The 144,179-nt window shown below is 41.7% G+C and overlaps 5 protein-coding genes and 1 long non-coding RNA gene across 10 annotated transcripts; all 6 read right to left on the bottom strand.

Moving 5' to 3' along the window:
• Nucleotides 1-13,363: 13,363 nt before the first annotated feature.
• LOC124148008 (E3 ubiquitin-protein ligase TRIM56-like) lies at nt 13,364-23,483 on the bottom strand. The gene is made up of 3 exons (XM_048398399.1): nt 23,465-23,483; nt 19,393-19,690; nt 13,364-17,224 (listed from the first exon to the last, which is right to left on the bottom strand). The coding sequence occupies exons 2-3, from the start codon at nt 19,673-19,675 to the stop codon at nt 15,735-15,737; spliced, it is 1,773 nt and encodes a 590-aa protein (XP_048254356.1). The 5' UTR covers nt 19,676-19,690; nt 23,465-23,483; the 3' UTR covers nt 13,364-15,734.
• Nucleotides 23,484-30,183: 6,700 nt separating this feature from the next.
• Nucleotides 30,184-40,401, bottom strand: LOC125381433. The gene is made up of 5 exons (XM_048397962.1): nt 40,384-40,401; nt 36,807-38,093; nt 35,819-36,430; nt 35,001-35,663; nt 30,184-30,249 (listed from the first exon to the last, which is right to left on the bottom strand). The coding sequence occupies exons 1-5, from the start codon at nt 40,399-40,401 to the stop codon at nt 30,184-30,186; spliced, it is 2,646 nt and encodes an 881-aa protein (XP_048253919.1).
• A 1,245-nt stretch (nt 40,402-41,646) lies between these two features.
• LOC124148009 lies at nt 41,647-59,161 on the bottom strand. 5 transcript variants are annotated; one of them, XM_048398400.1, is made up of 18 exons: nt 59,022-59,153; nt 58,565-58,644; nt 51,559-51,645; nt 50,815-51,198; nt 50,283-50,642; nt 49,845-49,877; nt 48,984-49,367; nt 48,452-48,811; nt 48,007-48,039; nt 47,145-47,528; nt 46,613-46,972; nt 46,175-46,207; nt 45,314-45,697; nt 44,782-45,141; nt 44,344-44,376; nt 43,578-43,610; nt 43,138-43,446; nt 41,647-42,891 (listed from the first exon to the last, which is right to left on the bottom strand). In XM_048398400.1, the coding sequence occupies exons 2-18, from the start codon at nt 58,587-58,589 to the stop codon at nt 42,809-42,811; spliced, it is 3,645 nt and encodes a 1,214-aa protein (XP_048254357.1). In that variant the 5' UTR covers nt 58,590-58,644; nt 59,022-59,153; the 3' UTR covers nt 41,647-42,808. The 5 variants fall into 5 exon arrangements, with proteins under 5 accessions (XP_048254357.1, XP_048254360.1, XP_048254359.1 ...); XM_048398403.1 differs by lacking the exon at nt 58,565-58,644 and having other exon boundaries at nt 59,022-59,161; XM_048398402.1 differs by lacking the exon at nt 44,344-44,376.
• Nucleotides 59,162-72,582: 13,421 nt separating this feature from the next.
• LOC125381489 (xylosyltransferase oxt-like) lies at nt 72,583-84,259 on the bottom strand. The gene is made up of 3 exons (XM_048398060.1): nt 83,379-84,259; nt 74,977-75,104; nt 72,583-73,236 (listed from the first exon to the last, which is right to left on the bottom strand). Exons 1-3 carry the CDS (start codon nt 83,773-83,775, stop codon nt 73,096-73,098), a joined length of 666 nt encoding a protein of 221 aa, XP_048254017.1. The 5' UTR covers nt 83,776-84,259; the 3' UTR covers nt 72,583-73,095.
• Nucleotides 84,260-107,379: 23,120 nt separating this feature from the next.
• LOC125381537 lies at nt 107,380-108,830 on the bottom strand. The gene is made up of 3 exons (XR_007221862.1): nt 108,808-108,830; nt 108,067-108,123; nt 107,380-107,413 (listed from the first exon to the last, which is right to left on the bottom strand). It is a non-coding gene; the product is annotated as an uncharacterized LOC125381537 (long non-coding RNA).
• A 5,930-nt stretch (nt 108,831-114,760) lies between these two features.
• On the bottom strand, nt 114,761-117,990 carry LOC124147989. The gene is made up of 4 exons (XM_048398410.1): nt 117,898-117,990; nt 117,176-117,238; nt 116,587-116,676; nt 114,761-115,535 (listed from the first exon to the last, which is right to left on the bottom strand). Exons 2-4 carry the CDS (start codon nt 117,231-117,233, stop codon nt 115,177-115,179), a joined length of 507 nt encoding a protein of 168 aa, XP_048254367.1. The 5' UTR covers nt 117,234-117,238; nt 117,898-117,990; the 3' UTR covers nt 114,761-115,176.
• Nucleotides 117,991-144,179: the final 26,189 nt, after the last annotated feature.

The following is a 144,179-nucleotide window of genomic DNA, read 5'->3' on the forward strand; positions in this document are numbered from 1 at the left end:
GATTAAAATCCAGGGATTCTGAACGGGACGGTCATCGCCCAAAAAGGCCAAAACAAGTTGCTAAACCGGCTGTTCACTCCAAGGTTACGCAACCAAGTCAGCGCGCCTGGCCACCCGATCCCGTTAGATGTCTCTCACGACAAGCATGGTTTGCTGAAGACCTATTCTAACCCGGATTGGCAGGTATATCGCTCACTCCCTCCACGAGAATTGGCGGGTATATCACTTTCTCACTCACTCTTTTGTCCCGAATTCGTGAACAACGCTTATTCGGGCAGTGTATATGTAAATCCATTACAAGGCTACATTGCCAGAAAAAAGCATTTTGATTCAGTGGTCGTTGTTCAGTCAGGTTTAATCTGACGGGCCTGTGATGGACCCACGCGGAGAGAGGTAAAGTCACAAATGTCAGTTATGACATTGGAAGCACAAAAAACAGTTAGCAAATGATTTTCTATGCTTTATTAAAACAATTTGAAACAAAAAACACAAACAAAGAAACGTAGTTTGACACAGTCTATATCGACATCTGAGAAGTCTGACATTCTGTCAATATCAATATGGAAGTTTGGTCTGGATAATCACACGCCCGACTGGTACAAACAGTATTTTTAGGTTGGGTAAACATTAGGCATGTCGCCATACACATATCCCCGGATACGGTTCGTATTGCCATACTTTGTTTACGATACGATACGTGTCACGATTTTTAATTCGCTGCGTGAATTTATATATTTCATCGGGCATAAACATTATTAAAAAGGCTTGAACCCTCCTGAATATCTGTATGTCATATTTCAATCAATTTTTATTTCAGATAAAAATGAGTATCAACACCAGAATGTAAAAGACTAGAACAGAACTAAAGCCTTAAAGGGCAAGTAAAGTCAACATAGCAACTTTGCAGATTTTAATACTTTAGGGATAATTAATCACAATTGCTTGGTCAGAAATATATTTGAAAAACGGAAACAGCATAAAACAGACGATAATAAACGAAAGGCGAAATCGTCCCCAAATTTTCGCCACTGAGGTCGTTCCACTTCCTGGCGTGAAAACGGGTTTTCGGCGTTTGACGCGCTGCGCTATTTCAACGATAATGAAGATCGGGCGGACGCCCAGTCTGCCTGCTTCTGTCCCGGTTTTTATAATACACTATGTCTTTTTTTCTGTCTGCTCATCCATTTGATTAGCGTGTCCACAACTTATGTAACCTTAGTAACAACACTGAGGATGCCTTGGTTATTTAATCTTGGGATTAATACCCGACAGGCGTTTATTGTGTGGAATAGTGCCGAGGCAGAAGGTGTTTTATCACTCAAACTTTTGGTAATAAACTTCTAGTTAACGATTGTTTTTTTTTGTTATTTCAATTATTCACAATGTCAAGATCACACATACAACAATGTATACAATTATGTTATTATTGTAGGATTAACAGAAATAGCAGAAACAGTATATGTATACTCTCTAAGCATCACAAGATAGATAAACGCAGCAAACATATCAACTAATGCATACAGTTGTCAATTCAATTTCAGTTTCTATATTAACTCAAACCACCAGCCGGTGGTATATGAGCAACGTAATAACAGACATATCTACAAATGTACAAAGTGATCAAACGGCAACAGTCGTTTACCTTAGTTCAGAGAGTATTATTTTTACAAATTTAGTTTTTTAAGATCGTAAGTTCTCATATTTGACATCAAATGTTTAAAGGAAATAATATTTGACCAATGTTGATATCTATTATAAATTAATGTTTTTCTTTGCTGATCAAAATATTCACATCTAAAGAGGTAATGGAACTTGCGGCTATGGCTGGGGAGGTGCAAAGCTTACATGTGCGATATTCGCGTGGGATGCCCTCCCAGCGGCCAGTCCCTATCGGCAAATTGTTATTAAGGTTCTGAATTTTAAAATTGGAGTACAGATTTCTGATAAGAGAAGATATTGTCACTCCTGTGCTGGTAGCTTTAGGCCACGCCCAAAATGGGTTTGTTATGGAGTTGAGGACTTTCACTTGGACATTGAAATACTTTCTACGAATATTATGAATTTCTCTCGCTTGGAAAATGACTAAATGTACCGCAAAAATTGATATTCGCAGCAAAATCGAAATCATTTCTTCACTTTACTTGCCTTTTAAAACAATGTAAATTTACAATGTACTGTAGATATGGCTTAAAATAATGATGATTAAATTGTTTATTAAAATGTATGAAACAACAGAGATATTCCATTGTTGTTTTACATTTTTCCATCAGTGAAACGATTCAGGATTAACATTTGAATCGATCCATACAGGATTAAAATTTGAGTCGATGAGGTAAGTGTGTATTGCGTATCGTATCGTGTTAGAATATTATCGATGCATCGTTGTATGAATCATGACATCCCCAGTAACTGTATACATGAAGAAGACAGCCCTTGTTTGTAAACGTAACAGATAAAGAATGATATAGTCTCTAGGTGTTGGAATAAAGTCAGATTGACACAGCGGTTCACTACTTTATTTCACATATAAACCATCTTTTGAAAGAACACTGCCCAACTTTCAATCCACCGACACCCAGACTGCCACAGTCTTGATCAACAGGCTGACCAGGAGCCCACTTCCCAGTGTACAGCACGCTGGTGTTGTCCCATTTGAATGACATCTCCCCCTTCCGCGTGCCATGTTTTTTCAGTCCTACCCAAACTTCTGAAGAGTAAAATACGAATATATTCAACATGTATTTGTTTGTTTGTTTGTTTTTATTGTTTAACGCCGTATTCAGCAACATTCCAGATATATGACGGCGGTTTGCCAATAATCGAGCCTGGACCAGACAACCCAGAGATTGACATCATGAGCATCGACCTACGCAATAAAGGCCCTGCAAATCCCCCACTCCCCCCGACTTGATTTCTCAATGTTTTATATAGTAACTACACATATGTTGATAACGCCGCACTCAGCAATGTTCCAGCTACATGACGGCGGTCTGTACAATATGAATCGGGGCAAGGCAATCTATCATTTGATATCATGAGCTACGAAATTGGGACAGAATGGCATGAATCAACCAAGTAAGCGAACGTGACCATTTGATCCTTTTAATCGCCTCTTACGACAATGCATGGTTTACTGAAGACCGGTTCTTACCCGGACCTCCAGGGGTATCCATTCTAGTCGCCTCGGGTCAAATATGTATTACTGGGACCTCTTCTTTCCAGGAATCCTCCAAAATGCAATGAACCCTTTACGGTATATGCCCATGTTTAGAAAATGGTTTTACACTCTTTTGTTTTTGCTCCCCTTACAAAAGCTTTAAATAAATATATACTAGCCACAAAAAGAAACTGCATACCAATAATGTAAAATATACGTATGTCAGTTCGAAATATATAATATCGAGCGAGCCAAATTTGGGATGAGTCCAACAATGCTACAGACCATCCTATGTGACGTCACGTACATCAACAGGATTACAGGAGGGAGCGAGTGAGTTTGGGTTTACGCCGCTTTCAGCAATAATCCAGCAATAACACGGCGAGGGACGCCAGAAATGGGCTTCACACATTGTACACATGTCGGGAATCGAACCCGGGTCCTCGGCGTGACGAGCGAACTCTTTAACCACTAGGCCACCCGACCGCCCCCAGGAGTACAGGAGAACCCCTGTTACACGTGCAGCATGCACCAGCTCGTGCAGGTGACCCTGGCCCCACAAGATACCTAGCCATTTAAAAGGCCATCGTTCAGACATTCCATCGTTCAACAAATGAGACATCTCAAGGGAAACAGGTCATGCCACGACCAACAACTGCCGAACGTCAGCACTCCATTAGAATGTTGCTTGGTGGACTGTAGGCATGGTGGCCAACCGCTTCCATTGCCACAGAAACGCCATTTCGTCGCTGATGTCTAAAACAATAATGACGTCCAAGATCCAAGGATGTTCACGTGTGACGACGCCAGCACAGGACCGGTGGGTACGTTTCACCCGTCTCCACAACGGACACCCGACAGACCACTACAAACACTACTCATTGGAAAGGAGTGAGTGTGCTTTTAACAGTATTCCAGTTATATCGCGGCGTGTCAGCTAAATGTAGGAGGAAAGCCCGAAGTGATGTAGGCCTAGACGTTTACCACTTCGGTCAAACCTACGAGCACGGGTATGGTCTTGACAAACCTAGAAACATAATCGGTGTGAACCGGGATTCGAACCCACATTCATAGGTTCCTGGCGTGCCCAAGGGAAGCTACTCTGTACAGCGAATTGCGGCGCCTTAGACGACTGGGCTACCCAGGCCCCCTCATTGGAAAGGGAACACTGTCCAGAAACGTTCTTTGATCACGCATGCTGCTGTGTTTGTTTCCGACGTCATGGACTTTACCCGGGCAATTTGTGACTACAGCTGTGCCTCAATGCTCTTTCAATAAATCTCCCATACAGTTGACCCTGTCTTGCCGTCTTTAATCAGTTACCTCGGTTTTCACCCGTGCAGTATCTCTTTGTGGATAGTATACATTTAAAATACCGTTACCGAAATTTTTCCTTTTCAGTGTTCTTAGTGTCGATATCAACCGCTGAATGACATCCAGTTTATCCGGAGAGTTGAGCTCAATGAGCTCCGAGCCTTCCCTGTGACACAGCATTCGGGCCTGGTTCCACGACGTGCTCTTCCTGTGGACCTTGAAGCAGAAGGGGTGGCTTGTGTTCGTATTGAAAGTGTAGCCGCTCGCTGCTTGGCACTTTGGGATTAGGTGTACGGTTGTGTCGCCTGAGAATAAACACGACTGGTATATACTGATATGGAGCGGTCGGCATCGGCACACGTTTGTACGGTGGCCCATACTTACGGTGAGATCATAAAATATAGAGGCATGCAGTGAAACATGATCTCACCAGTGGCGGGTATGGTCCCCCGTACTTTCTTTATATTCACAGAAAGTATATGGGACAAGTACGGTGGCCCATACCCGCCACTGGTGAGATCATGTTTCACTGCATGCCTCTATATTTTATCTGGCGGCCGCCAGATACTTTGGCTCATCAAGCAGGTGATACCTACTTTAGAATCAAAGCTCAATCTTACGGTTACAATCTCCAACCTGTCGATTGCCAGGGAACTGGTCCAGAAGTAATTCTGGTCACACGTGGTATGCCAATTTGAAACGAAATGTATCTGGCAAAATATAGAGGCCTACAGTGAAAAATGATATCCCTAGTTGAAGTATCTGGCGGCCCTCAGATATATAATAACAGGGGAAAATCACCTCTCCATTGCAAGTATTTGGCGGCCGCCAGATATATAATATAGAGGTATACAGGGGAAAATCACCTCACCATTGCAAGTATTTGGCGGCCGCCAGATAATATAATATGGGCCCCCGTACTTTCTGTATATTAGTATTTGCGCAAGGTAATCGCATTATTATTTTGTAGAGTATGGTTTTAGTGTATGAGTGCAAACAGACGAGGACAAAATACCGATCGTCAATGGTCCCCACACCGTTTTCCACTTTCTTGGCCATACTTATGTACATATTAAAGCCAAGAATCCTAAAACTTGCAAGGTAGTGGGATGGTGAAGTAGTCATGTAAAATATAGCTCAATTTCAGTAAAGAAAGAAGTGAAAAGAAGTTAGTCATATTACCTTGCTCTGTAATGTGTCTAACAATAGTACATAGTTTTAAGAAACATGGAATTGTATCATGTTCAGCCGACTGAAGATGGAAGATGGCGCACTTATCTGATTCATTAGTCGTAGGCTTTAAATGATACAACTTCAATATCCAACGTTGGGGAGTGCTGCAGTTTGCTGTAGGTGTGCCAAAAACCTTAGATGGTTGTTCGAAGTCTAGATTCGCCCCGATTATGCTCTAGGTATGTCAGCTCCATACCCGTGGTCGTGGGTTTCACCAAAGTAGGAAACAATTATCGCCTAGATCACGTCGGGATTTGCTCCCACATGGAGGCAACAAGCCTTGATATATAAGTGAGTGAGTGAGTGAGTTGGGTTTAACGCCACTTTTAACAGTATCATAGTTATATCACGGCGTGTCAGCTTAATGTGGGAGGAAAGCCCACGAGCACGGGTATAGTGTCTTGATATATAAAATTCTGGTCAACACAGCATTAAACCCAAACTGACTAACTCATTTAAAACCCCCTTACGGCATGTCAGGTAGTGCAGTTGTCCGTTCGCCACAGTTGACTGAAGAACCAGTCCATCCTTGAAGGCCAGGCAGGTTGATGAGTTGATAGCCGACACTTGGACGCTCGCACATGGGGGATCCAAGTAGCATTGCAAGACGCAGTTCAAGTGCCCGTCGACGTCATGCTTCCGCCACAGCAGAAATACGTCCATATCCTCTGCAAAGTTATGTCTCGATAACTCTACATCACATGCCTTAAAACAATTGTTCCCAAGTAGGAGAAAGGTAGCGACCCAATACAACATTGTGTTGACAGTTTTGAGTTTTGATTTAAACCAAAGCAATTTGACCCCGCTTGTCACAATCCAAACTACCTCTATTTGATTCCTAAGCCACACTGCATCAAATGAACGTCGACGGAATTTTTTAGGATGAACCATTTATCGAATATGGTGGATTAGATTTTTTAATTCATGAATTAATGAGACCTCAACTTGTTTTGCTTTGTAAATAATAGAAAGTAAAGTAAAGGGTAGATAAGATTCGTATATAAAACTCCGGCTGTTGGTGCTAGATTAGATTGTATACAGGCAGCTACTTTCTGAATCGTAAATCTTTAAAATACCACTCCATCCCCACCCCCACGACAATGGTGTACTGGCCATGACATGATGAGGCCATTTAACGACAATGGTGTACTGGCCATGATATGATGAGGCCATTTAACGACAATGGTGTACTGGCCATGACATGATGAGGCCATTTAACGACAATGGTGTACTGGCCATGACATGATGAGGCCATTTAACGACAATGGTGTACTGGCCATGACATGATGAGGCCATTTAACGACAATGGTGTACTGGCCATGATATGATGAGGCCATTTAACGACAATGGTGTACTGGCCATGACATGATGAGGCCATTTAACGACAATGGTGTACTGGCCATGATATGATGAGGCCATTTAACGACAATGGTGTACTGGCCATGACATGATGAGGCCATTTAACGACAATGGTGTACTGGCCATGATATGATGAGGCCATTTAACGACAATGGTGTACTGGCCATGACATGATGAGGCCATTTAACGACAATGGTGTACTGGCCATGACATGATGAGGCTATTTAACGACAATGGTGTACTGGCCATGACATGATGAGGCCATTTAACGACAATGGTGTACTGGCCATGACATGATGAGGTCATTTAACGACAATGGTGTACTGGCCATGACATGATAAGGCCATTTAACGACAATGATGTACTGGCCATGGCATGATGAGGTCATTTAACGACAATTGTGTACTGGCCATGACATGATGAGGCCATTTAACGACAATGGTGTACTGGCCATGATATGATGAGGCCATTTAACGACAATGGTGTACTGACCATGGCATGATGAGGCCATTTAACGATAATGGTGTACTGACCATGATATGATGAGGCCATTTAACGACAATGGTGCACTGGCCATGATATGATGAGGCCATTTAACGATAATGGTGCACTGGCCATGATATGATGAGGCCATTTAACGACAATGGTGTACTGGCCATGGCATGATGAGGCCATTTAACGATAATGGTGCACTGGCCATGATATGATGAGGCCATTTAACGACAATGGTGCGCTGGCCATGATGTGATGAGGCCATTTAACGACAATGGTGTACTGGCCATGATATGATGAGGCCATTTAACGACAATGGTGCACTGGCCATGATATGATGAGGCCATTTAACGACAATGGTGCGCTGGCCATGATGTGATGAGGCCATTTAACGACAATGGTGCACTGGCCATGACATGATGAGGCCATTTAACGACAATGGTGTACTGGCCATGACATGATGAGGCCATTTAACGACAATGGTGTACTGGCCATGATATGATGAGGCCATTTAACGACAATGGTGTACTGACCATGGCATGATGAGGCCATTTAACGATAATGGTGTACTGACCATGATATGATGAGGCCATTTAACGACAATGGTGCACTGGCCATGATATGATGAGGCCATTTAACGACAATGGTGCACTGGCCATGATATGATGAGGCCATTTAACGACAATGGTGTACTGGCCATGGCATGATGAGGCCATTTAACGATAATGGTGCACTGGCCATGATATGATGAGGCCATTTAACGACAATGGTGCGCTGGCCATGATGTGATGAGGCCATTTAACGACAATGGTGCACTGGCCATGATATGATGAGGCCATTTAACGACAATGGTGTACTGGCCATGATATGATGAGCCTCCCCGATGCACCCGAATGTTTATGGGCTGTCCCTCAAGAATGGTGGCCTGGACTTTGCAATCACAATGGATTCTCTTCATAAAGTTAAAAACAAGTACTCTGAAATGAAATAATGCATCATTCAAAACATATTCATGAAGATATGTCCTCAACTTTAAGGTCGTGATTCAGAGTGGGCACCTCCATGTTTATACAAAGTGGTTGGTTGTTTGTTTGTTGGGGGCATGATACCCACACGCGTGGTTTAGCTATTAGGTGCTCATACGCAATGCCGCGGCTTGCTGACATCAACATATTCATGCTGTGGGTATGCTGCAAACAGGAATGGCGCATAACGAAGTAACCTGTTATTTTAATGTTCAGCGAAACACAACTTCATCCCTAAGGAAACCTTATCTACAGCAGGGCAACACTCATGACTTACCACGGGCCGGTCGTCCGCGTGTGAGGGTCACGTCAATAAGACAACCATATTCGGTTGGTGCATCTACGGATACGATACCAAACTGTCACATTAACAGCTCGGACAGTTCCTGGCTTGAGACCAATTAGTGACAGAACACAACTTACGGCCCCGACGTCCAGTGGTATGGGGTGACATCACAAATCACAGGAGAACCAACTCATCATTGTTAATGGCAATGTAATGGAATTCTCTACCATATTTAGATCTAAGCATAAAGATTCAGAGTGACAAAAGCTCTTCACACGACTGTTTGCCATTGTCAACTTTCCCTTCATGTCGAGAAACCTTTGGTGTCTACATTTCACAACTTTTAAAGAACATTCGAGTATGGTCTTTCTACGGAGATTTCAAATATATTAAGATTTCGTCATACGACGCTTGCTCAGAAGTTGTCAGAACAAAGTTACAACATTAAAGACCTCAGCAAAGCTTTCAAAAGGTTTTATGGTAGACATGTGGAGGACATTTCTAAATTAGACGCATCGGTGACACACATGATGTCCGATGCTAATCCCGTTTTGTCTTTTGCCCTATCGTCCCGTGTGTTTTCAGGTGAACAGTTGACTGGTCTTTGCATGTGTTTGTGACTGGTGCCAACGGTGGGGCAGGATACACTCAACTTCAAGAACATTTTTGTGTCATAATTGTGTGGTCGTGATTCATAAATATGATGCAGTCAGTATCGTACAATCCACTCCTGCTGGAGGCTGTTTCTTTCTATTATGGGGATGTTGTTTTGTAGCTTTTAATATCAAAACTTCGGCAACCCCTCAAAACACTGCAAACAAACAATTGTTCTTAAGTATTAGGTCAAAGGGTACGAAACGTTTTCTGACAGTTTTGAGTCCTGCTTTAAACTGAAACAATTAGACCCGGTTGGAAACATTCAAAACCAGCTAATTCTGCTTGATACCGCTTTCGGTTGAATTATTTAACTATTTGGATGAGTTTCAATATCCATGACCTACTCATTTATTCTGAACATTCTGCATTTATATTGTCTAGTCAGGAGAATCAAAGAACGATAAGAACGGCGATCATTAATCATTGGCTGGTGATAACGTGATGGCTGATCACCCGGATGAAGATGTTTTAGTGGCATAGTCTATCTAAAAGACTGGGACCAAGCGGTGTAACTTTATAACGTCTAAATAATTTACACAATCAGTAAAAAACAGTTGCCCTTTCTAATCCGTCTTGACCTTAGTTGTGCTTTTAATACGATTGAACACAACAAGCTGCTGGGTCGATTGGAGATGGAAATCGCTGGGTCGCCTCTAAGTGGTTGTAATCCTATGTGTCCAACGGACAGTATATGGACCAGTGCTATTTACTCTTTACACCAAACCACGTGGTATTATTATCTTCAACGCCATCTTAATGCTCACGACTCCGAGCTCACTAACATGGTCAGCGCCGTGTCCCTCAGTCGCGACATACAGAAGGTTGCTGGGACCACATCAAAGCATGGATGACTTCCAACATGTTGGAGTTAAATGGCGACAAAACCATTGGTTCAACGCGCAGAAACACAAAAACCGAAGATGAATCCATCAGAGTTGGTACTACACAAATCTCACATACGAACATGGTCAAAGACATTGGTATTCTTGATACGGAACTCGGCCTAGAAAAAGCATATCAATTACATCTCCAATATATATATATACAGTCAAGTCCCGTTAATCCGACATTGTTGGTTGAAAACGAAATAAGGTAGTATAAACGTTCGTGATCGAAAATTGGACAACAACACGATAGATAACGATACGAACACGTAGGAAAATGAAAAATGAAATATTCATATTGTTCAGTTACGTTTTCTTATCGGTAGCGAGAACTTATATCCGATTTTAATGAGATTGAGGTAATCTAGGCATGTGATTAATCCTGTTTTGTTTATTTAAAGCAGTAATTGTTTATTGTTAAGAAAGTTTATCTCAGCCTTTGAAATATGCAGCTACTCGCCGACTCGTCTCGCACCAAAAAACGGGGCTGTGTACTCGCGGGCAGATGGACATGGAGTACGCTGATCGCTGATTAACGAGACTGATTAATGAGTGATTTCAGCAATTCGTTGCAAATTAGGTGTGTCGGAGTGCGAGACTGTCGGATTAACGGGTCTAAATAGCACTGATTAAATCGGTTCCCATCATTTGTTTCGGATAAAGCATATATTTATACAGTCAAGTCTCGTTAATCCGACAATCTATATATGACCGGGATGTTAAACCATTTAACTTATCATTATTGGATATTTGAGCCAATATTCGTCGCAACCACCATAATGAAATAGTGCCTGATGTTTATTTTCGCGGCTATAACTCCTAAATAGACCATTTGTTTGTTTGTTGCATAACGCCGGACAGCAATATTCTAGCTATATGACGGCGGCCTATAAACAATAGCATCTGAATCACACAATCCAGTGATCGACATTGTAAACGACGCGGTCGGGGTACGTTGACACACAATCAACCTCGTCAACGAACAGGCACCCTGATCCTTTTGGTCGCCTCTTAAAACCAGCATTAGTTCCTGGGGACTTATTCTAACCCTGGCTCCCCACGGGTCGGACTATGGGACTCAACATAGTCAGTGAGTGTATGTCCTCTTTTGTCCGCATTTAAGTAGGGTTCATTTTCTGTACTGTTCACACATACCATAAGAATAGGTCATGTCTGGTAGTCTGTCTGGCATGTTTTTTTTATTAACAGGTAATGAAACCAACTCATGAAATTCACAAAGTCCAAAGTGTTCTTTTTTTGTATATACAAAAAACACATGACCGCGAGGTATATCCAGGTTTGTCAGCACCATTCCCGTGGGTTTTGCCAAAGTGGTAAACGTCTCAGTCCTGCATCACTTCGGGCTTTCCTCCCACATGAAGCTGACACGCCGCCATATATCTGGAATACTACGGTTATAACAAACTCAAAGGGGCCCCTTATTTTAGTTTGTTGTAACAGTAGTTCGTTATAAACATATATACAACATATATACAGCAATTAGCTGGGACCCAAAAAACAGTTCGTTATATCCGCCAGTTCATTATAAGCGTGTTCGTTATATAAACGTAGTTTACTGTACTGTTAAACGCGGAGGTACACTCAACTCGCTCAGTCACACACTAATACTCGCAAACCTGTTTCATATGAAATTAAATGCATGTGATTTGTTACTTTTGGTTTTACCGTTTTTTTTGGCAGGATTTAATATGATACAAAAATTGTAAATGCCCTCGTCACAATGTGGCTGACATACTGCAGATCTGACCTAGAATTTTAACTCTCTCAATTAAAGAGATCATATTAAACCGCAACTCACTGACCTACTCTTGGCATTGTCTTACGCCGGAAACCGAAAGAACATGTTTGTTTCCACTAAATGGGCTATAATACGCAAACCAGTCCAGTATATAACGTCAACGTCGGAATAACTAATAAGAAACATACAAATTTATGGGGCGGAGTGGGCAAGTGGTCAAATGCGCCAGACTAGCGACCGCCAGGTGATGTGACCGGGTTGTAATTCAGCCCTGGATCCAACAATGTTTACAGGTCCTTACAGTGTTGTCAGTACACCTAGTGTACAGTACATACACACTGTGCACTCATAGAACCCACTCGTCCAACGGTTGATGACCAGATGGTTGAAACACGAATACGTACATACACCCGAAACACTAGCGTTAAAACGTGAGTTGTCACCCTGGGCAAGTGACTTAGTTCAAATGTGCCCCTGTTCACCCTGCAGGGAATGAGATATGTGAGAATTTGAGGTAAAAAACCCTATAGCGCCCGTAGCTTTGGTTGTATACTCCCGAGGGAGTTGAGAATGATAACTGGAATGCAAACGGATCAACTGGTTGGGGAACATATAAAACCGCATTTGAACAGATACAGTAGTTCGTTATTTTAGTTCGTTATAACCGTAGTTCGTTATAAGCATATAAACAGTCAACATCTATACAGCAAATGGCCGGGACCAAAAAATAAGTTCGTAATATCTGTCATTTCCTTATATGCGTACTGTAATACAGTAGTAGCTGGATACCAGCGGAATAATAACAATAATTATAATGATAATGATAATAATAATAATAATGATGATAATACTAATAATAATGGATAACAACTTCTGGTTTATTGCATTTAGCGAGGGTTCGATGTAGATTCAAGCTGTCGTGACTACAACCAAGCTTTGGGAGGCTATATGCATTACATTTAATGGATAACAAATAGCACACAGAGAGTTGGATGACGCCAGATGTATAACAGGAATAACGAATGGCGCACAGGTAATGAAGTCTGATATAAAAGGATTAAAAATACCATAGTTGTTGTCCATGTGTTTTCTCATTTACCGACCAACTTCTAGAATGCAGATCAAACAGTTAGAGAATAACAAGTCTCGGGTATCCGTCGACACAGATTCCACTGGACGGAAAAAGCAAAATGGTCGTGAAAAAATATATGTGTTTATTCATGCTGTTTGACATTAAATTCACATTGTATAAAATGAAATACAAATCACGTGTTTAAAATTTGTGTTATATCTACTTACATATATACATTCAAAAATAATTTATAACATTGATTTAAGCGTTAGAGCGACCCGGCCAAGACCCATTGTACCAAGGCAGCCTTTAGGGGATGTTTGAGGTGGTGTCAAAGCCCTGAACATATTCTCACTCACTACTCCCAATGCGTGCATGGGTGTCGCGAAGCTGCGTGGTTCGACCCCCTTATCGCGTTGTTAAAAAATACGCTAAATGAGGGTACTTGTTACCCTGCCCGGTAAACGGGGATAAGACCGGGGAATCCATGTTAAACTGCGAGATGGTATCTCAGCGGTCTGAGGCTATATTTTATAGCCGACGTAAGTACCAGACTGGTACAAGCAGCCACACACGCACGTGCAGGTACATGTCGTTATTTAATGCAATACTCTTGAGCGTTTAGCCCCATTTCACCTCAACTCGCCGCGTTTGTCGTCAATGCTGATTATGTAACTCCATATATCTCTGCTCATGCTATCAACCACCGGTTTGCCTGTCCGAGACACGGTAATTTACAGGCAGAAGTGAATTTCATGATAGATTGCCGACTGTGAGGTGAAATAAACTCCGCCTACAAATTAGATGATAGTGACCCGTGGTTTCTCAGCACGAAAGTGGTAAATGTCTAAGACCTGCATCATTTCGGGCTTTCTTCCTAGTTTAAGCAAACACGCAGTGATATAACTGTAAGACTGTTCAACGCAACGTTAATCACAATTCAATTCCCTCATTCTGATCAAACGATCTAAGGAACGAGTGAGGATTTACGCAAGTATTAGCAATATTCAAGCAATATCACGCACCGTACGCCTGTAGGGAGTCGAACCCCGGGTCTTCGACGTGAAGAGCGAACGCTTTAATCACTGGACTACCCCACCAACCCTTACACGATCGTTTCCAGAAGCAAACTGATTGCAGAATATCTCTGCCGGGATCCAAAGCAGGTAGGTTTACTAATTATCCGCATGCACGCGACGTTAAACCCAATTTCACCTCACCTCACCGATAATCATAGGGAAAATATCGGGTGTTCTGTTACTTTTTTTGAGTAGTATAGTTCTCTGAATATAAATTGCCTGTTACAAATAATTGCCACACATGCTGCACTTCAGTGGGTACTCTTAACCAACCAAGATTCTACGCAGCCTTAAGCTTCAGAACACGTTTATCCAGCTATTGTCAGCAGGATCCGCATTTCTTCTTCACCGCACGTATACCGATGGAGAAAATAACTCAGAAACTGAGGGGCAATAGAACGTATACCGTGTTTGTATTTTATGTTGAAATTGAAACAACTGCTGTTAGATTGGTAATATGTGTTTAACCATCGCCCATACCTTAACAAGTTTGTAAAAAGTAATCCGTGTCAGGGTAATGTTTGTGTAAAAATATATTGGTTCAATGAAGACGGGGGTAAGAAATACATCTGCAACCACATGACATCTTCCATGTGTTTAAATGTTGTAAATTTGTGCGGGAAAATGCATTTCGTTTTTATAATCAACGATAACATGTCTGAGATACTCATCAAGAGTTGCGTATATTTTTCGATGGTGGGTAAAATTAAACAAACAAGACATGGTTATTCGATCGTTTTGTATTTCATACTAGTATCATATATGTCGTTTGGACCTTTGTGGTTTTTCAGCGACTGTTTTCAGCCTGGTAACGTATTGACAACGTTTGAAACGTTTTGGTCAAATCCAGTTTTCAAGTGTATACTTTCTACTGCCCGGCAGTTGACGTACTGTGTCACATGAACAAACCACGTCACTTTGTACAATGCTAGCATGTGACGTGATCACTACATTGATCACCTATCTCTGGTTATCTACACGCTATCACATCCTTGCCTCGTGTCTGTTCCCCCATGTAATTTGATCGGTCGTTGTTGAGACGTCAACATTGTTCGAGTTGATGTTGCCGGAACTTACATGCAACAAACACAATACACACTGCTGAAACTCAGTCAAACACCACGTTTCTGGAAGCTAATTAACAAAACGTGATTCCACAGAGCGATCTTTCCACTACGACTATCGTCCGTGTTACAATGGGTGGTTAGATACATCTTGGCTCTGAGAAATTTCGCTTTGTGAAATTGGGGACTTGACACCTGGGCCCACTTAAACAAAACGAACACTGAGGTACAGCTGTATTCTAGCGTAAGCTGATAGTGGTAGTGGAGCTATGGTGGCTTTGGAAAAACGTTGCACCATATACGCCTAGCTTGAACCCATTCGTATGTCCTTCCACAACAATACGCCAAACACATCAGTTTACAAGTGGTTTAAAGATTTGGATCTGGCGGGACTTCTTTAACATGTACCACTGGCCAAACTGGTCAATGTCCATAGCAGACGGAAGCACCAAGTCATCGTCACTGTTGAGAACAACACCCAAAAATTGCCCTGTTTGACTCAGTCTGTGAACCTCCTTGATTCCCGATAGAACCACGTAGATCCGGCCCTGTTTGTCACACGCCACCCCCGACGGCGGGGTCCCTGCCGGCGTCTTCCACTGCCACAACGTCTGCCCTGTGGGGGTGACGCACGAGATCACCTCCCCGTAACGGTCTGAAACGATGATACTCCCCGTCGGCGTCGTCGCCATGTACCAGCTCATGGAGTAGAAGGAGCTGTCAACCTTGGTCTTAAACTCCTTCAAGATGGACCCCGTGGTTGTAACGACACTGATCTTGTTTTTGTTGGATATTGCCAGAGTATTTGGGTTGAGGGCGGCGATCCCGAGATTGTTGATGGTTGTCTTGATTGTCGCGACCTGCTTCAGTTCTGGGAATACAGTCAGTACCATCACCTGGTACGGGTCGCTACAGCTGACTCCGACTTTTGTTGAGTCAAGTTTGCACAGTCGTGTCGGGTTTCCGTCTAATTTGATTGACTTTTGGGTCTTACCTCCCTGCTGAACGTAAAGAACTACAACTCGTTTGTTGTTGTAGTCACTAACTACAACGATTTGAACCTTAGATTCACGAAGAACAACGACGTCTTGGTATTCAGGTTCTTTGTCACAGTCGTCCTTCGTGGGGGTCAAAATGGCGACCAGTTGAGGACGCTCTACTCCCCCCGATGTGGATGTTTGGGGTAAGATAGTCTGGACAGGCTTTTGCGGTGGCTGGGGTGCTTTCACCGTTTTAACCGACTTGATCTCTTTGACCACTTTGGCCCCTTTAACCTCACTGGGCTTTGGTGTTTCGGGAGCAACATCAATATTCTCTTTGTCCGCATTGGAAGAAGACACGCCAGTTTCAATATCACAAAACACCAGTGAATCGAATTTGATGATACTCTCCTGCTTCAGAGTGAGTTCTATCGTAGCAAGATTGACACTGGTGGCACTATTCACTGCTTTCTTAAACTGGGCTTGCGCTTCATGGAATTTCTCCACCTCGCCCTCAGAAGTGTCCTTGACAGCTATAGAGGTCAATCTCTCGCCCACCTCTATCTGGGAGTTGATCTGATCAATAAGCTTCTGCTTGCTGAGCCAACTGCGCGACACAGTGTCCTTTCGTTGAACACAGAGCTGATTCAGGCGTTGTTTCAGTGCCTCTTCCTTTCTCTGAATCTTCAGCCTGATGGTAGAGAAGACGTCCGCGATTTGATGCGAGATTTCGTCCTGGTCCACGCTGATTCTGGACAGAGCCAGCTTGTCCAACTCGATCTTGTCCTGAAGGGTGTTCTCGCTAGATCGCAGGTCCTCCACCAACTTGTTCAGTTTTTTGACGTCCTTCACCACGCTCCTCTCTGTAACCCATCACACACGAACCAGTTAGTATTAGTCACAAATATATTGGCATATGTCTACATGAAAACTGTGATGCGCATTAATGAAAAATATAAAGACTTGTTAAATCAGCTTCTATTGGATGATCAAGTCACAATACCTGTTCATACGGTGACATGCATTATTCTGTCGTCACCAGACTCTATGGCATTCGTGTCCAGCCATGGATATTCCAGTCGTCCAACGCGCCCCAATTCGCCGTTCAGACTTACGTCCCTTAGATGTGCAAGGAACATGTGATCGTGAGTTGGAATCCCTAAGATTATTTTTCTAAAGAGCTGATGTGAGATTGGAGTTTCTGAGTCTGCACGTATGGAAAATCTTCACTTGCTTCATTTAGGGCTATAGCATTACACTAGGGATGCGCGGAAGGGAAAATAACATGTTTCGGGGACTGTGAGACGGACTTAGGTCAAAGAGAAAGTCTCGACACAAATTATCTCCCTTCTCACACTGCTGCATATCTATCATGGTGAATTAAAATAACAAGACATTTCTCCTAATCCAAATTCAGCAGATAAAAGCACCAGTACACGTTCAATCCTGAAAATAGGTTTTGAGTGTTCTGATTCCGACAATCATATTATCATACGAAATGCAGCTATAACGAGCTTGAGTACACATAGGGCTTAATATACGCATGGTGTATTTGATACGCGAAGCTAGAACCCTGGGCATGTTTAGAGCATCTGGTATGTCAGTCTCTGTCTTGAAGGCATTGGTATAGTCGTAGTGAACAATCGATGTTTCCTTTACAGTTTTGTTTTTTGGTATGAACGACATTGTTTTACTCAATGTTTGTTTTGGTACCCTAGTCTTCATTGAAAGCAGAGTACTTCACGGTTATTCTTTCAAATATTTTATGTTTTCATTCAAACTTTTCAGTTTGATAATACGAAATCAACCATTAAAGCTTTTGAATAATATTCAGTACCAACACAATTGAATGATGACGTAAGGCATTTGTATTTTCTTTCGGTAAAGTGTTTACCTAATTAGAAAGTGCATGTATTACCGCTGTTGAAAGAACATATAAATAAGAATATACGTCACCATTCGATTGTTTGGGTATTGAATATGTATTGTCCCCCGGTAATGCGTTTACCTAATACAAAAGTGCGTGAATTGTTTCTGTTGAAAGAATACATTAAGACCCCTATCTGTCTCTTTAATCCGTCTAATTTAATATTTAAATCACAATTACAATTAAAGCAAATTTGTTTTGTTTTCAGCAATCCGGAGCAGGTGTTTTAGAACACTGACCCTTCCAGAAATATTATTGCTTCGATTGCCAGAGTGAGTGGATGCTGTTTGACAGCATATTTAAGCTGTATCACGGCGGCCTGTAAATAACCAAGTCTTGACAAGTAAAACCAGTGACTGAAAGCATGAACGACAATCAATGGTATGAGTGAGTGAGGATTAACGACGGTTTGGACCGTATTTGACGGTTACATGACGTTGTCGGCCAGATGTGATGTAGGGCTTAGACGTTTACCACTTTAGTGAAATCATTGAGGACGTTTATGGTGCTGACAAACCTAACATAACCTGGGCGAACCGGGGTTCGAACACATGAGAATAAAGCATGGGTGTATCGTTGACAAACCAGAAACATAATCAGGGCGCGTCTGGGATTCGAACCCATGAGAATAAAGCATGGGTGAATCGTTGACAAACCAGAAACATAATCAGGGCGTATCTGGGAGTTGAACCTATGAGAATAAAGCATGGGTGAATCGTTGACAAACCAGAAACATAATCAGGGCGAAGCTGAGATTCGAACCCATGAGAATAAAGCATGGGTGAATCGTTGACAAACCAGAAACATAATCAGGGCGTATCTGGGATTCGAACCCATGAGAATAAAGCATTGGTGTATCGCTGACAAACCAGAAACATAATCAGGGCGTATCTGGGAGTTGAACCCAAGAGAATAAAGCATGGGTGAATCGTTGACAAACCAGAAACATAATCAGGGCGTATCTGGGATTCGAACCCATGAGAATAAAGCATGGGTGTATCGTTGACAAACCAAGAACAAAATCAGGGCGTATCTGGGAGTTGAACCCACGGTCATAGGTCCACGGAAAGGGTTATGCATGAAGACGGCCATATTACTACACACCTTGCTCAATTTGAAATATCTCCTCCAGCATGCCGGTCAGCTTGAAGTCCGTCCTGAACTGGGACGACCATTTGTCCGGCGGGGCAGCAGCATCCGGCATCAGTGTATGGGTGTTGCACATGGGACAACCGAAGCCTTTGTCATCCCGTTTAGCCTGGATGTGGTTCTCTAAGCAGTGCTCACAGAACGAGTGCATGCACGGCAGTGTCTTGGGGCGCGTGTACAGCTCGAAACATATGCTGCACGTCAGGTGCTTGTCCCGGATCCTGTGGGCCGTCGCCATCCTGATGCTGAATATCTGGAAGGGAAATTGCTGTTGTGAATTATGACGTTAACTCCTGAATAAACTAGGAATGCTGGGAATTTACGCCTGGGGTTAAGACATGAGACAAACTATGTTTAACTATTTTATGATGAAACCCAGACCAGATCAGCAATCATAGGTGAGTCGAACCTAATGTTCGTACCCATAATCAGTGGATCCTGGCATGGGTAAGGGGACGAAACTCTACACAGTGAGTTTTGCGGTGCCTTTGGCCACTGTGTCCCCCGCCGTGATCGTTTAACAGTATTGCTAACAGTTAGTGAAGATCCGGGGGTAGAATAGATCTTCAGCAACCCAAGCTTCGTAAAAGGCTTATGATTGTCGTAAGAGGCGCTGACTTGGTTGATACATGTCATCGTATGCCAACTGCGTAGATCAATGCTCATGATATCAATCACTCGATTACTTACAGACCTCCGTCATAGCTGGGATATTGCTGAGTGCGGCGTTAAACAACAAACAAACAAACGAAATAAAGCTAACAACAGTAAACACAGTCACTCGCCTGAACGATTAATGAAAACCACATGCAATATCCCAGCAATATCACGGCGGGGGCACCAGAAATGGGTTTTACGCATTGTACCCATGTCGGGAATCGAACCAGGCCATACGCTTAACCACTAGGCTGTTCCCCGCATGCCTGTCGCGACAGTGTATAGTAAGTAATATGGTCACAAATGCAGTTAATGCTCGTACGAAATCAGTCGTGACAGACGGGTTGTGCAGATTACTCGGGGAAATATTAATGTCCTCAAAGATCAAGAAGGGTCTAGTTATAAGGTTGGAAATGGCACATACACGTATTTTCAATTATTTACTTCGTGAGCGGGCCTCTCCCCTCCTCCCCCTCTGATGGCACAGACAACCGACACTGTCTACACTGTCTACACACGGCGACCTATTCATCCCACAGGGTGTATATACCCCCACAAAGGAACGCTTTGTCTGGTGTCGGTGAACATGCGACCCAGTGTTCGGCACATAGTTCAGTTAATGGTTATATAACATAGTTCTGCTATTTACTGAAATGATGTCAACTAATATGAACAATTCACACGCTCATGCTCAAAAGTTTTCTCACACACGACAGCCTAAAGAAATGCAAATTGTGACCTTCTCGTCCTGACCTCCGTCTTATCGGTAATATTTCAGCCATATCGTGACGAGCAACTAAAATGAACAATTCACACGCCCATACTCAAAAAGTGGTCCCAAGGACATGCAAATTGTGACCTTCTCTTGTTGGGTCACGGGAAAGTCCTCTAGGAAAATAGCACACACACGCACGCACGCACGCACGCACGCACGCAAGCACGTACACACGCACGCACACACACACATATATATATAGAAAGAGAGCGAGAGAGAGGGAGGAGGGGTGTAAACTAAGTATGAAGTCTATAATTCATATAATTCTATGAACGTATTAATGCTTAACAGCAAAACGCTATTTTTTACTCCCATGTCTGATTTTATCACTTCATGTTGTTATCGTGAAATGTATGCTTTTTTAACTATTCACGACATGAATAAAACAGTGGTGATATCAAAACACAATTTGTTTTATCTTTATACTTTTATCTTGAAGTTGACATTTTCCCACACGTCTGACATGGCTGTGAAAGTCCAGTCCAATGTAAACCATTCTCAATTACTAGTATGTATCTTTATATCCAATTATCATGTTAATCAGTATTCACCAATAAAACATCGTAAGTAGACATGAGTAAAAACATGACGACACTCAAAGTCTAACCAATGTCGAATTTAAGCAATCAAAGCCCCGTGGCGCAAAATCCAAGCTATGAATTTCCAAGCTTGAAGCGAGAGTGGCACTTTGCTGTTTTTATCAAATGGACGTGCTCAAAAGTGATTGCTGCTTGCCTGATAATGTACATGTCAATGTCACAATTGTTACTGATTATTGCCGACGAAATACATTTTTAATTTGCCATCGCATAAACATTCTGGGCTCTTAGTTCCTTGTGTATGCAATCGTATTGTACGTATCTATAAAACTGTTACTTGATCTGCTTGGATGGTCATGCCTCGTTATCTCGAATGTCCGGATATCGCGAAGTTACAACACGGTCCCGATAAGTTCGAGATAACGGGGTTCGACTGAAAATCACAGGTATTGTGACTGTTAATTAGATGATGAGATGATTTATACAGGTATTATACTGGTTATGGCTTATATTTTATCACCGGTATTGGAATTTGTATAGGTAGATAGGTGTGTTTATTATTGGTAGATAGGTGAGTTTTTTTAATTGGTAAATATATGGTCTGTTATTTGCAAACAGGTGGTATATTAGTAGTATTGCCGGGAAAAAAGGTAGTATAGCATCAGGATTGATTGTTGTGGTTGAAATAATTGAAATGGTAGTTGCAGACGTAGTAGAAGTTGTTGTTGTTAATAATAATAATAATAATAATAATAGTGTTTGTCTAGTCCTAACACTGCAAACGTAAGGTCCAAAACACAACTATGACACCCGTATCAAATATATCACCATCGAATGACCACTTCTTGTTTGGTTAATACTTAGCCATCATCAAACATGGGTGTATACTTTTCTCGTCCGGCAGTGTACATGGATACCTTTTAATCCGGGCGCATTAATCCCAGTGAAATCGTCGGGATTAACAGATTTCGGGATGAACGAATCATGGGTTGGAATGTCCCTTTGATTATGTATATAAGTCGCTCGAGTGTGGCGTTATGCGGACTCCTTTCAGCCCGCAACGTTAACAGAAGGATTCAACAGAGACAGGCGTCCATCAAGTAATAACCGAGTTGAGACTGCTAAAACTTGTCCGACTTGGCCTGATGAAGAATTGCCTCTGAATGCGCTGCAGGCTGTTTCTGAGGGCCATGTTCGTTCAACAAAGCTCGTAGCGCTAAGACGACCGTAACTCCCATAGTTTTAACATAAACTTAAGACAGATATAGTGCTACGATCGCTTTATGGAACGGGGCCTAGTATCTACAGTCGTGGTTGGACTGTACAAAATCTCCCTAGCGCTGCGACTCTCGTAACTACGTGTGTTACAGATGACGAAAGTACGTTGTTGGAATATCAGCGAGGCCCGGCCCTGTTGATCTCGAAACTGTTCCTCTTTAACCAGCAAGGTCATGATAATGTGATATATCTGCCTTTGCAAAGACCGCTTAAGTGGTCTAGTGGTTAGAGCGTCGACCGAGAGAGTGGACGGTCGGTTCGATCCCCGGTCGCGTCAAAACAAAACATGTTAAAGCTGGTCTCGGCCTGACGCTCGGCATTAAGGGGCTAAAACAATGACTCGGCTCGGAGTCAGTATACTGTGTCTGAGTGTTAAACTGGGTATTCATGTTAAACTGCGACATGGTATTTCAGTGGGCTAGCACTATGTAACCGGCACTACTCCGGAGTGGTAGACCACCCCATCCAACACCAGACATATCTTAAACCTATTTCACTTAAAGCCTTTTCAACATAGGAAATCCATTTACAGGTGTAACTATCTGTAACCTTGTAACCACATGATCATAAACCTCATTAAACCGGAAACCTTGTCTTCCGAACAGTCATTGTTTGGGGAGGTTTATGTATGGTAAAAAAGCATAAGTAATAACCAATTATTCGATAATCGGGAAATTCGTTTATCCGGACAATTTAACTGGAAGCGGTACTGTCCAGATTAACGAGGTTTCATAGTATGCAATAAAATAAGCAATAAAATAAAGTTTTGAAGAATTACCTCAATAAGTTTTGACGAGAATGTTTTCCGTATATACGAGCTGTATCACTGCGGTCTATACCTATTCGAATCTGAACCTGGTGATCATGACAAAAAGCATGAGCAGCGTTCGATCCAAGATAGAATACGATTAACAGCCCCTCTCTTAAAAGACCCTTAAAAAAATGACCCTTAAAAAACAGATTTAAATAGTCGCACAATCAGTATCGTGAGAGTGTTGGGCAATACCTCAACTTTCAGACCCAACACATATTCCAGTCACCATGACCTACCCGATATAAAATCGTGATGAGATCAACAAAAAAAGCACAACGGAATTGACAACTTCGTGACGCGTGACAATAACAGATGAAAGGGTGCGGGTGACTCACGTGACTTCACAGGGGTCAAAACGAGGCTAAGTATTATTGACACAGTACTGTGTCGTCTCCGATAGTACGGGGTGTCTTGTTCTGAAATCAACACTATTGACACTGGACAAATCGTGACCATGGTGAGCGAGTTTTATTCACTTTATAAAGAAGATCTCATATTTCAGCTGTGGTGTTGAGTTGAATACCGTGCACTTCAGCCGTCACCAGGCGCACTATCATTGTGTATATTTAATATATTTACATAACTGTTCAACTCACTGAAGGATAAATTAGGCCATACATAATTATTTCTTCTCGCAGATATTGGTTTTTAAGCTCAGTTTAATTTTAACCGACTGCTCCATCTTGTATTTAAATTTCTTTGGATTGTTCCTCGAGATATTTCCCAAGATATCCTGCGTGTACAGATAACAATGTGTTTGTAAAACTTGAATCTAAATTATTCGTTTTTCATTTTCTGGAAGAAATATTTGTTTGAAATGGTATTTCCCTTATCTAACTTGATTGATTATCATTGTCTAAAAGATTTCGTCAATATCTTAGTATTTTGTAATTAATAACTTAGTTTCGTCTTTGTCAAGATATTTGTGTTTTGCATTTACGTGCTACATAAAGGGAAGTTGTCACTATAAACTTTCAAAATCACATTGTCATAGGAACGTTTCGGTGAGTTGCGGTGATAAAATATATTGCAAGACATTAAATATAGATTATGGCGATAGATTATTTTTGAAAATCGTTTAATTATATACAGTTATGCATGCAGGACATTTAAAATAACCCTTCTTCCACCGTTACTTTCTGGACGTATATTAGGTGCTTGATTATGTTTTGATGTCGATTTGAACAGTATTCCAGTTATATCAAGATGTGTCTGTTTGATGTGGGAGTGATGCAGGTCTTAGACGTGTTCCATTTGGGCGAAACCCACGATCAAAGTCATGGTACTGACGAACCAAGAATCATAACAAGGTGAACCTGGGATTCGAACCCACGTCATGATTTGTACTAGAAGTCGACGAATGAGGATCTGATGTTCACAATGTGTAACGTGGCTGTGTGCATGGTGGTGTTGTTTTATGCCGCATCCATCACCATAGTCATGAAAACAATACTATGAAATAATGATAAAATAATAATAAAAGTTCTTACAACTACTCGTACCAAGCAACAGAGCAGACTCAAAGCGCTGACAGCACACATATATGTGTGCACTAACATCAAATGGCTGAGTTTTCAAACACGTTTTAAGTCTTGACTTGAAAATATCAAGTGATGGGTCTGTTCTGAGGGCAATTGGAGGATCATTCCATTTCTTTGCAGCAGTTACATTAAAGGATTGGGCACCGAAAGATTTAAGTTTCCATGTGTGAATTATTGGAAGTTCCAAGATGGCTGGTACACATGGACAAGGCGGTTGAGATAAGATGGAGCTGTTCCATTTACACACTTACATGAAAGGGTAAGGACTCGTGAAGATTCTGGGGTAGAATAGGTCTTCAGCAACCTATGCTTGCCGTAAAAGGTGACTATGTTTGTCGTAAAAGGCGACTAACGGGATCGGGTGGTCGCTGACTTGGTTGATGCATGTCATCGATCCCACTTGCGTGGATCGATGCTCATGATATTAATCACTGGATTGTCTGGTCCAGACTCGATTATTTACAGACCGCCGTCATATAGCTGGAATATTGCTGAGTGCAGCGTGAAACAACCAACCAACAAACCAACGAAAGGGTAATATGAAGATCAACGCCGTCGGGGCATGCCGACATACAAGTTTGTCCTTAAAATAGACAGATCCCTCCACAGTCACTGTCACACAATTGGTAATTAATTAATAGTCAGCTTATGATGGGAAGGTATACAGTTTCGGCGATAAAAACTAATACACGACATTATCGATTTTCCTAACCATATAACTTGGGCGGTGGGGTAGTCAAGTGGTTAAATCATTCACTCATCACGCGTTTGATTCCCGACATGGGTACAATGTGTGAAGCCCATTTCTGGTGTCCCCCGCCGTGATATTGCTGGAATGTTGCTAAAAGTGGCATCACCATATAAACTACCAAGCAAACAATATTTACACTTGAAATTGGATTTGACCAACAAATTATAAACATAATTATCAAAGCGTTACGAGACTGAAAACATTTACCGAAACACTGAAAATCTAAGGTCCAAAACACAACTATGATACCCGTATCAAATACATCACCATCGAATAACCATGTCTTGCGTTTCATTGTTTCCCACCATCAAACGTGGGTGTATACCATACCTTTTTTGCCAGGCAGTATATATTCTGGTGATAAAGTTATTTTGGAAAATTACTAATTTTTTACGCCAATTTTCCCAGAGACATTCAAGAAGGCTCAGCTGTGGGTTTGCACCCCTGCTTGTGTGAGAAGCACGTATTGTTCCCCGGGGTCACAATGGAGGCCCGTCGCTTTGTAACACCCGGTATTCAATATATCGCGGTTATGGCGCATTCATGGCAATCAATCACTTTTCTCTATTATGACTGAATAATAATCTGTTTTGTATATCGACATGAATTATGCATACCAACAATATATATGTGTTGTGGCTTTGTTGATGTATCTACATCAGAAACAGTCAGCACGGGTGTGTCAATTTCATGCACCAGCGGGGCGTGACGGTTGCCACAATGACGACCTTTGACATAAATCGGATTTCATGCGTAAATGTCTATTCTTGGTCGTGACTTCATTGAAACGTTCTCACGACATTGTGAGAAGTATGTTTGGGGGTACATAAGGTCACATGACTCCGTTCCTCCACACAATGCGGTAACTCGGATGTGTGTGTGAGAAAAAAGTGGGAGAAACGGACCTAGAAACCATTAACAATTTAAAAAAAAGAAAAATGTTGTATGATATTGTGTTGTGCACCTCGATCTCATTACATTCGACAATGATGTTGTTGAGGACGAAATTCAGAATTTATTAGAAAGTTGTTTCTTAAAACATATTTTATTGTCCCAAAAGACGAAAGGGACCACTTATTGCCGTCTTCTCACCGTATACAGATACACAATATTATTCCCATTAAGATATAAGGTAGGATAGGTCTTCAGCAACCCATGCTTGCCGTGAATGGCGACTATGCTTGTTGTAAGAGGCGACTAACGGGGTCGGGTAGTCGCTGTTGCATGTCATCGTATCCCAATTGCGTGGATCGATGCTCCTGATGTCAATCACTGGATAGTTTGGACCAGACTCGATTATTTACAGACCGCCGTCATATAGCTTTGATTAAATTTAGATGTTCAAACCATAAACTTATGATTGAATACGGACGTACACTTGGTATAAGTGCGAATGAAAGATTTTGTCCATTCTGTATCGTACCTTGTGTCGAAACTGAATACCATTTTTGTATGATATGTCCATTCTATAATGATATAAGAAGTCTATGACCGAAATACTATGTACAAAACCCAACTTTTTTTTTAAAATTCCAACAACTACTGTCATCACAAAATGCTTACACTGTAAATGTCTTAGCGAAATATATTTTCCTGTAAATGAAAAAAAGATGTAAACAACTCAATATTAATTCATTGTCACTTAGATTGTGCAATGTATAATATTGTATGGCGCTCAATTAAAACAAATCAATGAAATATGTATTGTATAATGGGCCGGTGACCCCTTTACAGCAATAAACTCTCTCTCTCTATAGCTGGAATATTACTGACTGCGGCGTTAAACAACAAACAAACATAATATTACTTAATGGATAAAACACTGATACTATGAAACATTATGCCTATACATTTATGTATGTATATCCATCAGCTTTATGACTTACAGGCTCTCTGATCTGGCAGGGCAAAGATCCCAGTCTACGTTACGAGGTTACACCCAATGCAAGAGATACATTTATATGAAACACACACTATAATATCCTCTCTTGAAATCATCTGAATGGAAGCGACCTTCTCCGGGGTATAGTGGTAGAGCGTCTGCCAAGAGAGCGGAAGGCCCGGGTTCGATCCCCGCGTTATACCAAAAGATGGTACGTGTTGTTCCCCTTCCTGGCGCCCGGCATTGAGGGGCTAAAACAAGGACTGGTCGGCTCGGAGTTAGTATAGTGTGTCTGAGTGGGGTATTCATATTAAACTGCGGCATGGTATCTCAATGGGCTAGCACTTTAAAATCGGCGTCAGTCCGGACTAGTACAAGCAGCCACACATACACGTGCATGCACGTCGCTATATGAGTGCAATAATCGTGGACGCCACGTTAAACCTCATTTCACCTCACCCCTAGCTAGAAACCTAAATTTTGAAAACAATACCCCTAAGCACTTCATTCCTGCTATCTATCATTGATTTCTTTGGTCAAAAGTAGATTATTTGAAGTCGTACATGACATAGTTGGAATAAAGTTAATATTTAAGTGACTGAGGCATCAAAATTGTTCTCTCATTCGGCTGAATTTATAGGTTTTTTTGTTTAAAGGTATGCAAGGGCGGCCTGTGAATAACCGATACAATGAGACAGTCCAGTGATCGATATTGTGAGCAACGATCCACCTACTATTCCACTTTTGGTAGGGATAATTTTATCTTACTATGAGACACATAAATATTTGATACTCATAATATGCCAAGGGGATATTCAAACAGAATGACATATCTGATTATTCCTTTCAATAATTGAGAAGTATATGTGTTGATAATTTAATCAGAGATTAATGTAGGTGGGCCTGTTTTAGGACAGACATGTTTATGTCGTTCCAGTCGATAGTCGTCGGATGGCTGCTTGTCCTGTTGTCCACGGTTAGGTTAGCCAGGTCGGTCACCTCACTTCCCTGGGGGTAAGAATTCCGGGTATGTTTGAGTGATGGGAGGACGAAACAAAGAAGTGGTGTGGTAAGCTACTTCCTAGTTCGATGTACAAATAATCATTATTATGTGGAATAAGTTCGAAGGGCCTGATTGACTATGTGTGTGTGTGTGTGTGTGTGTGTGTGTGTGTGTGTGTGTGTGTGTGTGTGTGTGTGTGTGTGTGTGTGACCTACTAAAGATGTATGTACTTCAAAATGCAAGTGATTCAGAACGTGTGTTCCATATACCCTAAACCTCGCTAAACATAATGACAATTTCTATACTGAATACGTTTGTGTGTATGGTAAGACGTCGCTTGGCATTACAGAAATATCTCGTCAGATGCGGGATACCGAAACGATGGGCGGGATGAAGGAAGGGATGATGGAAAGATGACGACTGTCCAATCACAATATCCCAAACGACGTACAGTGCATCCGGGCACGAATAAGGGGCGCAACTCTTCACAGGGAATTACGGCGCTCCAGACCCCCGAGTTACTCAGGATCCGTATCAACAAAACAACGCGTTTTACCGTCACGATACTGACTCACGTGGTATTTCAGTCAACAGCCATGACGTCATGGGATCCTGTTAAATGTTGCGACACATATGAGCTGTCTGACGTGTTACGATGAATCATACACGAATGCACGGACAATCACGAACTATTTACTAATACCGGGTTCGTGATTCAAAGTAAATGTCGTGGTGAATATCCACCCGTGTCAATCTGAATGGTTTTCCTAAGGCATTTGGGACAATGGAAATTCTCCTTCCCCTGAACCCCGAATACATCTAATATTTCAATCTGAATCTCATTTCCCCAGCCCCGAACCCCGAATACAATTTAATATTTCACTCTGAATCTCATTTCCTCACCCCTGAACCCAGAATACATCTAATTTTTCACTCTGAATCTCATTTCCTCACCCCTGAACCCAGAATACATCTTATTTATCAATCTGAATCTCATTTCCTCAGCCCTGAACCCCGAATACATCTAATATTTCACTCTGAATCTCATTTCTCCAGCCCTGAACCCAGAATACATCTAATATTTCACTCTGAATCTCATTTCCTCAGCCCTGAACCCCGAATACATCTAATATTTCACTCTGAATCTCATTTCCTCAGCCCTGAACCCCGAATACATCTAATATTTCACTCTGAATCTCATTTCCTCAGCCCTGAACCCCGAATACCATCTAATATTTCACTCTGAATCTCATTTCTCCAGCCCTGAACCCCGAATACATCTAATATTTCACTCTGAATCTCATTTCCTCACCCCTGAACACCGAATACATCTAATATTTCACTCTGAATCTCATTTCCTCAGCCCTGAACCCCGAATACCATCTGATATCTCACTCTGAATCTCATTTCCTCAGCCCTGAACACCGAATACATCTAATATTTCAATCTGAATCTCATTTCTCCAGCCCTGAAGCCCGAATACCATCTGATATCTCACTCTGAATCTCATTTCCTCAGCCCTGAACCCCGAATACCATCTAATATTTCACTCTGAATCTCATTTCTCCAGCCCTGAACCCAGAATACATCTTATTTTTCACTCTGAATCTCATTTCTCCAGCCCTGAAGCCCGAATACATCTAATATTTCACTCTGAATCTCATTTCTCCAGCCCTGAACCCAGAATACAATGTAATATTTCACTCTGAATCTCATTTCTCCAGTGCTGAACCCCGAATACATCTAATATTTCACTCTGAATCTCATTTCCTCAGCCCTGAATCCCGAATACAATCTAATATTTCACTATGAACTCATTTCTCCAGTGCTGAACCCAGAATACATCTAATATTTCACTCTGAATCTCATTTCCTCATCTGAACACCGAATACCATCTGATATCTCACTCTGAATCTCATTTCCTCAGCCCTGAACCCCGAATACATCTAATATTTCACTCTGAATCTCATTTCCTCACCCCTGAACCCAGAATACATCTAATATTTTACTCTGAATCTCATTTCCTCACCCCTGAACCCAGAATACAATTTAATATTTCACTCTGAATCTCATTTCCTCAGCCCTGAACCCAGAATACCATCTAATATTTCACTCTGAATCTCATTTCCTCAGCCCTGAACCCAGAATACATCTAATATTTCACTCTGAATCTCATTTCCTCAGCCCTGAACCCAGAATACATCTAATATTTCACTCTGAATCTCATTTCCTCAGCCCTGAACACCGAATACAATCTAATATTTCACTCTGAATCTCATTTCCTCAGCCCTGAACCCCGAATACATCTAATATTTCACTCTGAATCTCATTTCCTCAGCCCTGAACCCAGAATACATCTAATATTTCACTCTGAATCTCATTTCCTCAGCCCTGAACACCGAATACAATCTAATATTTCACTCTGAATCTCATTTCTCCAGCCCTGAAGCCCGAATACCATCTGATATCTCACTCTGAATCTCATTTCCTCAGCCCTGAACACCGAATACATCTAATATTTCAATCTGAATCTCATTTCTCCAGCCCTGAAGCCCGAATACCATCTGATATCTCACTCTGAATCTCATTTCCTCAGCCCTGAACCCCGAATACCATCTAATATTTCACTCTGAATCTCATTTCCTCAGCCCTGAACACCGAATACATCTAATATTTCACTCTGAATCTCATTTCCTCAGCCCTGAACCCCGAATACATCTAATATTTCAATCTGAATCTCATTTCTCCAGCCCTGAAGCCCGAATACCATCTGATATCTCACTCTGAATCTCATTTCCTCAGCCCTGAACACCGAATACATCTAATATTTCAATCTGAATCTCATTTCTCCAGCCCTGAAGCCCGAATACCATCTGATATCTCACTCTGAATCTCATTTCTCCAGCCCTGAACCCCGAATACCATCTAATATTTCACTCTGAATCTCATTTCCTCAGCCCTGAACCCCGAATACATCTAATATTTCACTCTGAATCTCATTTCCTCAGCCCTGAACCCCGAATACCATCTAATATTTCACTCTGAATCTCATTTCCTCAGCCCTGAACCCCGAATACCATCTAATAATTCACTCTGAATCTCATTTCCTCAGCCCTGAACCCAGAATACCATCTAATATTTCACTCTGAATCTCATTTCCTCAGCCCTGAACCCCGAATACTATCTAATATTTCACTCTGAATCTCATTTCCTCAGCCCTGAACCCCGAATACCATCTAATATTTTACTCTGAATCTCATTTCTTCAAACCTGAACCCCGAATACTATTTAAAAAAATCGCAAGCAAGAGCACATGTCAAAAGTCACTCTTCCAAGTCAGAATGTCAATCACAGACGAAAACAAACAAGACTCGTTCCCAGGTCATGAAAGGGTACACTTCCCCTTTAACCGATCTATTACTGAAAAATTAGACATACAATAAATAATATATGAAGGAAATTTTTGTAAACCATTATTGTTTTTTAATGGTGAATCTTAGAACCAAATACCACACTGTTGATTCCCCAATACCCTCTGAATAGACCCTCGAGTTCCGTGTATGAAATAACAACATATTATATTTCATAAAGGAGGATATTGTCTCAAAATAACAGTTCAGTGTATTAACAGTTCAGGTATTAGGTATACGCCCTTGTATGTAATATAACTTGTTTGAAGTATGATAAATAAAAGTCGATTCATCCATGACATAAAAAAGACCCAAAAAGACCAAAAACGAAAAGAAAACGTTGTTGAATTGAGACCATCCGGATAGTGATATTGTTTTAGTACTTTGGACCGCTTCCTTGGTCTAGTGCTAGAGCCACTTCCCGGGGAGCGAAAGGTTCCACCGCATCATACCAAAAGATGTAAAAAGATTGTATTGCTTGGCATTAAAGGGATAAACCAAGGACTGGTCGGCTCGGAGTCAGTATACTGTGTCTGAGTGGGTATTTATGTTAAACTGCGGCATGGTATCTCAGTGGGCTAGATGTCCCTATAAAAGTGCAATAAGCTTGGACGCTAAGTTAAACCCCATTTCACCTTACCTCACCATTTGTTGGTATAACGATTAAAGTGTTATATTCCGGTATTAATCATTCCGATCCTCCAACTCTTGATCAACACCACTGTATACAAATATTCTCCTTTAGGCGATGTCCACAGCAAACAACTCGAAAACAAAGGCTCACATACCATTGAAATCATACACGTTTACCCCAAACCAAAACGCGTCCTTCAAAACAAACTATGTGAACTTTAACAACTATTCGTGTAAACCAGTATCACGATAAGGCCAGTCATACAGTCCTAAACAGAGTATATAATATATACGTAAATACTCACAATTCCTTGGTATTAATCCTGATTGAGTGTACCGTCACACAGCCATGTCCGTGTTGACTGACTGAAATGTGTTCTACATCACTGGGTATCCAGGACACCCCTGCAGGTGGCGAGGGTCTACACCCCTGCCCCCGTCCATGTGGAATTATATACCCTGGGTATAATTATAGCTTCATTGACGTTTTAGTGGGTCATTAAAAAGTCAGGTCTTCACATTGTTGTACGTATGTAATAGGGAATGAAAATAACTACACTTCACGCTAAATAAAGAAAATAACACAATAGACGCAACGGAGAATTTGAATGTGAAAATTTAAATTTTGATTAAATTTTTAGATTGAAAAATATATTTCAAGCGCCTATATGGTCATTTCCCTCAAATAAACTTGATTTAGACTAAACATGTAATTATTTATTTACACAAGGAGATGAAATGTGCTTCTAAATATTTATATGACATATTTATAAGTACTAATTATGTTTGTTTACTTTGGAGAATATGATCAAATGTGTTTATGAAACAATTATGTTTGAATAATATGGTAAAATAGCAGATTGTAACACATTAGACAATATGTATATGGTTAATAAATCCTTTCTTGGTTGTGTACATATTTTCCTAAGCGTATTATTCAGCACCTCCTTCATATTCATTGCTGTGACTATGTATGATTTCAATGTGTCGGGTAACTGGATCTGTTATGAAACAAAGAGCCCGACAGTTAATCTAGTGCTTTCTTTTCTATTAATAACGCCGTCTTGCATCGCCGCGGGGACACGGCTGCACATGTTTGTGTCGCCCGGGTGACCCTGCGGTATGTGGAGACGATTGTTATACCCCGGGTTGGATAACAGCCTTTGTCAGCCCCTACCCAGAATAATAGCTATAGCCTCAGTACTTGATGACTGGTTTAAGCACAACGAGGTTTTAAGGCTTTGTACGACCAGATTTTGTCTTTATGATAATAGATCTCCATACAAAATGCCCTTTCTCTCTAGTTACAGATTCCGGGCATGTAAATGTGTCAATCACAAGGCTATACTTATTTAACGATACTAATTTTTATGGTCTTTGTGTGTCGAAATGTGCATTGTTGTCATATACTGATAGTCACATTTTTCTATTACCTGTACGTTAGGATGGGTGTTATTGTGAAACTGCATGATGTTTTTGGTATGATGAGCGAGTGAGATGAAATGAGGTTTAACGTCGCGGGTAAGAGTATTTCTCTCAAATAGTTCATGCACGTGTGAGTGTGGCTGCTTGTACTAGTCGGTACTTACAGTGCTAGGCCACCGAGATACCATGTCGCAGTTTAACATCCCCGGCCGCTTCATATAAAAAGTCGTTATGAGATGTAACCTGTTGTTACCCTGCCTTGTTCTCGGCATTACGGGGCTGAATCAAGGACTTGTCGGCTCAGAGTCAGTATATTGTGTCTGAGTGGGGTAGCCATGTTAAACTGCGGCATGGTATCTCAGTGAGCTGGATGCTCTAGCGGAAAAGCCTGACGATATGAACATCTATTGTGACAGATTGAGGGGAGTTGAACACCGTGAACGTTACAGTCGACAAAACAATCCCATTCCCTATGTAGTCCCTTAATCTAGAGCTAGAGATAAAGATCCACGTTTATCCTATCTATTTACTAAAGATATAAAACGTGCCCCAAGGCTCCCCTCACGAGGGGACAAGGCACCACGCCTACTTCCAGTGAGACTGACCTGCCGGGTGGACAAGCTGCAGATTGTTGGTATGAGAGACACCCTAAAGGATATGGGGATTGCAGTTGCCAGTGATTTGACAAATAATCAGCGTTCAGAGTTAAATAGGCTGGGAACATTAAACCCTGATAAATATTTGTGTTATAAAAGTTGAACAATTGCAAAGTGTGAGAAGTGATCGCAGTGTCGATATCCTGACACAAGCCGAGGGCGGTGATTTGACTTCGGACCACAGACACTGTAGACAGACATCCACGTGTGCGGGTTCAGCAGGGTAGAGACAATGTTGATAGTCATCCACGTAAGCTGGATCAGCAGGGTAGAGACACTGTAGACAGCCATCCACGTGTGCGGGATCAGCAGGGTAGAGACACTGTAGAAAGTCATCCACGTGAGTGGGACCAGCAGGGTAGAGACACTGTAGAAAGTCATCCACGTGAGTGGGACCAGCAGGGTAGAGACACTGTAGACAGTCATCCACGTGAGTGGGGTCAGCAGGGTAGAGACACTGTAGACAGTCATCCACGTGAGCGGGATCAGCAGGGTATTGACACTGTAGACAGTCATCCACGTGAGTGGGACCAGCAGGGTAGAGACACTGTAGACAGTCATCCACGTGAGAGGGACCAGCAGGGTAGAGACATTGTAGACAGTCATCCACGTGAGCGGGATCAGCAGGGTAGAGACATTGTAGACAGTCATCCACGTGAGTGGGATCAGCAGGGTATTGACACTGTAGACAGTCATCCACGTGAGTGGGATCAGCAGGGTAGAGACACTGTAGACAGTCATCCACGTGAGTGGGGTCAGCAGGGTAGAGACACTGTAGACAGTCATCGACGTGGGTGTGACCAGCAGGGTAGAGACACTGTAGACAGTCATCCACGTTTGCGGGATCAGCAGGGTAGAGACACTGTAGACAGTCATCCACGTGAGCTGGATCAGCAGAGGAAATTGACACTGTAGACAGTCATCCACGTGAGTGGGGTCAGCAGGGTAGAGACACTGTAGACAGTCATCCACGTGAGTGGGGTCAGCAGGGTAGAAACACCGTAGACAGTCATCCACGTGAGCGGGATCAGCAGGGTAGAGACATTGTAGACAGTCATCCACGTGAATGGGATCAGCAGGGTAGAAACACTGTAGAAAGTCATCCACGTGAGTGGGGTCAGCAGGGTAGAGACACTGTAGACAGTCATCGACGTGGGTGTGACCAGCAGGGTAGAGACACTGTAGACAGTCATCCACGTGAGTGGGATCAGCAGGGTAGAGACACTGTAGACAGTCATCCACGTGAGCTGGATCAGCAGGGTATTGACACTGTAGACAGTCATCCACGTTTGCGGGACCAGCAGGGTAGAGACACTGTAGACAGTCATCGACGTTGGTGTGATCAGCAGGGTAGAGACATTGTAGACAGTCATCCACGTGTGCGATATCAGCAGGGTAGAGACACTGTAGACAGTCATCCACGTGGGTATGACCAGCAGGGAAGAGACACTGTAGACAGTCATCCACGTGAGTGAGGCCAGCAGGGTAGAGACACTGTAGACAGTCATCCACGTGAGTGGGACCAGCAGGGTAGAGACACTGTAGACAATCATCGACGTGTGCGGGACCAGCAGGGTAGAGACACTGTAGACAGTCATCCACGTGAGTGGGGTCAGCAGGGTAGAGACACTGTAGACAGTCATCCACGTGAGTGGGACCAGCAGGGTAGAGACATTGTAGACAGTCATCCACGTTGGTGTGACCAGCAGGGAAGAGACATTATAGACAGTCATCAACGTGAGTGGGGCCAGCAGGGTAGAGACACTGTAGACAGTCATCCACGTGGGTGGGGTCAGCAGGGTAGAGACACTGTAGACAGTCATCCACGTGAGTGTGACCAGCAAGGTAGAGACACTGTAGACAGTCATCCACGTGAGTGGGGTCAGCAGGGTAGAGACACTGTAGACAGTCATCCACGTTGACGGGATCAGCAGGGTAGCGACACTGTAGACAGTCTTCCACGTGTGCGGCATTCAGGGTAGAGACACTGTAGACAGTCATCTACGTTTGCGGGATCAGCAGGGTAGAGACACTGTAGACAGTCATCCATGTGAGTGGGGTCAGCAAGGTAGAGACACTGTAGACAGTCATCCACGTAGACTGGATCAGCAGGGTAGCGACACTGTAGACAGTCATCCACGTGTGCGGGATCAGCAGGGTAGAGACACTGTAGACAGTCATCCACGTGTGCGGGATCAGCAGGGTAGAGACACTGTAGACAGTCATCCACGCTTGCGGGACCAGCATGGTAGAGACACTGTAGACAGTCATCCACGTGTGCGGGATCAGCATGGTAGAGACACTGTAGACAGTCATCGACGTTTGCGGGACAAGCATGGTAGAGACACTGTAGACAGTCATCCACGTTTGCGGGATCAGCAGGGTATGGACACTGTAGACAGTCATCCACGTGAGTGGGACCAGCAGGGTAGAGACACTGTAGACAGTCATCGACGTTTGCGGGACCAGCATGGTAGAGACACTGTAGACAGTCATCCACGTGAGTGGGGTCAGCAGGGTAGAGACACTGTAGACAGTCATCCACGTGTGCGGGATCAGCCGGGTAGAGACACTGTAGACAGTCATCCACGTGTGCGATATCAGCAGGGTAGAGACACTGTAGACAGTCATCCACGTGTGCGGGATCAGCCGGGTAGAGACACTGTAGACAGTCATCCACGTGTGCGGGATCAGCAGGGTAGAGACACTGTAGACAGTCATCCACGCTTGCGGGACCAGCATGGTAGAGACACTGTAGACAGTCATCAACGTGAGTGGGACCAGCAGGGTAGAGACACTGTAGACAGTCATCGACGTTTGCGGGACCAGCATGGTAGAGACATTGTAGACAGTCATCCACGTGAGTGGGGTCAGCAGGGTAGAGACACTGTAGACAGTCATCCACGTGAGTGGGACCAGCAGGGTAGAGACACTGTAGACAGTCATCGACGTTTGCGGGACCAGCAGGGTAGAGACACTGTAGACAGTCATCCACGTGAGTGGGGTCAGCAGGGTAGAGACACTGTAGACAGTCATCCACGTTGACGGGATCAGCAGGGTAGCGACACTGTAGACAGTCATCCACGTGAGTGGGGTCAGCAGGGTAGAGACACTGTAGACAGTCATCCACGTTTACGGGATCAGCAGGGTAGCGACACTGTAGACAGTCATCCACGTGTGCGGGATCAGCAGGGTAGCGACACTGTAGACAGTCATCCACGTGTGCGGGATCAGCAAGGTAGAGACACTGTAGACAGTCATCCACGTGTGCGGGATCAGCAGGGTAGAGACACTGTAGACAGTCATCCATGTGAGTGGGATCAGCAGGGTAGAGACACTGTAGAACGTCATCCACGTGAGAGGGACCAGCAGGGTAGAGACACTGTAGACAGTCATCCACGTGAGAGGGACCAGCAGGGTAGAGACACTGTAGACAGTCATCCACGTGTGCGGGATCAGCATGGTAGAGACACTGAAGACAGTCATCCACGTGAGAGGGACCAGCAGGGTAGAGACACTGTAGAGAGTCATCCACGTGTCCGGGATCAGCAGGGTAGAGACACTGTAGTCACACTGGAGAAATAACAGGCAGTTTATAGGCAAGCGGTCAGGGCCTTTGTGGTTTTAGGAAACTTCACTCAGGTGAAACAACAGATGACATTTCACCTCATCCAAGTGTAAGAAATATTACTGACACTGTTACTGAAGAACTTTACCTCACTCAAGCGTGGGCAGCAAAAACGATACTGACCACTCTAGATTTAGTTGCTGGAATGTGTCTGGTCTGAGCTCCAAACAAGATGATTGTAGTTTTATGAATTTTGTTACCTCATTTAATATCATTGGTTTAAGACAGTTTATTAGACTAATAGAGTACATGTAAGGATGTTAATATTTTGTTGGGGTGATTTTAACTGAAGAACGGGGATCAACGCAGATTTTGTTGAAGATGACATTATAGAGGTTCTAGAGCAACATGATAATTTTACATGGTTGATTTGCTAGATAACTTTACATTAAAGCGCTACTCTGGGAACATGTTGGTAAACAGGCTTGGTGAATGCTTGTTGGAAATGTGCAGTGTTTTTAACATTCACATCGTGAATGGAAGTGCGGTACAGATTCGAAGTGTGGGGATTACGCTTTTATTGACACGCAGTGAGCGAGTGTTGTAGACTATGTAATCTGTTCATCCGACCTGTTTGACATTTGTAATACGTTTGACTCTGAGTGCCGCCCCTATCTCCGCATCTTCCTGTCACGGCGTGTCTCAGTACACCATGTGTAACACATGAGACGTGGAACACATATATAAATGCTTCATTCAATTGTGCATGGAAACAAGAGAGATGTGAAGACTTCATAGGAAAATTATCATCAGATGATGAAGTAGAAGTATTTAAATAAAACAGTAGATGCAACATTTTCTAGTATTAAGGATACTGTGCAATACATTGCTAAATCTTTATGTATAGCTGCAGAGAATATGCAGAAAAGATCTGGCAATACTAACTACAAAAAGCCGTTGTGTGATATCGACTGTGTGTCTTTAAAGTAAGATGCAGATGTTTAAATACATTTATTAGAAAGAAACATTCGGCCTCACTGGAAAACTATCACAGTGTTCGTAATCAATAGAATGAAATGTGTAGACGTAAGAAATCAGAGTATTATGAAAATAAGGTGACGTTTTTGGAACAAGATTTTCACGATTCGAAATCATTTTGGACAGCAATTAAAAGTCTTGGGAAAAACGGCACAAGCAAACTAATATTAATATTAAGTATTGGTATGTGCATTTTAAAGTCTTAGAACTTAGTTCTACCCCTGTAGGAGAAGGAGATGAATATATTGAATTTGATGAATTTGCAACCAACAGAATTAGATAATGATGATTATGTAATATCACGAAAGGTACTCGATAGGCAAATAACACATGAAGAAATCCTGGAGGGTATTAACCATCTTAAGAATGGAAAGTCATCTGGATATGATAGCTTTATTGGAGTATTCTTTAAAAATACTACTGATATACTTCTTCCATACCTGGACCTTTTATTTAACATTATGCTTGAAACATCATCATTTCATGAAGACTGGGCAATTGGCAAACGCAAGCAAACATATTTTAATTGGAATCCTTCAAATTAAAACACTTGGGGATGTTTCATACCCCACATTTTACAAAATTTTAGATACAAAATAAGTACAATTTTACAATATGGAGCCGAGATTTGGGGCATGGAATTATATGATTCAGTGGAGAAACTACACCTCTATGCATGTAAGCAATTCCTTGGTGTCAAACCTATTACCACAAGTTTAATAGTGTATGGAGAAAGTGGACGATATCCCTTACATATTTTTGCAAAGATTCGAGTAATTAAGTATAAGTTAAAATTATACGTATGCCTTTTGACAGGTACACGAAGAAAAGTTATAACATGATGCTACTTTTTGACACGCAAGGTTGTTGAAATTGGGTAACTAACGTTAGAAACCTTCTTAACACTTGTAGCTATGGAAACGTATGGTTAAATCAACATAATTGCACCAAGCCTTATTAATTGTTTTTCGCAAACCTTGAAGGACATGTACATTGTCTAGTAAATTAACGTGCTATTCTTTGTTTCAGAAGCGTTTTGTTACTGAAAAATATTCATCAAACAAAATGGCGGTGCCCAGTCAAAACTATCTGCTCGATGATAAAGATCTATATTGAAATAAAAAGGGTGTTAAACGCGCGAAGTGCATCAAATCACGTGATCACCTTGATTAAAAGCATGAACGAATTTGCAAAATATCTGTCGACGCCTAGTAGTTGGCGGAACACATGTTTTGCAAATCCTGCAGTCGGCCGAAATCTGCACGTTGAAATCCATATTGTTTACGAACCGGATGTCCAGTTCGTTACATGACTTTGATTAAACTATGCACAGACTTGTTAGTCCAGCCAAAATGTAACTCCATAGTGCAGCCTAGTTCGGCAAGGATGGAAACTGGATTTGTATAGTCAGTTAACCCCCTTGCCTCGGGAAGACGATGCCCGGCTACGTCAAAAGACGGTAATAGATGATACGTGTTGTCACCCTGCTGGCCCTTAGTATAAAGAGGATAGTACAGGGACTTGTCTGCCCAGAGTTTCCGTGGGCAAGCACTCTAAAAACGGCATACGTCCGGACTAGTACAAACAGCCATGCAATACACTTTCCATTTCAGTGCAATAATCTAACAAATATTATAACACTTTCTTAAAGAAAAGAACAGATTCTAGTAGTAGTAGTTCCATCAGGGATTCGAACCCACAATCGCCGAGTGAGGCACCCAATCGCCAGCACACAAAGTGAACGATGCAACCCACTCAGCCACATAGAATCAATGGATGGATACATTTTACCATTTGAATTTATGGTATGTGATGAAAAGGTCATCATATCGCAGTTGTCATATAAATGAACATACATATATGATTTGTAAATTTAATAATGATATTAAATACGTTTCGTGAACATAATGGAAATATTATCAATGTATCTCTTGTGGTTTATGTAACATACATGGAGGATAGTCTCTCTTATCGAGTGGAGACGGGGAGAAAGAGATAATCACGGGATGAGAGAAACATGACATTTCACTAGGCACATGGAATATCCTATTTATTGTATACTTTTTGTGCAGTTGTCTATCGGAAAATTATTTTTTTCGTTACAAATGTAAAACCTTGAAACGTAAACCTAACACGCAGGGACGTTTCACCCGCCCCCTACCCATTTGTAATTGCGACTTCAAAAGTTGTTCCTAGTTTGCAAAATCTTAAAAAAGTATCAACAGTAATAACAAATATATGAGGTCACTGGAACTCTTTATTATACATTTGGATATGATTATATACAAACTCAACTCAACAAAAAAATATTCTTGTAAGCTACGAGACCGCAGTTTGAAGCAAAGGAACACTCGCTGGTCAAGTCACAAAAATGGCGCTTTGCGAAATTGTCAAGTTAAATGAGAACTTTACAATTTCAAACTGGATTGAGAGTTGCGTGCGGCGTTAAACAACGAACAAACAAATAATAATAACGATTTTGGTATATTGTTAAATTAGTTGGAGGATATCGTCCAGTCCTGTTGATTCCACAACACACGTGATATAATGATATAATGCTACAATGTTGCTTGTTTGTGGATATATTGCTGTCATATTATGCCAGACTATAAGCATTATTTTGTAAGGTGACTTGATTGTGAAACAATACCACGAATCATTATATTTCCAGTATTTGGGGGAACCATCTTCTATTCTCCCACCAGGCTGTTCAAACTACACGCCTTTGCAAAGATATATTAAACTAAAGTTACATAAACTGAATAATAAGGTAGTAAAAAATGAAACTATACACATATGACAGTGTCCAAAGATTCCGTTATTTACTACTCACATTTAGATGAAATTATAAGTGCTGATCACCTATTCATAAAATAAATGGGAATTGGCATGGAAAACAAATATAACAGATGTACATAAGTTAAAGCATTGGGCTGATACAAATCTTCCCACACATATTTGCTTATTTGGACATACAAGTGAATTCACTACACCAGCTGAATCATTATCACATCTTAAACCCTTCTCAGATGGTCCAAGCAACTAGGAAAAGCCGAATTTATATTTAACTAGCCAGACACTGTTCAAAATGTTGCTGGATTGACAAAATTTATAAGGAACTTTTTTGTTTTGAATCTACACATCGTTAATCGCTCATGCGGTAGAAACAAAGAGGTCTCAGACTGTCATAACGAAGCAAATTGCTAGGCCGAGCAAATAAGATGATACTATTCTGTCACCAACATACTATTCACATGGATCTCGTATTAAACATAGCTCACACAGTTTTCCTTTATGTTGTTACCATCAAAATATATTTGTTACATAAATATCAAACACATTCACCTGATGTCGTAATAATTAACATAATTTTTGGATCTTGTGAAGTTGTGGGTTTAGTTTTAAAAAAATGACAGAAGTAGAACCACACTGACGCTGATGGCCGCATTCTTCCCCACCATCATGCCTTTTGAGGTTTCACATTCTGAAATATGTTAGACAAAAATATATTTATCATAATCAGTCATCATTGTTATCTTATTCTTGTCCCTTGTTCAGCCTGACATTAAATGAGAATTACCATCATAAATGTCATTAGTGCATTATGCGTCATTATCATTATCATCATCGTCATCCCCATTGACTTCATTTTAGTTGAAAAGATTAGAATCGATGTAAATGGGGGAACTAGTGTTAGCATCATGAGAATATTGATCCAGCAATAATTTACCATCGATTCCCGTGAAACATGTTGAAGTCACAGCCTCGCTCTGACCCGCTAACCCTCCATCCACCAGCAACCGGAAGTAGTATAGAGTGTCTGACTGCAGCCGTGGGACACTGTGTGTCCGTCGCGTCTGAGGAATGCCTGTGTCTGCCGTTACGTTAGTAACACTCCATACAGTTGAGTCTTTCTGCCAAAAGGAAAGAATGAAAACATATCCCCGACTACGTGTGTCACTGTAGGTCCACTGCATCTTAACACTAGAGGCCGTGTGCTCTGTGCAGTAGAAGTCAGTTGGCGGGGAGGGTCTTGCATCTGAAATAAAATAGGTGTCCATCTTGGTCTCAGTTTTATGCTTAGAAATACATGTGGGAGAGTGTGCCCTTCATAATAGCTGTCTCAATGTTTATGTTTTGGGGGGTACAAGAGAATGATGCAATACTCACTGGGTTGAATGGTGGGTGTTCTAGTTGTTGTTTCTGAAAATATAATTAAGATTTATGGTTGTTATGCTGGTACCATATGCCTGGTAACCCACTAAAGTGTACGAATCTGTGTTGGTCATTCGTATTATAGGCAGATTAAAACCAGTAGAAGATCTCTTGCCAATCTCTATGTTAAAGACTTGTGTTATCCCAAGTGCATCTGGTCTACAACGTACAGTCAGCTGAGATGTTGGGTTCCTTCCCCCAATAGTTATTTGTGTTGGTGATGTGGTCAGTCTTGCCCCTGTGACTGAAAAATATTTAACGCAGGAGTCGACAACTTGACAAAATGTCGCGTGATGCATACAGTAATATATCTGCTGTAAAAAGTTTGTAACATTGTAGCAGATCTGACTTTGGTTCAGAAGATGTACACAGATGATTATATTCACACAGCTAAAAGATGCTTTAGTATAAGTATCTTCAATGCATTCTCTATTTTCAGGTACGATTGTTGATACCGGAACCCTATTGTGTCACTTTACCACCCAATGCCAGTGACTAGCTGCTAAGATATCACGAGAATAATAAGTAAGGTTAAACTGAGGCCGTGTGCTCTGTGCAGTAGAAGTCAGTTGGCGGGGAGGGTCTTGCATCTGAAATAAAATAGGTGTCCATCTTGGTCTCAGTTTTATCCTCAGAAAGAAATATGGGATAGTATGCCCTTCATAGTAGCTGTCTCAATGTTTATGTTTTTGGGGGTACATGAGAATGATGCGATACTCACTCGGTTGAATAGTGGTTGTTCTAGTTGTTGGTTCTGAAAATATAATTAAGATTTATGGTTGTTATGCTGGTACCATATGCCTGATAACCTACTTAAGTTTACATTTAAAATCTCTTTGTTTACACCATGGGTGGTGGCACATATGTATAGAATACATATGCTTGTAGTATATATATGACTTATACAAATACATGCTGAATAAAACACCTATTGACACGGTTGCAAAATGTATTTCCATTGTTTACTTGACACTGTTATGCACGTGCTGGCATCTATATTTAAGCTGTACGTGTGTGTTCATGAAGTAAGACTTGATTAATGCTGCCAAGAATAAGATGAATATTGAGTTACGGTTAGTAACATTTTCACATGTTGATATGTATTGACGTTGATAGATTCAAATTGGTCTCAGGACTTAAATATTTAATGAAATCTTACCAATAACAAGAACTGTTTTGTTGTCACTGTAGTCTTCATTAATGACTGAACACCTGAACTGTCTCCCATTGTCTAGATTCGAGACTGTATGAAGCAGTGTTGACGCCCCGTTATACTGACAACCCCCTGACACAGACACGGGAGTAGGAGGCTCATAGGTGATGTTTTGGTCGTTTGGATATCGTGTCCAGGAGGTGAACTCGTTGTCAATAGATCGCCACTCCCATGTCCACAGGTTCTGGAGATTGTTGTTATCAAACTGGTTCCCGATCCTCCCAGTGCATCTGAATGAGATCAGCTGACCATTGTCATAACTGACACTGTCGGGAGTGGGGAACATCTCTATCTGCTCTGGGTAAGCTGTAAGATATAATAGAATCACTGATGATCATCGGTGAGCAGTTTACGACAAAGAATGTCAATACTTTGAAACACTGATGCATGTTGACGTCAGATGTGTTTTCTGAATTACTCAAAAACAGTGTAAGGACATCTAACACATTATATTGATAGTAACTATAAACATAAGTACTTCTAGCTGTGATGTTGGTGGTTGTCTCATCACTTCCAGCTGTCCCCGCCAAGTATAGGGTGGAGCAATAGTATGTAGAAGCAGCATCAGTACATCTCAGATCTGTCAGGATGAACTGTATGCTTCCTGTTGCTCCAGTAATAGAACCTGAGGCTGTCATCCGCTGTTGTAGGCCTGTGTCCACTACTTGTACTGACGAATCTGTGCTGCCTGTTCGTATTACAGGCAGATGAAAACCAGTAGAAGATTTCTTGCCAATCTCTATGCTATAGACTTGTGTTATCCCAGGTGCATCTGGACTACAACGTACAGTCAGCTGAGATGTTGGGCCACTTCCCCCAATAGTTATTTGTGTTGGTGATGTGGTCAGTCTTGCCCCTGTGACTGAAAAATATTTAACGCAGGAGTCGACAACTTGACAAAATGTCGCGTGATGCATACAGTAATATATCTGCTGTAAACAGTTGGTAACATTGTGGCAAATTTGATTTTGGTTCAGAAGATGTACACAGATGATTATATTCACACAGCTAAAAGATGCTTTAGTATAAGTATCTTCAATGCATTCTCTATTTTCAGGTACGATTGTTGATACCGGAACCCTATTGTGTCACTTTACCACCCAATGCCAGTGACTAGCTGCTAAAATATCACGAGAATAATAAGTAAGGTAAAACTGAGGCCGTGTGCTCTGTGCAGTTGAAGTCAGTTGGCGGGGAGGGGCTTGCATCTTAAATGAAATAGGTGTCCATCTTGGTCTCAGTTTTATCCTCAGAAAGAAATATGGGATAGTATGCCCTTCATAGAAGCTGTCTCAATGTTTATGTTTTTGGGGGTACATGAGAATGATGCGATACTCACTCGGTTGAATAGTGGTTGTTCTAGTTGTTGGTTCTGAAAATATAATTAAGATTTATGGTTGTTATGCTGGTACCATATGCCTGATAACCCACTTAAGTTTACATTTAAAATCTCTTTGTTTACACCATGGGTGGTGGCACATATGTATAGAATACATATGCTTGTAGTATATATATGACTTATACAAATACATGCTGAATAAAACACCTATTGACACGGTTGCAAAATGTATTTCCATTGTTTACTTGACACTGTTATGCACGTGCTGGCATCTATATTTAAGCTGTACGTGTGTGTTCATGAAGTAAGACTTGATTAATGCTGCCAAGAATAAAATGAATATTGAGTTATGGTTAGTAACATGTCCACTTGTTGAAATGTATTGACGTTAATAGATTCAAATTGGTCTCAGGACTTAAATATTAAATGAAATCTTACCAATAACAAGAACTGTTTTGTTGTCACTGTAGTCTTCATTAATGACTGAACACCTGAACTGTCTCCCATTGTCTAGATTCGAGACTGTATGAAGCAGTGTTGACGCCCCGTTATACTGACAACCCCCTGACACAGACACGGGAGTAGGAGGCTCATAGGTGATGTTTTGGTCGTTTGGATATCGTGTCCAGGAGGTGAACTCGTTGTCTATAGATCGCCACTCCCATGTCCACAGGTTCTGGAGATTGTTGTCATCAAACTGGTTCCCGATCCTACCAGTGCATCTGAATGAGATCAGCTGACCATTGTCATAACTGACCCTGTCGGGAGTGGGGAACATCTCTATCTGCTCTGGGTAAGCTGTAAGATATAATAGAATCACTGATGTTCATTGATGAGCAGTTTACGACAAAGAATGTCAATACTTTGAAACACTGATGCATGTTGACGTCAGATGTGTTTTCTGAATTACTCAAAAACAGTGTAAGGACATCTAACACATTATATTGATAGTAACTATAAACATAAGTACTTCTAGCTGTGATGTTGGTTGTTGTCTCATCACTTCCAGCTGTCCCCGCCAAGTATAGGGTGGAGCAATAGTATGTAGAAGCAGCATCAGTACATCTCAGATCTGTCAGGATGAACTGTATGCTTCCTGTTGCTCCAGTAATAGAACCTGAGGCTGTCATCCGCTGTTGTAGGCCTGTGTCCACTACTTGTACTGACGAATCTGTGCTGCCCATTCGTATTACAGGCTGATTAGAACCAGTAGAAGATTTCTTGCCAATCTCTATGCTGAACACTAGTGTTATCCCAGGTGCATCTGGACTACAACGTAAAGTCAGCTGAGATGTTGGGTTACTTCCCCCAATAGTTATTTGTGTTGGTGATGTGGTCAGTCTTGCCCCTGTGACTGAAACATATTTAACACAGGAGTTGACAACTTGACAAAATGTCGCGTGATGCATACAGTAATATATCTGCTGTAAACAGTTGGTAACATTGTAGCAGATTTGATTTTGGTTCAGAAGATGTACACAGATGATTATATTCACACAGCTAAAAGATGCTTTAGTATAAGTATCTTCAATGCATTCTCTATTTTCAGGTACGATTGTTGATACCGGAACCCTATTGTGTCACTTTACCACTCAATGCCAATTGACTAGCTGCTAAAATATCACGAGAATAATAAGTAAGGTAAAACTGAGGCCGTGTGCTCTGTGCAGTTGAAGTCAGTTGGCGGGGAGGGGCTTGCATCTAAAATGAAATAGGTGTCCATCTTGGTCTCAGTTTTATCCTCAGAAAGAAATATGGGATAGTGTGCCTTTCATAGTAGCTGTCTCAATGTTGATGTTTTTGGGGGTACATGAGAATGATGCGATACTCACTCGGTTGAATAGTGGTTGTTCTAGTTGTTGGTTCTGAAAATATAATTAAGATTTATGGTTGTTATGCTGGTACCATATGCCTGATAACCTACTTAAGTTTACATACAAAATCTCTTTGTTTACACCATGGGTAGTGGCACATATGTATAGAATACATATGCATGTAGTATATATATGACTTATAACAAATACATGTACATGCTGAATAAAAAACCTATTGACACGGTTGCAAAATGTATTTCCATTGTTTACTTGACACTGTTATGCACGTGCTGGCATCTATATTTAAGCTGTACGTGTGTGTTCATGAAGTAAGACTTGATTAATGCTGCCAAGAATAAGATGAATATTGAGTTACGGTTAGTAACATTTTCACATGTTGATATGTATTGACGTTGATAGATTCAAATTGGTCTCAGGACTTAAATATTTAATGAAATCTTACCAATAACAAGAACTGTTTTGTTGTCACTGTAGTCTTCATTAATGACTGAACACCTGAATTGTCTCCCATTGTCTAGATTCGAGACTGTATGAAGCAGTGTTGACGCCCCGTTATACTGACAACCCCCTGACACAGACACAGGAGTAGGAGGCTCATAGGTGATGTTTTGGTCGTTTGGATATCGTGTCCAGGAGGTGAACTCGTTGTCTATAGATCGCCACTCCCATGTCCACAGGTTCTGGAGATTGTTGTTATCAAACTGGTTCCCGATCCTCCCAGTGCATCTGAATGAGATCAGCTGACCATTGTCATAACTGACACTGTCGGGAGTGGGGAACATCTCTATCTGCTCTGGGTAAGCTGTAAGATATAATAGAATCACTGATGATCATCGGTGAGCAGTTTACGACAAAGAATGTCAATACTTTGAAACACTGATGCATGTTGACGTCAGATGTGTTTTCTGAATTACTCAAAAACAGTGTAAGGACATCTAACACATTATATTGATAGTAACTATAAACATAAGTACTTCTAGCTGTGATGTTGGTGGTTGTCTCATCACTTCCAGCTGTCCCCGCCAAGTATAGGGTGGAGCAATAGTATGTAGAAGCAGCATCAGTACATCTCAGATCTGTCAGGATGAACTGTATGCTTCCTGTTGCTCCAGTAATAGAACCTGAGGCTGTCATCCGCTGTTGTAGGCCTGTGTCCACTACTTGTACTGACGAATCTGTGCTGCCCATTCGTATTACAGGCAGATTAGAACCAGTAGAAGATTTCTTGCCAATCTCTATGCTATAGACTTGTGTTATCCCAGGTGCATCTGGACTACAACGTACAGTCAGCTGAGATGTTGGGCCACTTCCCCCAATAGTTATTTGTGTTGGTGATGTGGTCAGTCTTGCCCCTGTGACTGAAAAATATTTAACGCAGGAGTCGACAACTTGACAAAATGTCGCGTGATGCATACAGTAATATATCTGCTGTAAACAGTTGGTAACATTGTGGCAAATTTGATTTTGGTTCAGAAGATGTACACAGATGATTATATTCACACAGCTAAAAGATGCTTTAGTATAAGTATCTTCAATGCATTCTCTATTTTCAGGTACGATTGTTGATACCGCAACCCTATTGTGTCACTTTACCACCCAATGCCAGTGACTAGCTGCTAAAATATCACGAGAATAATAAGTAAGGTAAAACTGAGGCCGTGTGCTCTGTGCAGTTGAAGTCAGTTGGCGGGGAGGGGCTTGCATCTTAAATGAAATAGGTGTCCATCTTGGTCTCAGTTTTATCCTCAGAAAGAAATATGGGATAGTATGCCCTTCATAGTAGCTGTCTCAATGTTTATGTTTTTGGGGGTACATGAGAATGATGCGATACTCACTCGGTTGAATAGTGGTTGTTCTAGTTGTTGGTTCTGAAAATATAATTAAGATTTATGGTTGTTATGCTGGTACCATATGCCTGATAACCTACTTAAGTTTACATTTAAAATCTCTTTGTTTACACCATGGGTGGTGGCACATATGTATAGAATACATATGCTTGTAGTATATATATGACTTATACAAATACATGCTGAATAAAACACCTATTGACACGGTTGCAAAATGTATTTCCATTGTTTACTTGACACTGTTATGCACGTGCTGGCATCTATATTTAAGCTGTACGTGTGTGTTCATGAAGTAAGACTTGATTAATGCTGCCAAGAATAAAATGAATATATAGTTATGGTTAGTAACATGTCCACTTGTTGAAATGTATTGACGTTAATAGATTCAAATTGGTCTCAGGACTTAAATATTAAATGAAATCTTACCAATAACAAGAACTGTTTTGTTGTCACTGTAGTCTTCATTAATGACTGAACACCTGAACTGTCTCCCATTGTCTAGATTCGAGACTGTATGAAGCAGTGTTGACGCCCCGTTATACTGACAACCCCCTGACACAGACACGGGAGTAGGAGGCTCATAGGTGATGTTTTGGTCGTTTGGATATCGTGTCCAGGAGGTGAACTCGTTGTCTATAGATCGCCACTCCCATGTCCACAGGTTCTGGAGATTGTTGTCATCAAACTGGTTCCCGATCCTACCAGTGCATCTGAATGAGATCAGCTGACCATTGTCATAACTGACCCTGTCGGGAGTTGGGAACATCTCTATCTGCTCTGGGTAAGCTGTAAGATATAATAGAATCACTGATGTTCATTGATGAGCAGTTTACGACAAAGAATGTCAATACTTCGAAACACTGATGCATGTTGACGTCAGATGTGTTTTCTGAATTACTCAAAAACAGTGTAAGGACATCTAACACATTATATTGATAGTAACTATAAACATAAGTACTTCTAGCTGTGATGTTGGTGGTTGTCTCATCACTTCCAGCTGTCCCCGCCAAGTATAGGGTGGAGCAATAGTATGTAGAAGCAGCATCAGTACATCTCAGATCTGTCAGGATGAACTGTATGCTTCCTGTTGCTCCAGTAATAGAACCTGAGGCTGTCATCCGCTGTTGTAGGCCTGTGTCCACTACTTGTACTGACGAATCTGTGCTGCCCATTCGTATTACAGGCTGATTAGAACCAGTAGAAGATTTCTTGCCAATCTCTATGCTGAACACTAGTGTTATCCCAGGTGCATCTGGACTACAACGTAAAGTCAGCTGAGATGTTGGGTTACTTCCCCCAATAGTTATTTGTGTTGGTGATGTGGTCAGTCTTGCCCCTGTGACTGAAACATATTTAACACAGGAGTTGACAACTTGACAAAATGTCGCGTGATGCATACAGTAATATATCTGCTGTAAACAGTTGGTAACATTGTAGCAGATTTGATTTTGGTTCAGAAGATGTACACAGATGATTATATTCACACAGCTAAAAGATGCTTTAGTATAAGTATCTTCAATGCATTCTCTATTTTCAGGTACGATTGTTGATACCGCAACCCTATTGTGTCACTTTACCACCCAATGCCAGTGACTAGCTGCTAAAATATCACGAGAATAATAAGTAAGGTAAAAATGATTTACAGCTAACAATTTAAACAGTCACAGCTTCACAAACGATACCTCTTTTTCCGACAACTTACTTCCAGAGACAAAAGTAATGCATGTCAGAAGACCAAGCGGATGACAACACTTCATTGTTTCTTTCTTCCAAATGCGAATTCCTGTTCCTGAAACATGTCAAGCGAGTATCCAGTTGATGTGTTTTTTTCTCCCAAGTTATAGCAACACATTATCCAACAATCTAACAATCTATTTATTTTCACCATTGATATATTTGGTATTTTAAAAAGAATGATCAACCGAAATTTTACATTTCTTTCACCACTGCCAGCAAACCTTTGAAACTATTATATACCTGAACAACAAACTGTTCATCTATTCCCCTCCCTAGAAATCAATTGGGTGCACCCGAGTGTATGTTGGCTATGTTTTTCTAGATAAGATCTAACTTCACCCGTAGTTTATTTACAAACAATCTAACTATCTATCAAGCTGCAGCACACCAAGGTGAGGTGAAATGGTGTTTAACGTCGCGTCCAAGATTATTGCTCTTATATAGCGACGTGCATGTACGTGTGTGTGTTTGTGTGGCTGCTTGTACTAGTTCGGACTGATGCCGATTTATAGTGCTAGCTCACTGAGATACCATACCACAGTTTAACATAAATACCCCGCTCAGACACAGTATACTGACTCCGATCCGACCAGTCCGTGTTTTAGCCCCTGAATGCCGTGCGCCAGACAGGGTAACAACAAGTACCATCTTTCAACGTCTTTTGGTATGACGCGGTTGGGGATCGAACCCCGGACCTTCCGCTCTCTGGGCGGACGCTCTACCACTAGACCACGGTGGCGGTCTGCAGCACACCAAGAGTAGATGTAGCATGTATTATACATCATACATGGAATGTACTGGCATTATTAACAACCGACCCCACATGTGAAAGCAGTCCATCCTTTGTATCTCCTAAATGACGTTAAACATAATAATAATGTGATGATAATGTCAATATTTATAATGCGCCAAATCCATGACCAAAAACGTATCCAAAGCGCTACATGCCATATCAAAGTAAAACACTTAATTTATTTAGCATGGGTGAGATGGAAATGGCTATGCCAAGGATAGGAAAGTTACGTACACTACAACCTAAAAGTCTTTTACTTTATTTTGCAAAACTTCCGCAGACGGGGACTACGCAGAATGTGTGTAAAACTTTGGCGTAGCTACGCGGGGACTACGCAGAATGTATGTAAAACTTTGGCGTACCTACGCGGGGACTACGCAGAATGTGTGTAAAATTTTGGCGTGCCTACGCGGGGACTAATGTGTGTAAAACTCCTGAGGCACTGCGGAGTATCTGCGAAACTAATTGCCCCTTTCATGGGACCAATTAGTTTTATGACCCCCGGACGTCGGCGGCACAGGCGTTGTGTTGGAAGACAAGTGATACATGTACATCTCATATGGTGACTGTTTTTCACTATTCATATTCTAATTTCATTCACAACACTACGCCATTCGTGGTACGAGTTGAAAACGCTAGCCAATTAAAACTGTATATATACTATAAAATATAAACCTATATATACTATAAAATTGTGTTCACTTTAACGTCGTATACGACCTCGACCTTCGCGAGCGAGTTGAATGGTCCATGTATATCCATTGGAACGAAATGTAGAACGGGTGTATACGTTTTTGTTTTGGACAAAATACACGTAGGGTTTAGAAATATGGTTATAAAACTAATTTCATTTTAATTTCTTTCATTCAAAATATCATTGAAAACTAAATAATGCTTGAAAAATAGAGCTGACTTGATGGGAAATGTGACGTTAGCCAGCTGAGACTGTACATGTGGACACACAGTTGCACCGATTACAGCTTACATGTGGACTCTTTATTCAACCATGAATGTACAAGAAATGATATGTAACAATTCTCTCAGTACATTAGAACACGGTTATAACGAACACGGATATAGCGAACAAACGGATACAACGAACTGTTAAAAAATCCTCGATTTATCTCCAATATAATATCATATAAACTTTACTCGTATAACGAACTCTCTGTACTTATAACATGTTTGGATGTTATCGGTTCTGCGTTCTGAGATACAGTGATGTACGTATCTACTCCAATGGACAATACATATATATATATATATATAATAATTTAAAAAAGAAATGACAACTCTCTGCTGGAATGATGAGGCAAGAATCGTAAAATGGATGACTAGACGAATCATCTATTCATACCCGATAAAAAACAGCCGGAGTTTAGTAAGTGACTACATGTACGCCATCCCTATTAATCAAAGCTGTCAATGAACTGAAAATCATATCTCTCGGAGACCCAAAGTAACGCTGAGTTACCAAGTTTTATTCAGTACAATATTTACTACAATTCAAAATACTTCAGAGTTTCATTTTTCAGAGAAACGACATACACTTAAGAATGACATTACTTCTGTATGTGAGTGCACTAATACTTGGCATCTCAGTTCTCAGCTTCAAAATGCTTCACACAGGTGGTATATCTGGATGTGTGTACATGGAAGTATACGCATAGCATGACAAACACTTGCTAATCGTCTGTGTTGTTTATGCAATATCCTATCTTTAGAGACCGCTTGTGCACACGCAAGTTTGTTCAGTAAAATAGTTTTAAAATTAAAATCTATTTGATTGAGCCATTTTCTCTCTATCCTGTTGGGCCCGTTAATGTTGCTTCATCTTATTGCTCATGTCAGTGTTGCCAATGTTTCTCCTTCCTAATCGAACGGCATAACATTTCAGGTCATAACCATCATCTAAAACACAACACATGATGCCAAGACATGTTTTATTTGTCTGTATTGTCTGTACGGTTTACAATTGATTTTATTAGTCCTTGAATCTTATATCTAGTGCATATGTTCACAAACAGGGCCGTTAGCTAATAAGGATGTAACATCCAGTTGATCGACCAGTTATCTTACTTAACTGTTTTGTATCAATTTACAATTAATATTCTGAAAAAGACGGTTCAACGACAGTTGTGACAGGGAGAATTGTATGGTAGCTGAAGCAGACAGATTGACAGCCGTTGTTTACGAGAGTTGCGTGCATCCTTCCACACTGACACCGCAAGTTTTTTGTGTACCGATTTCATAACACTGACTAACTTTTTAAGACTGAGTTGTTCACTGAGAGTTACACTCGACTCCCAAGATACCAGCGATGGATACTTGCTTCCCTGAGATGTGGTTCCCTAAAACTGGAGATTGAAACGGGCCGATACTGCCCCCCCCCCCTATCCCGGCTACACAACGCTTTTGTAAATATTGTACAGACCAAGTTGAAGACGAAACCCACTTTCTTTTACACTGTCCCTTTTATGACGATATTCGTACATCTTATCTTAAGAATATGTTCTATCCTACACCTGTAGATATCACCATTTTAAATAACCATTGTAACTTACCACTATTAGGAAGCATGTGCTTCAAAATGTTTATGCGTAGAAAATTATTTTATGTATAATTTAACAATATATTTAACTCTTTATCTTATCATTTACATTCTTAATATTTATATTCCTAAATAATGACTATGATTATAATATTATGTATAACTTTATCTCATTTTACATTATTTTATAAAGCACTTATATTTGTGTAAGATATAGTCTCTCGTAACCCCCCTGGGTGGCATTTGTACTTTTAAGTTTTTAGATATTTAAAATGCTTTATTTAAACCCCTGCTGTACAAATGGTGAGACTTTAATAAACTATATTGTATTGTATTGTATTGTATTGTACTAACAAGGTGGGGAAATGGGATGGTAGTTCACGCGAAACGGACAACACTGTCTGTGTCTGCTGGGCTGCGCCTTTGCTATCGCCTCCAAACACACATGTAACAGAATGAACCATTATGCGATGATACACATCGGGAACGCGGTGTTTATCAAGGCACCAATTCATCTTTCATAAACTTTTGATACTTTGCACCTAATATATCCACAATTAACGAAAATATGTCATACATGTATCTACAAAAGTATATATACAGGCAAGGTATTTGCACCTAGCATAACTGTTTATTCACGCGTGGTGTAGCAGATTGTAATTGAACGAGACCAGGTATTGTAGACGCACCGACTCTGTAATTAGATACACAACATCCTCTTAGGCGAGTGACATTGTGTATTCAAGAGTAAACTGACCTAATTATAAGAAGAGACTTTTACTGAAGGTATTAATCAATCCGCATATACAGAGAGACAGTTACAATGAATTGCGATTCCTAACACCATGAACGTGTATTCGTGAACAACTTTAAAAAATCGTTAAACAATTAAAAAAACTAAAAACAGTATCTACTCCTAATTATAAGGATCTCCCTTACAGATTAGACATTATACAACGTACAAGTGAGAATATGGGAATTATCATAAGAAGGCTGTTTTTTTTCCCAATTTCAAATCAATTTCAAGTGCTCAAGCATTTAAAAGTGTTTGTGTCCCAATATTCATTCAATTATTCATCAATCGGCGGAATATCATATCACTAATTTCGAGCATCCCCGCACCCAAATATTGTACATGGTATACATTCATTGTAAAGGTCTACATTAGAAAACTCAAACCCCAGTATGTCTGTGACTTGGTTACAAATGATAGTGTACAACTTCTCCAGCAGAATGAACATGGTGAGGTGAGGTGAAATTGGGTTAAACGTCGCGTCCAAGATTATTGCACTTACATAGCGGCGTGCATGCACGTGTATGTGTGTGTGTGGATGCTTGTACTAGTCTGGACTGATGCCGATTTATAGTGCTAGGTCACTGAGATACCATGCCACAGTTTCACATGAATACCCCACTCAGTCGCAGTATACTGACTCCGAACCGACAGGTCCTTGTTTTAGCCCCTTAATGCCGTGCGCCAGACAGGGTAGCAACAAGTACCATCTTTTAACGTCTTTTTGTATGACGCGGCCAGGGATCGAACCCCGGACCTTCCGCTCTCTGGGCGGACGCTCTACCACAAGACCACGGTGGCGGTCAGAAGAATGAACATGGATGGAAATCAAATGTCATACAAGGGAGGTGATGATAACGGAATCACACAACAAGTTCCAAGGCTTATCCCCACTTGGAATATAAATGGGGGGATTGCGAAAGTTTCGATTTTTCACTTGACTGAAATAACTACATATATATCGTATATACACAATAGGTAAATACCACACGTCAGAACAATTAAACCTGGTTATTTATTATCATAAAACTAACAATATTTAAACGCACGTTTAACTTTAATCATCATACAGTTATTTTCGCTTGAGTGTTGAACACATTATACATGACATCGTGTTGCCACACTGCCACATGTGCCACACTGAACTGATCATTCTGAACATAATATTGATATACGTCGGTTATTAAAGAGTCCAGCAACATATCCACAGGATAATATACATGTAGATGCACCAGATTACAGGGTTCTCATTGTACTCATATGGGACATTAAACCGAATTTTAGCGTAAATAATGCTTCAACTACCATCCGACGCATTCACGAAAGCTTTTTAATATCTGGAGAAAAACACAAAGATGCACTGACTTAGATGCACTGACGACAATTGATGTACATAATACATAATTACAAATTAATACAAGATAGTAAGCTGTCTTACTGACCGTGTGTCTGATTGTAATACCCTGTGCAGTACGTGTAAACGTGTTTGAATGTACACGTTCTTCTGTTATGTCACAATGACACTGAGCATATGTTACGCACAGAAAGATCCATATGTTATAGTTGTTTATTATTTAAATAATATGGGAATTAAAGTATATGTGTCTACGCGTATATAATAATGAGTTCAGTAGTATAGGTAATAGGGGTTCTGGCTCACTTCCACTGGAGCCGGATTTATATACCTATACTGCTACTACAGGGTGCATTTTTTATGCCAAAATGATTATGCGATTCAACGATAGTCATAAGTCGTATTAAAAGAAACATCAATATTAATTAATAATGAATAAAATTTATTATAGCCCACGAGGATATTGGAAAGGTGTAGGAGCAATAAAAAAATTAGCCACCGCGGCTAAGGTATCTAAAGATGTGGCCAAGGATTGGTTAAAGAAACAAGCGATGTGACAAATATATTTACCAGCACCGCGTTATATACCGAGGAAGAAGTTTGATATTTTTACAACAAATGAAGTTCATCAGGCTGACCTCTTGTTTCTTCGCCACGATAAGGTAAGATAAGGTAAGATAAGGTAAGACGTCAGCTGCTTCCTTTCACAGACCATTCATTCACATGGACTCCTTCTCCACTAATTATAATATTAAGTCCCCATGGTACCGAGTGTGGTGATCTGCCTTCAGTTGCTGGCGATCTAAGCCCATTTTCACATTGTGTTGTTGAAGGCTAATATATGTTTACATGCTCTAAATGGCAAACTAGTTTTACGTACATCTGTGATATTCGAGTTATTATAACTGTCCTTCAGAGACAGGATTTTATACAGTGTAAACATTCAGTTTAAACATTCATCTTTAATGTAAATATTTGTCTCGTCACGATATGGCTGAAACATTGCCAATGTGACGTTAAATATTAACTCACCCACTCATTATATAATTGTAAATATAAGCAACAAAATCCTTTCCATGCTCATAATAAACATCCACCAAAAGCAGAGTCGATTGTACAACTCCAACTACATCATGTGTTAATGAATCGTTAATGAATCGTTATCAAATAGTGATGATACCAGGTGTTCCTGCTCCACCAGTGTTACACGTCAGAAACACATGCAAAGGCAATGTAGTTGTTCACCTAAAAACACGGGAACATATGGGACAGGTCAAAATAGAGAACTGCATCGCGATCAGACATACTTTTTGCGATTGATGTGTCAAATTTGGAAATATCCTCCACGTCATTACGTTTTTATACAGTATCGAGATATGATACATAGAAGTAAACATGTCTTTATCTTTCCTCTATCTTTCTTAGAATTGTGGATACAACTATGACTGCGACTGTGCCTTGAAACAGATAACACACATACCTGTGCATGTGATCTCACCCACCATTGAGAGTCCCAGCCTGTATGATTTACTTCCTTGTTGAGCAAATTAATTCCTTGTCCTGAATGCAGCAGGTATAGCATTTTGACAGTTGTATTAGAAACAACTTATGTGTAAATATATCTCGGTTCATGGTGACAGTGTCAATAGAGTGGAATACATTTTGGTAAGACTGTTTATACAGGAATCTACCCATTGTAGGGGAAGGGTGGGTGGGTGGGTGGGGGGGATGGGTAGTATTCATGACTATGGTCACACAGATACCAACATGTAACAACAAGTGAATATCCCTCCTAAAGGCTGCGGGTAGGCAGGACATGCTTTCTCCTTTTGCGAACACCTGGTATCATCACTGATATTCTTCGGCGTTGAGCTTATATTTCTACAACGATCATACAAACTACATTAATGAACATTATGAACCTTAAACACACATACCTGTACCTGCGATCTCACCCACCACTAGAAGTCCCAGCCTGCCCTATAATCCTCTACAGATCTGCGTTAGAATGCAGAGAGAGGGATCCGCCCACCATGGCCACTGTAGTGGAACAAGTGGTTGTGGTGACATTGTTGATGTGGTCGTGGGTATAGGGAGGAGCAAACATTAGGACACAGGGAAGTATAACCTGTAAGGGAGCAACCATTTCATTTCTGGTTGGGGGAGGTTTCTTAAAATATACAAACCCCTCTTTCACCTATTTTATTTATATATGCCTCGCATTGTAGGAAAAAATATATTCTTTTTTTCAGACTGTGTGTATTTCAATTTTGTGAAGCAAAGGTAAGTTAAAAAGTTATTCTAATTTTAGTGTGACCTGGCCAAGGCTCTGTAAAACTGCGGTGGCATAGAGGACGAATGATATTTTGGCATCTCAAAAACCAGTTGCATTGGGCTAAGGGGTCTAGTCAGTATTGGCTAGCTTCTCGTCTAGGAGAGAATAAACTCTCACTCATATCCCACGCTGCCTTGCGTCTGTTCCATCCATTGGTAAGGCTGAAGGAGTCGGAGTCCCTTATGCAGTAAGTTGTTATCTTCAAAACCCCTCATGCAGCTCTTACTACGCCGTTAATACCAAGTAGTATTGTATTTTTCCCTTCCCTTGTTTCTATCAGCGATACGTGGAGAGTTGGGACCTCTTGAAATGGCATCACACTGCCCAGGTCTGTGACCTGGAGCGGTAACTCCTCCAGCATCAACTCACGGTAACCGACAGGCTGGTAGCAGTACTCCTCCGATAAGTCTATCTTTATTGGCGTAGAATATAGCCCCAGCGGCTGCTTCCGATAGTGGAGAGTATCAATGCATTGTGCTCTGGTATGTCTGACCCGCAGACTGTAAACTTTGCACCAAATAAGAGAACATAGCAGGACGAAAGAAACTCATGAAGCCAGCTCTTTGGTTGGGATGCTCGTATATTAGCACCATGACGACAGGATTGTCAGTGGACCTGTCAGTGGATGAGGGATGTACCCAAGACTGCTCTCATCCACAACAAACTCTGAAGACTACAAGTGGACATCGCCTTGCTACAGGGCCTGCTCAAACCAGCAAGCATGGTGTCAGCTTTGCTGTGAAGGATTGAATGCTCAGAATGATAAGCCTTGTAAAAATGGAACGGAGGAGTTTTACAATTGACCCCCAAACTTGTCACATGTAATGGGCTTCATCAGGGTGGACGTTCCTACCTGAAGGACGAGTTCCACTTCTACGAGCTACTGCTGGGCGACTTCAATGAGGAGTGGGTACTGACCACGCGGCCATGCTGGCAGGGACAATACAGAGCTGTCAGGATGAACGAAGATGGGCATCTTCTTGAGTTGTGCAGACACCACTACCTTTGCAGGATCGAATCCTTTTTCCAGACTAAACCTCGGCACACGGTTTGCATGTCTGCATTCAATTGTCAACTCATCACATCGCATCAAGAAATACATAAGTTCAACTCAAAACAAGATGGTTACAACAGGCAAAACGATCAGTGACAGATGCAAGCAGACGGAGAGATAGGTTGAGCTCTACTCAACTCTATTCTATGGAACACAACATCTCTGACTCTGCACTGGAAGCCATTTAGTGCCTGCCAGTAATGGGGGAGGAGGGGGAGGAGGAGGACGAGACATCCTCGATGGAGGAGCTGAGCAAGGCCAAGAAAAGGCTGCCTTTCTGGTTATTGCTCGGAATGGAAGGATCCCCCCAGAGGCTGCCAACAATGGACATGGGGCTCCTGCTAAGTCACCCGTTTGAACATCTGTGCCAGTGTTGGAGGAGGGTGTGGTACCCCATGGCACTGTTGACTGCAACATCATAACCTTGTACACGAACAAGGGTGATAGCAGCGTTTGTCAAAACTACTCCTGGATCTCTTTGCTGAGCATTGCAGGATTGTTCTTCACTTGTGTGGTCCTCAGCAGACTTGTTAATATGGTATATCCCGAATTAGTTTGGATTCCGGAAAGAATGATCCATGATCAACATGCTCTTCTCAGACGACAGCGGCAGGAAAAGCGCAGAGAGAAGAATCAGCCATTCCATTTCACATTATCAACCTCACAAAAGCCTTCGACTTTGCGTGTGCCAAGATTGGCTCCTCGTTATGATTCAGTCACTCCAAACTGACATGAAAGGCGCCATGCAGTTCAATAGCTCTTCCAGTGAGGCTGTCGACATCCGAAGTGGTGTAAATCAGGGCAATGTGTACTTGAACCTACCCTGTATGGAATCTTTTTCACAGTCATACTCAAGCAAGCTTTGTATCCCCGATCGTCGTAGTCTACCTCCAGGATGGGAACCTGTTACAGATAGCCTGAAGGCAAAAGCTAAAGTTCGTGAACCCCTCTGCTTTTCTGGCAACCCGCTCAACAAAGACAAAGAGCAGCCAAGACAAACAATCGAGCTCACATCCAGCAAAAGCAGCACCTTCAAATACGTCTGCAATGGGTGGGAGGAACTCGCTGACGAAACAGACGACATTCCGAATATTACAGTTCGATTATGTATATTGACTTAAAAAAATAGTTGAGCACCTGTTTATGTTAAAACAATAATTGACCTAGACACATAATCGGGGCGAAACAGGATTCAATCATATGTTTCTGGTGTTCCCAAGGAACGCAACTCTGCAGAGCGAATTGTTGCGCCTTAGACGACCCGGGACATCCATTCCCCAATGGAATGTTAAAGGAATACATCCATTTCAAAGAAGGACCACACAAAACGACTCTCAAACGCCCGAGTCATAATTAGTAGCTCCACAGGGTGTAGATGTAAATATCGTTCCTTTTAGTACAGTCCGTTTGGCTCCAAATGAGAAAAATGAATTGCAAAAATAACTCAAAATCGGGAATAGTATATTGAATGTACAAGTTGACATCTTGAACGGAGGGAGCACAACGTTAGGAGGAACAGCGGAAACACCAAATAATCTTTTCATGTCAGTGAGTGAGTTAAAATTAAACGTCACATCGGCATTATTTCAGCCATATGTCAATGTGTTCGATGCAATTCCCTTCATTGACTCGTACCATATGATCCCGTGTATTTTTCAAGTGGACAGTTGACTTGCTTTTGCATGTATTTGCGACGGTTGCCACCGGTGGTGCAGAATACACTCACCTTTTCGCGAACACCTGGTATCATCACTATTTGACTGAGTTTCATTTATTCATGCCCATGATATTGTCCGAATGGTACAATCAATTTTAGCAAACCTCTAGTATATCTCTACTTATCTGTCTCCGTCATTTTACAGAGGGGATAATAATAAATATCACGTTATCAGCACAGGTCAGACTAACCCAGTGGTCATATGAGTCAGTTCAATAAGGTCATACTAAAAAAAATTATGTGTAAATTTAATATGTTCAAACCAGGCCTTATAAATATGCGAGGAAAATTAAAATTTTGAAATTGAAGCGCATTGGACTTGTCATACAGATCATAAAAATAGCACTCGGGCATATTTTATAAATACTTACTTTTTATTGCAAATTGTATGAATGGCAAACACCTGGTGCTAGTTATTCTTGCATTGAAAATAAATATTTTTACATCATGTTTTGTAAAGATTAGACGGAGCTGTGATATATTTCAAATGACAACATTTACACATTTATTTCACATTATTTATTTCATAGAAGGAAAATAAAAAAAACTGCCCTCGTGCATCTGTGGCAACATAGGCAGCTCCACAATGTGTTGATAAGATGTGTCATTCTATTATCTGTTCATTATCTATTCATTTGTATGTAGTAGTATCACCCACAATATCAGGACTCAATTATTGCCTTCTCGTCAGAGATACTGGTCTGGAATTGTCATCTTGCAGTTCAACATGTCTGCCGATACTTCCAGGGAATCGAACAACGCCAGGACGCAAACTTCCGTCAAAATCTCACTGGCCAGTCAAATGTCCATTTCCAATGAACCAGTCAGTTCATCTGTCATGTGTTAAACCGCCCCACACCATGACACTACCACCCTATATCGATCATGGTTAAGCATTGTTGCCATCTGTGAATTGGAGACAAACACCTTGATTCGTCTGTAAGCATGGTGTAACGCCATTGGGGCACACCCCGCCCCCTGGTGTTACCTATCCCACCCAAACTTGCCGCCTATGGTCAACTGTTATGTTTATACTCTTCACAGGACACCTTACTTTTAGGTGGGCTACATACAACCGGTTTTCAAGGGTAGGTGTCGATATTCCCCTGTTATTGTGCTGAATTCTCTTTTGATAACAGGATCAGATTTGAATCTATTATGAAGATCATGTCTAGGTGACGTTTTTTAGGCCTGCCACGCCCAGGTCTCGTAGCAACCCCACCCGTTTGATAGTACTTTTCCAACAGTCGAGATATTACACTTTTTGATTTGCCAAACATTCGGGCGACCTGAGACATTGACGCCTCCCCCCTCCCCTCTCTCTCTTCTCCCCCTTCCCCTTTAAATCATTATATCCCTTTCTTTTTGTCAGTAGTATAGATTCAACCATACATGTACTTTATCAACAAAACAATTATCCTCATATCATCATATAAAAAAGAAAGCGCCCATGCTGTACTGAATATGTCCCTGTAAGTGTTAACCCATCCATGATCACAGTGCATGGACACAACGTTCAAATACTAAACCAGGTGACCTCTGTGGTCTAATGGTAGAGCGTCCGCCCGGTGAGCGGAAGGCGTGGTGATCGATCCCCGGCTGCGTCGTAACAAAAGAAGTCAAAAGATGGTACTTGTTGTTTCCCTGCATGGCGCTCTGCATTGAGGGACTAAAAGAATGACTGATCGGTATACTGTGTCTGAGTGGGGTATTCATGCGGCATTGTATGTCAGTGGGCTAACACTATAGTATATAGCAAAAGTATGGACTAGTACAAGCAATTAGTCCGGACTGGTTGGTACACACACACACACACACACACACACACACACACACACACACACACACACACACACACACACACACACACACACACACACACACACACACACACACACACACACACACACACACACACACACACACCAAACACACACACACAACACGGACACACACACACACACGGACACACACGCGGACACACACACACACACACACACACACACACACACACACACACACACACACACACACACACACACACACACACACACACTTAAACGCGACGTTAAACTCCTTTTCACCTCACCTCGTGTTACGACGTAAATTGTAATCACAAGGTAAATTGTAATACTTGCAGCAAATTGTAATAATTTGGACGTAAATTGTAATAACAACGTTAATTGTAATAAAATTTGACGTAAATTGTAATACGCAAATTGTAATAAAAATTGACGTAAATTGTAATAATCTCAACTTGCGGTAAAATGTCAAATTCACCTTAGGAAACGCACGTAAAATGTCACTGGCTGGCAAACATGTTCATGAAAAAGTGATTCTTAAAAGCACTCTGGTTTATCAGCGCCTCAAAACCGAAGGTTGCAGGTTCGATCCAACTGAAATATGAGTAAATTTTGTCGTTTGATTTTACAAACTTCCGCACGTTTTCGTAAGTTAGAATTGTAATATGTTATATCGATTGTTATATCAAATGCAAAACAAATATCTGAGACAGAGGTGTAGTCTGCAGAAAGTCCCTGCTGACAGGTTATTCTAGGCAAACAAGGCCCCGTCATTAAGATGACGTCCTTGTAGGCTTTTCGAAGATATATAAACTTCAAATGTAAATGGGATGGCGTCACTGGAGGTTTATAACAACACGGTGTAACGTGAATTCCCACCTCTATCAGCACACAGTCATCTGCACTTCCGTCTCTACCATCACACTGTAACCTGTACCCCCACCTCTACTAGCACAGTCATCTGCACTTCCGTCTCTACCAGCACACAGTCATCTGCACTTCCGTCTCTACCAGCACACAGTCATCTGCTCTTCCGTCTCTACCATCACACAGTCATCTGCACTTCCGTCTCTACCATCACACTGTTACCTGTACCCCCACCTCTACCAGCACACAGTCATCTGCACTTCCGTCTCTTCCAGCACACTTTAACCTGTACCCCACTTCTACCAGCACACAGTCATCTGCACTTCCGTCTCTACCATCACACAGTCATCTGCACTTCCGTCTCTACCAGCACACAGTCATCTGCACTTCCGTCTCTACCATCACACATTCATCTGCACTTCCGTCTCTACCAGCACACAGTCATCTGCACTTCCGTCTCTACCTTCACACTGTAACCTGTTTTCCCGTCTGTACCAGCACACCGTAACATCCATGTCGTTCAATATGTACACCTTCACGCACCTGTAATCTGTATTCACGTCTCTTTCAGAACTTGAACGTTCATGTCGGCCCTCGTGTATACTTCCATACACCTGTAACCTGTGCTCCTGTGTCCACCAAAACACTGTACCATTCATGTCAGTCTCTATGTATAGCCCCACACCTGTAATCTGCACCCCTGTCTCCACCAGAACACTGTACCATTCATGTCAGTCTCTATGTATACCCCCACACCTGTAATCTGCACTCCTGTCTCCACCAGAACACTGTACCATTCATGTCAGTCTCTATGTATACCCCCACACCTGTAACCTGCACTCCTGTCTCCGTCAGAACACTGTACTATTCATGTCAGTCTCTATGTATACCCCCACACCTGTAACCTGCACTCCTGTCTCCGTCAGAACACTGTACCATTCATGTCAGTCTCTATTTATACCCCCACACCTGTAACCTGCACTCCTGTCTCCGTCAGAACACTGTACTATTCATGTCAGTCTCTATGTATACCCCCACACCTGTAACCTGCACTCCTGTCTCCGTCAGAACACTGTACCATTCATGTCAGTCTCTATTTATACCCCCACACCTGTAACCTGCACTCCTGTCTCCACCAGAACACTGTTACCTTTATGTCAGTCTCTATGTATACCCCCACACCTGTAACCTGCACCCCTGTCTCCACCAGAACACTGTACTATTCATGTCAGTCTCTATGTATACCCCCACACCTGTAACCTGCACTCCTGTCTCCACCAGAACACTTTACCATTCATGTCAGTCTCTATATATACCCCCACACCTGTAACCTGCACTCCTGTCTCCGTCAGAACACTGTACTATTCATGTCAGTCTCTATGTATACCCCAACACCTGTAACCTGCACTCCTGTCTCCGTCAGAACACTGTACTATTCATGTCAGTCTCTATGTATACCCCCACACCTGTAACCTGCACTCCTGTCTCCGTCAGAACACTGTACCATTCATGTCAGTCTCTAATTATACCCCCACACCTGTAATCTGCACTCCTGTCTCCACCAGAACACTGTACCATTCATGTCAGTCTCTATTTATACCCCCACACCTGTAACCTGCACCCCTGTCTCCACCAGAACACTGTACTATTCATGTCAGTCTCTATGTATACCCCCACACCTGTAACCTGCACTCCTGTCTCCGTCAGAACACTGTACTATTCATGTCAGTCTCTATGTATACCCCCACACAAGTAACCTGCACTCCTGTCTCCGTCAGAACACTGTACTATTCATGTCAGTCTCTATGTATACCCCCACACCTGTAACCTGCACCCCTGTCTCCACCAGAACACTGTACTATTCATGTCAGTCTCTATGTATACCCCCACACCTGTAACCTGCACTCCTGTCTCCGTCAGAACACTGTACTATTCATGTCAGTCTCTATGTATACCCCCACACAAGTAACCTGCACTCCTGTCTCCGTCAGAACACTGTACTATTCATGTCAGTCTCTATGTATACCCCCACACCTGTAACCTGCACTCCTGTCTCCGTCAGAACACTGTACTATTCATGTCAGTCTCTATGTATACCCCCACACCTGTAACCTGCACTCCTGTCTCCGTCAGAACACTGTACCATTCATGTAAGTCTCTATGTATACCCCCACACCTGTAACCTGCACTCCTGTCTCCACCAGAACACTGTAACCTTTTATGTCAGTCTCTATTTATACCCCCACACCTGTAACCTGCACTCCTGTCTCCGTCAGAACACTGTACCATTCATGTCAGTCTCTATTTATACCCCCACACCTGTAACCTGCACTCCTGTCTCCACCAGAACACTGTAACCTTTATGTCAGTCTCTATGTATACCCCCACACCTGTAATCAGCACTCCTGTCTCCGTCAGAACACTGTTACCTTTATGTCAGTCTCTATGTATACCCCCACACCTGAAATCAGCACTCCTGTCTCCACCAGAACACTGTAACCTTTATGTCAGTCTCTATGTATACCCCCACACCTGTAATCAGCACTCCTGTCTCCGTCAGAACACTGTTACCTTTATGTCAGTCTCTATGTATACCCCCACACCTGTAATCAGCACTCCTGTCTCCACCAGAACACTGTACCATTCATGTCAGTCTCTATGTATACCCCCACACCTGTAACCTGCACTCCTGTCTCCGTCAGAACACTGTACCATTCATGTCAGTCTCTATTTATACCCCCACACCTGTAACCTGCACTCCTGTCTCCACCAGAACACTGTAACCTTTATGTCAGTCTCTATGTATACCCCCACACCTGTAATCAGCACTCCTGTCTCCACCAGAACACTGTAACCTTTATGTCAGTCTCTATGTATACCCCCACACCTGTAACCTGCACTCCTGTCTCCACCAGAACACTGTAACCTTTATGTCAGTCTCTAGTTATACCCCCACACCTGTAACCTGCACTCCTGTCTCCACCAGAACACTGTACCATTCATGTCAGTCTCTATGTATAGCCCCACACCTGTAATCTGCACCCCTGTCTCCACCAGAACACTGTACCATTCATGTCAGTCTCTATGTATACCCCCACACCTGTAATCTGCACTCCTGTCTCTACCAGAACACTGTACCATTCATGTCAGTCTCTATTTATACCCCCACACCTGTAACCTGCACTCCTGTCTCCACCAGAACACTGTAACCTTTATGTCAGTCTCTATTTATACCTCCGCACCTGTAATCAGCACTCCTGTCTCCACCAGAACACTGAAACCTTTTATGTCAGTCTCTATTTATACCCCCACACCTGTAACCTGCACTCCTGTCTCCACCAGAACACTGTAACCTTTATGTCAGTCTCTATGTATACCCCCACACCTGTAACCTGTGCTCCTGTCTCCACCAGAACACTGTAACCTTTATGTCAGTCTCTATTTATACCCCCACACCTGTAACCTGCACTCCTGTCTCCACCAGAACACTGTAACCTTTATGTCAGTCTCTATGTATACCCCACACCTGTAACCTGCACTCCTGTCTCCACAGAACAGTGTAACCTTTATGTCAGTCTCTATATATACCTCCGCACCTGTAACATGCACTCCTGTCTCCACAGAACACTGTAACCTTTATGTCAGTCTCTATGTATACCCCCACACCTGTAACCTGCACTCCTGTCTCCACCAGAACACTGTACCATTCATGTCAGTCTCTATGTATACCCCCACACCTGTAACCTGCACTCCTGTCTCCACAGAACAGTGTAACCTTTATGTCAGTCTCTATTTATACCTCCGCACCTGTAACATGCACTCCTGTCTCCACAGAACACTGTAACCTTTATGTCAGTCTCTATTTATACCCCTGCATCTGTAACATGCACTCCTGTCTCCACAGAACACTGTAACCTTTATGTCAGTCTCTATTTATACCCCCACACCTGTAACCTGCACTCCTGTCTCCACAGAACACTGTAACCTTTATGTCAGTCTCTATTTATACCCCCACACCTGTAACCTGCACTCCTGTCTCCACCAGATCACTGTAACTTCATGTCAGTCTCTATTTATACCTCCACACCTGTAACCTGCACTCCTGCCTCCACAGATCACTGTAACTTCATGTCAGTCTCTATTTATACCTCCACACCTGTAACCTGCACTCCTTTCTCCACCAGAACACTGTAACCTTTATGTCAGTCTCTATTTATACCTCCACACCTGTAACCTGCACTCCTGTCTCCACCAGAACACTGTAACCTTTTATGTCAGTCTCTATTTATACCCCCACACCTGTAACCTGCACTCCTGTCTCCACCAGAACACTGTAACCTTTATGTCAGTCTCTATTTATACCTCCATACCTGTAACCTGCACTCCTGCCTCCACCAGAACACTGTAACCTTTATGTCAGTCTCTATTTATACCTCCACACCTGTAACCTGCACTCCTGTCTCCACCAGAACACTGTAACCTTTATGTCAGTCTCTATTTATACCTCCACACCTGTAACCTGCACTCCTGTCTCCACCAGAACACTGTACCATTCATGTCAGTCTCTAGTTATACCCCCGCACCTGTACACATCTCCATGCACCTGTATTCATGTCTCTAAGAATACACTTTTACTTTCAAATTGACAAACTCACTAAAAATAACTACACTTTTATTCTGACATGAAAACATATACACAAATGCACGGGAGGTATGGGTAGCTGTTAATTATTTACACACAACGTATATAGAACTAAAGGTACACGTTAAATATTTACTTACTGGCACACAACGTACATAGAACTAAAGGTACACGTTAAATATTTACTTACTGGCACACAACGTACATAGAACTAAAGGTACACGTTAAATATTTACTTACTGGCACACAACGCATATAGGACTAAGGTACACATTAAATAATTACTTACTTACACACAACGTATATAGAACTAAAGGTACACGTTAAATATTTACTTACTGGCACACAACGCCTTTAGAACTAAAGGTACACGTTAAATATTTACTTATTGGCACACAACGTATATAGAACTAAAGGTACACGTTAAATATTTACTTACTGGCACACAACGTACATAGAACTAAAGGTACACGTTAAATAATTACTTACTGGCACACAACGTATATAGAACTAAAGGTACACGTTAAATATTTATTTACTGGCACACAACGCCTTTAGAACTAAAGGTACACGTTAAATATTTACTTACTTTCACACAACACATATAAAACTAAAGGTACACGTTAAAGATTTACTTACTTTCACACAACACATATAAAACTAAAGGTACACGTTAAAGATTTACTTACTGGCACACAACGCATATAGAACGAAAGGTAACTGTTACAGATTTAATTACTTACACACAACGTATATAGAACTAAAGGTAATTGTTAAATATTTAATTACCTACACACAACACATATAAAACTAAAGGTACACGTTAAAGATTTACTTACTGGCACACAACGCATATAGAACGAAAGGTAACTGTTACAGATTTAATTACTTACACACAACGTATATAGAACTAAAGGTAATTGTTAAATATTTAATTACTTAAACACAACGTATATAGAACTAAAGGTAATTGTTAAATATTTAATTACCTACACACAACTTATATAGAACTAAAGGCACACGTTAAAGATTTGCTTACTTCAACAGTGCTTACATAGTACTAAAGGTTATTGGTAAGAATTTGCTTACTTGCACACAACGTGTATAGAACTAAAGGTAACTGTTACAGATTTACTTACTTGCACACAACTTATATAGAACTAAAGGTAATTGTTAAAGATTCAATTTCTTACATACAACTTATGTATAACAAAAAGGTAATTGTAAAATATTTACTTACTTGCACACAACTTATATAGAACTAAAGGCAATTGTTAAAGATTCCTTTTCTTACATACAACTTATGTATAACAAACAAGTAATTGTAAAATATTTAATTACTTGCACACAACTTATATAGAACTAACGGCAGACGTTAAAGATTTAATTACTTACACACAACTTATATAGAATTAAAGGTGAGTGTTAAAGATTAAATTTCTTACAAACACCCTATATATAACTAAAGGTAAATGTAAAATACTTAATAACTTAGACACAACCTATATAGAACTAAAGGCACACTTTAAAGATTTACATCTTACATAGAACTAAGGGTAATTGAAGATTTACTTATATGCACACAACCTATATAGACATATAAGTGTCTGTACTGAGTTCCATTTCAAGCCACAAAGTTGTCGTTATTTAACATAGATAAACACACCATTATTGTTCATTTGAAACAATACTGTTATCAAAAGATAGATCAACATTTATACAATGGAAGGTGCAAGTCAATAGTACGACCATGGTGAACACTGACGTATCTGTATGCTTACTATAAGAGCACACACAGAACATTTGCGTGTCTGAAGGGTTATCATCACATCTCATTGTCACGTCAGATATAGAGATATTTTATCACATGGCCATCATACCATCAAGGGCCAGGACAACATTCACAAATTTTAAAGTGAGCGCATCTGAAGCGAAAGCGTTGTGCTAGTACAGTGCTTGCAAGGTTTTGTATTGCTAGATATATTTGCTCTGTGCTAGAGTTTTCACTTAATGTTGATCCATTTCAGTTCCGGTAAAAAGTATGAAGTGAAGTAAGGTTACAACATCTAGACTCTCCAACTATGATTACCGACACAAAACATACATGTTGTAGCAACTACCGACATATAAATGCAACGCATAAGTGGCAATTTAACATCTTCTTTATCAATAAGGACTAATTAAGCTATTAAGTTAATATTTTATAAACAATTGTACAGGACATTTGATTACATATTCTTATGCGGTTACAGATTGCCCTTCGGCTGTCTATATGATTCCGAGATCATATATAGGTATACATAATTATGTATTGGACACATTCATCACTGGACTTCCGCATCTGTGTGTGGAAAATGTTTCCAGAGAACCTGCTAGGCAATGTGAGTCAAATATAAAAAAATGTATTTGTATGAAATAAGATGAATTATTGAGGTGATAATCAGATATTGATATTGGTAATGAGGCTATCTGTTCGTATACAATATTATGTCACTGTTTTATATTAATAGCACACACTTGTCAACCTAACCTGCCTAGTTCTAGCTGTCGAACCTGTAACTGTATTTGACTATAATACACCTGGTCTTTGAACGGCATTTAGATGTCATACAAATAAGAGAGACAATTCATGAATACCAACTTCTCTAATATGAGGAACACGTTTCGAAGTATATGCTTAGACCTTATCAAGTTGTCAGGTTATAAGCATATACTCCGAAACGTGAACATTAAGTTGACATCCACCGATTCTTTCTCTTTAACGCCTCTGCTTCAGTGCTTAGACACTCCTGTGTCAATGCGGGAGGAAACCTGAGCCGGTTTACATTTTGTTGAAATCAGCAAACATGGATATGGTTCTTACAAACCAAGAATACTACCAATAATGACATCTGAGGGACACAACGTCTTCGACTGGACCATCCGTAACGAAACCTTTCAATAACGATGCAAAAGTGCCCTGAACACAAAACGCTATGAGCGTTCAGGATTATTATGGAAGAGAATATATGGATGTCAACGTCTTTATTAAGAGGAACACAACGTTTCGGAGTATATGCATACTCCTTCACGAGGTGAATGAATGCCATGAGGCAGAGAGCATATATATGTACATGTAAGGACAACAAACTTGATAAGATTACCAATTACTTATCTATGATAACTTAAGTGTAAGCTTCTGTTTGCTTCCTTTGTTGGCTTCTACCCTTTGTTATTTTCCACCTTTTGTTAAGGGCATCCATATACTCTCTTCCTTATGCGTATCACTTCTAAATGCCTTTCAAAGACCAGTTCAGGATTGTTGCTCTTATCTAGCGACGCATGCACGTGAGGGTGGGTGTGGGTGTGTGGGTGTGGCTGCTTCTATTAGTGTGGACGAATGCCAATTTTATATTGTCAGTCCACGAAAAACATTTCGCAGTTAAACATGAATACCGACTCAGACACGCTTAATGCTGAGAGCCAGGCAGGGTGACAACAAGAACCATCTTTTAACGTCGTTTGGAAAGACGCGACCGGGGATCGAACCCCGACCTTCCTCTCTCCGGGCGGACGCTCTTCCCTCAAACCACGGAGGCGACCAAGAACGCTATGTCATGTTGTGTATACAGATGAGTACCATGTCCCTCCACATATTAGCGTTGTGTTTCCCGCACATGGACGTTGACAGTTGTTCTCATCATCTCTGATGTGACCAGTTGGAATAGAGTTGCCACAGAAGCACTGATTTCCTGACTGAAAACAAAAATAGTCAAATCTCCAAAAGTTGTCACTATTAATATATTGAACCGCAACAGAAAAGTCACCCCAAGTAAACATTGCATGAAAAGTTGTCATTTAAATATCTGGGTAATTCTTGTCAAAGTTTCTACCTTGTCCGGATATAAGAAATTTGATAATATAAAAACAAAGCAGATGACAATAAGCCCGATCGCCCAAACTCATCACGGTAACGGCCATGGTAACCCGATGCACGTGAGTTCCGTGCAAATTGAAATGCACATGCGTTCCCCCATTTCTTGCCCTATAAAAATCCACCCAGATCGGGTAACATTCATTCGTTATTGAATTGCTACCACGTGCCCAGATCGACAAGAAATCAGCGACATCAAGCCCTTGGACGATTGCAAGTTGGACAAACTGCCCGGCAAGTAGCCATTGCATTTCAAGTCAACATAAGGACCATATACAGGCTCCAGCAACGGTACCAGACCACCAACACTACAGATGAACGACCACGTAGTGGAAGACCAAGGGGTCACTAACCGACGTCAGGATCGTCAGATTGTGCGACAGCATCTTCAGGGATCGCTTTGTTACTGCTGCGGAAACTGCTCGACAGACCATGGGGACACACCTCCACTGTCACAGGCCACACCAAGGACCCATTCTGACACCACATCATCGCCGGGACCGTCTTCAGTGGGCACCACAGCACCAGCATTGCGCCACCAGCAGTGAAGAGGCCTCTTCTCAGACGAAAGTCGTTACTGTATCTCAACAGCAGATGACAGAGAGTCTTGCGACGCCGTTATTTGGATGCTTGTGTTGTTGAGAGAGACCCGTAGGGTGGTCCGAGCATCATGGTCTTCCAGAACATGGATTCAGTGTTGTCACAGCAGCTCGGTACATTGATCAAATCTTGAGACCACACGCCACACCTCTTTTGGCACGTCGCCATAACCACGAGTTTCAGCATGATAACGCCCGTGCCCACACTGCGAGAGCAACACGGGACTTCCCCCAGAAGAAAGGCATCAGAACCATGCAGTGGCCTGCCCTCAGTCCCGATATAAATCCCATTGAACACCTACGGGAGGAGATTCAAAGACGGCTGAATGACGTCTGAACAAGGCCGACAACTGCAGCTGAACTGCGTCAGGCGTTCCTCAGACTGTGGGCTCAAGTGCCTATGGCCTTTATCAACCGTCTCATCCATTCCATGTATCGACGTTGCACGGCAGTCATCAATGCACATGGCGGACACAGGGAATACTGATTTGTGGTGCCATTTTCTTAGGGACTAGTGTTGTGTTTAACTTTAAGAACATTTGACACTTTAATTTCAACCTTGATGATCAGTTTTGCCAAGTTTCATCTTTTTGATATGTCCTAAAGTATGTTCACAGTGTTTGGACCAATAAGGTTTCTCATATATCTAGCCATGGTGACGTTCCTTTGCGGTTCAGAATAGTTACAAATGATGATAAGATACGATGGAACATAAATACTTTTAACTGGTATCGTGAAGTGTGAAATTGTTTTTATTCAACAGTGCCCGAGACATGTAAGTTGTATACCTTCAGGAAAATTACTGCTCTGTTCTACAGTGCTTTGGACAGATACGTCGCTGGTTATATTTCCTGGCAATATATACACCAGTAGTTCTCTGTCCTGCAGTGGTTTAGACGGATGGCTGTACATCTCGGCGAAACATACATACAAACATACGCTGGCTTTACCTTGATGACTTACCTGAGTGCCCGCAAGTGCGTATCCCTCTGTTGTGCAGTACGCTGTACACACCTCTTGGGTCAAGCTTTGGCTTGAATATGGATGTGGCAATATACGTGCCGCGCTATCCTTAAAACAACCAAGATATTCTGTAATAAAAGAAGTTATATATTATCTGGTGCGCCATTGGTTGTTTGCTGCAAGAGCTATAGAACGATGATAGCCATGACATGTGAAGTTAATACCAAGTCTAGTGGTCTAAGGTGCCGCGATATGTGCCATAAACATTATCTAGCATACATTACTCTTCCTTGACATTATCCAGCATACAATACGTATCCTCAACACCCATTTCAATACATGTCATCAACATAGTCAAACATACAATGCGTGTCATTGACATTATTTAGCTTAATAAAATACGTGTCATTGTCATTATCTAGCACACAAGTTTCATTGACATTATGAAGCATACGATACATGACATCAACACTATCGAGGATATACTATGTGTCATTATCATTATCAAGGATGTAATACGTGTCATTAACACTATCCATGATACAATACGTGTCATTAAAACTATCCATGATGTAATACGTGTCATTAACGCTATCCAGGATAGAATACGTGTCAATAACATTATCCAGGATACAATACGTGTCATAAACACTATCCAGGATACAATACGTGTCATTAACACTATCAAGGATACGTCACGTGCCATTAACGCTATCCGGGATGCAATACGTGTCACTAACACTATCCAGGATACAATACGTGTCATTAACACTATCAAGGAGATAATACGTGTCATAAACACTATCAAGGATACAATACGTGTCATTAACACTATCCAGGATACAATACTTGTCATTAACACTGTCCAGGATACAACCTTGTCATTAATACTATCAAGGATACAAAACGTGTCATTAACACTATCCAGGATGCAATACGTGTCATTAACACTAACCAGGATACAATACGTGTAATTAACACTATCCGGGATACAATACGTGTCATTTTCACTATCAAGGATACAATACGTGTCACTGACAGTATCCAGGATACAATACTTGTCATTTACACTATCCAGGATACAATACATGTCATTAATACTATTAAGGATCAATACGTGACATTGACACTATCCAGGATACAATACGTGTCATTAACACTATCCAGGATAGAATACGTGTCATGAACACTATCCAGGATACAAACCGTGTCATTAACACTATCCAGGATGCAATACGTGTCATTGACACTATCAAGGATACACTACGTGTTATGAACACTATCCAGGATACAATACGTGTCATTAACACTATCACGGATACAATACGTGTCATAAATACTATCAACGATACAAAACGTGTCATTGACACTATCCAGGATACAATACGTGTCATTAACACTATCCAGGATACAATACGTGTCACACACTATCCAGGATACAACACGTGTCATTAACACTATCCAGGATACACTACGTGTCACACACTATCCAGGATACAATACGTGTCATTAACACTATTCAGGATACACTACGTGTCATTAATACTATTAAGGATACAATATGTGTCATTAACACTATCCAGGATAAAATACGCGTCACACACTATCCAGGTTACAACACGTATCATTAACACTATCCAGGATACACTACGTGTCACTAACACTATCAGGGATACAATACGTGTCATTAGCACTATCCAGGATACAATACGTGTCATTAACACTATCCAGGATAAAATACCTGTCATTTACACTATCAAGGTGATTAACACCATGTCATGTTAAGTGTCCATAGTCCATCATGTATTAAAATGTCAATATGCAAGGGGCAATAAAAACTCACTATTTCAATAAAACTAAAATCCAATGCAAGACTGAAAGAAAGCAAACATACACCATGTTTGCATTATTTAGGTGCGTGTAACTAGGAATAAATATAGAAATCTGCCTGAAGGCGATTGCCCGAACACAACCAACTTGTTCGTTTTGTCGATAGTCCATGTATTAACCTTTTTGTTTAATGGAGGAAAATATGAAGCAAACCTTGTTTTACCTTCGTGAGCTAAATGTGTTGTTTCTCTTATACGCGGTTTATAAAGGACATTATAGCTAAAATGGATAGAATTCTCATTAAACCGCCCGCATGTTATCAAAAATGAGCGGGCCACTGTAACTTGATAATGCCCTCATATTGCTTGACAACGGGCCATTATCACGTCCGTTGTTAGATGAGGCGATATTTGTTCAATAGTGACGTCATCTAGTTTGTTCTATGACGCTTCCATATTTGTAAAAGTGGGTCAGTGACATTCGTGTTGATTGCAGTAAATGTTTCAAAACCGATATTGTTGTTTCTTTTTTTTGATTACAAATTCCATCCATTTTAGCTATAATAACGGTAACGCTATTTTTCAGGGCATTATCATTTGCGGAAGCCTTCGGTCATTTCAACTGCCCTCCTTCGTCGGGCAGCTAATGGAAAACCTCAGGCTTCTGCAAATGATAATGCCCTGAAAAGTAGCGTTACCCTTATATTGTAGCTAAAATGGATAGCATTATGATTAACCTCCTGGATGTCAGAGGGACATACATATCCCTCCTCTACAACCCTTACTTTGAAGTCGAATAAAATTCAAAATCCATCACCCACACAAATACACTTCACAGTTTTGAATAAGGTGGGAAATTCCCCGTTCTGTGTTTTCATCCACTGGCATTTGAGGCCAAGCAAAAGTACTTTAAAATGACCTCTGAAAATTATAGGTACATCGTAAATGTCGCCATGTTTTACACATTACGAAATCACCACTAATGGTGTTATTTACAGCATGTTTTGAAATCTAAATTTCGGATATTTACTCGGAGAAATGAATTTCAAAAGTAGCATATTAGTGATCACGGGTATCTGTCTTGTATCAAATCACCAACGAGCATTCCAAAACGTCGCCGATAACCCTAGAATCGTTTAGAATGTTTTGGAAAATACGCAACACGAACGCTCATGTGAACTTTCCACCATATTGGAAAGTGTTTACAAAATCACGTTTCAGGTACACCGGTTGAGGCGCCTGTAACATCACGTATATTTCAAACTTAGCTGCGAAACATACATCCTTGAATTCCTCATACATTTCAGAATCAAATGACTAATGGTCACCAATACAAAGTGCCTAGATGAAATCAAGCAAAATAAATTAGGTGTGTAAACGTACGCTGTGTTCGAAAAACTGCACTTGTTTGAAATGTAAACAAAGCAAAATTCAGATTTTACACAGTGTAGCTTTTTCTCCTACTTTGAGCTATCCATTTGTCCTTTCGTTCACCAATGATCTTTCCAAAACGTCTCCTTTAACCCTATAATCGTTTGGAATGTTTTGGAAAATACGCAAACACGAACGCCGAAGTGAACTTTCCGCCATATTGGATAGTGTATACAAAATCACGTTTCATGTACACCGGTTGTGAGACGCCTATGATATCACGTATTTTTCAAACTTAGCAATACACACATCCTTGAATTCCTCATACATTTTAGAATCAAATGACCAATGGTCTTTGTCACCAATAGATAGTGGTTGGATGATATCAAGCAAAATAAGTTAGGTGTGAAAACGAACGCTGTGCTCGACAAACTGCACTTGTTTGAAATGTAAACAAAGCAAAATACAGATTTTAATACAGATTTTACACAGTGTAGCATTTTCTCTTATTTATTCGTCTATTCGTTCAAGATATTGGCTCAACATTTTCAGAATATGCATGGGAAGAGAATCGTAGGAAGAATTAGGGAATTTAAAATAGATACATTGCAGTGATTTGATATTTTCCACAGAAATTTTCAAAGTTACCGTCCTGTGTGACGCCATGACTGAATCGAGATTTTCCATACCATGAACGAAAATTAGGGGAGATTTATATTAATCAAAACACCAGTGTCGTCTTTCTCGCCATGACGTCAAAAAGAAAGGTGTTATTTTTTTGTATTTCATTCCATTTGATGTTAAGGCTAGAGCTGCATTAATATTGGTGCAACATTAGTCAAATTACACTTACACAATCAGGAGAATGTTGGAATCTAAGGACTAAGTTATAGGTTAGATAGGGCCATCCATTTCTCTATTACCTCGTTTGTATTAAGTACGATTTCATAATTTCTTATGTTTTTTAATAACTAAACGTATACAGTTTAAATATCGATATTTGTGTTGGAATAGTTTGGTTCCTGGTGAACAAAACACCACGAAAATATTTTTGTCCTTACCCAAAGCTAATTCTCACCAAGTGACCTGAGTTGCAATAAACGAGTGCTAAGCATAGCGGAGTTATGCCCCCTTTTCTTTGTACGTGCGTAACCTCTCTGTCGCCTTTTGACGTCATGAAGAAAAATCAGTTTTCGTCCTTTACGGCATGCTTTCTTTGGTATTGAATGTATGTCGATATACATACGCATATAACTCCATTTGATATATAGTTATGTCGTTCAGATATTAGGCAGTAATTGTTCGCTCACTGTTTCTGTAAAACCTCTAAATAAAAAAATCGTCGCACCGTACTTTAATCTGTGTACGATAAAAAGCGAAGAAATTTACTGTTTTCCTAAGCAGAATAAATTCGCGGACAACACTTAGAAGTGTATTTTTTTAAAAACTGGTTTATATTTGCCGTTACATTTACACCATTAAATAGGAAATATAATATTCTCCACCTCTGCGTAATTTTATATTCAGAGGTAGATCCAGTGCCGCGTGAGCGCAATTCTCGCACAACCTTAGGAAAATGTGCGTCAGTAAAAAAACTCGGCATCGCACGCATGTTATCAGAAATGAGCGGGCCATTTAAGGATTGACTGTGTATTTTTTTCGGTTCATTGAGGTATGAATCGAAAAACCGATGTGCAAACTGTAGCGGATTCTTACAAAGGTTTGCACATCGGCTTTTCGATTCATACCTCAATGAACCGTTAAAAATACACAGTCAATGCTTATAACTAAATTCGACAACGTAAAACATGTTTTATCTACAATAGTTTAACCAAAAACAGTTGTATATATCAAAACAGACTAAAATGACGAGAATGATAAACGTTCCAGGTGTAGGAATACATGTACATGCTGTGGCGTGACATGAATCAGGTGATCGTTTAATTAAAGCACATAACTTGACACGCCTACACAGTATGTAGCCAATCAACGGAGAGTAGGATCAAAACAATGTTCGTTGGACCTGTCAATTAAGGCAAGAGGCGAAAAGAACTGCAACAGTCAGACTGTAATGACCTGGAAGAAATATGAAGAATTGTATCAAATAACATGGTCAGTTACCGACAGATTCAAACATTACTTCCCTGACTACGGTAAAACACAGTAGGAAAAATACTAGTCAGAAAGGAAACACGAAGACATGAAAGTTGAACCGGGGCGTGCGGGAAAAAAAACAGGCGAGCGAGCCTGCATGTTTACTGTTTCATTCATTCTCGGCCTTCGGTTTCAAAGGGTAGTTTGGACAATGAATATGCATGAAAGTCGCTTAATGTCCTGTGCATGACGATACACGTGAGCAGAAAGGGAATTACCTCGACTGTAATATTAGGATTCCCCGACATTCCGCAGTAATAAAAGGGAAATGAATGCAATAACAAGTGACCAATTCTGCTAATCAGAATGCAGGAATTTCAATGAACACAACGACAATTTAATTATTGTAACTTGATAATGACCTCATATTGCTTGACGGCGGGCCATTAGCACGTCCTTTTTTAGGTGACGTCATATTGATGTTCAATAGTGACGTCATCTGGTTTGTTCTATGACGCTTCCTGTTTGTAAACGTGGGTGAGTGACATTCGTTGTGTGCTGATTGCAGTAAATGTTTCAAAACCGATATTGTTGATTATTTTTTATTTGATAACAAATTCTATCCATTTCAACTATGATAACGGTAACGCTATTTTTCATTGCATTATCATTTGCAGTAGACCTCGGTCTCTTCAACTGCCCTCCTTCGTCCGGCAGTTAATGGAAGACCTCGGGCTGAAAAACATGAAAAATAGCGTTACCCTTATAGTATACAAATGTAATGAGTGACAGCAGAACAGCTTCGAGACATCATGTATGGCGCTGTTAGGAGCCACGCAAATTCATGTTGTTAGAACCTTTGTGCTTGGTTGCAAGAGTGTCCGTCGCTACATTGCCGCAAGACTGGCGATCATTAAACCGACCAAGAAACGACCGCCCACAGGTCACAATCCCTCATGGGGATCTCTATCCCCGCACATGGCAGTTACGCAATAGGTTTACTGACAGTGATGTCATCAGTTTCGACGTCATTGCGTCAGCGCATCAGCACGCTGTGTACGCCTGGAAACTCAGGCTTACATACATTTCTGGGGTGTGGCTGGGCAGCTTATATGTGGGGTTTGTTGTGTGAGATGATTGCCGCTGAGTGAATGACAAAGGGTGCTGTTTCAGCTTGTTTCATGCTGACGGAAGATTCCGAGTCTACTGCCAGAAAGGTAAAAGGGTTGCTCCAGGCGCCATGCTGAAGGTTCATCTCAATGTACGTGGGTTTGTTTATTTGTTTGTTTGTTTGTTTGTTTGTTGTTTAACGCCGCACTCAGCGATAATACAGCAATATGACGGCGGTCTGTAAATAATGGAGTCTCGACCAGACAATCCAGTGATTGACATCATGAGCATCGATCCATGCAATTGGGATACTATGACATGCATCAACCAAGTCAGCGAGCCTGACCATCCGATCCCGTTAGTCGCCTTATACGACAAGCATAGATGCCTTTTACGGCAAGCATTGGTTCTATCCCTGATCTCCAGGGGGCCAATGTACGTGGGAGTGACACGCTGTGGTGAGGGATTTGCGGACAAACTAAGACCAAGCTGGTGGTTATGAGAAAAGAAATATCTTTAAAATGGTACTGGGATCAGGTTCTGCAAGCAGGAGCAACAGTGACGGTTAATCTAAAATGACAACGCCCATACCACTAGGATCACCCAGGACTTCGCTCTTTAGCTATGTACTGCATGTTCACTCTTTCACCTTCTCAAATTCTGTTGGATCACCCAGGAAGACAAATAAGACAACGTGTTCTTGCCTCTCACCGTTTCTTGCTGGAACAATACTAACTGAGGGTTGCAACGCGTCCATGGTGACATCATCGGGTGCCTAACATTCTTCGTGACACCTCGTCTTCAAACTTGCCATGATTCCCAAGGAAGCCATGGGAGATATTGCGACTTTATTTGAAGTCTTTGAAAGGACCGGGTCATTTTACATGACTGATCTGCGTGCATGTAGTTAGATGCCACCTGACAGAACCATGCTGCATGTATGTTGAAATATTTCACTTTGTACCATTGCTTCATGTGTATACAGGAACGCGTGTGTGGTCATCCAAGTGAACTGAAGCTGGAGACTAAAGTTGTGACTTACTTGAATCACATGCCCATGTATCTGTAAACAAGTTGGATCTACACTGGCAAACTCCGAGAAGACAGACTGTTCCCATAGCCAGACAGCCCGCATCACTGCTGCAACTGGAACCAATTTGCTTCTCGCCTTCAACAGATTGAGGAAACCAGATACACAGTAAGTGCTCTGTTTGGATATTAAATATTTAGCCTATATTTTCGCCTGCATGAAAACTTGTTAAATTAAAAAATACCATTTGCATAAGCAATAACCCCGCCAAATCCCCATGAAGATCCGGGTCTTCAGCATCCCATGCTTGTCCTAAGAGGCGACTGGATTGAGTGGTCAGGCTCACTGACTTGGTCGATGCTTGTCATAGTATCCCAGTTGCGCAGATCTATGATGTCAATCACTAGATTGTCTGGTCCAGACTGGCTTGTTTACAGATCGCCGCCATACTACTGGAATATTGCTGAGTGCGCCATTACACAAGACACAAACTTACGATCAATGTCCACTTGCATCTACGAATCATTAACTGACATCCAAACATGGCACATGCATTGTCTTATATAAATCATAAGACGGTAATCATATATCGTTTCTGTATCATTGCATGACCTGTTTTTTTTTCCATGCATATTAGACAATAGTGTGTTACACAATGGTGTAACCATGAAACGTGGGGCGGTCGGGTAGCCTAGTGCTTAAAGCGTTCGCTCGTCACGCCGAAGACCCGGGTTCGATTCCAGACATGGGTACAATGTGTGAAGCCCTTTTCTGGTGTCCCCCGCCGTGATATTGCTGGAATATTGCTAAACGCGGCGTAAAACCGTACTCACTCACTCCCAATAAAACGTATCTATATTTTCATGCAATGACGATGCATAGATAAACAGGACACAGAAGTCAGGCGGGGGCTTCGTCATGTTTTGTTTTTTTTCTGATGAAATACTGTCCACAATGTCATAACCTACCTTTGCACGTCAGGTACAGTTTGTTTCCAGTTTCTGTCGAGGTGTTAACGAGATGGGGAGACGTGAAGGTGGACGCGTGCCCTCGGCAGCTGTTGGTGTTCAAGTTGAATTGATAACTGAAGCAGTTGGTGTCCAACAGACAGAGACGGAAACAAAGCTGGGGGTGCGGCGCCGGCCTAGACCACAGGTGATAGTCCAATACGACGAGGTTATCAAACGCCGGTGAGTTAGTCACCAAACAATCATCACACAGGTCGACTGACAAAACGTTATATGAAAATAAAACCATCACCATCAACACCAAATGGTCATGAGTACTAGTATGTTGTATCAATGTTGGTGACAATGCCATATTGTGAAGCAGGCACTGCGTTTTCTTGTGAAATAAGGGTCTCATAGAATTCTGAGATTCCTGGTTCCTGAGGTCCGCGGTGACCCTTTCTCTCAGTAGACGTGTACGTGGTACCCCAGGCAGATGGTCATTAATGTACCTAGGTCTCAGTTTGTCTTGCTTGTAACTAATGGTCACAAGCTGATTTTGTCTGTACACCCACAGCCAATGGTAGGCTGTGTAGATCTGTAAAGTATGCACTTAGTTAAGGTGTGACCTAATATTATCTGATGCTCCGTACGCCGCATCATCAGGATATAGGTAACATATATATCCTCTGAAACTTTGTAATCTCCATCTTCAGTGGCAGCGCAGGGTTTGTCCTGGGTGTGCAATCTGACCTCAGTTACTGTGTCTCCGATATCCTCTAATATTAATTCTCGGTTACCGTGTACCTGTTGTCCATGGTACCCATATAAATGTACCACACGAAACGGTGTATATTTCAAGTATTATCGGCAAAAGTGTGGCATGTGTTTCACGATCCCATGCGTGTTCGTACGTACCGAATAAAATAAAGGCACATATGGTGTGTGCGGTCTCAACGCTTCATCGCCAACTCTTTTCACATTAGCAACCACGCTTTACATCTCATGCCACCCATTGGTAGAGATCTGTTTATGGTAAATACGAGAACGTTTTCATTCACACAATACAAGATCAATGCAAACCCAACTATATTTCGTTTTGGTTTTGTTAGATAAGCATAAATATGAACAAGTAATATTGATTGTCAGGTGTCGAGTTGGTTGTATGATCAGTGTGAGAATATTTATGTTATTAACAAACACTCCTAACATTCCTTCCTATCAAATAATTCGATTTGTCCAAGAGAGAGGCCACTTTCATGGCAAGAACGATTGATTCGTCTCTTGTACTATGAGAATTTACTTAAGAACGGGAAATATATTGAATTTGATTCCAAGTAAAATGGATAAAATTATTGATTCATTAAACCGCACGCATTTTAAGAAATGAGCGGGCCACTGTAACTTGATAATGCCCTCATACTGCCTGATGACGGGCCATTATCACGTCCGTTGTTAGGTGTCGTCATATTTGTTCAACAGAGACGTCATCTATGACGCTTCCGTATTTGTAAACGTGTGCCACTCTGAATGAGAAGGCCTAGCTGTGATAACTGTTTCCAGTTGCCAGGAACCGAAGGGTGACAGCAAGCTTCAGCCCAGGACTCAAAGATCTTCTCCAATTAGGACCTTGTTTGGTCAATCCGAGTGTGAGTCTTAGGACTGTTATAGTGCAAACCATTTCAATATTTTTATTTAAAATAGTGCAAACCATTTCAATACTTTTATTTTACATTTCATTTATCTAAATACCTAACTGGTTCAATATGTTTCCAAGTGCACCGAAATTCTATGCCCTTCGTCTGTTTAATATATTCAGCAAACATTCGGCGTATCCCCTCTTATCATAAGCCCCTCCGGGCAGGACCCTTAATCTCCAGCGCTATCTATACATTTCAGTTAACACCTCCTAACGTCGCCGGATCTTACGTATATACATACACGTGGGGCAATGACCTTGCCACACGTTACGTAATACCTCGATCTACAAAAGCCGACTGACATGGTCCGTCAGGATGGGCATGGCTTCAGCCCTGCACAACCAACAATCTAAAAACAACAATAAAATCCTAATTCTCACCGACTCCCTTAGTGGACTACAAGCCCTCCAAAACAAAAATACCAAAAAACGACCTGAATTAATAAACCAAATACTTAAAATCTCCAACGACCTAACAAAAGCAGGCAAACAAATAACCTTCTTGTGGATCCCCGCCCACGTAGGAATTTACGGCAACGAAAGCGCCGATAAAGCAGCTAAATTATCTCTCAAAAAACCAGAAATAAGCCTTAACCTACCCATCTCAAAATCAGAAATTAAAAGTGTAAACAAACAAAAAATAACCAAAAAATGGCATAATCAATATCAAAACTCAAATAGCCAAATCAAAAAAGTGCTCAGAAAACCACTAGCCAAACCTAAAATCCTACACCCCTCTAAAAAAATTGACAGATTAATTACAAAACTCCAAACAGGACACACGAACTTAAATAACCACCTAAAAAAACTTAAAAGACACACCACAGGCAACTGACCCCACTGCAAACAACCCGAAACCACAGAACACGCACTCATCCACTGCACCCACTACCAAACACACAGAACCACACTACAAACCACCCTCAATCTAAATAAGGTTCCTACCCTAGATGAAATACTAAACCCTCAAAATAAACTAGAAAACTTCAAGGCCATAAGCGTATTCCTAATCAAAACAGAACTAATTAAGCGCATCTAAAAACTCATTAATCTACCAATCCAAAATCCAATAAACATACAAACACCCACCTCACCCGGCTTCCTTAGTTCCCTCCTCCACCCACCTTGGCATTTATTCCAAATTTAAAAATTCCAAAAATTCAATATAAGCAACCCCTAAAAGCCCCCTCTTGGGTTGCACACACCACTTTCACCCTTTTCGGAATACACTAAATGGTCCGGCCAGGCCCGTGTGCGAAATACGCTACAGTCGGAAAGCGCACGTTAAATCTCGTATATCAGTCAGTCAGTCAGTCCGTCAGGGAGACAGCCAGAAGGTAAGTGACAGAACGGTTCTCCCACCCGGGAAGATTGGCCACCCGGTCCCGGTGTGCGTTCTGTCACGTTATTATCAACCTTTTCGACTTATTCCTAACCATCAACAATAAACATGGCTGCTGTCGTCTTAAACTTCACCCCTGAGTTTTGTCTTCCGTCATCACCCTGAGCTACCATCCGAGGGACGAAACTTACGCACCTGGACAGAACGAAACATGATAGGCTCCATTCTGAGGTAGCCCACGAAATCACCCCGACTTTCTCTCACCAACTCTGGCATCATATCCTCATAGTCTTCTAGCTGTGGGCTTCCTGCGATCCAATGCCTCAGCCAATACTGCCTTCGCCTTGTCCTTCTCATTCTTCTCTACACCATCATGGCAGCAACTGCTGCATGTTGATTTATTCTTTGCAGGTGAAGCAACTGCAACTATTCTGCTGTTAACATCTTGACAACTTGCAAAGAAATGATTTCATTCAGAAAAGCACACTTTTATATGCACTATGTTTTGATGAGTGATTGGTCGACAACTAGTCACCGAACAGTCCCCGTTTAGTTGCAACAAGTCGCCGAAGATTCGCTGACTAGTCACCGATCGGTCTCAACAAGTTGCAAACATTTCGCCGTAACTGCGGTAAACAGTTGCCGACCAATCACTGACCAGTTGCAACTCCTAGCGCTGATTGATCGGTGATCATACCCTAATTCCAAATATGGGCAGAAGTTGTTGCACCGGTCTCAACGATCGCCAGTCGGTCGCAAAGGAAATCAGTCGCCAAGAGGTTGCATCGAGGCCGCATTGTCTGTGTGACTGTAGCTAAAGTTAACCTAATGAAGCTTGGCGATTTATAAATATGGTCCCTCCTGTTGCAATCGTTATGACGGAAAATGTAGGCCCACATTTTGAAATTGATAACGAGCTCTTATTAAGCAGCCTAATGAAGCTAGTAGGCAATATTACAAATGTTCGCCCACTTATTTCGATCACCATATATGACAGGAACAATGTGGGACCGTATTTTAGAGGGGGAACGGGTGGCTCCAGTCGCCTAAGGAGCCGTGATTCGCCGTGCAGAGTTGCGTCCCTTGGGCACGCCAGAAACCTATGATTGTGGGTTCGAATCCCGGTTCGCCCCGATTATGTTTCTAGGTTTGTCAGCACCATACCTGTGCTCGCAGGTTTCACCGAATTGGTAAACGTCTTAGGCCTGCATCACTTCAGGAATTCCTCCCACATTAAGCTGACACGCCGCAATATAACTGGAGTACTGTTAAAAGCGTCGTAAAAACTCACTCACTCACCACGTTATACGTTACTTAACTTTTAGAAAATTGCTACCAGCACTAAACCAACCAAAGAGGATGTACATATTACACTCAATGTATGACAACTATTGATGTGAGCCCACCTGCAGTCATCTCTATTCAGAAAATAAAATGGGTCCATATTTGTTGAAAACTAATATTAACGAGTTATTATTTCATTGGCAAGCACCGTTTTTAATTTTCTGCAAGTTACGGCTGGAAAGAAAAATATATAATGTTTTCAAACATTTAATTAAGAATAAGGTTTACCTTAGGGGTTAGATGGCTAGTTAATAGTTGGACCAACGACAACGTTCAGCGTGACTGACGCCATTTTTCGCAAATACGAAAACAACTTCTAAGTCTATCGGTCACTCAGATCCGTAGTACGTCGGGCATACGTCTTTAAAATATAATGAAAAGACATATGTACATAGATATGAATGAAACTGACGCAATCAATTAATGTTAATAATTATTTATTTTTCGGTTGTGGCATTTCGTGCACAGTCTGCTTTGACAGCGAGATGAGCCATCAGTAAGCATCTGTTTATTCCCAGGAATGTCATACACGAGGTGCAGATATGGATCTATCTTTTCACAGGGGATAAATGGTTCACGTTACACATCGGTAATCTATAAGTTGTTATGAAAAGACACGGTTCTACCTATAGCTAATAGCATTCTGAAATGATCCAAGATCCAAGTGCGTCCTTGTGGAAATAAACAATACTGATTGCAATGTAAGGTTGTACGAGTAGCGAGGTAATTCTCACCTCAATGGTCGTGAATTTTATCTAGGAATAAAAAGCAAGTGCGTTTTATTCAAACATTTCATCTGAATGGGAACAGCTGTTATTATGAAGGAGAAACATGTATTGCTTCAGTTTTAGAGGCAACCAAGTTCCCGTGTATGGAACCACAGAGACCTGCATGATACTCCATAGTATGCACATTAAGTACTTGCTATTGGTTGTATGGCTCCAATACACCGTTCAATTCTCAATCTGGAATAGAGTTAATATATTGTTTTAAGGCTGCATAAAATCCCGTTCAGACACTTTGGGCGCCCCGCTCCTTGTTAAGGCAACGTGGCGTCATCTAGCAGCACAAACTTTAAGTCTAAGAAGGCGATCATGTGACGTGCTTTATGTACAAGCGCTACAACAGCCGTGAACGGTTAATATTACAAACACATGGACTGCTGGTGGCAATCGGACAGTTCCAGTAAGAGATGCGCTTTTCATATAGCTGGAATATTGCTGAGTGTGGCATTCAACAACAAACAATCAAATCTTTTCGCGAACACCTGGTGCCATCACTGATTTTCTGTGATCCATTCGTTTCATGTTCACCATTATTTCACCTTTAAGCTTAATGGAATCTTTTTCAGCAGATAATCGAGACCGATCATTCCCCGACATTTACATGAACTGAGCAGTTCTTCCTGCTGATGGACTAAAGTCCCCGAGTTTCATCATAATCTCAGTCGCATTTATGACGTCAGCTACAAAAGACATGTTAGGCCAACGTCACGTTGTGTGCTAACCCACTTAGACACCATGCCGTAGTTTAACATGGATCCCCACTCAGACACAGTATACTGACTCCGAGCCGACCAGTCCTTGTTTATCCCCTTAATGCCGAGCGCCAGGCAGGGTTAGAGGAAGTACTATCTCTTAACGTCTTTTGGTATGGTGCAGCCGGTGATCGGACCACCAACCTTTCGCTCTCTTGGAAGGCGCTCTATCCACTAGACTTATTAAACTTAATTAGGATTATGAAATCTCTGCTAAAAGCAAAGTCCATAATACGATTCCGACTATATCAAACGAATGTGCTTTTGAATCGTTATCCAATAGTGATGATGTCAAGTCAACTGTTCAGCAGACATACAGGGGAACTTATGGAACAATTCAAGATAAGGAAGTACATCGGATATCAGTGATGCGGGAAATTGTCCACGATAAAACATTTTGAAAGCATTACTGAGGTATTGATTGTTGTAATCCGGATCAAACAGCTTCTGAGTAAGGGTCGAATGGCGCTCTTTGAAATCTTAGTGTAGAAAGAACATGCTCGGTCGTTCCTCAAATGTTGTGATTGGTAGACGCCAAAGATTGGAGCTGTTGGGATATTGCTTGACATAAATGGAAAGTTGAAATTTGGAAAGTCATTCCTTTGGTCACACAGTTTAGTGGAGAGTTGTTTGTCACGCTCAGTCTTTAAGCACAGATCAAAATATAAAACTGGTGAGGCGGTCTCGGTGGTCTCTTTTATTTCTGGGGCGGTCGGGTAGCCTAGTGGTTAAAGCGTTCGCTCACTAAAACCATACTCACTCACTCACTCTTTTATTTCTATTTCAGATGGGTAAATCAGTGGAAGCGACTTGTCTATGTAACCATTATTGAAAGTGTCCAAACATGGATATGCATAAGTAAAGAATTTACCTTGTTAGATTTTGTCAATCCGAACAGAAAATCTGATTCATATGCACAAAGAAACAGATTTGCAAGAAGAGGAGCAAAATATGTTCCCATGGGGATGCCTTTTTCTTGCCTATATGCCTCATCCCCATATTTAACATAGATGTTATCAATGAGGAAGTCCAGTAAAGTAAACTTAAGATGCCATTTTGACAAATCGTTCCGAACATTCGAAGATAGAGATGTAGCTATATTTATGCTCACCATATTTAGTGAAAGATGCCCCATAGATCAAGGAGTGAAGTTTTTCTTCTTCATGGTTGGCATGTGGGTTAGTGTATCAAGTTAAATTAAATGTTTTAGATTATGTTGGGTGTTTTTGAGCAATGGTTATCGTTTTCAACCTGAATTAAATTTTCTTTAGCCAAGGTATTAAAACATATTCACAAGCTAACAATACATACTTTCTTCAAATCGACAGTTTAGTATTTGAGCGATCCGTTATTGGTTATTGTGCGGTCACACTTGTCTCAATCAGACTATTCTTTTCAGCCTTTGTCATGTTTTGTATTTATAATAATATGCTTATGGAAATTATTTCGCAGGGAGCTCGTAAGTCGAAGTAACGTAAAACACCAATACGATGTTCGACTACACTACTAATAGTAGACAGAAATAAACTTCTTTATACGTGAATCAGAATAGATATACAGGGCAAGATAAGTACACCACTGAGAGTGACTAAGTTGACGTTAACAGGGGGGATTTTACTGCCACTTTATCCTTTTTACGAAGGCATCTGACACACTCAGACATGATGTTCTCCTTCAATCATTACATGTAGTTGGGATCTCTGGCACGTCTCATAACATTATTGCTTCAATGTGTTCTAACTGAGCAGCCAGTGTTAGAACCAATTGTGGACGTTCATCTTGTTTTAACTGTCCTGTTGGTACCCGCCATGACTGCATCCTAAGTCCACCGATATTTATCATATTTATTTATGAGCTCCATAATAAAATGGAAATAGAAAGGGGACAAGGGACTTTCATAAATCAGTTCTTAGACATTGCTGTTGTATCGTACACTTGTAGTTTACTCCAAAAGAAGTTAAATGTTAAGGAAAATCTTTGTAATAAAACAGGAATGAAGACCAAAATGATTGTCTATAGAAATGGTGGCCCCCTACGCCGATATGAGAAATGGTATTAAACACCTATGCTTGTATGGAGCAAAGCACACACATGCCTAGCATCTCAAGCAAAAAAATATATATCTCGAAATGGTTTTCAGAGAAAGATTAGTAACACAGCATACTCTTTTTTTATACAAATATTTTTATTCAATGATTATGTCGATATTGCAAATGAAGGGGCCATTCCTATATTGAAGGTGAATTCTATGACTTATTTGTGGTATTTATAAAGAAATTTGGAAACATTACATTGGTAAATTTATTCATGAACCTTATATCATGTACAATATAGTGAGTCTTTTCATAATGAAAACCAGGAAGCCATCTATAACATTGGTTTATTTTTGTATTATGTCTATAAAATTATCAATGCTAGAAATTAAAAAAAGAGAAAGAACTGGCCTGCTCAAGAGACGCAACTCTGCACAGCGAATTGCGGCATCTTAGACAACTGGGCCACCCGTGTCCCCTACACTACTAAGAAGCATATATGGAAACGTAAAACCAGCAGGAAGACATGCTGTAAGTAAAACTAGCACGGCTGATGTATTCAATGCAAGTGTAAGACAGGGAGGCACACTATCATCATTTCTGTTTAAATGCAATGTTTTTATACTTACCTGACGCTACACAGTGCTTTAGCTTCCCTACCGTATACAAACAGACAGTACTGGAACGAAGAGACAGTTTAAGCAGACTACAGCCCGTGCCTAGGCATCCACGAGTTATCCCCCTTGGCCCCTACTCCTCATTTTCTTCACTGGATGACATCAGACGTAGAGTACACAGTGGCGCCAACGGTAAGGCGGAGGAGGAGGATGGAGTCCGGATGGGCCTATAGGTGTAGCGTCAGGTAAGTATAAAAACATTGCATTTAATTAAAAATGCTCATGTTTTAGCTTACCTGACGCTACACAGTGCTTTATTCGACTGATGGAAGGCGGGCTTACCGTGAGAAGCGCCAGGCACTCTGAAGAAGCACAACTAAACCGTCCGGCAGGAAACCCAGCAAGTGACAGCAAGTTAGCGGCTCTCGGAACAGCAGGCAAGGGGATAAGATGCAGGTCAAGCCCTCTCGGAACAGAATGGTGGTTTGACGGTAGGGAGAACAATGCTTGACAGGGGGTAAAAGCAAGGTATTCCGTGTCCGGCTCAAAAAGTGGGGGGAAACGGGACCATAACTTTACTAGGTACTGACATAACAGTACCAAGCAACCGAAGAGGAACAGCACAAGGGATGGTCCTACCTTGGCAATAGGCGTCAGTGGGGCCAGTGGGGCCGCAGACAGCCACGTTCCTCGGAATCGGCACGGTCAATGGCGTCGGGGGGTAAAAGCAAGGTATTCCGTGTCCGGCTCAAAAAGAGGGGGAAAAACTCTACTAGGTACCGACATAACAGTACCCAGCAACCGAAGAGGAACAGGACAAGGGATGGTCCCACCCCGTAATAGGCGTCAGCGGGCCAGTGGGGCCGCAGACAGCCACGTTTCTCGGAATCAGCACAGAGCTCATGTGGATTCGAGGCTGTTGGTGGTGGTAAGTCAGCACAATGATAAGCCCGCAGAATAGCAGAATGAAGCCAAAGGGAGACTGTATTATGAGAGATCTCTGCAGAGCCACGGCTAAAAAGAGGGATGAACAGTCTCTGGCACTGCTTGCGATGTTGCTGAGACACATGAAGATAACGTCGGAGGGCCCCAACTGGGCAGAGGGCAAGCTCTAGGTCATCATCCGGGCCGACGATCTCCGAAAGAGATGGGACGTGAAATTGCCTATCAGGTTGGCCGGGGAGTTGGTTTTAGGCGATAAAGTCCCAACAAAGGCCAAGGTGAACCAAACCGTGAGGACGCTGATCAAACCTGAGACTGATCACATCCAGGGCATGAAGCTCGCTAACCCTGGTGGCACATGTTGCAAGGTCCAGGAGAAAGCAAGTCTTCGAGGTGAGATCTTCAAACGAGGTAGACGTAAGTGGCTCATACGGAGCCCGGCGTAAATCCTGCAAAACAACATTGAGATCCCAAGCTGGGGGGCGGAACTTCTTAGTCCGGTCCTCTAGTGGAAAACCTCAGACCATGGCAAAAAAGGCCGGGACCGATGATAGGCTGGAACCTCTAGCAATCTTGTGGACAGAATTGAGAACAGCAAGATAGGTCGCAATCGTGGAACCAGCAGCCAGGTGACGGGATTGACGAAGGAAAACAAAAAAGTCAACCACTTGTGGAATGGTAGTCTCCACTGGAATGATGTGCCTGGACAAGCAGAAGGCCTGGAATGATCGCCACTTGTCATCATATAGTGAGCAAGTAGAGGGACGATGAGCTCAGCCGCACCCGGAGCTGAAAAACCTTTAGCGATCAGTGACTTCTGGAGACACGCCAAACGTGCAGACTGTAACCGTCTGGGTCTAGATGTGGTTGTCCGGTGTGAGGATTGAGTAGCAGATTTGGCCACGCTGGGAGACACAACACGGGTTCTCCCGCGAGCTGAACGAGCTTGGGAAACCAAATCCCAGACGGCCAGTAAGGTGCGACCAAAATAAGATCCAGAGGACAGGTCCGGGCCGCCTTCTGAATGACCTGGGGGAGAAGAACTGGGGGCGGAAAAGAGTACACGCTTAGGCCAACCCAGGACAGAGCGAGGCTGTCTACCTCCAAAGCAGCTGGGTCCTGGATATGAGAAACGTACACCGGCAATTGGTGGTTGCACACCGTTGCGAAGAGATCAACATTGGGTCCCAAGGCGATTGCACAAGAACCGGAAGGTTTCCGGTTGGAGCATCGACTTTGTGCGGGACAGACGATTGGGTCTTGACAGTGAGTCGGCTAAGACGTTGCGACAACCTCGAATGTAACAGGCTTGTATTAGAAGAGGGAGACTGTCGGTCAGATGAAACAGCCGAAAGGTCTGCTCCTGGAGAGAAGCAGATCCGGTCTACCCTTGCCTATTGATGTAATACACCACTGTTGAGTTGTCCAAGGCGACCATGAGACAGCTGTTGCGGCGGACCTGACGCCAATGACGAATCGCCCGAATGACTGCCTCCAACTCCAGATTGTTGATGTGCCACGCACGTTCTGAAGGAGTCCAAAGACCGGAAGCAGTTTCCTGGAGAAGGTGGGCGCCCCATCCTTGTAGAGAAGAAGGGGACCCTACAGATCTGAGTGCAGAAATGGCAGGAGAAACCGCTGAAGGAGACGCAGTTGAAGATCGAAAGGTTGAGAGAGGGCTCTCCTGACCCCGACTGGATCGCCGCGAACCGATCCGGAGGAACTTGTATCAAGGAAAGATCTGTCAGAAGGAGACCGTGCATGAAAGTGAGATGGCGAGAGTGAGTCAGATCCGATTTCTCCATATTGATGATCCAACCCAACCAATAGAGGTAGGCAAAGGGTGAAATCTTGCTGAAGAATCAAGGTTTGATTTACGCCGTGACCGAGGATGCAGTGGTTGAGGTAGGCTCCGAACCGAATCAACCATGCGTTGAAGGAACACAACGATAGGATGGGTTATACGTGTGAATAACCATGGAGCCATGGAAATTCCAAATGGGAGCATTTTCTACTGAATGTGCTCGCCCAGGAAGATGAAGCGGAGGAAACGACGATGTGTTGCCTGAATGGGAACGTGCAGGTAGGCATCCTGGAGATCCAGACTGATGAGGTAGTCCATCGGTTGAAGGAGGTGGCACAGAGACCGGATGGAGATCATATGGAAATGTGGCGGAGGCGCGAGATATTGGCCTGAAGATATCCGGCACATCGGAAGGCCAATATGGAGGTTCCAAGGGGGTAGTAGTCAGAGAAGGAATGGCACGGAACTGCAGGCAGTAACCGTGGCGGAGGATCCGGGTAACGAACGGATCCTGGAGCAGCTGACAATTCCTCCAGTAGGTTTGAAGTCTCCCTCCTCCTGGAGACGGATGAACAGAGACAACTGGCGGAAGGAGAAGCCAGTTGTCGGGCGTCCAAAGAAAGTCACTCCCAGCTTTGGGGGGATTGTAGGTCCGAACTTGGACTGGCGTTAGGACCGAAAAGAAGCGGACTTCCGCTTCAGACTAGTTCTCTTTCAAACATATGATTTTCGCTGCTGAGAGAGCTGTGATGAAAGGAGACATTCCATGTTACCAAGAAGACGAAACTGTTGGTGATTAGTTTCCTAACTCCTTGGCAACAGTAAGGATATGGCCGTTAAAGAGCACCAACCCAGATCAAGGTTGGCGCATCAACAGTGGACAAAGAGAGTGACGGAGAGCTGCGTCCATTCTACCAAGTTGCGAATCTGACATCGGAATTGCGGAACTGGACCGAGAAGAACCGACGAGCATCCGAACATCTTCATCAACAGGAGGGCAGACGTTGGCAAAAGTCATAAAGTGGAAAGGATAGTGTTCTTTCCGAAATCTCGGAACTTGAATTAATGTCTGGACAGGCAGTGTAAAAGCAGTGTTCAATGACGTGGCCACATCAGCTACCAACGGGTCACGTGGGAGGAGAACTTCTCCAGACTCCGAAACATTGTGCTCCACCTGGAGGGAGGCGCCTTGCCCAGGCGAAGCACAAGGGAGATGATCCACAAGCCAAGCATGCATATCAGCAGGAGTGAGAGACTTGGTCAGAGACGCTTCGTCATAGTCCGGTACAAAATGTTACTCATCATCGTAAAGGAGTCCAGACGTCTGGCGCTCTGTGCCGGGACACCAGATGACGAAGTGTGTCCGCGATGTTCGGCGAGACGAAAAGGCGACTATTCGGCGACATATGGAACTGGTGAAAGTCCGGCGAAGAGCAAGCGAAAGCTGGCGACGATCCGGCGCTTGCGGCGGCCTGGCGATAGCTGGCGATCCGGCTAGCACAGGCGACGGCCCTATAGCTTGGGGATAGCTGATGACGATTCGTTGATAGCTGGCGATCCGGTGAGCACTGGCAACGGTCCGGCGAGCGGTTGCGATAGATGACGACGATTCGGTGATAGCTGACAATCCGGTGCGATGAAACGAGGCGACGGTCCGGCGCCGGCTAGTGGCGATCCGGTTTGGCCTGAGGACGAGATAACTGGCGACCTTTCCCGGCGATAGATGACGACGGCGCTTGACAAAGGCAGCAGTAGCTTCGTCAGGAGAATCTAGAAGAACGGCGGGACGAAATATCTCACGAGGCGCGGTAACGCCGACCCTGCGACTGGCGGGAGCGAGCTGACGGGAGTCAAAGCAGGTCGTCTGGACGATGCTGAAGGAGTACTCCCAGAGGGCACGAGAGGCCATAGAATTCATAAAATCAAGCGGCGTAGATGGCGTAGATTGGGGAGGAGCACCCGAAGGAACCATCGTCGGCGTAGTCGGATCCGAAGGCGGGAGAGGTTGGTGGCGGCGAAGTACCAGTCATCTTCCTCCTATAAGCAAGTTATTTCTGGCATCGAAGAAGAGCCTTTCTGTAATATATAAATTCTGTAATTGTTACATGAGAGCGCAAACAGAGCAGCAATGATCAAACGAGCACGCAGGCTTGTAGCAGGGGCAAAGATGATGTGGGTCATTCCCCGACTCTGGCCCTTTACATAAAGCACAACGCATAGAATACATTCTGCAAAAAATGTAAACAGCGCATAAGTGTAACGAGCAGAATCACATATGAAGCAAAACATGTTACTGGACAATATGTGAACAAAGCGCACAAACACACAAACACAACACAGTGTGAAGCGCGACTTAAAAGCAATTCAAAAACATAATACGCCTAATTGATAGGAATTATGTCAATAGAAAGCATAATCAACAAAATAAATGAGAGATTCACCAATAGTTTAAGAAAACTATCGCAAACAAAGGACATTAACGCGCAACCTCGTAAACACGAGACGCACGGAGTTAAAATGGCGACCAAGGCGCGAAACGCGCAAAGTTACGCAGCAAAAAAATCGAATTACCGCAAACAAGCGGATATATCCAGCATAGAAAGGATATATGGAAGTAACGCCACCTAAAAACGAAATTTGAAGATAATTAACAAGGTAAGTTTAACTGTGTTCCTGTACACGTGTGTCCGTAGGGCATGAGAAGAATATGAGGAGTAGGGGCCAAGGGGGATAACTCGTGCATGCCATGCACGGGCTGTAGTCTGCTTGAACTCTCTCTTCGTTCCAGTACTGTCTGTTTGTATAAGGTAGTGAAGCTAAAGCACTGTGTAGCGTCAGGTAAGGTAAAACATATATTCTATATACATAATGTGCTGCAAAATATATGTAAATACTTAGAAGATAAACAGTTACGTTTGTTACTTTTGCCGAAAGTTGTTGTCATTCAACGACTGCAAATTCATTTGAAATCGACTCCGATAGGCATATTTGCATATTTAAACATGGGTTTCTTGGCGGTGTGTCGGTAAATGTAGAAATAACCATGCTGAATCACTGTTGTACGGGGAACATTATACCGACACTCTATTGAGAACATTCGGACAGGTGACCAAATAAAGCAGTTTCAGCAGAATGCGGAAGGTACCCGATATTTGGAAACTACCAATGCGGAGTTGTCTCATACTGGATACGTTTTGCTCAAACAACCACGATACTCGAGACAATGTTATTACATGCTTAAACGTCTTGATGACTCGGAGATACAAGCCGAGCCTGAGTTGTTTTAGAAATTCTGTTTACGCTACAGAAATAATGTTCATTTGATATTTTGACAATCAGCGTTTACATTGACTATCATGTCTGACCAATGTCCGATCACCGATGACATGATGTGACTGTTTATTGATAGTTGACGTGCCTCCCTCCTCGTGTCATACACTATGGGGTTTTCGTATCTCCTCATACGTGTTGGCCATGCCTTCAGTTTCTCTCTGTAGGTTGTCGTAGTCATTCATGTCCTCAGGAATTGTGTACTCATCATCTACAAATGTAAACAGTACGTACATTAGCAATGTCCCTCGGTTACATTTCGCTTTGAGAGAAAAGCAAATTGTCTTTGAATTTGTAAACATCCACTTGTATCTGAATGGAGTGTAAATGTTGTTTCACCATTTTCCCGGCGGTCTTTATCTAAATATATCTATATATGTAATCCTTTGTGCACTGCACTACTACAAGCTACTAAGTCATGCTAAGAGCGTCTTAGATGTTGCTGTAAGTCCGAGAGGGGTGCAGAGCAAGGTGTAAATGCTGGAATATTGCTGAGTGCGTTAAACAACAAATAAACCATTCGAAATAGGTACAGTGATGGACATTTACAAGTTTGCAGAACATGAAGACGTGATGCACTGACATAATTGTGATATGAAATAACCAACCTAACACAGATCTCCTGAACACAGCATCGTCGACAGTAGAATAACCCACGTCGTCCGCATTGTTGCCACTGGATGTTTCATACAAGTCGTTGTTATGTACAGCTGCAACACGAGAGGGAAGACAAACAATAGATAGGGGGTGGCCAGGGCCGAGATGATTGTAGGGTGTTTCATACAGGTCGTTGTTATGTACAGCTGCAACACGAGAGGGAAGACAAACAATCGATAGGGGGTGGCCAGGGCCAAGATGATTGTTGGGTGTTTCATACAGGTCGTTGTTATGTACAGCTGCAACACGAGAGGGAAGACAAACAATAGATAGGGGGTGGCCAGGGCCAAGATGATTGTTGGGTGTTTCATACAGGTCGTTGTTATGTACAGCTGCAACACGAGAGGGAAGACAAACAATAGATAGGGGTTGGCCAGGGCCAAGATGATTGTTGGGTGTTTCATACAGGTCGTTGTTATGTACAGCTGCAACACGAGAGGGAAGACAAGCAATAGATAGGGGTTGGCCAGGGCCAAGATGATTGTTGGGTGTTTCATACAGGTCGTTGTTATGTACAGCTGCAACACGAGAGGGAAGACAAACAATAGATAGGGGTTGGCCATGGCCAAGATGATTGTTGGGTGTTTCATACAGGTCGTTGTTATGTACAGCTGCAACACGAGAGGGAAGACAAACAATAGATAGGGGTTGGCCAGGGCCAAGATGATTGTTGGGTGTTTCATACAGGTCGTTGTTATGTACAGCTGCAACACGAGAGGGAAGACAAACAATCGATAGGGGGTGGCCAGGGCCAAGATGATTGTTGGGTGTTTCATACAGGTCGTTGTTATGTACAGCTGCAACACGAGAGGGAAGACAAACAATCGATAGGGGGTGGCCAGGGCCAAGATGATTGTTGGGTGTTTCATACAGGTGCACCTACAATTTCCCCTTTGTTGATAGGGTCAATAAAATGCATTTCTAGAACGTGTCTGGACTAAACTCCAAGTTGGACGAATATGAATTCATAAACTTTGTTAACTTATTCGATATAGTCGGGCTAACTGAAGTAAGGTTGAAGGAGACGGATTTGGGTGGTTCGTTCAGTGATTTTACTAAGCACACAAAGGAGGGTGGGCGGATATCTACCCGGGGACGACTCTTAGGTGGAGTGACATTACAGATCAGAAACACTTTACCCCCTCTTGTAAAGTGGACCAAAGTGTATGATAGCGGTATATTTATTTTACTAGATAAGGAAATATGGGGTTTAAAGAGAGACCTGGTATCATTACCTGTCACATCAATGTAAACACGGTATCTCACTATTACAAGATGATCTGTTGCATATGCCTTCTAAATGTGTATGTTATCATCGTAGTGAGTGAGTGAGTTGGGTTTAACGCCGCTAATAACAGTATTCCAGTTATATCACGGTGTGTCAGCTTCATGTGGGAGGAAGCCCGAAGTGATGCAGGTCTCAGACGTTTACCACTTCGGCGAAAGCCACGAGCACGGGTATGGTGCTGACAAACCTAGAAACATAATCGGGACGAACCGGGATTCGAACCCACAATCAAAGGTTTCTGCCCAAGGGACGCAACTCTGCACAGCGAATCGCGGCGCCTTAGATGACTGGGCCACCCGTGCCCCAATGTTATCATCGGAGGTGATTTTATCTCTAGAACTGGCACATTACCTGATTTTGTTGAAGACGATATCATTGAATACTCAGAAACTAATGAAAATAACAGATTGGACTGTTTGTTGGATAGTTTTAACATGAAACGATTTTCGGTAGTTTCAACTATAAACAGGTTTGGTATTGACATGTGCAGTATTCTTAACATCCATATAATGAATGGAAGATGTGGATCAGACGCGGGTGTCTTGGATTTCACTTTTACAGGAAATCAAGGTGCTAACGTGGTTGATTATATATGTTCATCTGAATTGCTCGATATACGTAGTAGATTTGACATACGCGGTGAGTCATCACATCTTCCCCTCACAATGGATTTACGTACGTTTCACACAACTGGACAGATTGAAAGTGATCAAATTATTAATGAATCTTTCAAATTGATAACTTCAGATATAATTTGTCATCAAATGAATTATCTTATCTACTTGAAAAGGCAGTAAATACAGCATTCGTAAGCATAAACTATCAAGTTCTTTAAAAGGGCGGTCGGGTAGCCGACATGGGTACAATGTGTGAAGCCCATTTCTGGTGTCCCCCGCCGTGATATTGCTGGAATATTGCTAAAAGCGGCGTAAAACCAAACTCACTCACTCACTCCTCTTTAAAAAATCGTTTCTATGGAGAGCAATACTTATTAAATGTAACAGTAAAATCATTTCGAATTGCACTTGCAAGATTCAGATGTGGTTCACACGAACTCTTTATCGAGGCATGGGGATCGTAAACTACACGGAATTTTTCTGTTTTGGGATTTAAACACTGTAGAAAGTCATACAATTTTTCACTTTGTTATCCGTGCTATGCTGAGCTCAGAAAACAGTTCATTGATAAATATTACATCCGTTATCCAAGTTTACAGAAATTCTTTTCGTTTATGTTTAAGTAACAATGTTGTAATAACGAAATAACTGTACCTATTGCATGCTATGAAGCAAAGACGTTCCACATGTGTTACCTTATAAATGTATACACACCCATTACTATATAACATGTACTATTGGCCTTAGGCCTCTCAGTAGTATGAACAAACATACATTGACATAATTGTGAGCTGAGATAACCATCGTCGACAGTAGAATAAGCCACGGCGTCCGCGTTGTTGCCACTGGATGTTTCATACAGGTCGTTATGTACAACTGCAACACGGAGACAAAATAGTCTTACCATTTATAGATAACCAAATCCTACATATGGTATTTTGAACTTTATACCCCGTTGGTTTTATTTCAAACGATTCCCCACATACTTATAATATATCTGACATACCATGTGTTGTGTGTTGACATATGAACGGTATAGTTGATAACTTGTATTGAAATTACATGAGCGAGTGAGTATGGCCCAGGAATATCACGTCGGGGTACACCCAAAATTGGCTTTAAACATTGTAGCCATGAGGCTAGTCGAACCCGGGTGTTCGGCGTGACGAGCTAACCACTAGGCTACCCCACAACCCAGAAATCACGGCGTTACTGTTTCATAATTCACACTTTCCATCCGCTAAAGGTGCCTCAGGTCTTGAAAATCTTCCTGTTTCTAATTCCTAGGGCAAGGTTCTTCAACGAAGCTTACTTAAAATACTTCTTTAATATTTTTCATTACCATGTTCGCCGCATTAAGCGCCATGACCAAATTTTACACCAATCTGTCAGTAATCTTTGGCGGCCAGTACTGAGGTCGACAATATACATGACATACCTCTTATTCTAATTTATTTAAAAATTAATGTAACATTTGGGAATAAGACTTTAAAGCAAGAAGTAGCACCTTCATCGCACCAACTGTGCTCCCCTTCTTACTGATCGGTTTCAGTTTGAACATGAATCGGAATTTCTGCACGGATTGGCAAAGTGAAAACAAGGTAGTTTAATGGCCAAGGAGCTTAACTTACGCATCACGTATATCGATGATCTGATATCGTTCAATAACTACAGCCAATTCCATTCCACTGATTTACCCATCTGAACAAAACATAAAGGTGACCAATGAGACCGCCTTATGTTTCATATTTAGATCTTTGCATAAAGATTCAGTGTGACAAAGCTCTCTCCACAAGACTGTGCGGTAAGAGGGATTATTTCAACTTTCCCTTTATGTCGAGCAATATTTCAATCTCATCAAACTCAGATCTTAGTTTTCGCTAATGCTAAACTAAGATCTGAGAACATCCCATTAAGGGTCACGTCAGAACGGCCTTTCGCGAACTTCTACCGACCAATGAAATTATTAAGAAGAAGTCGACATGAGCCAATTAGAAAGCAGCTTTCTCGAGCTTCACGGCACTCGTTTTAAACTGGCAACTACCATTTCAGACTATGCTTGAAAAATTTGTTGACAAAGTTCTCGATTAAAGATTTGAAAAATTGCAAAATAGGCCTTTCCAGAATATCTAATTCCCAAGTACTATGCAACGTCTCTTCCCTTCAAATGTACTTGCCACTTAGGCGAAAGATAGACGAGGATTTTGACCGAATCAGTCGTTCAGGACGCAGAAATCAAATTCCGACTGTCACTTTCATGATCTGGTAAGCGACGCTTCGATTGGTCGGATGAAAGTTCTTTCTGACGTGACCCGCAACGGGATGTCCTCAGATCTATGTTTAGAGGTAGCAATTGTTGTGAGATATTTAGCAATATTCCTGCAGCTCCAGCCATTGGTGTCTACATTTCACAACTTTTGAGATACAACCGAGCATGTTCATTCTACCAAGATTTCAAAGAGCATCACACGACTCTTGCTCAGAAGTTGTGTGATCAAGGTGACAACATTCAAGGTCTCGGTAAATCTTTCAAAAGGTTTTATGGTGGACATGTGGAGGACAAATTTGACGCATCTGTGACAAGAATGATGTCCGATGCAACCTTCTATTTCGACTTGTGCCATATGTACCCGTGTCCTTTTTCAGGTGAACAGTTGACCTGCCTAAAAGGCATAAACATGAAGACCCGTGAGGATCCAGGTTACAATAGGTCTTTAGCAACCAATGATTTCCCTATAAGGCAACTATACTTGTCGTAAGAGGCGACTAAAGGGATCGGGTGGTCAGGCTCACTGACATGGTTGATGCACGTCTTCGTATCCCGATTACGTGGATCGATGCTCGTGATGTCAATCACTGGATCGCATTGGATCGCCGTCATATAGCTTGAATATTGCTGAGGGCGGCGTGAAACAACAATCAATCAATCAAAAACATGAAAGATCCCTGCCACCGGGAGACATTGACAATCTGTCAAATTCTTATTATGACAATATTCATCGAGTCGAACCAGACAAGCATCTTTGGTCAGCTCTGACACCCACCACGGAACACTTGGATTCTTTACCTCTGTGGAGTCACTATTTAGTTTTAATCTGTTGGACATGTGTATCCAAATAGTGAGTGAGTGGGTGAGTTGGGTTCAACGCCGCTAATAACAGTATTCCAGTTATGTCACAGCGTGTCAGCTTCATGTGGGAGGAAAGCCCGAAATGATGCAGGTCATAAACGCTTACCACTTCGTTGAAACCCACGAGCACGGGTATGGTGCTGACAAACCTTAGAAACATAATCAGGGCGAACCGGGATTCCAACCCACAATCATTGGTTTCTGGCGTGCCCAAGGGACGCAACTCTGCACAGCGAATCGCGACGCCTTAGATGACTGGGACACCCGTGCACCCCGTTTATACTAATAATATACATGGATACTTTAATACATTTAACATGTTTTGACAAACACTGACCTTGGTTTTGGATTCCAACACGTGCCATCCCTACAGCGGAAGCCTGTATGCTGTTGTGGCTGAAACAAGGTAAATATCATGGCGACGTAGATGATACGCGATCATTCAGATCTATATAGAGGCCAACAAGGACATTTTGAAACTGAGACTAGAAACACAAATCATATGTTTGTTACGTAGCTGCTAATATTTCGATATGTTTATTATTGAAAAGAGGCACCTACAGTATTTGCACTTCTACATTTCTGCCCCAGGTCCGTACAACGTACACAGCCAGGACGACGCAGCTCACGAAGATGAGCAGGACTGAGACGGCGCCGGCGAATATATAGACATTAGGCACAGTTTCAGGACCTGTAGAATATAAAATGCATGCCATAAAACCCCGTTATGCCGGACTGTAGTACTCCCATTGGAATCGTCAAGATTAGCACATGTCCGGAGTAAGAATCATGACCATTGTTGTGAACGTGTAAGCGTTCACAGCAGTTACTGTCTGGAAGATGTAGTCTCCAACGGGGTAAAAATGTCGAGATGTTTACTTCAGATGATACTATATATTCGGTTCCATAACTGTGAGTACAGCAGCTATCACAACGCCCTTCACGTAGATTAAAGAATTAATATCATTTTTCTGGGCTATGATATTTATTAAGACATAAAAAAGGCTCTACGTATGAAATAACTACGGTAGTCTTATCCTACAAAGCAAAATTCGTGATTCTATGGGAGTTAAGTTCTTTATTGTAGGATAAGTGCGCCGCGGTGACGATGATTCTATGGTAGTTAAGTTCTTTATTGTGCGCCGCGGTGACGATGTTTATATGGCTAAGTGCCACACGCTGACGATGATTGAATGCATAAGTGTTACGTTGACTATGATTCTGTGCATACGTGTCTGACGCTGATGGTGATTATATAGCTGCTAATAATGACGCTAAAAGTACGCTAAATAGAATAATAATTAATATCATACACTCACATTTCTGGCCGTGTGTAATGGTGTACGTTTACAAAAAAGTCCCAATACATGTTCAGTAATCAAGAGATAAATCAATGTCGGATTCACCAACTGTAATCGCCAGGCAACAGCCAGTTGCAAATATAAATTTGTTTCATGCCCGGATGTTCCCGGTACGTGATCATTCACACATAATATGCCACCCAATTATTCATTATTATTATTTAATTTGCAAAATGACAATGACAAGGATGGTGCTATAACATGATTCTCGTTCGTTAATTCTCGGGGAAATGTTTGGTGCATTTATCTGATTAGATTAAAATTGAATCTTTCCTCTCAAATAAATTGAAGATTAATGAAAATATTCTGGCACAAGGACAATACAACGCACACATTATTCATATGCTGACGTTCAAAAGAAGCTAGCTATGACAGAAAAAATTGGTTCAATACCTTTGTAATTTGGAGAAGGGAAATGAAGAGTGCCCTGAAGGTGTGGAGCAAATACAGCTAAGTGTATCCGATGACTTTAAACAGGTAAACGTGTGGGTTAACAAACGAAACGTGCATTTTGCCATAATGAAATTGCACAGGCAGTACCACCCGTTAGTATCGCTACAACAGAAAGCACATGGAAAAAATGCATCGTTTTTCAGCAGCACAAAGAGAGAGAGGTATTGGTATGACCCACCTTGGAGCCACGGATGGCCATATTACCACAACGCTCTGTTGTACTCGTGCTACAATAGCCAGGCTGATGGGACATTTACGTCAGACAGGGCAGACACTTGACAGGCCTTGGAATGGAAGACCGCGTGTGACCACGCAAAGTCACGACCGCCACTCCGCAACTCCGAAACCATTTCCTCTCCGCGATAACATCTGCATCGACGGCACTCGGGCATCGTTTCAGCAGATGATTGAGCACGAGGTGCCTACCGTGGAGTGACGTTAACGCAATAACGCCGACGTGAGAGAGCACGCCGTCGGCACGTGCTTGACTGGGGAAGAGTTTAACTATCTGACGAGAACAGGTTTTGCCTGTTTGGAACTGATCTGATGGTGATAACACACACGTCAAAGTGAACGAGTGGCGCCGAACTGTGTCGAGTTCAAGTGAATATGAGGTGGTGTCATGTTTTGGAGAGGAATGTGTTGGGACTTGAAAACAAAGGTGGTTATCATTTGAGGCAACCTTAACGCACAGAGGTATCGAGATGAGGTTTTGAGACCCGTTCTGAAGTCATGATTCGTGCAGCCACACGGTTTATTTCAACAAGACAACACGAGACCTCACGCTGCAAGGCTGACGTGTTCTTCTGACATAAACGCATCGCACATTTGTGGGATCATCTTGACTGGCCCATCAGGATATGGAGCGATTTCCTCTTTATGAATGGCAACAGGTTCCAGCTAAAGTAATTGTGCAGAGACACTACACTGTGGTTGTACGCGTGTTTTGGCAGTGACAATGTGGATCTAAACATGTGTACCCCCATGTGTCTTACTGTTACTGTTACTCGAACAACTTCTGCTTTTGAGGAGTGTAATTTTTGTTTCACAACATTCCAAATCACCAGCCTCGTTAATATATATGTTTTGAACATGCAGCAACCTTTGTATGCGCGAATCTGGGACTAGAAGCAATGTAACTCGGATCCAAGCATGCCAAGGGACGTAACGCTGCACCACAAATTGCGGCGTCTGCCGATATCAAATTGACTGCGGATGAATTGTTCTTGCAACTCAAAGTTCACAGGGCTCGAGGTTCATCAGTTCTCCCGAACGTACTCTTCTAAGGCGCTACAATTCGTTATGTAGAATTGCATCCCTGAGCTGAACCTTTGATTGTAGGTTCACATCCCATATTTGCCTTAAACATAATAGCCGTGTTTGTGGGTTTTCCAAAGTGGTTAACGTTTAAGACCTCATCACTTCTGGCTGTCCCCGTCATTTCAAGCTGACACGCGAAATAACTGACATACTCTTTATATTGGCGTTAACCCAAACAGACTCACTCATCACTTCCCAATGTGAACAATCACAACATGTATGAAAATTATAGAACACACTAACGCACGTCCGGGGTTGCATAATGTTAATCGTCCACAACGCATCTCATACCTTGACAACAATATAACGGTTACCTATTACAAACATAACAACTAACGCAAACGTCAGTGATTTGTGCAGTGACATTAGTGTATTATGTTCGACTAGCGTGTTATATTTTACATATCGATTGTGAATAATCAATACGTTAGACAACATGTTGTCTGTCAAAGAACAAGAAAACCTTAAAGAAAAAATGACACGACCCGATATAACTGAAATATTGTTTAAATAGGAGTTCAACCAAACTCACTCACTCATTCATTATTCTACAATCTGTATAGTTGATGGGGGTTGTTGAACCTGAAAACCACAATGGAAATGGAATGGTAAGTATGGCCACGTTGGTCGTAGTCAATTGTTTTCGTTATCAACACATAATATAGGACCTCTCCTTGCTGACTGTTGTCCTAATTATAACAGCCACATACATAGGACAAGACTAGCAACCTTGTGATAGCGGTTCAGTATTAATACTACATACGTCTTTCTTGTATGAATGACGTCATGTTTCAATGAATGACGATACGTTTCCACCACAATTGAACTAACCAGGTTTTCAGAATGCCGCGAAAAGGCATCCAAATCGGAGTTTGTAAATATTATTCAAACGCAATATATAACTGATGCGATATTAGTCTCATATTGCGGGAAAGTGCTTCCCGTAGATTGTGAGAGTGGTTTGATGGGGTTGGCAAAATTACAATTTACATTCTGCTGTAATAGAACAGGGAAATTTACAAATGATTTGTGCAATGTAAATAGTTTGTTAGGATCAACAGGCTTGTTACATTCTACATATATCATAACTGTATGTTCAAAACGTCAGACAAAATTCAACATTTTGTCTGTAAAGAAACAAGAAACCTTAATGACGTATTGTTTAACCTCATCTATGCGTTATTACTTCTGTGTTCACACTTACAAAGACATTCACTGACATGACAGAGACGTACCATTTGTGTAGATGTTATCTGGTGTATTAGTTGCATTTGTGACACCTGGTGTTGAACCTGTACATACATATAAACGTCAATCCCTGGACAAAACAAAACGTACTTAAATAAGCTTCCAACCCTGGGATTATGTTATTTCAAAACATAAAGTTTACCTGTCAAAATGTCATCACCACAGGTCACAATCATACTACAACAGATTATCTGGATGTATTCGTGGACAAGATGCATTTCCATTCAACCCATGGTCACTTTACAGTTAAGTTTACAGCTTCTGTGCCAGGTAAACCTGTGGTTGACAGTCCTTACATCGACCCACCCCTCAGGACACGATGACACACAATCTCTCCGAAATCTCCACAGGGACGGACATGCAAAGTCCATGTGAACTACAGTATTGCATACTAGATGAGCAGAAATATGATGGCAGCGACATCTGAGAGTTGGTCCAGACATACATGTCAGAGTAGTGAGGGGCGGCAGGGTAGCGCCGCTTGTTACGCTGTCACCAGGGGTTCGATTCCAGAAACAACGTGATGTACAAGGCCGTTCTTGGTGTCCCACGGCTGGGATATTGCTACAATTACTCTTTACATAACTTCTTTCATCGCTTTACGGCTGAGATATTGCCGACGCGACGTTAAATATAGACCCAAGTACTTCTTGCATCCCTTTACGGCTGGTATTGACTCACACACGTCTTGCGCCAACCGCCCAGGTACAAAATTGGAATATACAAACCTGAATAGTCACGTGTTCTTGTCAATTCAGGTGTAGTCCTGTTGGCCATGGCGCTGTTTTCTGTGAAGCAGAACACATTTATCCAAGTATGAACAATAATTGAAATAATTAACATCATGATATAACTAACCACTTATAGACCAAAGATTTCACACCACATTCTCAACCATATGGGGAGTATTTGTGCTTTTGTAAGCAGGGTGCACATTTACTTTATATCAAATCAACAAGATATGCTGTGCGAGTCAACTTTTTTTAATACCACGAGCGGCAACTTAATCCATGTTCCCAGCAGTGTTCTCTGATCCCTGGGTCATTAATGCAACTAAGCCTACAATGGCAGTGTAATAAGAGAATGTTGTGTTGAGCCGCGATCTTTGAATGCAGACCGTGTGTGCAACAAAGACACATGCCACGACTCAGTGTTGACTCAATTAATTATTTGTTGTCGAGATGTTGTTCATCTGACGTGTGCAGAAAGAGAATTTCACTGGGACGTATTGAATCCACGTATTACAATAGGTCTTCACGTATTTTTTCATGACTCGATGACTCACTCACTCACGCTCTGCAGCCAAGTACTTAGTTTTTTTTATCCAACTACTAAATATGTTATTTCTGCCTTCTCTGTTTTGAGCACTAAGCAGCCACGGTTTTTTCTTAAGTGGCGACTGTTGTCAGACTGGATGACGTAGTTGGTCGCGTGTCACCGTACCTCGACGGCGGCGTACGACATCGTGGGACCAACATGATGTCAATCACTGGTTTGTCTGTACAGACTTGATGATTTTGCACGCCGCCGTCGAAAATCTAGGCTATTGCCTTCAACAACAACACATACAAAGTATGTCTCCCAGTCGATGAGAGTGAGTGAGTGAATATGGTTTTACGCCGCTTTTAGCAATATTCCAACAATATCACGGCGGGGGACACCAGAAATGGGCTTTACACATTGTACCCATGTCGGGAATTGAACCCGGATCTTCGGCGTGACGAGCGAACGCTTGAACCACTAGAGTCGACCGCCCCCAGTCGATAAGAGAAAGCCGTAGTACACTTTCAGGCGACCGGATATTGAGCGTCATGAGAAAACCGCTGTAACATCTGAAGCATAAATCACTAGGAAGGAAAGTTTGATCCAATTCCCGACGTTCAAGTCTTACTCACCACAAAATGGAAAAGTGAAACACAAGGTATCACATGGACTGTCACAAACATAAGCACACTTCACTTGTGAATATTTTGTGGAAATAAGGAGTCTCGCAATTTTCCTCATGGAATAAAAGTCAGGTCGTGATGAATACCTGGACCTCGGTATGCACAAGGACGATGAACACATGGAAACCGTTATAAAGTTCAGTATGATTGGATGACCATGTCACAGTGTAACTGATTACGCAAGGAAATAAAAACTGTGACATTGTTATTGCTGGTGACCAACTGAATACTGAGGAAGCTTGTTTAATGTATTCAAAGTTGGGCGTTTATAAAACTAATGAATTATTTTCGTCCTGGTAGATTTTGTTGCCATAGTGATAGATATGCATGAACGCTGGTTAGAGTTCCCTCTCCGAATGATCAAACTGTTTTGTCACTTATCTACCGGCCAGCGTGAACTAGAATAGTAGCCTTCTGCTGTTAGCTGAAATATGGCAAATTGCCTTTGAAAGTAACAGCTTGCATATAAACACGGTTCGATCAACGTTATGTGTATTCAATAACGACTCACCCAGGCACAAGCACCCATCCGTCGCTGTTACAGTAGGTATGCAAATATATACAATCATGTATGTTATCACGCGTCTTTCGTGTATTAACGCTACCAGTTTGATGTTTGATGTTCTCGTGTCGTTTGGTGTTCTCGTGTAGTTTGGTGTTCTCGTGTCGTTTGGTGTTCTCGTGTCGTTTGGTGTTCTCGTGTCGTTAGGTGTTCTCGTGTCGTTAGGTGTTACCGTGTCGTTTGATGTTCTCGTGTCGTTAGGTGTTCTCGTGTCGTTTGGTGTTCTCGTGTCGTTAGGTGTTCCCGTGTAGTTTGTTGTTCTCGTGTCGTTTGGTGTTCTCGTGTCGTTTGATGTTCTCGTGTCGTTAGGTGTTCTCGTGTCGTTTGGTGTTCTCGTGTCGTTAGGTGTTCTCGTGTCGTTTGGTGTTCTCGTGTCGTTTGGTGTTCTCGTGTCGTTTGGTGTTCTCGTGCGCGGGTGCAAAACGCTTAAAGACCTGCATAACTTTGAGTTTTCTACCCTCATTAAATCATAATCTGCTCAATCCTTCATTATAATTCTGTCCATCTAATTTCTAGAATTGCATTTAATAAAAACTTCTATTTGTTTCACATTCATCATATCTTCTGAGTGATCAAATTCAACGTATAACATATTGTTCTTTGCTTGTGACGTAGCTTCTCGACATCAATAAGCAGTAATGAGCGAAAAGCAATAGTCCCACACCTCCATAAGATTCTCATTTGGATTATTTCAAAGGTGTTAACATGAATGAATTACACGGAATATTCTTTTGGAATGAGATGGCATCGTTTTTCACATAGCTGTGTGACTTTGGTGTGTCTATTGAGAATCATTCACATATAACATTACCAAGCAGATACTTATAAGCACGTTTTTAACAAGTTTACTGACACCACAGTGTTAGTGCTTTCATAATTTATATACTTGATGCTAGAGAAAATGGATTTTCTGTGATCTGGTGAACGGGTAGAAAACATCTACAAAAAGGGACGTAACTCTATGTGATTAACCTCGGATGTCTACTTGAGTAGTGTCGGAGACGACCGATCCTTTCACGCACTTGTCCAAGCATAACTCGGTTCCCCTTGGCTACATAACATTGCACGGAGACTAGCTGAGTGGCTAGTACACAAACAAGTACATATAGGAGTATACAAACAGTTGACGTTGAATAAACATCACAGTTGGCATGTGTCTTGTGCGCAGTCGTTGTCAAATAATGGCAGTGTCACCATCTACATCTTTTGCTTGTTTGTTGTTTAACGCCACGCTCAGCAATATTCCAGCTATATGATGGCGGTCTGTAAATAATCGGGTCTGGGCCGGACAATCCAGTGATTGACATCATGAGCATCGATCCACGGAATTGGGATCGATTACATGCATCAACCAAGTCAGTGAGACTGACCACCCGAACCAGTTAGTCGCCTCTTACGACAAGCATAGTCGCCTTTTATGGAAAGCATTGGTTGCTGAAGACCTATTCCATCTTCCACCAGTCGTCAGGATAGTACTATATTTAGAATGATGCTTGTGTTTGTGTAAATTTCCAGTCCGCAAAATGGCATGTAAGCCGTATGAGTGTTCTGCGCGCACATCTCGACTGTCAACACTGTATCCAGTGCTAAAATAACTGAAGGACACTACGATTAGAGAGACTATATACATACTCACACGCAAAAGAAACGCAAGTGGTTTTAAGCAAAAAGGTAACAAACACGGAACCATAAATTGATATGAGTTTTAGCATGTAGTGAAGCCTGATGGTGTTATCAATATTTTTGGTTGCATTTTGGAAGCCCCGAGTATAAACGCAACATAAAACGAATCGCCAAAACGCACCATTTCAATGAAAATGTGGGTATCATGCACCCATTTCTTGCGAAACCTAAATTGTCACGAACTGTAGTGGGTATAAAACTGTGGCCGATTCTTGGACCTACCACTGCTTGGTCAACAATGCCACGCCTAACTCAAATTCAGAGAAACAAGGCTATCGGACGTTTGGAAGCTGGAGAGCCTGTCCAAGATGTTGCCCGTCATTTTAACCACATAACCACGATTTACCGTCTCCTGCATTGATACAATACTACACAGACCACAGATGACCTTCCTCGGAACGGTCGTCCTAGGGTCACCACACCTCGACAAGATCGGCAGATTACCCGTCAACACCAGCGACATCCGTTCCTAACTGCAAGTGAAAGTACTTGACAGACCATAGGAACACATAATCGACACATTAGCCGGGACACTGTGATCCGACGTCTCCGTTCCAACAACCTCAGATGTCGCCGACCAGCGTGTTGTCCTGTTCTCCAACCACGGCATCGACAAGAACGACTTCAGTGGGCACAGGGTCATCACAATTGGCGTCATCGTGAGTGGAGGCGTGTCATCTTCTTTTGTGTCTCCCATGCAGACGGGAGAGTCAGAATTTGGCGGCGTCGAGGTGATCGTTTCGCTGACAGAAACGTTGTGGAAAGGGATCCCTGGGGTGGATCTAGCGTCATGATAAGGGCAGGGATTGGACTAAATGTGAGACTTGGACCCATGTGCTTTCTGAATGTTGGTCAAGGTCGGGGACACGGCGTCACTTCTTAGCGGTATATCGACCAAGTGATCAGACCCCACGTTGTTCCAGTTTTTGCACAACATCAACAACACATTTTCCAGCAGGACAACGCTCGTCCCCATGTTGCCAGAGCTACCATTTTCTTTCTGCAACAACACAACATCCGCGTTCTACCGTGGCCAGCCCTCAGCCCTGATCTGAATCCCATCGAACACTTGTGGGATGAGGTTCAAAGGCGTCTGCACAATGTGCGCCCAGTCCCTACAACTGCCTATGAACTACGCACAGCTGCTCTGGATGTATGCAGGAGGATCCCTAGGGCCTTCCCAAATTCGTCTGATCCACTCAATGTACAGGAGATGTGTGGCAGTGATCAATGCTAATGGTGGTCACACCAGGTATTGACTGACATTTTGGGTATTGACCCGAAACTGTGTAAGCCCTTAATATTTGAATTTTTTTTAATGTCATCTGCCTTTTAATCCATTAAACTGTCTTCAGTCAAATTTTTGTCAATCTGTTCCTATTAGTATTTCTTGTATTTACTGTTGAAACTAAATAACATGTATACTGCATACTCGACTTGTGTTTCTTTTGCTTGTGAGTATATATATATATATATCCGTGCTATTTTGCAATCTGTGTTTTTACTGAGGCCCAGCTGGGCCATGGTCTTAACATTCCAGTAACAAGTGCGCGGTGGATTCCGTCTGATTGCAACATGTGTATACCTTGTCGTGGAGCTTTTTGGGACTCAGTCTGAGGCATGAGATGGCCACTACATGAGATGGTCAACTACTCGAACGTGTATGAACAGAGCAGCCGATAATAATTTCTAAAAAAAACTCTCAAATCATTATAATACGAAAAGAGATATATCATCAAAACAAAACCAGAATTTTAAAATGTTATCAGTACTAAAGAAAACTAATAGCAATAGCAACAATACCCTACTCAAACACATGTTTCTGTCAACACCAAGAGCTGCATACTTTCCATCAGGACAACGCCAGAGCACATACAACACGTGCTTCTGTGGACTTCCTCGCACAGAACAACCTACCTGTCATGTCATGTCATGACCTGCATTATCTCCCGATATATCGTCCATCGAGCACTTCTGGGACTACCTGGGATAGCGCACTGCATGTCGACGTCAAATCGCCAACATAAGAGACCTCGCAACGTGTGTGGCGTAGGATAGCACAAGCTGTTACCCGGAAACTGATATTGTCCATGAGATGGCGTTGTGTGGCATGCATTGCAACCAGGGGTGGTCATACCCGGTACTGACTTTGTCTTTGGATCCCTTCTGTTTTCCATTTCCTCTACATTAAAATTGTGTACTTCCCTATGACATGTGTCATTATTAATGTGGAACTAAGTTATCTGAGTGTGATTGTAGTACCCAGGCAACACCATATAAAATTTGGTTTAGCATCAATTTCACTTTTTGCCTCTGATGCGTTTTCAGTGCGTTTCAGTATATATGATTATCTTATCAGGACCATATCGTGAAATAGCAATTGTGATGAATGAATATCCATATCAGTTAGCAATATATTTTATTCATCAGATCAGATAGCAGTATACATTGTAGGCACTCTGGTTAAACACGTGACTCATTTTGGTAATTTTATATCAGTTGTGTAGAAGAGAATTTGATTCAATATTGTAATGATACAACATTCACAAAAGGTGACAAACAGACAGACAAGTTATGTACTTTAGTATCACCAGATGCACATGTGTAAATATAATACATAAAATGTGTCATAAAAGTAATAAGTGGGACTTTAATAATCATAAAATGTGAGGACACAATGATATCTTACAAGAAGAATATTAACGTTATATCATATCAAAATGTATAAAAGCCGCCGTGGAAGTAAAATATAATTGAAGCTTGCGGCATAATATTGAAATCGAGTATTGTTAAGAGGTAATCGGTGTGGCGCGAGAGACACACTCACAATCATCACCACTCGCTTCCCCTTTACCCGTAAGCCCACCATTTGGTCCTTCTCCCCGAACACCTCATCGACGGTTTTCCTAAGATATGTTCTCATACACAGAAGGAAGTATGCGCCCATCGTTTTTAACCGCCGGTGTCTCTCTAGCGACGTCAGAATAGAGGTGGTGAGTGATGGCGTCAACGGACGTGGTGACGTTTTTCGACGTCATGTCGATGTACCCAGTGGCGTCGGTGGGCAGAGGGGAATCTCTGTTTGCATTCGTCTGGATTCCACCCTTCGTCCTCATGGCACGCGGTAATACTGTAGTGTAGAGGTCGGATATTTTCCTGCCGGTTCGTTGCGTGGGTAGGTTGGAAGTTTCCATCTCGGTGGACACATTTCCTGATGGGGATTCTTGGTTGCGGAGAGAACCCCCGTTAGCCAATAGTGACATGTCTGTAAAGGAATATATGGTACAGCTTAGTATTGGCTATTTTAAACAAAAGGGTGTGTTGTTGCACTCAGCAATGTTGCAGCGATATGACGGCGCCCGAACTAACCGAATACCAGACAATCCAGTGATTGAAACCCCTTCGGGGGACTTTGACACGCTTTCAGCCAAATGTGAAACTGACCAGTGATTCACATCTTACGCACGAATGTTGGAATAATTACATCAACATTTCAATCATAATACACTGATTTATGTAATGTCATCGTCATTAATGTGTTGTAGTGTGATAGGGTTCAGAACTCTAATGTTTATATTTGTATCATTGAAACAGAACATGAACTAAATGCCAAGTACGTTCAGTTCAATTAACGAAATAATCATATAACTAGGTTAAGATTTCATGTCCAGGAAACCAGGGTAGACTAGAGGTTTAAGCGTTTGTTCGTTCGTTCCTCACGATGAGGACCTGGTTCGGTTCTCAATATGGATTTGTTGTAAATTGTCCTTCCCAATTGTGTTACAGGAATGTTAAACGATTACTAATCTCACATATTATCGCCATACCTGAAAACTCATTTTATGTAATATGGTATAATAATTAAACATTTCACTTTTACGTTTCACTGCCATCTGTTACATGTTACTTAGCTGCAGTGGTCTAGCCTAGTGGTTTGGCCGAGCGAGTTGGGTTAAACGCCGCTTTTAACATTATTCCTGTTATATCACAGCGTCGTCACACCAGAAACCCGGGTTCGATTCCTCACATTGGTACAATGTGTGAAGGCCATTTCTGGTGTCCCCCGCCGTAATGTTGCTGGAATATTGCTTAAAGCGGCGTTAAACCATACTCATTTACTCACTCACTCATGACATGCTACTACTAGTTTGTATCGGTGATAGGTAGCCTATTGGCTAAAGCGTTCATTCGTCACACAGAAGATCAGGGATCGCTTCCCTACAAAGGTACAATGTATGAAGGTCATTTCTGGTGTCCGACGCTTATAGATAACTGGATTTTTGTTAAAAACAGGGCACATTCACCAACGCTCTCACGTTTTCTTCTGTTGTACAGGACGATGACAATGATGGTGATGACGAGAACTCCGCACTGAAGGCCGGCCACGATGTACACGAGGGTTTTACCTGAAATGAAGTCGTACCTGGATATGGAAGGAAGTTTCGAAATGTAAACGCCTGTTTATACACAGATCCGGTGTGTACAATACATAAAACCTGTCTTACGTTTCACAGATTGTGTTCACTATGGTTGGTTGGTTTATTGTTTCACGCCGCACTCAGCAATATTCCAGCTATATGGCGGCGGTCTGTAAATAATCGAGTCTAGACCAGACAATCCAGTGATTGATATCATGAGCATCGATCCACGCAATTGGGATCGATGACATGCATCAACCAAGCCTGACCACCCGATCCCGTTAATCGCTTCTTACGACAAGCATAGTCGCCTTTTACGGCAAGAATGGGTTGCTGAAGATCTATTCTACCCCGGATCTTCACAGATTGTGTTCACCAAGTATGGATGTTTGACAGTGCTACATTATTCGTAAGCTCGTTTCTCTGAATGCAATCACTTATTTCGGTTTTGGGTGTTAAAGGAATCAGTACAGAAATTAATACTCACCTGGAAAAAGTCCGATTATGACTAAAACAACCTTAACCAATAGTGTCATGACCTCCATTATCACTGGAAAACAAAATTTTGACCTTAGAACAGACTCAGTTGTGAGAAAGGGAATTGGGTTTAACACTGCTTTGAACAGCATTTCGGTCACACCGCGGCGTGTCAACGTAACGTGGGAGCGAAACCTGAAGTGATGTACATTTACCACAGTGTCGAAAACCACGAGAACGGGTATTGTGCTGACAACTTTGGAAACATAATCTATGAGTCGAACCAACGATCATAGCGCCTTAAACGACTTAAGCTTTATACCTGTATTTCCAAATGTATTGTGGTACGTATTCATTGGTATTACCTATCGTGGTATACCGGTATACCTCTATGACATAGCATGCACAGGTTTCGAACCTGAACCAGGTAAGCCAGCGATTGATTGGGGAGCAACATTCACGTCATTGTGTTCATGTTGACTTGTATATATTAGGTGGTTATATATGTTGTAATTATGTATGTTCTCTGTGTCACTATGTGTGATTTTTTAGAATAAAGATTATGTTCTGTTCTGTTCTGTGGACAATCATCCATCTTTCAATAATGACGCTATGGTTTTAGCTGATATAATCTGCCTCGGTGAGATGTAATCGCTATGGTTATGCAAGATGCATTTTCAATTCAATACCAAGTATATCATTAGGAGTATACAGCTGAGCACACGTACCTACCTTTGTGCCTATCGTGCCATACGGGTGAAAACTCATCGCCAGACTGCAGTAGATGTATCAGAAACCTGTCCTACGTCACGCACCGTAGTCATAATCAATCAGACAGCAACGAGGAAAATGATTACGCACTTAATTTTAATACAGGTGAATGTTATATCAGACATCAATTGAATCGAAACAAACTCGCACTTCCTTGCCAATAATTCCTGATAAAAATGTGCATATTTATTGTGTTCATTATGTTGTTGATTGCAATCGTTGATTAGGTATACGGTTGTATAAATTAAATTAACAATGGGTTTCACGCTCCGCTGTAATACTTTTATCGCGAGTTTGTCATTTGCAGCGGGTTTCAACATGCATGTAAATTTTCACAGAGTGAAAAGATAGACATTTCCCGCCGATCACGTATACTCATCTTTTGGGGCAGACAGATTCCATATTTGCTGTCTAGGTGAATAACGCTCACATTGCCAGTACATTTAATGAGGAAAATCCAACATACGTTTTACGTAAATCTGTCTATTTCTGACTCACAGTGATAAATGTGTGGGTTCCAAGGCATAAACACTGGGCTCCCATGACGGTGACCAGTTTCAATCTCCACTTGATTTTGAAGGATCTCATTAATCATTGCAATGTCAGGAGCCTGAAACCGACCACAGAGGGACATTTGATTGACGAAATTCCACCACTGACACCAAAATGGAAATGTCAGTTATATGTAACATGCAAAACACAATGTTGATAAACTCATTCATTCAGAAGGCTATTCTTATTTTGTATCCCATCGGTTCCGGACTTGCAATGTAGAATTTTTTTAATGTGTATATATTCTCATTTTGTATGGAAACATCTGGAGGACGCAAAATTGGCAATTTGCAACTGCTTCAAGGTGTTGACATTCGTGACCCACCAGGAGAAAAGGGGCCTTATGGGTGCTGGCATTCCATTGTACTGTGTGTCATGGAGGCGTTTGACAAAAACGTACTTCAGTCAAAAGTGCCATGTGTGCGGACTGTACAAAAATATCTCATATTTCTCTCATTAGTTCGCGATGTTTTAAAAACATTATTTCAAAAACTTGTCGGCATACCTGTCTACTTTCTATTAATCATGCATTGTATCTAAAAGCTGCAAGTATTTTATTATTCCAATTCAATGGGCTTTCTCCCCATGCATTTGTTCCACGGTCAAAGGGAAGCTACTCTTCCTGGTTTAATATTGCAAGGGAAGCTACTCTTCATGGTTTAATAGGGCAAGGCACCTTATCAGTGTATTATTCAGGAATTGTTCTTCACATGCTCTAAACAAAGGGAAGTAACCCATGTTGCAGCTGAATTTAGTTGCTCCATCCTCTTTTCATCCACACAACCTCACCGGTAACACGTTTTTTAAATGGCGGAAACACTTACGTTAGAAGAAACATTTCTAATTCTCGTTTTTGTGGCGTAAGTTATTATTGTGGTGAACGTCATAGCTTTACTTATCCTCATGGAAAAGTATTTCAAACAATGAACAATTTTGTTTCGGGGTTGGAATTCAGATTTGCAGTAACAACCGCAGCGGCGGCAGCAGAAGCAGAGGTCCACGTGGTCCCAGAGGCTATGGACGATAACGCCTGTTACCACTACTCCTTCAGGAAGTGAGTCTGTGCAAATTGGTTTTTATCCTAATAATGCATATAACCTATTAGTTAACTCACAAACGTATCCTCCCGGAATTTGAAAATCATGTCCCTCCATCCAGTATCATAACAATGCTCCTAGCATGGTTAGTAACCCAAATCATGTCCCTCAATCCCAGTATCATAACAATGCTCCTAGCATGGTTAGTAACCCAAATCATGTCCCTCAATCCCAGTATCTTAACAATGCTCCTAGCGTGGTTAGTGACCCAAATCAGGTCCCTCAATCCCAGTATCATAACAATGCTCCTAGCATGGTTAGTAACCCAAATCAGGTCCCTCAATCCCAGTATCATAACAATGCTCCTAGCATGGTTAGTAACCCAAATCATGTCCCTCAATCCCAGTATCATAACAATGCTCCTAGCATGGTTAGTAACCCAAATCATGTCCCTCAATCCCAGTATCTTAACAATGCTCCTAGCGTGGTTAGTGACCCAAATCAGGTCCCTCAATCCCAGTATCATAACAATGCTCCTAGCATGGTTAGTAACCCAAATCAGGTCCCTCAATCCCAGTATCATAACAATGCTCCTAGCATGGTTAGTAACCCAAATCAGGTCCCTCAATCCCAGTATCATAAAAATGCTCCTAGCATGGTTAGTAACCAAAATCATGTCCCTCAACCCCAGTTTCAAAACAACGTTCCTAGCGTGGTTAGTAACCCCAAAAATGTCCCTCAATCCCAGTATCATAACAATGCTCCTAGCATGGTTAGTAACCCAAATCATGTCCCACAATCCCAGTATCTTAACAATACTCCTAGCATGGTTAGTAACCCAAATCTTGTCCCTCAATCCCAGTATCATAACAATGCTCCTAGCATGGTTAGTAACCAAAATCATGTCCCTCAACCCAAGTTTCAAAACAACGTTCCTAGCGTGGTTAGTAACCCCAAAAATGTCCCTCAATCCCAGTATCATAACAATGCTCCTAGCATGGTTAGTAACCCAAATCTTGTCCCTCAATCCCAGTATCATAACAATGCTCCTAGCATGGTTAGTGACCCAAATCTTGTCCCTCAATCCCAGTATCATAACAATGCTCCTAGCATGGTTAGTAACCCAAATCATGTCCCTCAATCCCAGTATCTTAAAAATACTCCTAGCATGGTTAGTAACCCAAATCTTGTCCCTCAATCCCAGTATCATAACAATGCTCCTAGCATGGTTAGTAACCAAAATCATGTCCCTCAACCCAAGTTTCAAAACAACGTTCCTAGCGTGGTTAGTAACCCCAAAAATGTCCCTCAATCCCAGTATCATAACAATGCTCCTAGCATGGTTAGTAACCCAAATCTTGTCCCTCAATCCCAGTATCATAACAATGCTCCTAGCATGGTTAGTGACCCAAATCATGTCCCTCAATCCCAGTATCATAACAATGCTCCTAGCATGGTTAGTGACCCAAATCTTGTCCCTCAATCCCAGTATCATAACAATGCTCCTAGCATGGTTAGTAACCCAAATCAGGTCCCTCAATCCCAGTATCATAACAATGCTCCTAGCATGGTTAGTGACCCAAATCTTGTCCCTCCATCCCAGTATCATAACAATGCTCCTAGCATGGTTAGTAACCCAAATCATGTCCCTCAATCCCAGTATCATAACAATGCTCCTAGCGTGTTTAGTAACCCAAATCAGGTCCCTCAATCCCAGTATCATAACAATGCTCTTAGCGTGGTTAGTAACCAAAATCATGTCCCACAATCCCAGTATCATAACAATGCTCCTAGCATGGTTAGTAACCCAAATCATGTCCCTCAATCCCAGGATCATAACAATGCTCCTAGCGTGTTTAGTAACCCAAATCAGGTCCCTCAATCCCAGTATCATAACAATGCTCTTAGCGTGGTTAGTAACCAAAATCATGTCCCTCAATCCCAGTATCATAACAATGCTCCTAGCATGGTTAGTAACCCAAATCAGGTCCCTCAATCCCAGTATCATAACAATGCTCCTAGCATGGTTAGTAACCCAAATCAGGTCCCTCAATCCCAGTATCATAACAATGCTCCTAGCATGGTTAGTGACCCAAATCAGGTCCCTCAATCCCAGTATCATAACAATGCTCCTAGCATGGTTAGTAACCCAAATCAGGTCCCTCAATCCCAGTATCATAACAATGCTCCTAGCATGGTTAGTGACCCAAATCAGGTCCCTCAATCCCAGTATCATAACAATGCTCCTAGCATGGTTAGTAACCCAAATCAGGTCCCTCAATCCCATTATCATAACCATGCTCCTAGCATGGTTAGTAACCCAAATCAGGTCCCTCAATCCCAGTATCATAACAATGCTTCTAGCATGGTTAGTGACCCAAATCAGGTCCCTCAATCCCAGTATCATAACAATGCTCCTAGCATGGTTAGTGACCCAAATCATGTCCCTCAATCCCAGTATCATAACAATGCTCCTAGCATGGTTGGTGACCCAAATCAGGTCCCTCAATCCCAGTATCATAACAATGCTCCTAGCATGGTTAGTGACCCAATTGCCCCTCATAATTCACAAGTCATTACCTTGTTTCATAATGTTGACATATGCCACCAAATGTATATATGTATTAAATATGCCACCACCTACAACAACACAAAGTGTTTATGATCACCTGGGTTGTAATGTTCCTGTCAGCATTAAAAACAAACTATGGAATGGTGAGTACATCAATTTTCGCACTCTTGCTTAAACCAGACAGAGATTTGATGGATTATATGACAACTTCGGCAGTATTCATCAGTACAGATGGACAGCTTGAGCTGAGGGCCAAGTCTCAAGGCGCAAGAATTAGAACATTTTTGATTGGACAACAGCTTTCACAACTAATGTAGAGTATTTATGTCCAGCGCGGGATAGACATGGTACAAGGTTTACTCAAACACATGAATACTGTCCGTTATGCAGCGTCTAGTCATACTGGTTTGGGATGGAGAACCTATAATGAACAATATCGTCTTCGCCAGGCTCGTGACCATTCTCTACCATGGGGAAACTTGAATGTGGAATTGTGGATGTTGTTTGTACAGACACCTTACCATCAACAGGTCAGTTCTGGGTTTTTCTGGTATACAAAAACGACACGTCAGCACATTTCAGGGCAAATTGCATCAACCGGCAAGCAACACATGTAACAACTTCAATCAGAGCAAGTGTTTAAGACAAAAGTGGAAGTGCCGACACAGCTGTTCCTCATGTGGAAGCGATGCCCATCCAGCCTGCAGATGTTCATCAGCCAGCACGCCTTCAAGAGTTATACAAGCTCGGTTGAACACCAGTCAAGACACAGGTTATAGAATGAATGGCCAAGCATTTTCCGGATCAGGCTGTTTCTCGTTAATGGTCTCAAATATGGCTTCAAGCTAGCATATGATGGTACAGTGGTAGGTTCTATGGTATGGCAAGAAATCTCAAATCTGTTAAAATAATCATCTTATGTCACATTTAAAAATAAAAAAAAGAGTTGGATTTGGGTCGAATAGCAGGCCCATTTGACTAACCTCCTATACCACATGTTAAGGTTTCACCGCATGATTGGTCCCTAAGAGCGCTCCAGGAGATTATAGATTAATAAACCACCTATCTTTCTAGAAGGTCAGAGCGTAAATGATTTTATTGTTGCATCAACATGTGTGTGCGTGTGCCGGAGATAAGCTATCTCATTCGTTAGATGCTATAGATCATATTTTGGCACGTTCAAAGGTTAGATTAAAGGAGATGCAGTCGTTACTTGGGTACTTAATTTCCTGTGCAACGCAGTTCCATCAGACAGATGTTTCCTCCGACGAATGATTGATGCAACATGTGGTAGGAAGCCTCACCACCACATAAGATTGACAAAGAACATAAAGAGTGACCTAAGAGTTTGGCAGAGATTTTTCAGGAGTTCGATGTAGTTGCCATAATGAGATCAAAGTTTTCAAATGCAGATCTGGAGTTTTTATACTGACAGTGCTGGTGGTATTTATTTTGCCGTACTATGGACCTGTGGCGCTTGGCCGAATCATTGGGTACAGCAGGGCTTTATGACTAATATTACCTTCCTTGAGTATCTTCCCATCGTAGTTGCAATTGTGATATGGGGTTCCGAGATACCAGTTTGCAGCTATGGTTTCCAAATGCATCAGATATATGGGACTCGACCGATATAAGTTCAAATCACACTCGTTCCGCATTGGAGCAGACACTTCTGCCGCCCACATGGGCGTGTCATCGGAGACAATGCAGTTGTGGGGTCGATGGAAGTCTAAGGCAAACTCAACTTACATTAGACTCTAAACTTTGGATGCACAGTCAATAACTTCAGGAAATTTGATATTTATAAATAATTATTATTCTTCCAGATGTATGGATAATAGGCTCCTCATTTATTTATTTGGCTCATTGAGGTTGAAACTGGGAAACAATCTAGGGTTACGATTTCACTGGTTTAGAAAGCGGGGCATGAAGTGGTCAGAACTCTTGCAAGTCGTCCAGACACAATTAGGCCGTATACCTCCCCCAAGTCTAATACTCTTGCATTTGGAATCAAATGATCTTGTTGACCAGAATATTGGTTCCCTTGTTTGGCATGTTACTGATGACATCTACTACCTGACTCCACTGCTGCCAAGGACAGTTCTTGTTTGGTCAGAAGTGCTACCACGGTTATACTGGCATGGAGTTGTCAATCCAAAGGCGATAGAGAGGGCTTGACGTCGACTGAACCGAGCTGGGTTCAAAGCAGTGTAGCATTGGGGTGGCCGCTGTAACGCTTTAAAAGAGGCTTTTCAGCACTTCATGGCATATACTGAAGTAAAACGTAGGGTATTTTTGGCTAATTAATCTCCTACACTATAACCAATATAACAGTAATCACAGTACAAGTATTGGAGGAGTTGTGTATAGACACATCTCGTGGCAGAACACTTTTGGGCTGGGAGTTGTGATTTGGGGATTTTGGGGGCATTTGAGGCATACCCTCTAGGCCCTATTGTATAATGGTGGTTGTAGAGCCTACAGCAGACTCCCTATGCGCTTTTCCCTTGGGGGTCTCATCATTTGGCTCCGTATGGTTTGTACCCTCGGAGCTGCATTTGCTGTTCTGTCCGGGCACCTACGGGTTGACAGTCAGCCGTGTTTAGCATTTCACAGCCCAGGAGTGTTCTCCAGTCCTTGTACTTTTCCGTATATAAAGCTGTGGCCTTCGATCCAACTCAAGTCTTTGTGTTTTTTCTTGCAATGGTGCAGCATCTACTTCTGCTAAAGCATTATCCTAAAATAATACGTTAACAGTTCTGAATCGGCAAATGAATCCAAATGTTTGATGCCATGTATCTCTGTAATAAATATGAGTTGAAGCTTGTGAATTGTATTGTGTGCCTAAGATACTTAAGTCAAAATGTGATTATCTCAGGGTTGGTCACAATATATTGTGTTGGTGAACGATGCCAGAAACACTCAATATAAATGAGAAAAATGACATATTTATTTTAAACATTTGAAGTTATCTGAAAATAATGTCTTAGTGGCCGAGCAACACAGTTTTCCTTTAGCCATGCAGGACCTAATACGATATATCCAAAGATAGTTAAAGTATAAGTCCCGGTGTCTGATTGTTGAAAAGGTTCGTTACAAGAGCTTCACAGCCTACTACATCACACCTGATGGAGCACTTACAGATTTTCTCTTGGAACTGTCAGTTTATGAACAAAGTCTTTTCTGACAATCAATTGAAAACATTATTATCTTCATTCACTTTCATTGGACTAAATCTCAAGGTTGTAATCTCACAATGACTGTTCAGACTTGCTCACATTTGTGTGTTTGTTCATAATTCTGTGAGTAGTGGTGTCAAGAGAATATTACTCATTATAAGGATGCAGTGTATTTAAAGCTTCATACAGTCTTTTTCAGCTTAGAAACAGGAATGATACTAGGATTTGTGTATATTTTCCCACAGTCAGTGTATTACCATGACCAGAACAAGGTCAGCCTTGACCAGCTAGATGATGCTCTGTGTGAGATCAGCTGAAATATGATGATCCGTGTGAGATCAGCTGAAATATGATGCTCAGGTGATACTAGCTCGGGATTTTAACAGTGGAACTGAAGAGGCAGTTGACTGTTTTATACTTTACTGATGATTGCCCAGTTAAATACCCGGCCTGCTATGACAGTGAAGACTTTCCTTCTCCGCGCTCCAATAAAGACAAGGGAGTTAACAAGAAGTCTTGATAGAGGTTTACAAAATAGAAATAAGCTTGGTTCTTATAGATTGTTCAAACATTCGCTGTCAGCTGAACCCAATGTTACATGTATCATGAACAGGTCTCATCGTAGTATCTAAAACAAGTTAAGCTGCGGCACATTAGCCTTACAAGATGAAATTGGTAGATTTGCTAAACCTATCACACCCTTACATGATAGAATTTGTCAATTATGTAATAATAACGCCGTAGAAGATGAGATACATTTTCTCATTAACTGTCCATTTTATTCTGACTTAAGATATGATTTAAGGCTGAGAATTATAAAGTCTGATCCTACATTCATTTCATTCTCTCCTGTGGACCAGCCAGTGTTCTTAATGAATTGTAACAAATATATAAAACCTCTTGCCGTACTTATATAAAAAATGTTTGCACGTAGGCAACATTTTATTACTTAAAATTGTAATCCTTTTGATGGGGTTTCGCAATCCTGTAAGTTATAATTCTATTATATAAATAATGTTTTTCATTGTTCATTGTGTTTCATAGGCCTTTTATGGCCTGATGGTGTATGTAGTTTATGCAATTGTTTTATGTCTAATGTGTACACATACAAGATGTGACTTATAACATCTTCTTCTGTCATTGAGGATACACTTCAGGGAGAGAGTACTAATTACCGTACCACAGGAAGAGACCTGTAGACGTGAGCGCGGGGGGTGTCTAGCCGGGAGAGCCACATTTCAGAAATGGCTATTGCCGGTAGAGCCACATTTTCAGCTGAGTGCATTTCACCTATTCTAGCGGGTAATTAATTGATCCGATAACCGATACCTTTATATGAGTGTCCCACATTTTAAATTACTAAGCGTGGTGTTCTTTAGAGATACCTTTAAATGAGTGTCCCACATTTAAATTACTAAGCGTGGTGTTCTTTAGAGATCAAAGGCGCGGGGTTTTGTTTTAGCTGGCCGTTACATAATGGCCACCAGGAGAGGTAAACATTGAGTTTTGACTGCGTAATTCAAAATAAATAATAACATTAAGCAGTGTTATTAGCACGGCTCTGTTGAATAAACTCCCAGCGCTACTGTCATTATATCTTCTGATCGATCCTTGATACATCATTCACAATATATATTATTTCAACGTACAAAGGGACACTGATCTAAAGCAATTCCCCGCGACTGTTGTTGTTGCTTTTAGTGTTTAAGAGGACACCTTCTGCCTAACCAATTTCGGCTGACCTGTCCCTCTCTGGGACTCCTGTGTGTGAGTAGGGTACACATATCTATTGTGAGTTTGGTATTAACATAATTTCTGTTTTTGTATTGATATTATTTCTATTTTCGTATATTGATATAATTTCATTTTCAACTTTGGTTGCTCTGTTTTTATACATTCAAGTAGCTGTCCATATCTCAGAAATAGAGTTAGTTTGGCCTTCGCCATTGCATCTCTTGGCTTTAGGAGATCTATGACAGATAGCGGATCTAACTGCAATTCAGTCCCCGGGACTGGTTGTTTCCTTTGTTATAATTGTATTTTCCCCGTGAGTACCCGGATGATATAGCAGAAATCTAGACTAGTTCGCGACCTGTGCTGCGCCATTCGTAAGTGCAATTTTATTGATAGTATAAGGACGTATGGTCACATTGATCCACAAAATGAAATACAGTTTTGGAAATAGTAAGGAAATGTGGGTATCTTTTAGGGTAGCATCGGTAATGGTGCTGAAGTTTTGATAAGTCGTTTACACTATTTTGACTTGCAACACAAAGTAAATATTCCACCTGAGCGTCGCTTATTTTATCTTGTTTATATTTTTACAGTCTAAATGTACCAAATTTTCACCAAGGAAATTTATTCAACGCCTAAATATTCAGTTATTTTACAAACTGACTGAAAGATATGTCCATCTGTATTGTTGTGATAAATAATTCCAAACATTTTTATGTTTAATACCATCACCAAGTGACTGAAAATGTGAGGAGTAAAAGTGCATTGCTATATTGTTTGGCTTTTTATCTGAGCATAAATAATCTATTGGGATGTTTTAAGCCCCTTTGACCGTCTTAATCATTTGTAGCCAATCTGTTGAATGTAAATGGACAGTCAATTTGTAAAAAAGACTGAAATATTTAGACATTTTATAAATTGAGTGAATCACATTGTACACAACGACTGTAACATATAGAAGCTTACAAAGGAAAATACTTGTGAAAACAACGTCTATCGCGCATCGAAGAACTTCCCAACCTAGTCGGAACAAGAATGATTCGGTTCAATGTTATTGCGAATGCATGAAAACAAAATGCAAATATCATAATTACCACCTACCAAATGTATATGGTTATACATCGTCTTCCTGTCTCATTGTCGTATGTTGTTAATTGGTCAATGCAGTCCCAATTTATCAACTTATTCATCTATTGTTGATTTGTTTACACAGTAAAAATATTTTATTGATCATGAACTACTGAGGCAGTCAAGCACCTGTATAAGAAATGTAAAAGCAGCCATGTTTCATGTAGTCCCAAAATCTGGTAAATATTTCCTCGCCATATAACTGAAAAAAAGGCTGGTGTGGCGTGCCATTTATACTTACTCACAGACAATATACAAAACCAGACCTGACCTAATTAACCAGACAACAAACATCCATACAAAACTAAACTCAGCAAACAAAACAGTAACACTAGTGTGGGTACCCAGCCATACAGGCATACCAGGAAAAACAATTTCAGCCTAAACATCCAAATTAGCAACAAATGAACAGTCCACCATAATCAATTTCAACACAAACAAGGCCGAAACAAAAACACTAATCAAACACACCATAAAACAACACAATTTCCAAAACAACATACAAAAATGCAAATCTCAATGGATAAAAACACTGTTTACAAACCCAATCACCAAATGCAAAAATTTCACAAACTCTATCTTAACAGATAAAATCATAAATAGAATTCACAGCGACCAAACAAATTTAAACGTAACACTACACAAACAAAACAGACACCCCAACCCAAACTGCACTCATTGCAATACCATAGAAGACATAAACCACATATTCAACACTTGCAACAAGTAAAAACAACAACAACAAACTCTCTACAACTCTCTCCCTCCCAGTTACAAAAATAATATTACATTGCTATTTAATCCAAACAGCCGCCTACCTACAAATAGCCACCTTCCTTAAAACAACCAACTTAATAGCAAGACTTTAGACCATCCCAAACAAATTCATAAGCTCAAAACTTCATTATCACAGACAGACAGACAGACAGACAGACAGACATATTGTTTATTTGAGTCTCACCTCACAGAAATAGTTACATAAATACATATAAAAGGACATAAGAGTGAGCCAACCGTTAAGGGTTACGAGAGACTTAAAATGTATCACAGTATGTACAGCATAAATATATTGGTGTAAAAGGGGTATGAAAATATACTACCCGTAACAAGCCATATAAATTTTTTCTTCGTTGAGGAATTAAAAAGCAGGTTTTGGCTGTAAAATATACATAATATTTAAAAAGTACAATAAGTTTATCCGTATTGCATAACTCTAGAAAGTTGGGATAGCTAAAACTCACCTTTTCGTATAAACTTTCACGCAAATCATCGTACACAGGGCAATCAATTGCAAGTAATACATGACATTCATCTTCAATACACTGAAAACACACTCTTTCATTCACATTCATATTCGTATATCTGCCTGTTTCCAACTTCAGAGGAGCAGTACCTGATCTAAATTTGGAGAAGGCAGAGCGGTAAGAACGAGGCATATACATACTTACATAACTTTCACATCCATACCCATCTTTAAACATTCTATACGTACGTAATTTGTTACCACCCGTTCTTCCGCTAGGCTTGCATAACCGTTCATTCCAATCAGACACATACTTTCCCATGCATATATCTTGCACACGTACAACTACACTTTTCACGCTAACATTCTCAGAAATATTCAGACCCCATTCGGTCAGCTGTGCCGTCACACGAAAATTCCAGTTTTTCACACGTCCACTACCATAACGTTCAGACCACATAAAACATACTTATTTAATTAATTTATTAAGGGACATTTTAGTAAAACGACAATACTGTCTAACAATACACATCCATTGTCTAACTATCGGAGGAATCCATCCCATATCTCCATTAACAGCAACATTTGGAGCGTATTTTCCCAACCCTAAGAAAAATCTCAAAGCACGATGGTGAACGGCATTTACAGAAGTCACGATGACCCCAGATAAATGCCCCATAACTCAAGACTGGCCAAACCATCGCATCATACAATTTGGAATAAGTAGTGGATTGCATACATCCAATTGCCTTATATTTACATATAAGAAGACCTAATGCTCTGTTAGCCGATTTAGCAACTTTTCAGGCTCGGATCGGGCTCGAAATTCTCAGCGCGGATTCTCTTCTACGACGTCCGCGCGCCAAATTCCGCCATAACCAGACATACTAAAGCGATAGCCGTTTAGCCAGCCACCCGCCCAAGGTCAGGGACACAACTGACACTTCCCCACGCACCGCGTCCTGACATACATCCTCTTCCCCTGCACTAGGCCCCAGTTTATTAGCTTAGTTTACTCATTCTTATCCATTTTTATTTTATTTACCCCTTTTTGTTTCTCTTATCCTATTTATTAGAATATCAGCTTAACTGATTCTTGTTTATTACTAGCCTTATTTTTTCATTTTTACTCTCAGCTAAAGTAGGACTCTACCAGCTCATTAGGCAACCCTTTGCCACTACATCCCAAACCTCTCTTCTCTACCACTTTTTGGGGGGCTAGACGTTTACCATTATTCCCATTATTTATTGTCTCATAAAAGCCGTCCGCCCCGACTGCGAAATAGCCAGAGGCTGAAGCGGTCGTAAAATCTTGAACAATTGTATTGTACAACTTCATTGGAAATAGACAAATGCACCTGTGACTGGAATGCCCGTAGCCTTGTATATCAAGGTTTGAAATACCGCGTGAAACAAAGACGAGGTGCCCGCATACACTGGAAATCCTGTATGCTGCATGTCCAGCCTGCATCAACACCTCTAGTGATCTATTCGCTATCCCGAGCCTTGCGCATAGCCATTGTCATGACCTCGTTGAGACTTCCTTCCATCAACGTGAAAGGATTACCCACGGAGAAAGACATAAATCTTATCCTTTCTCAGTACTCCAACTTCTGAATGCTTCTCAAAGAAGGATCAACGATATCCTGTCTACATGGTATAGGTACTCACAACCATTGTCCTCTAATAATAAACTGTTACCTTTGGTACCCCCAGCAATACTCACTGTGGTCATAGGGCAAACGTAAAAATCACACACCTTAACCACATTCTGTCTACATGGTCACACCCGGTGATTGTGAAGATCTCAAATTCTATCAACAGTCAGAGAACATGGCTGTTTACATTGATTTCCAATATCCTCATAGAATAAGTGATAAATGTTAGAACCCCACACAAAAATTTCTCTTATTAGTTCTTTCAAAATACAAAACAGAAAGTGGGGAGTGGGGAAACGCGTGAATATTCCTGAGTGAAATACAAAGGCATTAGTAGTGGTTACGGCTATATAATAATTGTACTATCTAAAGCATAAATTTGGCGAACGATAAACGTTATATTTGCAATGAATGACTCATGTGGGCAAAACCTAAAACGAATATGTCCGCCATCCACAAACAATCACTTCATTTATGGCGAGCATTTACCAACCCGCGACAATCGTGTCAACTCGGGGGTTCCCTAGCAATAAACTCGCATCTAAATTCACTAGTTCTACTGTCGGCTAGCCACAATGGCTAGACTGGACCCTCGTGGAGTGGTTCATGCCATTAAAGTCCAACACCGAACACTAAGACGGGCAGACCTTGTGTTTATGGTCTGGTGAACGCAGCTCAATGACCGCTCATTAACTCAAGATTCGCATTTCACTGTTTTATTTTATCTCATTATTCATTAGTTAGTTTTGTCAGCTTCAACTGAAACCCGGTCCCGTGTTACAGGCATGGCACCCGTTGAGCACCCGTGTCACATGCGTGTTACACGCGTTAGGGGAATGAACTTCAGGCAGTAGTGTAGATCAAATAAGTTATATCGCCCTCAACCCCTGTCAAAATTAAAAAAAGACTATTACTGCATCTATATAACAACATTTGGATCTCTGTAACGGTGCCACATAAGGGATTCAAAATTAACACAAAAGAATCCGTTGTCTTTATTTTAAAAAACATTCATGCCACATTCAACACCCGAACTACATCATAATAATGAAAAAATCACATTAAAAAAGAAGCATAATTGGTAGGAGTTACCTTTGACTGACATTTAACATGGACAACTCACATTTCCAAATATGTCAATTCCTGTCAACATGACATAAATGTCATGAGAGCCATCAGCGACAGTGGCTTGGGTGGGTACAAACAAACATTACTCATGATATATACGAAACTCTTAAACAAGCCAAACTGGACTACGCCGGTCCATTCCTCAACACATTAACAGTAAAAAACTCTTATAAAGTAAACTCAATCCAATATAATGCCCTAAAAATAGAAATGGCATATTTATTTTATACTTCAGTGTGAAAGACTGAGTTTTCTGAAGTTGAGAAAAGTGATATTTTCATTGCAGTGAACATAACACCTGATATTTCACTACAGTGAACATGACACGTTGTCGGCACTATGTTGGCCTACACGAGACAGCTCGTACACAAACTGTTGATTTACGTCAGTTCAACGTTGACAAGTCATATAATGACAGATGGTCATTTATGTAGTTAATACCGATTCTTACCGTTTGTTATTTTGTTGAAAATGATTTGTATTAAACTGTAAATTTTTCTTCTGATTTGTCAGTCGATACTTTACGTTTCGCAAAGCGCCATTTTGTTACTGGAATTGCGTGTATTCTTTCGCTTCGAACAACCGTCTCATTGATTTGAAATTTATTTTTTGATGAAGTTGATTTTGTATATAATCATATCCAAATGTTTACTAAAGAATTTTAGTGACATCAAATATTTTTGGTTACTTTTGTTTATATTTTTTAAGATTTAGCAAAGACGGAACTACATTTTTAGTCGTACTTACAGGGGGTGGAAAACCGTCCATGTGTGTTATGTAGGGAGAATTTACGCTTGAAGGTTTTACATTTGTAATGAAATAATTTAATCTTCCTGCAGAAAACTACACCAAAAGTATATAATGAATAGGATATTTCATGTGTCGAGTGAAATATCATGTTTCTCTCATCTCGTGACGGGGGGAAAGGAGATATTTTCGTGTGGCGTAGCCACGAGTGAAAACATCTCCTTCCCCCCCGTCACTCGGTGAGAGAAACATGATATTTCACTCGACACATGAAATATCCTCTATCTCTTAACAATCTACTTCTACTTTCAGCCGTTACCTCCACCCCAAATTGGGTGTATAATTTGACAAGTATGGTTTTTGTGATAGAAGGCCAATGTTTTGGGGTATGAAGTTGTAATCCCTAACTGGAAGACCAATTTTGAATAGCAGTTAAAACTAGTTGTATTTGATGTTAGGCTTGTTTAACTGACTGTGAAGATGTCGATAGAGATATATTTTTAGCAGTTGAAACAATATGGAAAGATCTATACATGATGATATATTTACACAAGGCAGAATTAAGCTTCACAGATAACAGCATTTTCACACATACACACACGCATTCGCACGCATGCACACACACACACACACACACACACACACACACACACACACACACGTCTCTACATAAGTGCAATGATCTTGAACGCGACAGTAAGTCCACATGGTCCCTAGTACGGCGTTCTCCCTTTAGTTACTGACAATCTCTCGCCCCATGTTTTACATTGTGTTGTTCACTAATACTTACGACTTTTATATATTCTCAACTAGTTTTAAACAGACTCTGTGATATTCTAGTGATTGTACTGTCCATCGTTGACAGTTGTTTATTTAGTCTAAATATATGTATTAGTAATGTACTTCTCGTCACGATATGGCTGAAATACTGCTGATCTGAGATTAAATCTTAACTCACTCACTCACTCACTCACTTGAACGCGGCACATTCTGAAGACAATATTGCGCTATACAGTGGTCACGATACAGCAACAGGAGCTGATAATATACACTACCGGGTCTTGAGGCATTTCCCAGAATCATGTCTCGAGACACTCTTAGATATTGTTGATCAAATGTGACTCACATGGGATTGATGACATGCATCTACCAAGTCAGCGAGTCTGACCACCCGATCCCGTTAGTCGTCTTTTACGAGAAGCATAGTCGCCTTTTACAGCAAGTCCTTCGTCAAGCAATTGATGGCAGACCTCCGGATTTTGCAAATGATGCTGAAGAGTAGCATTACCGTTAAGTTGAGACCCGTGAAGATTCCGGGGTAGGATAGGTCTTCAGCAACCAATGCTTGCCGTAAAAGGTTACTATGCTTGTCGTAAAAGGCGACTAACGGTCAGGCTCGCTGACTTGGTTGATGCATGTCATCAATCCCAATTGCGTGGATTGATGCTCATGATATTAATCACTGGACTGTCTGGTCCAGACTCGATTATTTACAGACCGCCGTCATATAGCTGGAATATTGCTGAGTGCGGCGTTAAACAACCAACAAACCAACCAACCTTTAAGTTGGGCTCTTATATAACAGTAGATCTGACAGAGCTGATTACGTCTGGTCTCTGTGGTCCAGACTCGAACGCTTACTCACACTGTGTATTGGTAGTGAGTGAGTGAAACAGGTTCTAGGACGCTTTGAATAAATCTTTAGTTGTTTCAGGCAGCACATTGATATGAAAGATGGAGAAGGTGACGTCACCCCCGAAACAAAGCTTTGGTTGTGAATGTGTGCCTGATATAAGACATAGTGTTGGTTTCGAAACAGACTTGGATCCTGACATGCCACTTCCAGTGAAAGAGGGTGATGGGCCGGCACAGTGTAGTGACCATTAAGAATACAACAGCAAGACAAAAACATTTTTTACATCATATTTAATATCCGAAGAGTTAACTTTACAATTCCTCAGAAAGACTCATTTGAGAACGATTATAAATAGAACGTCAATATACATCAAACATTAACATGAAACGTTTTGGTGAAGACATGGTTGGGTGACCATGATGTTGGATTTCTTTTATAACAGAAGGTGTTTTGTACGCCACTGAGGCAATGTTTAGGTGACTTGAAAGGTATTTTACAACGATCGTTATTTATCATGACACCTGGAAAAAAGTTAAATCCCCCTCCTTATGTTGGCCATGAGGTATGAAAGATTAAGTCTTTGTCAATCAATAAGGACAACATTGGCGACATTTTAGAAAGTGCCCTAGATAGTTTCGACTTTTTTATGGCGAGGCTGTCAACAGTGCATTTAGCTCCAAAGTACCCTCAAACCCTTCTCTTCATGCCTACAGTGAGATGTCAGAGACGTTCCTGGAGTAGATTATTCCATTCTCGGTGCACTACAGCTACTTGTTCCAGTTCCTGTACATTGGGTACTGGTGGATCAAGCTTCTGTACCTGGCGCCCCAGGATGTCCCAGATATGTTCGAGCGGGAGATCGGGACTCACGGAGAGCAATGTTACAACCCGTTTTGTAATAAAGTTGCAAAGTGTAATAAACTTGGTGAATGATGCTGAAAGTGTTCAATTGGCACCCATAACTTGCTTATAAGTTCAATTAGGAACACAAACGGTTTTCACGTTAAGATTGGTCGTCATCATATCTACTTTGGATGCAAAGTTGACCTAACCTTGGAATCGTTTCAAAGTGTAATAATTATTACAAAATGGGTTGAGAGTCTTATTACAAAGTGAAATGCACATAGCAACCCGTTTTGTAATAAAGTTGCAAAGTGTAATAAACTTGGTGACAGACACAGTATACTCACTCAGAGCCGACCAGTCCTTGTTACCCTTTATGGCGCTCGGCATTTAAGGAGTTAGTTAACCCTTAATGCCGAGCGCCATACAGGATAACAACAAGTACCATCTTTTACCGTCTTTTGGTATGACGCGGCCTGGGATCTAACCCTGGACCTTCCGCTCTCCGGGAAGATGTTCTACCACTAGACCAAAGAGGCGGTCGCTTTCTGTTGGGAGCTTCTCTGTAATCTGTCGAGAACGTTAAATCTTGCGAGTCCATGTGGACTGGTCTGGTATCCACAGGGTGGTCATCAATATGTACAACGATCGGATCCAGGATATGAAGACTGTCCGTGTCACCCGCCGCCGTGACGATGTCCACCCCAATCATGGAACAGGCAACCCCACCTCATGAGTGTTCGACGTAAATGACATGTTTCTTTGACAAGCAACAAGAACATGCTCTCATTCGACGACATGATCTACCGCCATGTCCTCAGGTTCCAATGTCTCGCGACTATGCCAAGCGGTTCCGGTGATTTGACCATATTTGGCGCCTGATCACCTTCCTTGATCTCAAACCTGCTGATTTCAGGCGATCAAAGTGGGTGATCATGACGACATTTGTTTGTGGGCCATTCAGTTCTCCTTCAGAAAGGGGCTTGTAGCAAATATTTATCGTCCATTAAATCAGACACAGCAGGAAGCGCGAGTGCGTTTGTAACAAGTCGGGAGGGGTTTGATATATGTTTCCCGCGCACGTGCTTTACGTTTCAGAACCGTTCGCAATCATTCACATATTATCTATGGACAACTTTTGTTTCATTACCATCAGCATTTTACAAATTACATTCACGGTCGCGCGACATCGACATCTTAATCTTTAACGTCTTCCACCAGGACAACATAAGCTGATTTCGTTTGAATTTACATGTCAAATAATGTGGTCAAACAAAATCCGAATTCTATCATGGTTCAGAAATAGAAAATGGATTAAGCTTTAAAGACAAAAATGGTGAAAACATGCTGAAAAAACAACAACACACAACGAACGGTCGATAGCGTCAAGAGATATATGTATGGAAATTAGAGCACGGTCAGCCCATTGTAAGCATTCATTCAGTTTGTGTCACCAATAGAGAAGAAACTGAACAGGCAGTAAAATAAAATATTATGAACAGGCCAAACCTCTCCCATATATCAATCGACGGTCATTTTAACAACCCAAATTTGTGTCAGTGTCACTTCGGCAATACATCATGTGGTGTCAGTACCACTTTCACTTGGAACCATGTCAAAGTGCTCTTGACCTTTGGCCAGTGGCGTTATATGATATCTATCAGTCTCGAGACTGACGACAACAGCTGGCAGCAGCGATAGGGCGTTTATTTTTCTGTTAAATTTGACCACTTGACTATTACTGCCAAACTAGCATCATGCAAATGGAGTGGAGCTTTTTGTTATTTACGTAACGCATGTAGATTGGACGGTTTGGTCACGTGGTATTTTCGTAGTGACATTGGTTCTTCGTATACCTTTTGAAAAAGAGATCCATATGCAACAACTAAAATCAAAATGGCAAATTGATATAACACTGCGGCTGAGAGATTCCAGGTCATTACAACACTCGCATTTTGTAGGCGTTCCACGCGTGTAACTGTGTCATCTGTGGCCTACCACACGCGTACAAATACACTTAGCTACGCATGCGGTACGCCACACAATTAAATAGGTTGTACTCATCACGCCTGGGACACCCCACAGATACCGATTATCTGCGTCACGTATATATCACACGTTGGTGAGGTAAACGGAATTTCTCATATTGGCCCCGCAGATCTGTGCCGGGTTCCCACCACAAGGCATGCTGCACTCACTCTCCGGCTTCTTGGGGTAGCCGTCGGGGAGAACGTGTCCACAGAAGCAATGGGTTGTATACTGAAATGGCGTAAAAGAAAAGTGTGTGAGTACGATTAGAACACCGCACACAGGTTATATCTCGGCTCGTTCTACGGTAAACGATGGCTCCAGCACAGTCAGCTTCCCCGAAAGACCAAAGATCATTATCAGGGGTAATCTGGGATCCCATCATCCAAGAGGTGGATCGTGACCCCCTGTGCAAGAACTAATGATGATGATGGCGTGGTTTTAATGATTGATCCCAAACTGGATGACCAAGGTAGTCTCCATCTCGACAGTATTCTACTCACATACCTTGATAACCAAGGAAGCCTTCATATCATCAGTGTTTATTCACAAGGTAGTCTCCATCTCGACAGTATTCTACTCACATACCTTGATAACCAAGGAAGCCTTCATATCATCAGTGTTTATTCACAAGGTAGTCTCCATCTCGACAGTATTCTACTCACATACCTTGATAACCAAGGAAGCCTTCATATCATCAGTGTTTATTCACAAGGTAGTCTCCATCTCGACAGTATTCTACTCACATACCTTGATACCAAGGAAGCCTTCATGTCATCAGTGTTTATTCACAAGGTAGTCTCCATCTACTGCATAAACGCTGTGTGCACCTCGACAGTGCTCCACATACATACCTGTGTGGCTGCATAAACAAAGTTTGTATCCCGACAATGCCACACATACTTAAGCTTGTGTGGCTGCGTAAACGTAGTGGTCAGCTCGACAGTTCCTCCTATATACCTGTGTGGTTGCTGTGTGGTAAACGTAGTGTTCATCTCAAAGGTGCCCAGCATACCTGTTTGGTTGTGTAAAGGTAGTAATTATAAGATCTCAATAGTGCCCAACATACCTGTGGAGTTGTGTAAACGTAGTATAGATCTCAACAGTGCCCAACATACCTGTGTGGTTGCGTAAACGTAGTAAAGATCTCAACAGTGCCCAACATACCTGTGTGGTTGCGTAAACGTAGTGTTCATCTCAACAGTGCCCAGCATACCTGTTTGGTTGTGTAAAGGTAGTAAAGATCTCAACAGTGCCCAACATACCTGTGTGGTTGCGTAAACGTAGTATAGATCTCAACAGTGCCCAACATACCTGTGTGGTTGCGTAAACGTAGTATAGATCTCAACAGTGCCCAACATACCTGTGTGGTTGTGTAAACGTAGTATAGATCTCAACAGTGCCCAACATACCTGTGTGGTTGCATAAACGTAGTATAGATCTCAACAGTGCCCAACATACCTGTGGAGTTGTGTAAACGTAGTCTGCATCTCGAAAGTGTCCCACATACCTGTGTGGCTGCATAAGCGTAGTGTGCATCTCGACAGTGTCCCACATACCTGTGTGGCTGCATAAGCGTAGTGTTCATCTCGACAGTGTCCCACATACCTGTGTGGCTGCATAAGCGTAGTGTACATCTCGACAGTGTCCCACATACCTGTGTGGCTGCATAAGCGTAGTGTGCATCTCGACAGTGTCCCACATACCTGTGTGGCTGCATAAGCGTAGTGTTCATCTCGACAGTGTCCCACATACCTGTGTGGCTGCATAAGCGTAGTGTTCATCTCGACAGTGTCCCACATACCTGTGTAGCTGCATAAGCGTAGTGTTCATCTCGACAGTGTCCCACATACCTGTGTGGCTGCATAAGCGTAGTGTTCATCTCGACAGTGTCCCACATACCTGTGTGGCTGCATAAGCGTAGTGTGCATCTCGACAGTGTCCCACATACCTGTGTGGCTGCATAAGCGTAGTGTGCATCTCGACAGTGTCCCACATACCTGTGTGGCTGCATAAGCGTAGTGTTCATCTCGACAGTGTCCCACATACCTGTGTGGCTGCATAAGCGTAGTGTTCATCTCGACAGTGTCCCACATACCTGTGTAGCTGCATAAGCGTAGTGTTCATCTCGACAGTGTCCCACATACCTGTGTGGCTGCATAAGCGCAGTGTGCATCTCGACAGTGTCCCACATACCTGTGTGGCTGCATAAGCGTAGTGTGCATCGCGACAGTGCTGGATACATAACTCCGTTGTCATCCCAGAAACGGAAAACGTGGCATGGGGCAGCATACGAGAAACACCGTCATTGTAACATCCTTGATAATCTGAAGAAACAAATAACATTCATCAGCACTTCCCTCTTTCCGTAGCCTTCACGCCAAATCATACTGACTGTTCTAAGAAAACACCCAGTTGATTGTAAATAGTATCTGATAAAGAGTGGTCATGTGACATACGCAGCAGTGTTGTAAAAAGACAGTTCCCAGTCTGAAACTGATCGTTTAAATCCTGTGGTCATGAATGTAAGGAATCAAGTGCGCAGCTTGAGGATGGATTAGTTACACGTCTCTTGTATCGTCAACATAAGTTAATTGTCTTCTCTTAAAACAACGTTCAAAACAAGGGTCAAATTAAGGTTATAATGTTTTGCATTCGGGGCCTAGATAACCTATTTCATTGCAGACGTTAAAGACATCTTGTCAAACTATTTTAGACGTGAGCGGGTGTGCGGCATGCTACAGAATTCAGCAGTTTGGCTTTCCTTCCACTCGAACACATGTAAGTGTGTGATGGGAAAACATTGGTTGACAAAAGTAATTCAAGGATTTTGTTTATTATTTAGACGAGTAGATAGGCTGTTGTCGATTTCTTATACACTGCGATTGGTCGACACTGAACATAGCGTTCATTGACCGTTGGCAGACAACGTGTCTTTATTCCTTTGTTTGTAAATCAATGTTGTTCACAACAATATTAACATCAACAGAGCAGTATATGATAAGAGGAAACGTCAGAGGATTAGCCAATATTTCAAGTGTGTTTACACTAAGGACGCTTTGCATGCGCTTATTTGGCCGGATAAGATATTTATGTGTAAAAATATATAAAAGGCACCAATCTTGCCAGGCGAGCAGGTTTTAGCATTTTAGAAAGAAGATATCTTCAGGGCTAACCACATGTTTCTCAATATCATTTTTTTCAGCCTTCAAATATTGGGGGCATGACAATTGTGTTCATCAACACCTTTAACCTTTAACCTTTAACCTTATTAAGAACATTTCTCCCAGGAGGGCATTTGAATGATTATATAGAAAGTCTTCATCCTACTCGAAACGATTTGGAAAAAATAATAGGATACAATTATTTATAGGATGGCAAAGGATCTGACCAGGATATTTCTCTACGTAGGGGGGCACGGGTGGCCCAGTCGTCTAAGGCGCTGCGATTCGCTGTGCAGAGTTGCGTCCCTTGGGCACGCCAGAAACCTATGATTGTGGGTTCGAATCCCGGTTCGCCCCGATTATGTTTCTAGGTTTGTCAGCACCATACCCGTGCTCATGGGTTTCACCGAAGTGGTAAACGTCTGAGACCTGCATCACTTCGGGCTTTCCTCCCACATTAAGCTGACACGCCGCGATATAACTGGAATACTGTTAAAAGCGGCGTTAAACCCAACTCACTCACTCACTCTACGAAGACGAGACGCCGGACTTTGCCGTGTGTGGGCATTGGACGGACACTTCTGTTCTATGCCATATACTGTACGCCCATGAACGTCCACATCTTGGGCGCTAGGGTAATAACGTAGTTGTCGATTGAGACTTCGTAGACGCCGAGGACCCTGGTTCGATTCCCGACATGGGTACAATGTATGAAGCCCATTTCTGGTGTCCCCCGCCGTGATATTGCTGGAATATTGCTAAAAGAGGCGTAAAACCATATTCACACACAATACAATACAGCATTCGATGCACTGATTGTACAGTAACCAAATGTAGCTTGTCAGCTTACCCTGGCGGCATGCATTGTTGCTAATAGTATCAGGACGGATTACCGGGTAGTGCTATGTGTATACATATACTCACACTCAAAAGACGCAAGTCGAGTATGCAGTATACATGCTATTTATTTTCAACAGTAAAGAGAAGAAATACTAATAGGGCAAGATTGACAAAAAATTGACTGAAGACAGTTTAATGGATTAAATGACAGATGACATAATTGTTTTTTTTTTTCAAATGTTAAGGGCTTACAGAGTTTCGGGTCAATACCCAAAATGTCAGTCAATACCTGGTGTGACCACCATTAGCATTGATCACTGCCACACATCTCTTGTACATTGAGTGGATCAGACGATTTGTGAAGGCCCTAGGGATCCTTCTGCCCACACCCAGAGCAGCTGTGCGTAGTTCATCGGCAGTTGTAGGGACTGGGCGCACATTGTGCAGACGCCTTTGAACCTCATCCAACAAGTGTTCGATGGGGTTCAGATCAGGGCTGAGGGCTGGCCACGGTAGAACACGGATGTTGTGTTGTTGCAGAAAGGCCATGGTAGCTCTGGCAACATGGAGACAAGTCTCGCATTAAGTCCAATCCCTGCCCATATCATGACGCTAGGTCCACCCCATGGATCCCTTTCCACAACGTTTCTGTCAGCGAAACGATCACCTCGACGCCGCCAAATTCTGACTCTTTCGTCTTCATGGGAGACTTTCATCAGAGAAGATGACACGCCTCCACTCACGATGACGCCAATTGTGATGACCCTGTGCCCACTGAAGTCGTGCTTGTCAATGTCGTGGTTGGAGAACAGGACGACGTGCAGGTCGGCGACATCTGAGGTTGTTGGAACGGATACGTCGGATCTCAGTGTCCGGCTAATGTGTCGATTATGCGTTCCTATGGTCTGTGGAGCACTTTCACTTGCAGTTAGGAACGGATGTCGCTGGTGTTGACGGGTAATCTGCCGATCTTGTCGAGGTGTGGTGACCCTAGGACGACCGCTCCGAGGAAGGTCATCTGTTGTCTTTGTAGCATTGTATCGATGCAGGAGACGGTAAATTGTGGTTATGTTAACGCTGAAATGACGGTCAACATCTTGGACAGGCTCTCCAGCTTCCAAACGTCCGATAGCATAGTTTCACTGAATTGGAGTTAGGCGTTGCATTGTTGACCAAGGAGTTGTAGTTCCATAAATTGGCCACAGTGTTATACCCACTACAGTTCGTGACAGTTCGGGCATTTTCGATTTCGCGAGAAATCGGTGCATGATAACCACATAATCATTGAAATTGTGCGTTTGGGCGATTCTTTTTTATGTTGCGTTTTTAATCGGGGCTCCAAAATGCAACCAAAAATATTGATAACACCATCAGGCTTCACTACATGCTAAAACTCGTATCAATTTATGGTCCGGTGTTTGCTACCTATTTGCTTAAAACAACTTGCGTTTCTTTTGCGTGTGATTATATATGTCAAGACAAGGTTATTATAACAAAGAGCACACTTGATGAATGTTATTAACATTCAATGTATTAGTGATTTTTCTTTACTGTGATGATTAAAATTGAACATGTAGATGTGATTGTCTTCAGTATTAACATTCAAATCAATGACACTTGTATCAGCGATGTTGTCAAGTGAGTACATTCTGTTTCTTGAGGCATCATGCTTTTTTCTCTCCTATACCAGTATTCGTGTTTACAGTTTTATAAGTATATCTTGAATATTGATTCGAATGTATGGCATAGAAATGTCCTCTTTCATCAAGGATTATTTGGGAAACAGTCCTTGTCCAGTACAAATCAATAAGGTTTGTAGTAAATCTATTTGAAATAAAGAAGTAGTATAGGTAATGGGGGTTCTGGACCACTTCCACTGTAGCTGGATTTATATACCTATACTGCTACTACAGATGGAATTTTTTATGTCAAAATGAATTATGTGATTTAATGATAGTCATGAGATTAAGTTAAATTGGCTCCAGTTCACCACCACCTGGGGCCAATGATATAAATTTTTATAGGTAATAAGGGTTCTGGCTCACTTCCACTGTAGCTGGATTTATTACCTATACTGCTACTATAGGAGGAATTTTTTATGTTAAAATGATAATGTGATTCAACGATGAGTCTAAATGTGATCAAACGATAGTAAGCAATCTATTTTTAATCTCCAACCAGTTCTTTGGTTTTGACACGGAATAACTGACGCGCTTGTTGCCTCCCCTGTTCTATGAACTTTGTTTTCTCGTCTTCGCTAATACCACTGGTCTTACGAGATTTTGATCGAATCTCCTGCTTCATTGCGTTGTATTTGGTGAGTTCCGACAGCACTAAACGAAACTCATCCTCGGATATCTTACAATCGGCCATTGCTGTTGAAATATGATCCTCGATGCTGTTCAACTTTGCTTCGGCGAGTATCCGAATACTATCGTGTTTTAATGCTTTCTTTTGTAACCTACGAGAAATGAATTTTATCGCTATTCCTGCCAGTCCCGAGACTCCAGCGGTTATTTCCATGCCGAGCACGATAGGTGCGGCGATTATAGTTGATAGTAAACCGATACCCGCTACACCGAGTCCCATACCAGATACTACAAGCGCGGTGTCAACTCCGTCCAGATAGTTAATATCAACTATTAATAATTCATTATTTTCTTTCGCAGCATTTATATTGGTCCACCGTGGGTAATACGTTACATCACATAGAGCTACTTCGAGTTGTCCATCCGAGTTATCGATAGTATGAAG

Source organism: Haliotis rufescens, unplaced genomic scaffold (genome assembly GCF_023055435.1).
Source record: "Haliotis rufescens isolate VD_foot unplaced genomic scaffold, xgHalRufe1.0.p SCAF_18, whole genome shotgun sequence".
In the NCBI taxonomy this organism is placed as follows: domain Eukaryota; kingdom Metazoa; phylum Mollusca; class Gastropoda; order Lepetellida; family Haliotidae; genus Haliotis; species Haliotis rufescens.

Excerpts from the sequence above, each read along its gene's own strand:
- LOC125381489 (XM_048398060.1), bottom strand. The coding sequence starts at position 83,775 with ATGAGACCCTTATTTCACAAGAAAACGCAGTGCCTGCTTCACAATATG. Across the intron at positions 75,105-83,378 it reads ACTGTACCTGACGTGCAAAG|AATATCTTGGTTGTTTTAAG; the intron begins GTAGGTTATGAC and ends CTTTTATTACAG. Across the intron at positions 73,237-74,976 it reads ACGCACTTGCGGGCACTCAG|TCAGGAAATCAGTGCTTCTG; the intron begins GTAAGTCATCAA and ends TTTTGTTTTCAG.
- LOC125381433 (XM_048397962.1), bottom strand. Across the intron at positions 35,664-35,818 it reads ACCCTGCTGATCCCGCTCAC|TGTCTCTACCCTGCTGATCC; the intron begins GTGGATGACTGT and ends GACTGTCTACAG. Across the intron at positions 30,250-35,000 it reads CTGAACCCGCACACGTGGAT|GGCTGGAGAAATGAGATTCA; the intron begins GTCTGTCTACAG and ends TTCTGGGTTCAG.
- LOC124148008 (XM_048398399.1), bottom strand. The coding sequence starts at position 19,675 with ATGGCGACGGCCCACAGGATCCGGGACAAGCACCTGACGTGCAGCATA. Across the intron at positions 17,225-19,392 it reads GATATTTCAAATTGAGCAAG|AGAGGAGCGTGGTGAAGGAC; the intron begins GTGTGTAGTAAT and ends GATGGGTTACAG.
- LOC124147989 (XM_048398410.1), bottom strand. The coding sequence starts at position 117,233 with ATGGAGGTCATGACACTATTGGTTAAGGTTGTTTTAGTCATAATCGGA. Across the intron at positions 116,677-117,175 it reads CATAATCGGACTTTTTCCAG|GTAAAACCCTCGTGTACATC; the intron begins GTGAGTATTAAT and ends ACTTCATTTCAG. Across the intron at positions 115,536-116,586 it reads CCTGTACAACAGAAGAAAAC|ACATGTCACTATTGGCTAAC; the intron begins GTGAGAGCGTTG and ends ATTCCTTTACAG.
- LOC124148009 (XM_048398400.1), bottom strand. The coding sequence starts at position 58,589 with ATGGTGGGTGAGATCACATGCACAG. Across the intron at positions 51,199-51,558 it reads CATTACTTTTGTCTCTGGAA|TCACAGGGGCAAGACTGACC; the intron begins GTAAGTTGTCGG and ends AATATGTTTCAG. Across the intron at positions 43,611-44,343 it reads AACAACCACTATTCAACCGA|AAACAACAACTAGAACACCC; the intron begins GTGAGTATCGCA and ends TTATATTTTCAG.